The 144,179-nt window shown below is 34.1% G+C and overlaps 8 protein-coding genes across 13 annotated transcripts; 3 read left to right on the plus strand and 5 right to left on the minus strand.

The window, feature by feature from the left end:
- Positions 1-22,739: 22,739 nt before the first annotated feature.
- Positions 22,740-25,610, minus strand: LOC132267579 (bidirectional sugar transporter SWEET6b-like). Its single transcript, XM_059768719.1, has 8 exons — positions 25,580-25,610; positions 24,163-24,184; positions 23,746-23,971; positions 23,567-23,659; positions 23,225-23,416; positions 23,084-23,115; positions 22,798-22,942; positions 22,740-22,751 (listed from the first exon to the last, which is right to left on the minus strand). Exons 1-8 carry the CDS (start codon positions 25,608-25,610, stop codon positions 22,740-22,742), a joined length of 753 nt encoding a protein of 250 aa, XP_059624702.1.
- A 2,118-nt stretch (positions 25,611-27,728) lies between these two features.
- On the minus strand, positions 27,729-32,335 carry LOC132315750 (cysteine-rich receptor-like protein kinase 42). 2 transcript variants are annotated; one of them, XM_059814144.1, is made up of 6 exons: positions 31,105-32,335; positions 29,919-29,948; positions 29,451-29,801; positions 29,100-29,334; positions 28,557-28,701; positions 27,729-28,454 (listed from the first exon to the last, which is right to left on the minus strand). In XM_059814144.1, the coding sequence occupies exons 1-6, from the start codon at positions 31,853-31,855 to the stop codon at positions 28,101-28,103; spliced, it is 1,866 nt and encodes a 621-aa protein (XP_059670127.1). In that variant the 5' UTR covers positions 31,856-32,335; the 3' UTR covers positions 27,729-28,100. The 2 variants fall into 2 exon arrangements, with proteins under 2 accessions (XP_059670127.1, XP_059670126.1); XM_059814143.1 differs by having other exon boundaries at positions 29,919-30,032; positions 31,105-32,333.
- Positions 32,336-37,271: 4,936 nt separating this feature from the next.
- On the minus strand, positions 37,272-53,899 carry LOC132315751 (polyribonucleotide nucleotidyltransferase 2, mitochondrial). The gene is made up of 16 exons (XM_059814145.1): positions 53,141-53,899; positions 51,173-51,328; positions 50,895-51,065; positions 49,534-49,659; positions 49,279-49,440; positions 48,997-49,116; positions 48,101-48,238; positions 47,815-47,977; positions 45,638-45,763; positions 45,089-45,219; positions 44,557-44,776; positions 44,367-44,450; positions 43,581-43,660; positions 41,208-41,351; positions 38,904-39,617; positions 37,272-37,656 (listed from the first exon to the last, which is right to left on the minus strand). Exons 1-16 carry the CDS (start codon positions 53,483-53,485, stop codon positions 37,555-37,557), a joined length of 2,982 nt encoding a protein of 993 aa, XP_059670128.1. The 5' UTR covers positions 53,486-53,899; the 3' UTR covers positions 37,272-37,554.
- Positions 53,900-57,699: 3,800 nt separating this feature from the next.
- Positions 57,700-74,047, plus strand: LOC132315752 (isocitrate dehydrogenase [NADP]). Of its 3 annotated transcripts, none has more exons than XM_059814146.1 (17): positions 57,743-58,044; positions 58,151-58,194; positions 58,302-58,411; positions 60,098-60,135; positions 61,027-61,104; positions 63,689-63,742; positions 63,825-63,926; positions 64,027-64,115; positions 64,208-64,311; positions 64,457-64,525; positions 64,618-64,733; positions 65,605-65,639; positions 65,750-65,892; positions 67,023-67,145; positions 72,812-72,901; positions 73,481-73,611; positions 73,701-73,834. In XM_059814146.1, exons 1-16 carry the CDS (start codon positions 57,798-57,800, stop codon positions 73,587-73,589), a joined length of 1,551 nt encoding a protein of 516 aa, XP_059670129.1. In that variant the 5' UTR covers positions 57,743-57,797; the 3' UTR covers positions 73,590-73,611; positions 73,701-73,834. The 3 variants fall into 3 exon arrangements, with proteins under 3 accessions (XP_059670131.1, XP_059670129.1, XP_059670130.1); XM_059814147.1 differs by having other exon boundaries at positions 73,487-73,611; XM_059814148.1 differs by lacking the exon at positions 73,481-73,611 and having other exon boundaries at positions 57,700-58,044; positions 73,701-74,047.
- Positions 74,048-76,832: 2,785 nt separating this feature from the next.
- LOC132267586 (uncharacterized) lies at positions 76,833-77,501 on the minus strand. Its single transcript, XM_059768726.1, has one exon. The coding sequence runs from the start codon at positions 77,499-77,501 to the stop codon at positions 76,833-76,835; it is 669 nt and encodes a 222-aa protein (XP_059624709.1).
- A 6,382-nt stretch (positions 77,502-83,883) lies between these two features.
- Positions 83,884-87,587, plus strand: LOC132315756 (uncharacterized). The gene is made up of 4 exons (XM_059814153.1): positions 83,884-84,025; positions 85,708-86,201; positions 86,668-86,912; positions 87,169-87,587. Exons 2-4 carry the CDS (start codon positions 85,753-85,755, stop codon positions 87,408-87,410), a joined length of 936 nt encoding a protein of 311 aa, XP_059670136.1. The 5' UTR covers positions 83,884-84,025; positions 85,708-85,752; the 3' UTR covers positions 87,411-87,587.
- A 1,574-nt stretch (positions 87,588-89,161) lies between these two features.
- On the plus strand, positions 89,162-93,454 carry LOC132315754 (phosphoenolpyruvate/phosphate translocator 2, chloroplastic-like). Of its 2 annotated transcripts, XM_059814151.1 has the most exons (9): positions 89,163-89,600; positions 90,241-90,363; positions 90,466-90,618; positions 91,741-91,826; positions 91,909-91,993; positions 92,257-92,376; positions 92,489-92,566; positions 92,888-93,017; positions 93,115-93,454. In XM_059814151.1, exons 1-9 carry the CDS (start codon positions 89,235-89,237, stop codon positions 93,189-93,191), a joined length of 1,218 nt encoding a protein of 405 aa, XP_059670134.1. In that variant the 5' UTR covers positions 89,163-89,234; the 3' UTR covers positions 93,192-93,454. The 2 variants fall into 2 exon arrangements, with proteins under 2 accessions (XP_059670135.1, XP_059670134.1); XM_059814152.1 differs by lacking the exons at positions 91,741-91,826; positions 91,909-91,993 and having other exon boundaries at positions 89,162-89,600.
- Positions 93,455-94,245: 791 nt separating this feature from the next.
- LOC132315753 (ATP-dependent RNA helicase-like protein DB10) lies at positions 94,246-101,596 on the minus strand. Of its 2 annotated transcripts, XM_059814149.1 has the most exons (8): positions 101,399-101,596; positions 100,155-100,520; positions 98,826-98,978; positions 97,964-98,032; positions 97,153-97,422; positions 96,186-96,536; positions 95,768-96,045; positions 94,246-95,532 (listed from the first exon to the last, which is right to left on the minus strand). In XM_059814149.1, exons 2-8 carry the CDS (start codon positions 100,494-100,496, stop codon positions 94,671-94,673), a joined length of 2,325 nt encoding a protein of 774 aa, XP_059670132.1. In that variant the 5' UTR covers positions 100,497-100,520; positions 101,399-101,596; the 3' UTR covers positions 94,246-94,670. The 2 variants fall into 2 exon arrangements, with proteins under 2 accessions (XP_059670132.1, XP_059670133.1); XM_059814150.1 differs by lacking the exons at positions 98,826-98,978; positions 100,155-100,520; positions 101,399-101,596 and having other exon boundaries at positions 97,153-97,784.
- Between the last annotated feature and the right edge of the window lie 42,583 nt (positions 101,597-144,179).

Consider the following 144,179-nt stretch of genomic DNA (forward strand, 5'->3'; position numbering starts at 1 on the left):
ATAATAATATGATTTAGTGGTAATAACATGTGGTACTGGGTGTGTTTGTATTAGATATATATATATATATATGCTAATGTCTTTTTATAAATACTTAATATTATAATAGTTTCAAGCTTCTTCTATAAACTTTACAGTTGATGGGTGTGCTATGATAACACTAGAGTTGGTGGATAACTATTAAAATCAATTGCCAGCACATGAGCTATACACACAACACGTATGTAAATAGAAATTTGGGTTCCTACACAAACTAGGCTGGGACGGTGTGAACAAGTTATGACTTGGTGGGTTTAGGAAAGAAAAATAAAAGAAAAAAAAAATAGAAACAAATGAGGGATTTTTCAACCGTAGAAGAAGAAAAGACGGAGAAGAAGAAGAAGATAGAAAAGAGGGAAAAGAGAATTTTTCATTGGATTATGGTAAAGGTAGAGGAATTCATATCTTAGTCTACATGGAAGTTGATTTATATATATATTTTTTTATTCTTCACAAGTTGAGCTATTTAATTCTTTTTGATGATATTTGAAATTTCATTGTTTCTATCCTTGATTGAGTGGTTTTCTATGAAGAAATACAAATCTAGTTGGGTATGTGTAAATTTATATATATTGATAGCTTTAATATATATTTAATTATTATTATTATTGTAAAGGATGAGATTGAGAAGTGGATTTTGCAAGCTTTGGGTGAAAAGTTGTATATGAGAAAACAAAATTTTAATTTCTGTAGCCATTGTATTGAACCCATAAAAATTAGTCAAAAGACGAAATCCATGGGATGAAATGGCTGGAGAAAGAGTGAGGAGGAAAGAGAAAGAAAGAGAGAAGAAGAAAATTTAAAAGGAAGGACACGAAATTTCTATTTGGAATTTTGGTTACCAGTTTTTAAGGTAGAGAATTTTTCTATTGAAGGTTTATTGTTTGGTATTTCCATGGATAATTTGGTTAAATGGTTCTACATAAAATTTCATCAGTTTTATTAAGTTTACTTGATTACAGTACTATAGTATTTAAGTTTAAATAATTATTAGTTGAAGAAATTGTTAAGCTGGAGTTAATATAATTATTCTTGTTATAATTTCTACTATAATTGTGTATGGAATTGAGATTTGTTATGAAGTTGATAATTGTTGTTCAATTATATTTAGAAATAAATATGACATGGTTATAATATTGTTCAGGTAAGGAGAAGGAGCAAACAACTTTGACCCTACCAAAGGATAAGTGAATAAATTGGGAAGTAGCCAAGGTGAGTGTACTCACTAAAAGTTTTACACTTGAATGTGTTAAATTGAAGTATTGAAGTTGTTTATATGAAATGAAGATGCATATATATATATATATATATATATATATATATAACTTGATTATATTATATAAGGTCCATACTTTGGCCTGGAAAGAGAGTACCATATTTAAATAAGGTCCATACTCTGGCTTAGAAGAAGAGTACTATAATATATAAGGTCCATACTCTAGCTTGGAAAGAGAGTACCATATTTAAATAAGGTCCATACTCTGACCTAGAAGGAGAGTATTATCTTTTAATGCATATAATATGTTAATGAAATTTAATTGAAGTTATCAGATAATATTTGTTTATATTACTCTGATGTAGTAGTGTTGCATTCACTGGGCTTTAAGCTCACTCCTTCCATATCTATATTTTCAGGTACAAGGTTGGGTCGCTAATGCCAGGTCTAGAATCTTGAGTGGGATTGGGGAAAAGAGCAATGGAACGTCTTTTATTTAAGATGTAAATATTGTAATAGAGTTTAATAGTGTAGTTTGTCGTTAACGCTTTAGTTTGTCAGAATTTGCATAACAGGCCTATATTTTGTTTTAAATTATAAATTGTTAAGCAGGTACTCTGATGTATGATGATGTCATGTTAAATGAGATTAATGTAGATGGTTAGATACATTCCAATTTGTTTAATTTAGTAATTAGTGTAAATTAGGTTGGGTGTGTCAACTTTTGGTATCAGAGCCTAGGTTTTCTAGGTTCTGGAGGTAGTAAGAGTCTAGACTGGCAGTGGCAGTAGGAAATGTGTGGTAAAGTCATTTCTTTGACTTAATTTTATACTAACAAATATATGTGGTAATTATGTATCATATATATATATATTGTTATATTTGAGATTTATTGCAGATAAAAAGTAATGGAAAGAGGAAGTGGTTATCATAGAATCGAGGAAAAAGCCTCTTATGTTCCTATTGAGGCTGAAGTGGACTACCTATTCAGGGTGGCATGAGAAGAGAACATGAGTACTTAACTGGTATGCAGAAAATGGAGAAGGCTATAATAGACTTGGCAGAACAAAACAAACAATTTATGGCAAGCCAAATAATGATACAAGAAAGGCTGGAAAGACAACAGAAAGGAAAGAAAGGCTCAGATTATGAGAGGTTTATCAAGTTAACACCCCCAGAATTTTTAGGTACTACCAAACCAGAAGAAGCAGAGGGGTAGGTAAGAAGAATGGAATAGATATTTGCAATGATGGGTGCAGCAGAAGACCAGAAGGTAAACTTAGCTGCATTTATGTTAAAAAATAAAGCTAGTTATTGGTGGGACACGACAAAATATTTATTGCTCATACAAGGAGAAAAAGAGGTGATATTATGGAACCCATTTGTTAAAGCTTTTTATGAGAAATATTTCCTCTAATTTACAGAAAAGAGAAGGAACAGGAGTTTATTCTCCTAAAACAAAATATAATGTCTGTAGTGGATTATGAAGTTAAGTTTACAGCTTTATCGAGGTTTGCACCCAAGTTTGTACAGAATGAAGAAGATAAATGTACAAAATTCCAGGATGGTTTAGAGGCGGCTATTAAGTCCAGAGTTTCAGTGTTTAAGGAAACAGATTACAATAGACTTGTGAATATAGCCATGATTACCGAAAGGGATGTGAAAGAATTGCAAGAAAGAAGGGAACAATACAAAAGAATAGATCTGAGCCATCACAATCAAGAGGAGGTGAAGGAATTTCAAGTCAGAAAAGTCAAAGGTCGCGGTATGGAAGGGGAAGGGGTAGTGAATCTCAAGGACAGACATCAAGTAGTGGAAGAGGTCAAAGGCTTTCCGAACAATAATCTGTACAACAAGGTAGCTTTGGAGGAAGTGTTACTGGCAGGGGGTGTTTTCAATGTGGAAGGGAATGTCACCAGAAGAAAGATTATCCTGTGTTGAAAGCAGAAGAGTGCTATAATTGCCATCAGCCGGGTCATTGGAAAAGAGATTGTCCTATGTTGACAGGAGTGACCTCAGTGGGTAGTGTTGCTGGTTCTGGTAAAGATTTTCCACAGGGGAGCTCGTCAAAAGGAAGTAGGGGAGCTACAAGTGGTTCATAAGCCCAGGGAAGAGTTTTTGCTATGACACTTCAGGATGCTCAAGCAACTCCAGAAGTGGTGTACACTTTCTATTTTGAATAGAAATGTTACTGTGCTTATTGATCCTGGCTCAACCCATTCATTTGTTGCATCATCTATTACTATGCATTTGGGTAAACCACTTTCATCACTAGATAGTAAATTGTTTATTTCTACACCAATGGGGGAAGTGGTGGTGGTTGCAAATGAATAACGGGATTGTGTATTACAAATGGGGGATAGACAGTTAAAGGTGAATTTGATATCGTTGGGTATACCAAACTTTGATATCATTTTGGGTATGAATTGGCTATCTGTATATCATGCGTCAATAGATTATTTTTGGAAAGAAGTTATATTTCATATACCAGGGGAGCCAGAATTCAGATTTACCGGAGAAAGAAATGTTATTCCAAACTCTCATCTCAGCTATACAAACCAGAAAGTTGTTGAAGAAAGGGTGTCAAGGTTACTTGGCTTATTTGGTTGATACTGAAAATAAAAAGGTGGCACTTGAAAATGTACCAATGGTAAGGAAATTCACAGATGTGTTTCCGGAAGAATTACCGGGGTTGCCAGTGGGCAGGGAAATAGATTTTACCATTGAGTTGGTACCGGGAACAGCTCCAATTTCTATTGCCCCGTATCGAATGGCACCGACAGAATTGAAAGAGTTAAAGATACAGTTGCAAGAATTACTGGATAAGGGCTTCATTCGACCTAGTATTTCACCGTGGGGTGCACCGGTGTTATTTGTTAAGAAAAAGGATGGTACTATGCGGTTGTGTATTGACTACAGACAATTAAATAAAGTAACCATCAGAAACAAGTATCCATTGCCACGAATTGATGATCTGTTTAATCAGTTGTAAGGGGCAAAAGTGTTTTCTAAGATTGATTTGAGGTCCGGATATCACCAGTTGAAGGTAAAGGATAGTGATATTTCTAAAACTGCTTTCCGAACTCAATATGGCCATTATGAGTTTTTGGTGATGCCTTTTGGGTTAACCAATGCTCCAGCGGTGTTTATGGATTTAATGAATCGAGTATTCCATCCGTATGTTGATCGTTTGTTATTGTCTTCATCGATGATATTTTGATATATTCTCGAAGTGTGGATGAACATGAAAAGCATTTAGGAATTGTGCTACAGATTTTACGGGAGAAACAATTTTTTGCTAAGTTCAGCAAATGTGAGTTTTGGCTTGATAAAGTTGTATTTTTGGGGCATGTGGTATCTGGGGATGGTATTTATATTGACCCGTCAAAAGTGGAAGCAGTGGTGAAATGGGAAAGGCCTACTAATGTGACAGAAGTCAGAAGTTTTCTGTGATTAGCAGGTTATTACAGGAGGTTCATCCAAGGGTTTTCTAGTATTGCATTGCCATTAACGAAGCTGACTCCAAAGGAAATAAAGTTTGTGTGGGTGAGGAATGCCAAAGAAGTTTTGACGAATTGAAGAAAAAGTTAACGTCAGCTCCAGTGTTAACTATTCCGTGTGGTGGTGAAGGTTTTATGATTTATACTGATGCTTCACATCAGGGTTTGGGATGTGTTTTGATGTAGAATGGCAAGGTAATTGTATATGCTTCTAGACAATTGAAGAATCATGAATTGAATTATCCTACACATAACTTGGAGTTAGCTGCTATTGTTTTTGCTTTGAAATTGTGGAGGCATTATCTGTATGGTGAAATTTGTGAAATATTCACTGATCATCAGAGTTTGAAGTATTTGTTTACACAAAAGGATTTAAATTTGAGACAGAGGCGTTGGATGGAGTTAATCAAAGATTATGATTGTAATATTCACCATCATCTTGGAAAAGCCAATGTAGTAGCAGATGCCTTGAGTAAGAAGTCTTCATGGAGACTATCTTGTGTACAGTTTGCACGGGTGGCAAGTATTATGGAGTTGAGATTGATGGGAGTTGAATTGACAGTTACTAACAAAGGAGTATTGTTTACACATGTTATGTGGGACCTTTTTTGCTGGATCAAATTAAAGAGTTACAAATTCATGATGTATTCCTGGATAAGAAAAGAAGAGAAGCTCAAGAAGGTATGCAAACTGAACTTACAATTAAGGATTATGGGACTTTGTATTTTAAAAGTCAGTTTCTGTAGCCATTGTATTGAACCCATAAAAATTAGTCAAAAGACGAAATCCATGGGATGAAATGGCTGGAGAGAGAGTGAGGAGGAAAGAGAAAGAAAGAGAGAAGAAGAAAATTTAAAAGGAAGGACACGAAATTTCTATTTGGAATTTTGGTTACCAGTACTAAAGGTAGAGAATTTTTCTATTGAAGGTTTATTGTTTGGTATTTCCATGGACAATTTGGTTAAATGGTTCTACATAAAATTTCATCAGTTTTATTTAGTTTACTTGATTATAGTACTATAGTATTTAAGTTTAAATAATTATTAGTTGAAGAAATTGTTAAGCTGGAGTTAATATAATTATTCTTGTTATAGTTTCTACTATAATTGTGTATGGAATTGAGATTTGTTATGAAGTTGATAATTATTGTTCAATTATATTTAGAAATGAATATGACATGGTTATAATATTGTTCAGGCAAGGAGAAGGAGCAAACAACTTTAACCCTACCAAAAGATAAGTGAATAAATTGGGAAGTAACCAAGGTGAGTGTACTCACTAAAAGTTTTACACTTGAATGTGTTAAATTGAAGTATTGAAGTTGTTTATATGAAATGAAGATGCATATATATATATATATAACTTGATTATATTATATAAGGTCCATACTTTGGCCTGGAAAGAGAGTATCATATTTAAATAAGGTCCATACTCTAGCTTAGAAGGAGAGTACTATAATATATAAGGTCCATACTCTGGCCTAGAAAGAGAGTACCATATTTAAATAAGGTCTATACTCTGGCCTAGAAGGAGAGTACTATCTTTTAATGCATGTAATATGTAAATGAAGTTTAATTGAAGTTATCAGATAATATTTGTTTATAGTACTCTGATGTAGTAGTGCTGCATTCACTAGGCTTTAAGTTCACTCCTTCCATATCTATATTTTTAGGTACAAGTTTGTGTCGCTACTGCCAAGTCTAGAATCTTGAGTGGGAATGGGGAAAAGAACAATGGAACGTCTTTTGTTTAAGATGTAAATATTGTAATAGAATTTAATAGTGTAGTTTGTCGTTAACGCTTTAATTTGTCAGAATTTGCATAACAGGCCTATATTTTGTTTTAAATTATAAATTGTTAAGCAGGTACTCTGATGTATGATGATGTCATGTTAAATGAGATTAATGCAGATGGTGAGATACATTCCAATTTGTTCAATTTAGTAATTAGTGTAAATTGGGTTGGGGTGTGTCATGTATATTAAAGTCCAAAAAGGACAAGATGGTCATTTGTCACAATTCTAATGGTCTAAAACTCAAAGGGCAAAATAGTCATTTACTTGTATCACATAATAAATAAGATAAAGTCTGGGGCAATATAGTCATTCCCATGGTTAAAATATAATTATTGTATTTTACTGGACCTTATAATGTGTAATAATACACTTGAGTGAGTGGTCAAGGGCAAAATAGGAAAATAAGTCACAAATGTTTACTACACAGGAACCGGTCGATGTATGGGGAGTCACACGTCAACTGGTTTGGGACGTGTACAATGGAAAAGCCCATTGCCAGGATACCAGTCAACGTATGAAAGGCTATACGTCGACTGGTTCAAGACTTGTATAGTGAATCTACTCACTGCCAAGATACCGGTCGACGTGTGGGAAATTCACGTTGACTGGTTCTGGTCATTCGGTCGACGTATGGGATTTTACGTCGACTGGTTTGGGTTATCCACACTCAATTACTCACTGTCCAAAGAAAACCAAAATACACCAACATTTGATAACCAACCACCCACGCCACTACACTCACGTACATATTTAAATACATTTTAACATCTAATGCATTAATAACAACAATAATTTTAACATAATTTACAACACGTTACATAAAATACACTAAATAATTTAGTGTAATTAAACATAATTACATTTCTCCAATGGACATATACAAAATGTATCAACTGAATAAGTTGAGTGACTAACTGGACTGTGTTTTGTATGTTTCCTCAATGAATAATTGAATGACATACTCTGGATTTGGACGGACTTTAGATATATGGTTATGGTACCATGAGATGAGCTTGAGTCTCAAGCTCGTTGGTTATGGTGCGTATATGCAATGGATGCGTAGCTGGATATAATAAGTAGGTGTACCCTAATAAGTCTAGGTACTCATGCCCACCTTTGAGTGCGTTTTTGCATATTGCTTACTATTCAGGTTAAGACCCCTATTATAGTCAAGTGAATGTCCCTTAGTGTGGATATATATATGTATGGATTAAATAGATATTGTGAGGTATCTAGGGTGTATCTGCGTATCAGGTCACTGTATAGATTGCAGTTAGATTAGAGTTTGTTCATGGGCCTAACCCACTCTTTTATTCTTTTCAGGTACAGGACGGTTCCAGCCTTAGAGCTTGATCATGCTTGTCGAGAACAGTCTTTTTCATCTGCTTATGTAGGACTTCTCTCGATGTTTTAGTTTCATTTATTTTAGTTATTTCAGTTCAGTTTGGATTTTGTTTAGGGGTCCACTAGATGGATTCCCGAGTTGTACTCTTGGAAGTTTTGGAGATTTGGATTCACTTTGTTTACTATCTTTTGGAGGATTTAATTTTGGTTATTTCGATTAGCTTTATTCTATTTCTTATTTTCATTTAATACTATGTGTTCGCTTTAAAATACTTTAATTATTTGATATTTCCCTCGGGTTTGGGCCTGGGCCTGATTAACCCGTGTCTCGGATCCGAGGGGTATCACACTTTGCTATCAAATTGAAGATTTCAACAAGCTCAACAATTTTGCTTCACAATGTTCTATCAAATTCCCAAGGGTGTGAGCTTAATCAAGCCTTGAAAGCTTGAATAAAAGAAGAAAAAGAGGGGCTGCCGGGGAGAGAGGAGAAATGAGACCCAAATTGGTCTCATGGTCACAAAATGCTTAGTGGTGGGTCCCACCACTAAGAAAAATCCCACCCATTTGAATTTTCTACCACCACATATATATATATAAACATAATTTACTACAACCATACATTTAAGCACACCACCATATAAAATTATGTACAAAATGAATAAACATGATATGCAATGGACCCAAGATACAACTTCCGTACACAACAATTCCGGTAGCGAGTCCCACTCGGGACCGTCCGGCCGAAAAATTGAAAAATGCTTAAATGATAACCCTTGCATTTCAAAGAGTCCTAAACTCAATGAAATGCCCTAATCAACTATCAGACACAACCGACACACTCCACGGTGTCTAGTACGCAAAACGTGAAATGACGAAAATGCCCCTGAAAAATTAGAAAATTCCCAAAAATGGAAAATAGTTAAAAACAGAAAAATCACAATCTACCCTCCTTAAAGAAGGAGACCCACATCCACACATAATCCCGAGAAAACCTCACAAAACCTCAAGGCCATGAACCCACCAACATTGTTGCCTTTAACGCTGGACGTTACCAGGCAATCATATACTACTACCACTAAAACCCAATGCGGGTACTCATCTCTCATCCTCCTCATAACCTAAAATCAGCTAGATCTTACGCCTGACTCAAGACGGATATCGGCCTACTCTACACAGCTACAAAAGGCTCCCAAGCTCCAAAAGAAAAATTGCCACAAGACCCTGGAACATGACAACATCCCATCTCCACTCATCCTTCAAAGGACACACTAAGCCCAAAACAAGGAATTCTGTCCATCCTTCAATCAATCCCAACTCTAATCTACACATCCCTGACGGACCAAACATTTGCTATCCAAGACGTAGTTACACCACCTCATAATCGTATCAACGACTACAATTCGCACTATACGACAATCATTACACTCAACAACTTCAAGATGATTAAACAATGAGTCTCCCAATGATTACCTAAACATAAATCACCAAATTAATAAAGTGTACCATCCTGTATCCAAGACACAAATCCTCAAAACAAGATATTTAATAATCAAACAGATTGGACACTTGGTCTCACCTAACATATCTCGTTACACGAGACAACTTCCTGAATCCACACCACTACACCGACAAAATGCCCAATACCATACTCTTGCTATTTGTGACAACTTAAAACAATCATTGACCTTTGACCCGACATCGTGTTAAAGAGGGATTGGTTCAGGAGATCGAAATGGTTGGCCAGGCCATTCTCATCCTCAATCCGACCTCGACACAGACATCGTTCCTGTCCTTAGGTCCAAACCTCAAACACAGTCTCACACAGCCCACAAAACAACCATGAATCCACTCATTATCCATACATCGCTATGCGTAACCTCAACGACTATAGGGTCATCAACTAGCTCTAAGGATCTTAATAATTCCTCAATCATACAACTCGTAACAAGCTAAAAATCATATAAAACCAAACGTCACATTCATCAATCAACACAAAAGATTTTTAATTTCCTCATAACACCTGTACCAGGTAAATAACTCATAACATTGTTCTATTCAATTCTTTCTTCCTTAAAACACACAATATGATCATCTCATGCCTGAACCCTTAAAACCAAAATCAATCATCCCCATTATTCCTCAATACAATCTCACATTCATTCCCTAGCTACACAACATTTAAACAATACCAACAACTGTTCTCAAAACACTGCTCAAATCAAACATCAATAAGAACACCTGAGTGCATGTCTCATATCGCATCATCTATTCATCCTCAAGGTATGATTCACGATACATTTCCTAGCAATCATCGCTAGTACCAAACATTGAAAACACAACCCTTATTCGGCAACCCGTGCCTCGCATTCCACCAGTCAAACCACTCTCAGAACAAGCACTATAAAAACCAAAGACTTCACCTCATTCCGTGGAAGTGAGTCGACCTTTTCGACCTGGACCTCTACTGTTGAGTTCCAACAACATAACAAACCACACACAGGTTCGTCCACCCACGGATGTGCATAAATCCTAAATGGAGAACAAGATTTCCAACTAACAACGTCCTTGCCAAGATCAGAACAAACAGAAAAGGGTAACGAACCCCGTTCTCACCAGAAAATGACAACTCCTACCTGAATGCACCTGACACCTTGTCACACTCTGCTCATCAATCATCCCAAACTCACCTAAGATGAAACCAACTCCTTACATATAAGGAAAAGAACCAACTGGACACCCGTACGAAACTATGAACCCAAACCTAGGCGACCTCGCCACAAACGAACCGTCAAACACTATCACACAGAAATCTCGCACACAATACACCGCGACACCCATGCTAACCAAAACCAATCAGGCAAGAGCACTCACGCTCACAGCACACTAACACGAGAAACAAGCACAGCCCTTCGGACACCGCATCCCGTTCTACCTAGAATCAGTCACTCCCAAATAACAACCTCTAAGCCATAAAACGACACTTTATCACCCATTCCATCTCTACCGTCCCAAGTAACACTGTCTCAATCACTGAGCACACAAGACCCATGATCTCAATCACGACAATCCACTAACTCTTCAAAAGAAAAAGATGCTCATATGGTAACACCACTCTCTGGCTCTAAAGACTAAACTGCCCACCATTACCTTGACTGATGCACAACTCCATCTCCTACCTGACAACAAACAACAAATAACTCACAATCTCAAATCCATCCTCGGTTTATACTTGAAACCATTAAGCTCATTAGTAATAAACACCACACCGTAACGCCTCAACCACCATTCTTTCCAAACAACAATTCAAACATATCGTCCCCTCGGACCATCAAGCCACTGCTAAGTGATTTATCCTCAAACATCCTTAAGCTAATACCATCACTACAGAAAAATAAGCATTACTCTCGAAACTCCCCATAACGACCACTTTTTACCACTAGAAAAAAATCTCCAAACAGCAATGCCATGCTGACAAATCCTCAAAACAAAAATGAGCACAAAACCCAAAATACTCAACACCTAACTGTCTCTTTGAGACCACCAATGATGTAATCAATCACTAATGCCTAACTGACTACTTAAACCACTCTTTCTAAGCGATCCATGCATCTAAACAAGAAAACCTCATAACCTAGGTTCAATATCACTGTTTCTCCTCTTCATCGTTCCCTAGAACACCTTTGGCCCCGACAAAAGTCAAATGGGGCTACCTACTAGACCTACAAGATTAACCTCGTCCCAATCATTCTTATCATTAGTCTACCTTTTCGGATCCCCCAACACCAAGCACTATCTCCTCATACTCTATAAGCAGTTGAAATACAACCCCAGTTCACAGCTTTCAAACTCTAGAACACAGTCCATTTGATAATACAGTATCCACCAGTTATCACTTCATCCGTAAACAAACAAGCACCTCAATGACCTCACACAACCTGCCCTACAGTGCAATCCTACCCTACAAGACTAAGACTGACCACTATACCTCACCTTGAAACTCTCTCGACAACCGTGCCAATCTGTAATCCCTTTCATTAACCAAGCTATGTAATCAACTTACTGAGAGTCAATTACTAGCAACATGCCTTGCAATTCTCCAAAATGGGGATCACCTCTCAACAAACCAATCTCTAAAACAGACTCTCACAACCCACGGACCGAATCACATCAAACATTCGATCACCCAATGCTAGCATGACTCCAATCAATGCCTACGTCATCCTAGACCTATAGAGTTTAACAAGTCTGCCAAAATCAACACACCCCCTCGAATCGTACCAGAACACCCGCAATCACACATCTACAACCCATAGACTATACTCATGACTCAAGAAACCCCTATCCGCCTACCACGGCCGGTTCGAAATGAACCTCCGCATTAAATCGTGACCCAAGTCACAAACACTAACTTTCTAACATCATACCTGTCTCCCACGAAACCATTACTTGCACACCTGACCTCCACAGTCACCAAAACCCCTACACCACTGCATGAAACTCACATACAACATAGCCACCATGCTATGAAACATGAACCCGTTCCAAGGTCGTGCTCTAAGCACTGCACAAAATGCACTATGAAAATCAAAATAACTACACACTAAATAGCTCAGCCCACGAGCTAAAAGGCCAAGCCATCCGTTCGATAAGAACTAGCATCTAAACAACCCTGGAGCAACTGTGAAACCCCTCGATTCTAGAGCCACAGGTGATCAAGTCCGAGCACAGATCCGAGGGATACCAAACAATTAAGTATATAAACAAGCATAGAGTACAAGAAGAATTAAGAATAAATAAATAAGAGGAAAAGAAAATAATAATAATAATAATAATAATAATAATAATAATAATCATAATAATCATAACTCCTTAAATGACTTATTAAATAATCCTCCAAATGGCAATATCCAAAATATCTGATATTATTACAATTCGGGAATCCATCACGTGGACCCCTAACCATAATCCAACTAAAACTAAATAATAATAAAATAAATAAATAAAACCAAAACTAAAACATAAGGAAGACTCCTACGTCAAATCGGAAGAGTGAATGGATAGTCTCTGCTCAGCACGAACCACCTCTATGGCTGGATCTGACAAATACCTGAAAAATAATAGTGGGTCAGGCCCACGAACAAGTTCTAATCTACTGCATTCCAAACAGAGACCCGATACACGTATACACCCTAGTCAATCTAACAATAATTATATAGTCCGTATAAATATATATACACTAAAGGAACCTCACTAGACTATAGGGTTGTCTCAACCTGAATAGAAGGCAACATGCAAAACGCACATATAGTGGGCATGAGTACCTAAACCTACCAAGGTACATAACTACACTATATCTACCTACACATCCCTAAAAATATACGCGCCCTAACCACTGATCCTGAGACTCAAGCTCATATCATGACACATAATTATATATATATATATATATATATATATATATATAATCCATCATATCCAACTATAATTAATCCTTTATAAGTCATTCAACTTGTTCCGTTGACCTGACTTGAATATAAGTAGTACTTAACATTTTAGTTAATCAATTCCCTTATACAAAATAGGTAGGAATTAACTGATAAGTTAATCTATCCCTAAAATGCCACCATCCCATACTGGTGCATTTTATCACACAATCCACAATTGATGAAAAATAAATATAATACCACATCAATTAAATCCAGAGATGAGCATAATTCAATCAATCATGTATACGATCATAATATGCTACAATTATATGATTAAATCATATTTACACCACATTAAATTATTAAATTAAATTTAAGCAATTATACTCTCCATTAACAACATGCAACACCAATTAAAACTTCTGATTGTTCAATACCTTAGCATATTAATTATAATCATGCATTCCATAACCTCCATGAATTTATTTTAACAATTTAAAATAATTAAAACAAATCCAAAAAAAAAAACTATTAACATGAACAATAAGAATCCCCAAACCTCCATTTAAAATATATTCTTCTGCGGGTTCTTCTTCAAACCTCCATTGTTGGAGATTCAAAGTTCTGATTCCTCTTTCCAAAATGTCCCAATTCCTAATATACATCATAAGAATATATTTTAAATAATCTAGAACATAAATCATGCATCAATTTATCAAATCATAAAAAAATATATATATAAACCCATTACATACATATTTATGTTGTAATTTCAGACTTTAAACATGTAAAAAGTTTGTTTTAATTCAATTAATTCTCCTAGAATTGATCTAAGTCTGTATAGAACATAAGTAGGAAGAGAAGAAATAGAACTTGCCTTTGGATTTTTTTTAATTTAAAACCCTAAATCTCTTCCTTCCTTTCTTCTCTCTCAAACCCCTCTGTTTTCCTACCTCCCTTAGTGTCTGCGTGAATAGGGTTTTCAACCCTTTCACAAACATACAACTTATATAAATATACTAATATCTTATAATCATTTTCCCTTCTCAACTCTAATTACTTTAAATAAAATACGTAATTTAGTTCAAATAATATTATATTAAATATATATAGAATTAAATACATATATGAATCCACCGACTAATAGTATTTAATTAAATTAAATACTCCTAATAATCATACAATTAAAATAACCATTAAACACTTAATTAATAAAGCATTTACACATACAATTAAAACAACTATTAAACACTTAATTAATAAAGCATTTAAACATACAATTAAAACAACCATTAAACACTTAAATAATATAACTTTTAAACATATAACTTAAAACACTTAATTAATAACAACATTTAAACATATAACTTATAAACCATAAAATTAATATAACAGTTAATTCAAATAAAAATAATATAACAATTAAACATTTAATTAATACAACATTTAAAACATACCATTAATACAACAATTAAACATCTAATTAATAAAACAATTAATTCAAATAAAAACATATTTACAAATGGCCACGAAATCAAAATAATCAAGTAATTCAATTAAAATGCGATAAAATAATTAAATAAATACCGAGACTATCCTTTTAAAATTAGGGGTATTACAGCAACCGAACTCCTCGTCAACTCAGGTCAAAACTCACACAACCATCCCAATGCTCAACCACATACATGCACATAAGTACATAGGTATATATATATACAAAACATACATATATATATATATATATATATATATATATATATACATATATACATAATAACAGGAACATAAACCTTGACACGACCGTGTCCTAACACATAAGTTTAAACAATGGATCCATTAAATTATCATGCGAAATTAAACATCTTGTTCATCGTTATCATCATTTTATATAATACAAACATGCACAACCCGTCCTCAACTATCCGTCACATTACCATGTGCCACCATAACCCATACTCACAGCTTGCCATCTTTTCAAGTATAACATGTTTTATCGTTATTACATAAACATTCTAACCATGTAACACGTATTTTAACATTTAAGCACATAAGCATGTCAACACTTAGCACGTAACCACATAAACTGGTAAATAAGTAAGCAAGTAAGCATGCTTTCAAAACTGTAAACATATAAGCAAATAACAAGTAAACATGCTTCTCAAAACAATAACAGTTTAACATGCAATACTTCGAAATCAATCTAAGTCCCGCTTAGGTCAACCCTACCCGTTGTCCTTAGGTATTCGAACCTAACGCTCTGATACCAAATTTGTAACGACCCAAATCCACTGGATTCGGATCATTAAACGGGTCCCTACCTGACCCAAAATCGTCCGAGGGTAATATGGTCCTTTCACATTAAATTTGTATATTAAAGTCCAATAAGGACAAGATGGTCATTTGTCACAATTCTAATGGTCTGAGACTCAAAGAGCAAAATAGTCATTTACTTGTATCACATAATAAATAAGATAAAGTTCGGGGCAATATAGTCATTCCCATGGTTAAAATATAATTATTGTATTTTACTGGACCTTATAATGTGTAATAATACACTTGAGTAAGTGGTCAATGGCAAAATAGAAAAATAAGTCACAAATGTTTACTACACAAGAACCGGTAGATGTATGGGGAGTCACATGTCAACTGGTTTGGGACGTGTAGAGTGGAAAAGCCCACTGCCAGGATACAAGTCGACGTATGGAAGGCTACACATCGACTGGTTCAAGACTTGTACAGTGAATATGCTCACTGCGAAGATACCGATCGACGTGTGGGAAATTCACGTCGACTAGTTCAGGACATCCGGTCGACGTATGGGATTTTACGTCAACTGGTTTATCCACACTCAATTACTCACTGTCCAAAGAAAATCAAAATACACCAACATTTGATAACCAACCACCCACGTCACTACACTCACGTACATATTTAAATACATTTTAACATCTAATACATTACAACAACAATAATGTTAACATAATTTACAATACGTTACATAAAATACACTAAATAATTTAGTGTAATTAAACATAATTACATTTCTCCAATGGCCATATACAAAATGTATCTAAATATTTCACATGCTGCAAAATAATACATTTTTAGTCAACACTATACAAAATTAAGCCCAAATACAAAAGATAGCAATAAGAGACATTTTCCTACTCCAAGGTAAGGCCGGGGTGGATTGACGTCCGCTACTTCTTTTTCCGAACCTGAAAATGTTAAAATAATAGGGTGAGCTAAACGCTCAGTAGGAAGTGTCTAAGACACACTTCTTATGACCCTGTGAGTCCACGTATAGAATAGGAAATAAGAGAACGGGATCATATTACACCGGGAATGTATACCATAACCACAACATCCGATATAAACACATATACTACCTCAAGTCACAATCATGCAATGTATGCCAATGAAGTGCAATACCATGCTCATGTCGCTCCCCATTTTCCGAAACATTCCCGTTTTAACTTCCAAACCGTTAGTGTAATCCGACCCAAGGCACCTCCAAGGTGTCACGAATGGAGGGTTGACTAACTATCCACAACCACAAGACACCTCCAAGGCATCGCATCCAGTCTAGTTAGCTCAACCTTACTCCCTTCTAAACTACACTGACAACACGAACCGTTAGGCGCCTCCTAAGCGTCCGGTTTTTGCAACACTTTTCAAAAACAATTTTCCCAAAATCTTTTCACTTACTTTTAAAACATTTTTCCCTTTTTCCTTTCCCAATAGATGCATGAATGCCTCATGCTTCTAATTGTTAATCCCGCTATAGAACATCGCACATGCTTGCAAGTTGAATTTCTAAAACAAGTACCTCATGTTTTCATTCAACATTAATTTAGCATATTAATTTTATAAAGAGAAATTTCTATTTCACAAGTGCATGCTATTACACAAATTGACAACTAGCACATAATCTCATATTTCCTATGTACAACACATAAGTAACTTGTAAGAATTCAAGCTAGTTAGGTATATAAGATACAGTTTCCATTACACATAGGCATGCTCATACACATTATATCAACTTTTACATACACACACCTTCCAAACATAATATTTAAACAATTTGCAAGAATTTAAATTAATTAAGCATGCAATTAAAGAATTAACTCACAAGAAGCATAGGAAATCATGTATTAGAACACCCCTACCTCAACAATGAGAAAAGACCCAAATTTCTCAACACCAAGCCCTAATTTCGAAATCCAAGAGTGATGAAATAATGCTTGGCTCCTATCAAATTGAAAATTTCAACAAACTCAACAATTTTGCTTCACAATGTTCTATCAAATTACCAAGGGTGTGAGCTTAATCAAGCCTTGAAAGCTTGAATAGAAGAAGAAAAAGAAAAGAAAAGAAGAAGAAGAGAGGGGCTTCCGGGGAGAGAGGAGAAATAAGACCAAAATTGGTCTCATGGTCATAAAATGCTTAGTGGTGGGTCCCACTATTAAGAAAAATCCCACCCATTTGAATTTTCTACCACCACATATATATGTATAAACATAATTTACTACAACCATACATTTAAGCATACCACCATATAAAATTATGTACAAAATGAATAAACATGATATGCAATGGACCCAAGACATAACTCCCGTACACAACAATTCAGGTAACGAGTCCAACTCGGGACCGTTCGGCCCGAAAAATTGAAAAATGCTGAAATGATAACCCTTACATTTCAAAGAGTCCTGAACTCAATGAAATACCCCAATCAACTCTCGGACACAACCGGCACATTCTACGGTGTCCAGTACGCAAAACGAGAAAAGACGAAAATGCCCCTGAAAAATTAGAAAATTCCCAAAAATGAAAAATAGTTAAAAACAAAAACATCACATATATATTTTAACTCGACAATAACTCTTCATGAAAGAAAAAATGTTTAAAATAAAAAGTGTTTGAATTTAAAATAAACTTTTTTGTAAAAGAAGACACTTGGTAAGTAAAGTATGTAAAACATAAGAGGTGACTGGAATTTATTTTTCGTATTAGAAATCTATCTATCTAAAGGTATAAAAGTGTATTGTCAAGGAATATCAAAACGCGTTGAAATTTGTTATATTGAGAAAATTATTTAAAAAATACAATATATACAAAATAATTTAAATAAAGAATAGATGTATTTTAATTGGATGTTATCTAAAATAGAGATATTCTTTATAGGCATTTGAATTTAAAAGAAACTCTTTATGAAAGCAGGCTACATGGTAAATAGAATATATACATTATTTATTTTATAATAGGAGGTGTTGGAGTTTTTTTTCACTCCGAGGTGTTAGTGTTTTATTTTATTTTATTTTAATTTGTCATTGGCAAGAAGGTGTTAGTAGTTAAGACGGTAACTTTTGAAGTGTTTTATTTTTATAGTTGAAATTCAAATGTGTAAATGTGTATTGGTGAGGAATATAAAAAACGTTGAAGTGCTAAAAGGTGTAACGTTTAGGAATCAAAATGGTGTATAATGTAAATTGAAAACTATGTGTGTGTATATATAATTCAAAAAATATTTATTATTTTAGGATAGAGAATATATTTATTATTTTAGGATAGAGAATGCAGTTAGAAGTTGTCAGTTACAATAGTTTTATTATTATTATTATTATTATTATTTGAAAAGTCAAGTTTCTTGAAAAAACATATATTTAAAGTTGTGTTTCCTTTTTAAACTAAAAAAAAAAAAAATAGTGTATATAAAAAATACAAAATGAATCCCCTTTTATAAGAGTTATAAATATATTAAACTGATTGAACTAAATACCATTTTATTCTAAATGTAACTTTAAAGTGTTTCTTTATTTCTCAGCATTCTTATCGTAAATCTCCACCGAACATACTTCCAAAAATCTCTTCCAAATATAAAGACATTATATAACGGAATCATAAATACTTTGGAAAGAATTAAGCAAAGTAGAGAACGTATATGAAAGAACAACATTTCCTAGAGAATTAAACAAGAAATGAATACAGAATTAGACAGAAAATCAACATGAAAAAATAAACACATTATATATGCAAATAAGATATAAAGAGGCCAAAACACTTTGTTATAACATAATATAAATAGTACAAATAAAATATTATAAAATAATAATAATCCAGTAAAATATCAATTAATAAAAGCATATTAGAATAAGAGAGAGTAAGAAACTTATTTCTGGCCTCTTGGAGAGTCAGGAGACTCAGGACAATTGTCACGTTGAATAACATTTATCAAGTCTTTCATTGACATGTTGCTCATAAATTCAATATATATATATATATATATATATATATATATATATATATAATGATATAGTATATTGGATGGACAAAGGAAGAAATTAAGATTAGAAAAAAAAAAACAAAAAAACAAAGAGGAACATGTAAAACATATATTGTTTTTATTGGACTACTATTCTATTTATAGGATACAACACACCTATTCATGAAATGATACATCCGTTCAACTATAAAAAAAAATTTACCATTAATTTCTTCATAACCATTCATATTTAATTTTTTCCTAGATAACCATTCATATTTCTTTCACAGAGTGAGTCAGTATACAAAGAGTAAATTAGGGAATTGAAATATTTCACATTTTTTTTAATAAAAAAATAAAAATTATAAATAGAGAGGTAATATATTTTAACTGGACAGAAAGTCTTCATGGAAAAAAAAGTGTTTAATACAAATAAGTGTGTGAATTTAAAAGAAACTCTTTTCTAAAAGAAAACAACTCCATAGGCAAAATATATAAAATAGAAAAGGTGTCCAGAGAGAGAGTGTGTGTGTGTTTTTTCCGCTTTACAAACAGGTGCCAATAGTTAAGGTAACTTTTCAAAAAAATTATTTTTCATATTAAAAATCTATCTAAAGGTGTAAATGTGTATTGGCATGAATTATTATTTTTATTAAAAATAAATAAATAGAGAGGTGATATTTTTGAACTGCACGAAAACTCTTTGATCATGAAAAAAAAGGTGTTTAATATGAATAAGTGTGTGAATTTAAAAGAAACTCTTTTCTAAAAGAAAACAACTTGATAATCAAAATATATAAAATAGAATAGTATCTAAAGAGTGTGTGTATTTTTTTTTTTTTTGGCTTTGCAAAGAGGTGGTAGTAGTTAAGTAGGTAACTTTTGAAAATAATAATAAAATAAAAAATTCATATTAAAAATCTAGCTAAATGTGTAAAAGTGTAGAATCAAAAGGTGTATAACAGTGAAAATTAGAAATCTGAAAAAAACAATGTAAATTGAAAACTTGAAAAGTCATGTAATAATATTTTTTAACTAATTAGTTAAGTGTTTTAAAATGTATATATAGACTTTTTGATTGGGTGAGTTAAAATAGAAAGAGGATTTTTTGTAGCCCTTATTTTACTTTATTTTTCTTTATATCAGTAACTTAAACAAAATGCAATTATCTCCAAAAACAAAATGTATGTTATACTTAATATTTTTAGTTTAATCTATATGTGTAAAAGTGTATTGGTAAATAATATAAAAAAGATTGAAATTCTACACGATGCAACTTTTAGAAATTAAAAGGTGTATAACGTAAATTGCAAAGTTGAAAAGTCACATCAGAATATTTTTTACATTAAATTAAGTGTTTTAAAATGTGTATAAATATTATAAATTGAATACACTTTTATAGGATATATAGATATATGTTTTGTGTTTAATAAAAGTTTAAGTCGAATCCATGTGGTGTGTGTAAAATAACTTGTCATAAATTACAATATTTTTGTTATGTTTTAATATATTTTTTCTTCTTAAATATTTACAATAACCAAACATCAAAAATTTTAAAAATATTTTACATTCAAACAAACGGAGCCTTTCCTTATTTTTTCCGTTTATTTGTAACCTATTGTGCCCGTATATATTCGGGTTCGAGTCGATGGATCAAAACTCAAATTTTGTTTGGTCCGAACTTGGATTAGGAGGTCATAAAGAGCGAGAGCGGGAGCGGAAGCACCAGAGCGGCATATTCCAAAACATCCTAGAGCGGAAGGGCCACGTACATTATAAACTTATAAAATATTCATTTATAATAGTAAATATATGTTTTAAATAAATATCATTAAAATAAAAAGACAGAATAGTGAATAAAATATGATTCCATTAGAATTAATATAACCTACTTTATAAAAATGCATAAATTAATCAAACATAACAATAAAACAAATTGCTTTATAAAAACGAAAACATAACAGTGAATAGGGCATAACAGACAAAAAATAAAATAAAATAAAAAATTTACTTCCAAACATTACTTCATAACAGCAAAAAAAAAAATTAATAATGAATTTAATTCATTTTTATACATTTAATCTGTTTTAAGCTCTCAAGATGACAATCATTGTCTTTGAAATAGCAATGTTCAAAAGCAAAAGGAAAAAGACAATAATACTTCAGTTTGCAAATTCTACTACTAAACTTTAAAAACAAACATAAAATATCCAAACTTCCAAACCCAAAAGCAAAATAAGACTACAAAGACAAAAAGTTACTGACTATTTTGCTGCAATCTAGTTGATCCATCGCCTCTTGCCTCGGGGAAATTTCCTCTTTCCACTCTGCGACTTGTTTGAGACATGTTAACCCCTTGAGTGGATGGCAAAGAAGTACTACATGTTGCATTATCTAGAGAAGAACTTGAAGCCTCAATCTCATGAGCATAAAGTGTAGCCTGCTCTCTTTTATCCGTACTTTCTAAATCATTATCCAATTCATCTTCATAAGCAAAATCATCCATAATATAAAAAGTTATTCCTTCCTTTATTTCTTTACTAATAAATATTGAAGATAAGTACTATTAAATTTAAACTCAAAGGACAGAGTTTACTTAATTAAATTAAATTGGTTACTTTTTGATCTAATTAATCTTAGTTGGTCTGTGTAAGTTGGGGGTAAAACTAAAATTTCTCAGGATTCACATTTAATCCGTGAATTTATTTTTCAAAATCGTCGAATTCTTGAACATAATACACGATTTTTCCTTACACAATTCGTCGAATTGAATATTAAAAACAGAATTCTTAAATTGAATTCGCAAATTCAAAAACATAAGAGCGTGAATTTTGGCGAATTTACACTTAAAACACCAATTCGCGCGCGGAGCGATGAAGCGCCAATGATTTGAGCGAATTATGTAACTTAGATTAGGAGGGTAAAGGGATCAAAATTCCATATTATTGTGTGATTAGATATTTTTTTTGTGACTGTAATGTGATTTGCTTTTCATTGTGCCCCACGCGCACAACCGTGTGTCTGTGAGGCGTATGCATGAGTGTCTGTGAGGAGCCAATTATCCAATGCGCAAGCTCAGAAGTAGTTCTTACCCTGAAAGGATTTAAATTACTTCTCATGTTCTAGATAGTAGAGTGATTTATAGACCTAGCTAATGGCTGATCTAAAAATTTCAACACCAACAACAAAAACAAAGAATAAGAATTCACCTCACCAACTGCATTGTCAAACATTAACTCTGCTATAGATGCAATTGATAAGCAGCAAAATAACAAAGTTGAATATAAAACTTTGTAGCATCCCAGAGCATCTAAAACTTCTTGAACCATCTCAAAATTCTCCAATCGCATACACCTTATACCAATTCAAATTGCCTACATTGACCCATCCAGAAATTTCAAACTTATGCACAAGCAAGCCACATCACAAAAGTACAAGTTTTAATGTCTGAAGTTTACAAAAAACTGAGATAGAATGCGGAGGTGTAAAGGTTACAGAAGAGATGCAGATTCCTGTTCAATCTTTGCCTGCAAAAACATATGATAATCAACACACAAATAAATAAAGAAATTAAGGAATAAAAAATTTAAACTAATACAGAAATTAAGTAATAAAAGGCTTTAACAATATATATACCACTGGTTCGCGGTACTTCAGGTACAGAAACAGCTGGACAGCTCCACACAAAAGACCTGCACCAGTCCCCAGAACCAAAAAGAGTTCGAATTTCACCAGAGCGTAAGCCAGCCAAAAGATCCCATTCAGTAGACTTAACAAGGTAATATGGATAGGCATGTACTGTGTGCTCCTAGTTTCAATCACCTCCTTCTGTTTAAATACAGAGCTAACATTAACATAACGTTTGAATGAAAAACCAAACACTAATATTTTACAAGAACTGAGAGAACTTACAACAATCGACAGAGGGGAACCATACATCCCTATACTCGATAGGGTAGAACATAATCCAACAAATACCTCTCTCTTCTTATTCTTGGGCCACACAAGGGTTATGATACCAAATATTGCCAACAGAGCAACACACCCACCAACATAAGCAATCACTGTTGTCTGTATGTCTCATGTATATTAGTAAATTTACTAAATACTCACCCTAAGAACATTTATATAAGGTTGGTAAATTTAACAGACATTACCCTTTGGTTAACCCTTTCGCCATTGGCGTACAACCAGTATAAGTAGACATAGACAAGCTCGACTACGAGGCCAATGCAGCTAATACACAGCAGAGCAATGTTATGGCTGGGATCACTCACTCGGGCATAAATGATCCAACATGAGCAGTTTAGAGCTGTTGCGACGTAGGGAACACAGCTAAACTGCTCAACATCTTTGTTATTGCAAATCCTCCGGAATGTTATCCTGCAAAAGCAGCATTTAAACACCCAACAAATAGACTATTTAAACAACATCATCAATAATTAATAGTTGTAAGGGGTCTGGTCCGTATTATTAGTATATTTTAACAACCTAACAAAACAGTTACATAATTAATATACGTAAATATGCAATATATATATGAGTAAGGAGAATTTTACATAGGTGACGCATACAGGAACAGCGAAATGATACTCCCTGCAAGGCAACAATATTCACATGCATCATTAGAAATAGATTCAAATTACACAACATTAATAAAGTAATAGCTAGATTACAAGATAATTTGTGTACCTTGTACTAAAGTGCATCAGAAGGGTGGGTTTGTAAACACAAAATCTATGTACATTAACAACACCATTATGCTAAAGTACCCTAACCCATCACTCTCTGTGGATTGATTTCCTTACAGCCAAGAAAAAACTCAAGTCACATGAAAGCACCTTATACAAATCTTTAATTGTCAAATCCTAACCAACCAACCACACAGATGCCTCACCTCATCCACCACCCCTTCATTACATCCCAAGCCTCTAACACCATCAGCAAATCCAATCCCAAGCCCACTTACTATAAATAGTCTCTGCTGAAAGCAAAATGTACAACAGGCAAGCCCCAATCAATGGCAAAGACCCAAAAGAGGACTAAAAAAACCCACAACCTATAATCCAACCATCTTCAGCACTGCAGGGGTTTAAGTAGAGTTCAGTCTTGTTACTCTATCCAGTATCCAATTTCCTCTTTTATGACATGAGGCTCTCCTGCCCATCCTCATTACAATGTGATTTGGGGGATTTGAGTATAAAAACAAGCAATTAGATTAATTAATACTATTATTATGGGGACGTATTGCCTACTACTTATTAGCTACTAGCTGGGCCAACCATACCAGCACGGCAAGGAAATTCAGTTTCGTTTTAGTAGGTTTAAGCCAGTGTGTGAAATAAGGTGCACTTCCTCGATTCATATTATATATTGTCACTTGCCTCATTTCCCTAATTTCAAGTGAAGTAGAATTCTATCAAAGGCGAGCTGGCAACCATTGATAACCATTACTAACATACCATTGGAATCGCTCTTCTTTACTGAACAAAACTACAGATTCTATTTGGAACAGAGATTCTTGCACTGAACTCACCGGTGGGCTAACAGTTCGATCTAGATAAGCAAAAATACAAACATTTCGCTAATTAATAGTGAAACTAAAGGGTTGCAGTCACTCCTCCCAATTTCAACCCTACCCAGTCTCAATGTGTTCCCACAGTTGAAGAAGTGTAATTCAGATTCACACTCTCCGTGAGCCAGAACTGCCGGACAAGCAAGCTTCGGCGATTGATCGGCCAAAAGTGAAAGATATTGGTCGATCATGGATTGAAACGAGATGGAGATGAGAGAAACACGATGAGACAGCAAGCTAACAACATATTTCTTCATAATATAAACAACACATATATAACTTACAAATACCAACACAATCCCAACATTAATTTGTTTCTTGAACTTTCTCGGGAAACAAACAAAGCTAACACCGAAATTTCTCGGCAAACAAACAACAATGACAGATTATATCAAGAAATTGTAACGATTACTCACCTGCAATCCCAAGAATATCGCGTGCATTCATCGCTTCCAAGGAGAGAGCAGTGTTCGGGATCCTAACCTTCCAAAGAGAGAGCAGCGAAGAATGAGGTCGGTGAAGCCTCAGAGAGGAGTTAAATAGAGTGTAAAACAATTCATGCAAGAGAGAATAAAAAAAGAAAAAAAAAAAAGACGCAAATATATATATATATATATAAAAGGATATACATTCCGTACAAAAATTTGTACAGAAAGCAATAGAATTAATGAATGCTAGAACAAATCTTGAAATAATATTGTAATAGTGTAAAAAGAGCTCATGGAATAGAATAAAAACAAAAAACGATATATATAGATATATATATATGTATATGTGTATATATTACTTAAAGATTCCAGTACGTAGTTAGTTATCGACGCCGTGCATTGTGTCCGTGAAAGTTTTAGGTAGTGGAAAAAAGCTCCCGAACAAACCCATTACCCAAGAAAACTCTAGAATGACCAAGCCTAACGACGTCAGTTGCAAAAATATTTTGAGTTGTCTATCTTCTTTCTTCTCTCTCCAGTCACCTTCTTTTCTCTCCCTCACTCTTTTTATTATGTGCTTGAGGGAGTATTAAGTTAGCCCTATCAAAGTTTGACACGTGTCCCAATCTAGTATAATATTTTAAAAAATCTATTGGTTCAACCCGTTACAAACGGTCGGTCTTTTGGCTAATCTGATCTTTTTACCCACAGTTCTCCATGCAGAAGAATTATCAAACTCTTCCACCGCCCCCCTCCTCCACCACCAGTGGTGGCGCAACTGTCTCCCCACCCTCCGCCCCAAAACCACCATACGATCCAAACTTGGCGGCTCTGTCGGCTATCTCGGCACCTACATCCATCCCCATAGTCCTGGCCCTAACCCTCGCTCCAACCTCGATCTCATCACCACCCTCATCTTCGCCGCTCTCTAGAACATCTCTACCAGCCTTCTCTTTGCCATCCCCATTCCCTTCCAACCAATGAAATTCATCGCCGCCGTCTTTCTGTCCGAAACCCCCGTCTCCCTTCTTTGATTTGGAGGGCCCATCTGCTAACGGGCCAACGAACCAGGTTGAAAATAGTTAGTCCAACCCAAGAAGCTCACAGAAGGTCTTGTTTAAGCCTTCATAACAAACCCATGGTTTATATATCATAACTGTGATAATAAACTATAAAATAGAGTTAAAATTCAAACTAAATAATTGATAAAAATATAAATAATAATTAGCACAATTATATCAAAAAACCACAACCCAAAATCTATAAATTAACACTTCAAACGCATTAAATAATCAGATCAAAGATCAAGTCAATCCAAACTTTGAATAAATATAATTAGCCCCATGATCTTACCGATCATTTTTCTTATTTCAATCGATTGTATTCAGCCCAACAAAGACTTACACAATTTTTAAAGATATAGAAATGTACAATAATTTTATCTTTTGCCATTTGATAGAAAAATCTAAAACTTGTCCATTTATAATATTTTTAATTTTTAATTTTTATCAGGTATAATTGTTTCATTGTGATTTATAGATCTCAAGCAATATTTTGGGAAATATTTCTTTTTTTTCTGCTGGGAATTATTACAGGTCCCAATTGATTCAACAATTGGATCATTGGAGTTACCGTGTTATTAGTCTAGAGTACAAAAAATTTACTCGTACAAAAATAAGATTAACTACAATTGACCCTCCTTCCCTTCTAAAATTGGCAGTCAACTCATGGACTAAGAAGTTCTAGAAAGTTCTGGAAACAGATGGCACTTCAACTTCCCTTTCAAAGCTCTCTTTTTCTTTTCTTTTGTTTTCTCAATCTTTTTGGTGAATTTAATGCATTTGAAGAGAATTAGGTACCAATTTTCACTAATATGCGCTTTAAAAGGAAAGCTCAAACATGATCACCCTCTATATTAGCCCTGTGCTACACATCCATCCACAACCTTCAACATGCATCAATGGTCCAATATATTGTTGTACTATTACATGTAAGTACAATTTCTACACAATTTTTATTTTTTAATATATGATATTATTAAATTTAATATGAAATATAAGGGACGAAAATTTTTTATTACCATCATTTATCCACACCACTTCCACAGATGTTATAACCATCTAGTAAATAATTGACAAAGAATAATAAGGCTATACTTGCCTTCCATTTATTGCCATTTTATATATATATATTTTTCGTTTGGTCTTGAAACATTTATTTTATTATAAGAATCAAATTTAGAATAAAAGAAATAAACTGGCCTCAATTGATAGTCCTAATCAAAGCTACTTGTACCATCTGCAGTATTTGTCTGCTTTTATCATCTATATGAGGCTGTGAGATTCCTATCCCTCTATACAAACTCATAACTGGTGCAAAATTTCATTCTTCAAGAAAATTATCAAACAAATTGCTCTTTTCTGCCCATGAAATTCTAACTTCCAAGCCTGCAAAATCAATATTGTCAAGCTTGCATTGGCTGTTTCAGACTTGGGGATTGGATCCAATTTTATTGACTTCTTGATGGATCAAATGAACTATGCATGCTGGAGGACTCGGTGGTGGCCTCAGACACTTCAAATTTTGCCAATACGTTCGATACCAAACTGTTTACGCTGTAAGATCCGGTAGGCTGAATCAAGCTAGCGTTCAAAAAAGGAGGTTGATTAGGCAGAGGAAGTTCACAATCCTTATTAGTTAGCATCTGAACTACTTTAGCCATAGATGGTCTAAGAGAAACTGAAGCTTGCGTGCATAGTAGTCCGATTTGAAGCACATTGGCTGCCTCTTTTGCTGGAAAATCATTTTCCAGGCCAGCATCAACTGAATCAGCCAATCTGTTTGTCTTGTAGAGCTTCCAAACCTGAGGCCAAAATGAAAAAAAATAAAATTCCACATTGTCAAACAACAGAATGCATAATCTAAAATGAATAGCTTAGTGTGTGAGGGGGGACTTTAATCTTACTGTTTGTAGAAGAGAACTTGAGTCATCTACAAAGGCATTGTTCTTCCTACCACATACAATCTCAAGAACCAACACGCCAAAACTATAGACATCAGCTTTCTCCGTAAGTTGTCCACGAACAAGATATTCAGGAGCCATATACCCTCTGCACCACCAAAAACCTTGCATTATAAACTGAAATGATAAGAGCCACCACAGATGAAGACACGCCCTCAAACAAATGCTTGCCTAGTGGGAAAATGAGAATCATTCCTGCATTTTTTTCCTACTCAATCGTAACACAATCACCACCACAGGTCCAAACTAAGACCACCTCTTCCCCTAATAAGTGTTTTTTTGTTTATAAGATGATACTGCGCATTTATTCATTCCATTGTGCATATAAGCTAGTTCTGACCAAAAGCCTTAGAATATGTCTTATTGTTGTCCTATCAATACTAAAACTGTATAAAACAGTTGAGGTGGTGATGTTTTTTCTTTTCTTTTCGAAACAAGATCATAGACGATAAAATGGACAGAAGACTGAATAGAAATCTCTCTTACAATGTCCCTGCAATTCCAGTGCTAAGATGTGACTTGTCAGCAGCAAAACAACGAGCAAGTCCAAAGTCAGCAATCTTTGGAGCCAGATTCTCATCGAGAAGAACATTGCTGCTTTTAATGTCCCTATGGATAATTCTTATTCGGGCACCTCCATGAAGGTATGAAAGCCCTTCTGCTATTCCTACAATGATATCATACCTCTGGCTCCAATTGAGAATTTGAATCTTGTTCTTATCTGCATAAGAGAAAATGATCTAGTACTATTATCGAATTACTGTTTCGTCGTTTAGTTTTAGCAGTGTTGAAATAAAGAAATCAAAAAAATTGTTGTGAATTTAGAATTGCAGTTACCGAAAAGGAATTGATCAAGGCTCTTGTTGGGGACATATTCATAAACCAGGAGACTCTCAGGGCCTTCAATGCTGCAACCTAAAAGCTTCACAAGGTTCTTGTGTTCAATTCCACTGATCAAATTTACCTCATTGAAGAACTCATCAACCCACTGCCTTGTACTGAAAAACAATCTCTTAACAGCGACGTTTTCTCCATTAGGAAGTGTCCCTTTGAATACAGAACCAGCTCCTCCCTGGCCTAGCTTTCTTGATGGATCAAAATAATCCGTTGCCTTCTCAAGTGTTTCATATTTGAAATTCAAGCCGGACTTGTTATACGAAAGTGAAACCTGGCCTAGATTACTGCGTTCTATGTGTTTGCAAGTGAAACATTACGGAATTAGAACACTAACACATAAAAATTATTTAGGTAACTAAATTGATACACTTCAAATTATGTTCTAATGTTAGTGAAACTGAATGGTACCTTGTTTCATCTTCGACATTCTTGCATAGCCTGCATAAGCAGCAAAGAATAAAAGCATTAAGAAGGCCGTCCCTGCCAATGTAACAGCTAAGACAATCCTCTTTACAGAGACACCTGAAAAATATATGACAGCAGAAATAAGAAATATGCTGTGGATATGTTGACTTCAGATCAAGTACTTCCAATAGAAAATATATTCACTACAAAAAAAAAAAAAAACAAGGGAATAATAATCTAACAAATTGTATATAGTAATGAAACCTAAGCATCTTGCAAAAACTGTAAAGTAATAAGAACACTTTCAGTCTTTAGCATTTGAAAAAAGACAGTAGATAAAGAGACAATTAACAAATAGAAAAAAAGAAGATAGCTCATTGTAATCAAACAATTAATAGGTTTGACAAACACAAAAAGACTCAACATATGCATATACATCTACTATAGAAATTTAAGTTATTTCACAAAAAAGAATAATCTGACAAATTGCATATAGTAATGACACCTAAACATCTTGCAAAAACTGTAAAGTATTGCTCATTGTAATCAAACAAGTAATAGATTTAACAAACATAACAAGACTCAAAAATACATACAAATATGCATATACACCTATATAACTCAAATCAGCAGAGAGGGGATAACTAATCAGACTCCCATAAATCCTGAAAATCTACATATGTATACACACACATGCATTCACATATAAATACAAGAAAGAGAGGGATGAACCACAGAATTACAAAGTATAACACACGCAGGCGCGCGCACGCGCACAAAAAAAACCTCAATCATAGCATAAACTGTAAAGTATTGCTCATTGTAATCAAACAATTAATAGATTTAACAGACACAAGAAGACTCAAAATACATATAAATATGTGTATACATATATATAACTCAAATCAGCAGAGAGAGGATAACTAATAAGACTCCCATGAATCCTGAAAATCTATACATATGTATAAACACACACACATGCATTCACAGATAAATACAAGAAAGAGAGGGATGAACCTCAGAATTACAAGGGGGAAAAAACATAAAACACGCACACACACAACAACAAAAATATATATAAATAAATCATAGCATAAACATATGCAAAACAAGAAATCAGTGACCCTAAGATTAACCCCAGCTCACTCAACATATTCTTGTATGATCAAAACTTCAAAAGAAGACTCACCAGAATGTTTATTTACTTCCTCAGCTCCATTGCTATAGAACTTGTCAGTGGAATACCTCAAAAAACAGCCAGCATTTAACCCCCTCCCTTCCCTACCCGGCACACAGTTTGTCACCTCCTTAGCAGCCTTGGCCAAACAATCTCTGCACCCATCACTGCTCACACTCTTCCAACACTGCGCCAAACCATACACTCCCTTCGCCTCCATGACCGCGAACCCTCTATTCGACACAGCAGTTTGAGTCAAATTATCAATCAGCAGCCCAACATTCCTCCCAAAATCCGTACTGCCTATTGCTGAACTGCTACAATTCACTGAATCGGTAGAAGGGTCGATGCTTTCATTGTAGAAGCTATGATTGTCGTATCTGAGGAAGCACCCATCAAGATATATGCGACCAGAGGTGGCTGGGAGGCAGCTGGGGAGTCTGGTTCGACTCTCGGCGTAGCAGAGGAGGCAGTCAGTGTGAGAAAGGTCTTGGTGGCATTGGAACAGGACATATACAGGTGCTGTTGAGTTGACATGGTTGTGACCCCATTGATGAGTTGTCACAAGTTGTGAGAGAGTTTCCATTGCCTGGGTAAAGGTTGGGATGATGGTTTTCACATTGGGTGACCTAGAACGGCCACAGAAGAGGCCGGCCTCGGAGATTCGAGGATCGGAAACTGTGAGAGAGAGAAGATTGATGAAGACGAAGAAGAAGAAGATGGTTGAGGTTGAAAAAAGCACGTAATTCAATTTGGGTGTCATTGAAACTTTTTTTCTTATCTCTGTGTTTTCATTCTGTTTCTATTGGGGTTTTATATGTCAGATGCAAAGAAGAAGAGAAGAAAAGAGGAGAGAGGTTGGAATGAATGAATAGTATGTTCAGAGGCATATGATGAAATGAATTAGACTCAGCTGTTGACTTGCTGTCGCTCTTGGATTTTTGGGTACTCTAGAAATTTTGAGGACGTACTATGTGCAGTTTGAATTTGATTCTGAGTGAAGTACAGATGACTAATTCAGGGGCGAGTTGGGTTATTGGATTTCGTATTGTTTTTGGAAACTCCATCTGTGATTTCCTATGTTTACCTCATAAATGCTGAGAAACCTCTCTCTCTTCCAACTATTGGAGAAGATTCAAATACAATAAAAAAAAAGGAGTATGAGAAGCACTAGCCAAATTAATTTTATATGAAAAATCCATTTTCTTTCAAGGTTGGTGGACCTTAAAATATTTTTTTTAATTTTTTTTTTTTTTAGTAAAATATTTTTTATATTCACTTTATCGGTATTTGGCAAAGATTTATATCAAAATTTAAATAGAGTTAAAATAACTTGTCAAAAATTTATAGATAAATTATTTTTATTAAATTTTAATATTTAAAAAAATATTTTACGTCCAAACAAACGAGGTATGAGTGTTTATAATTATCAAAAACAATCACTCTCTTATTAATCAGATATTAATATAATAAAAAAGCAATAATTCTTATAGATCTATTGATGTTCTGTAAACCTCCCTCATCCTCGTGATAAATCATATTCTTTTTTGAAAAAAAAAAATAGAAATAAAAAGCAGCCACCGATAAGGAAATCTCGTATGAGTTCAAATACCCAAGGTTAGAGTCTTCTTATTTTCTTGGGCATGGATTGCGGGATTGGCCCCATAAATGAGTCATGAGAGTAGTTTATTGTCACATGAAAATGCATTTTTCATAATTAAGAATATTGTAATATTATGTTTTTTTTTTTTTTTTTTTTTTATCAATGGGCCATTAATAACCTCTCATTTTTTGAAGAAAAAGTGAGCCATTTGAATTCTGTGGTGAACAAGGTATAAAATGTGTGTACTGTGATCAAGTACTAGTCTAATCAAAATAAAATAATTTGTAAACTTATAATATTATAAGTTTAAAAAATCCAATTTTAAAAGCATTTCATTAATTGGGAAAAAAAAAATCCAATTTAGAAAACATTTCATTTATCTAAAATTGTTTCTATTCACTTTTGTGAAAATTATTCTTTTGATAACAAAGTCAAACAAGAATCTCACTATTTCCTAATGACAAAATCTTTGATACATGAATGTGATAATGTCAGGAAAAAGAGAAGACCCCCCACTTGGTGCGCAACATCCATAGAAGCTTCTTTCTCTTTGCTAGTATGCGCCTCCAAAGGTAACTCTTACACGTCTGTGATTCTTAAGCGTGTAAAGTGCGTAACATAAAATAAAAATAATTCCTAAATCAAATCACACTATTCTTACTATAGAGTCTGATCAAGACACGTGGCGTTCACTATGGCACATCACCGTTGATCTTTGGGACCAGATAGTCTTTCCAATACTTTGATAGAGGAGAGGCTATTGTACCTAACAAGTTCATCTCAGTCTATTCTTCACGTTGGGGCTGGTAAAACTTCTTAGTCAAGGCCCAAGAAAAATTGGCCCACACTCTTTCTTTTTCTTTTTCTCTTTATTTTCTTTCCTTTTTTTTTATTATATAATTTTGACTCTTAATTTCCTAACTAGTAACCTAAGGTCAATGTGGAAAAAGAAAAGTACCACCCCTATTCTCACCGTATAAAGACCGGTTTAACTTCTTTCATATTTTGGGATTTGTGTGACTTGCAAAGTTCAAATAGTAATCATTTCAAAAGCCTTGAACATTATTTATTCAATTCATATATTATTAGAAAATTAAAGTACCAAAATGGTTTTGATTAATATAAATGATTAATGAGTTCGGAAAGGTAAATAAGATCATTATTTCACTTTAACATTTACCAAAAATTCTATTTTCACATGTCTTGAAATTGTCACCATATTGTAGTTGTATATATTATATATGTGAAGTTCGGAAAGGTAAATAAGATCATTATTTCACTTTATCATTTTCCGAAAATTCTATTGTCACATGTCTTGAAATTGTCACCATATTGTAGTTGTATATATTATATATGTGAATTTTCACATATATAATATAATATATAAGTATATATAAAAAGTTTGAATGCGCATGAGCTAATCAATTTGTAAAAAGTAAAAACAATAAATAAAAAAATTACGTCAATACCCACTTCTTCCCTCTCAAAACCTTCAATCACAACAATTTTAAATATATTATGTGATTAAATTAAATATATATATATATATATATATATATATTCACATATTGATGAAGCTAAATTGCAAAGTTAATGCACTAGCTCAGCCTTAAAAGAGCATATGTATATAATGTATGAAAGAATATGTATTAAAAAGCCAACAAGTGTACGAATGAGGAATAGTGATGTGATGCAAAATAATGTTTAAGAAAATAAAAAGAGCAAACAAATATTAGTTGAGAGCGTTTTTATTTATTATATGAGTTAGAATCCAAATACTCACGAGAGCATTTGTCAACTTCATCGTATGAAGGGGGATGAAGGGATTTATACATATTTTGTTAGAAGTCAAGACTTTTGCAATGAATATAATTTTTGAAATATATATATATATATATAGTGATTCAACTGAATTAGTGAAATACACCAACATCATTTTTATTTTTTCTAGCCATTTTTTTTGAATTTTGAGTATGTACATTCAAAGGTCAACCAGAAAGTGGAGGGCCCAATTGATAAAGAAATTACTGAGCCACCGAAATTATTCTTTTCAAAGTGTAACATCAAACCACGTGATGCCCACTATACGACATTTTAGAGGCTTCCGGAGTCGATGGAATCATTTTTTGTCGATTATCTGTAACCCCACGCCATTAATAGAGAATAACATATCACCTAATTAGTGGCATGTCTGGTTAAAGCTTTTTGACCTACTGCTTGGATCTGACAAAAAGCAGATGAAGTTTTTAAAACATCACTGTTCTTCAAAGTCAATTAAGGCTTAGCCCTCCTTTGTTTTCACCGGAATGTATTGATGTTCCAGTTAGTGGTGGTTATCTTGCTTTAGGTATGTTCTAGTTTGAACTTGTATCGCAGTCTTGGGCTGCTTTCTCTTATGGGCCAAGTCCAACTCTTGTAAAATTCTTTACTTAATGAAAATTGCTATAATTTTTGAAAAAAAAAAAAAAAAAAAAAAAAAAAACAAAAAGCACCTAAGGAAATTTGCTTCTCAAAATTTTTTTTGGTACAAGTTCTTAAAGTTGACCAAGTTTCAAAAACACTTCAACAAAGTCGACAGTAGATAGATTATTGATTAATATTCATAAAATTGCACCATTTTTCGATTTAAATCAAGCAACTTTTGCATTAAGAATATTAAACTCAAATATATTAAATTCGATATGAATAGGATATGAACCCAACTTAGTATTTTTTTTTTAAAATAAAAAATGAACAAAGAACCGGTGTACTTCATTTTTTATTTTTAAAAAATAAAACAGGAGATTACAACGGGTGATATAAACATGTGAGATTATGTAAATATTGGAGATTATGTAAAATTATACATGAAAGATTCTTAGGAGGTCTTCCTCCATTAGCAGGTTTTTTTCGAAAAATTGAATTTATTCTCACCTACTAATTTCTCACATTGAGCACTCCACAAACTCTTCTAAGTGGTATGTTGTATGTTGCTATTAATCCATTCTTTGATCAGCCATATATTTATAGCATCTGTTGCCCCATGCGCGATTCGCCTCCAACCCTCTAGTGTCTTCCTTTTATTAATGTGCAAGTTGTAATAATGATAAAAGTCAAACTTTTGCTTATATTCCTTTTAATCACGTTTCCACATCTTGCACTATTTTGTTTTGTTACCTTCCAGCCTTTTCTAAAAAACATTTTACTCTTCCTTGAACCACCATAAATCACCAATCCCATATAAATCGCATACAAGTCTGTGTGTATACATATAGAGAGACGAGTCCAAAGCAGGTACCTATGGTGATGTACAGTTCCAGCAGATTCTTCACACCATCCTTGCAGAGTGAAGGGAGCAAAATGTAAAGAGAGAAATTTAGAGAGAGAAAGGTTAGATAAAGAAGGAAGAAAAACAGAGAATTCTGTGGAGAGCGAAACTTAGAGAAGGAAAAGCTTAGAGAGAGAAGAAAAAGAAGAGCAGATAATTCGACTGACATATATAGCTAGTGATTATCAATACATACACAGAAAAAAATTCTTTAATAGAATAAAAGTTATTCTAAAAAATTCTTTAATAGAATAAAAATTCATTCAAAGTTGTGATAGAGTGAGATTGTAAATTGTAAGAGTGGAGAACATGAAAATAATAAATAAAAAATATTATAATGAGAGGAGAAAAAATATGTAGAGTAGAAAAAAATAAAAAATAAAAGATAATAGGTTTTTTAAAAAAATAAAGAAAGTTTCACAAATCCCACCTGATAATATTTATGGTTGGTATAATGATAATAAGAAATAATGTGTGTGTATATATATATGTATGTATAAGCTCATGTAATAAAGATGATAGTGACAAAAAAAAATAATAGAAATATAAAAATATTTTGGGCCTACTATTAAATTTCTCTATTGATTGAGGTTTAATAATATAAGAAAATAAAAAATTTAGGTAGCTTAAAATATAGAAGGAAAAAATATGGGGTGCCTGAAATAAAAATAAAATAAAATAAAATAAAAAAATTGATAAACAATAAAAATCCTATAATTAACTTAAATATTTCTCTATTTGTTAATGTTTAATAATTAACTTAAATAAAAAATAAAAAATTATAATACATAAAAAAATAAAAAATTATGAGCCTTCACCAACTGCCTAACTCGCCTACGACTCCAGCCAGCCTCAAGGAAATTTGCTTCTCAAAATTTTTTTGGTACAAGTTCTTAAAGTTGACTAAGTTTCAAAAACACTTCAACAAAGTCAACAGTAATCGGATTGATGGATTAATATGGGACAATTTTCCGATTTAAATCAAGCAGGTTTTGCATTAATAAAATTCCATTTTACAAGTCTAGAGGATGTCACTATACATGTTTGGACCAAGGATCCAAAAAAAAGAAATTAAAGCTATGTACATAACATCCATATTCATTAAAGAATACAAGAAATATAGAAGAGAAGAAATTGTTTCAGCTCTTCATGACAAAAAGTCAGACCACCTAGCTGTATTGTCTTCACCATAAAAGATTATGTTTGCTCAAGACATTTGCATTTCAAAATTCCTTATGAGTTATGACTAAAGTTAAATTCATCAAGAAGGGAAAAACAATAAAATTTACAATAAAGTTGAATGGCACTGAAACCTAGCTAGTAAAATTTTTGGAAGAATACGTTGCCCGGAAAGTTCAGTATGCTTTCTAAAAGAAAGAACAAACCATTACTACAAAGCAGCCATCTCGATGATTGATTACACGGATTATGCTTCAACAAATGCCAGACTAGTCCGTAAAAATTTTGCCAGTACAATATCTCTCCGTTAATGGTACATGAAGTTCTTGCCTTTAGCGAGCATGTAACTTTGCGTAAAAGGGAGCCTGAAACACTAATCTTCCGTCAAAATCACTACCGGAATTGCCTTGTTAGTAAAACTTGAACACTCGACATGCAGCTCATCACCTACCTCAAAGTCCTTCCTGCCACTAGTCTGTAAAGAAGAATAAGTCATTTAAAATAGCATCAATTCACCAAAATAACTTTGGAGACTTGAGCTTCAAAAAGTTATGGAATCATCAAGCCATATATATGAAAAGGGAAAGAAAATATCAAGTTTTATCATTAAATCTTACAGTACACTACGTCATGGCATATTTTGATTCATGAAGGACCATATTTTATTTTGCTACTCATTGAAATAGTTTGCTATAAGGTTCAAGCCATTATGTTCCCTTGAGTTATTAATCAGACCCACCCCATTTGGATGCAATCTGGTGTTCAGGTCAAGGCCATGAGAACGGTAAAAAATTAGTTTGAAATAGTTTGCTAGGTTCAAGCCATAATTTGTTACTAGAAATGATTTAATCGCCATTTGGACTGGATTTGTTTTAGCGTCTGGAATTTTCCTTCTAAGCATAGCACATTACTATACCCCAACCCGACAATCTAGTTAATGGTGATTTACTTTGGTTGGCATTAGCTGTAACTGTTTTATTTCGTATAAAGTAGTGGTGTCACATATATATAGAGAATGGAAAATATTTTTCCAAGATTTATGTAGTCGTACTTTTTTGAATTCTAAAACACTTCTAAACACTCCTACCATATTTAGCAATCTACAAAAACACTCCAAAACTTCATTAATCTAGAGTAAGCAGTGACAGCAAGATAAACTTCCTAATTAATCTAGAGTAAGCAGTGACAGCAAGATATACTTACTATAAAAGGGAAGACAAAGAAATTTAACAATAGGTGTCCATTGAAGTTGATAATAGTATTGTTTAGGTGATCTGTGTAGAAGTTAAATCTGTCAATCCAGATTGTTAAAAAAAATTACACAATTTTAAACAATCCAAATTGTTACACACAAAGGATGGAGTCCACAATATTATGTTCAAATTGTTATAACCTAATGTAATCAATAAACAGTATAGGAAAATCAATAATCACATTGTTGATAGTCGTCCTAATCTTACAGTACACATGCACTTCATGGTACATCACGAAAGACAAAACTTCTATTTTGTATACCTGAAAATTGTTTGTAATGAGTAACCATATTATGTTTTCCTTATGGATTCTTGAAAATTAATCAATGTTGTTTCATGTTACACAATACCAAACCAGATTATGAATGGGGCGTCAAATTCATTAGAGAAACCAACATAATTCTCATGCTATTATGGTAAAAAACAAAAATGACTGCCAAGAAAGCATAAATAAGAAGGTGGAGCATACCTCAAACCGATACATCCCACGAATTCCACCACCCAAGTCAAGGACTAATCCACGAGCACGAATTTGATGAACCTTAGCAGTTACCTTCATTCCAATCTTCAGATTTTCCTCAGAAACAGCAGTCCCCACAGTAGCTTTCCTACCATTTCTTTTGTTTTGAGAATGTGGAGTGGACACAGAACCGCACTTATCATCATCTTCATCTCCGCTTACAAAGCTTGAATTGGATTCTTTTTCCCTTTCCTTTGGTAAAACTGTTTTTGACCTTTTGGCTTTTGTGGTTGAGAACAGACCAGAACTAGAAACATTTGGAGATGGCAATATTTTTGACTTTGATTTGGGACTACTCTTAGAACTCTGATTCAAACCAGCAGATTTTTCCTCTTCGTCACACTCAGCAGCACTTCGAATTAGAATTGCTGTTGATGATGAAGAAGAGGAATCTACTCCACTACTTCCATATTTGCTCACTGGCATATTCTCCACGGTAAAGTCATGTTTTTCTTGTTGATTGGGTTCATCCCCAACCGATGCCCAAACTTCAGGCACTTGTTTAATATGTGCAACGGATCCTTCAACCAAATTATTTGTTTGAGATTCTCGATGAGGTAAAGTTGCTTTAAGAGATAACTTAATGTTACCACGAACATCCTGCCCTATGCACATTAAGGAAAGTTGCTGGCCAACAGATACCACATCTGAAACTCGGGAAACCTGATGAGAAACAGGGAACAAGGTATTAAAAAAAATATCATACATAAGATGTAAGTTCCTCGACAAAATGATCCATGAGCAATCCCTACAACAGAAGAAAATAATCCAAAATCAATGTTCCCTACAAAAATATTTATTTTCAATATTCAATTGCAACAAAAAAAATCACAATCACCGGACATTGTGGCCTATAAAACTAAATGAATAGGTCAATTAAACAATAAAAAGAAAAATAAAACAAGGGCTGTATGCCTAGTGGTACTTCCTCACCTTCCATAGGAAGGTCGAGAGTTCGGCAAAAAAATGCTGGGGAGGAGGGGAGCCATGCTAAACCTGCACTGTGATGGTAACACCACTGATGGCTTAGAACTGCCAAGGCAAGACACTGAATGAATTGGGGGCTAAGCGTAGGGAGAGGGCCCATTTGAGGTAGTGACCAAATGAGCCAATGTGCCATTGCTTTAGCATCTTCTGCCTGACCCTACAGAACGAAGCAATGGAACAAAAGTGGGAGCCAGCAGGTGCGGATGTGGGAGGGAAGGACAGTGTAGAACGGAGAAGAATCATTCACACAAAAGTAAAATACAAAGAGAAAGGAAAAAAAAAAAAAAAACACTTAACAGCAGTCCAAAACTAACAAAAAGAAATTAAAGAAAAACAAAGATTTTGAAAACCTAGACAAATGTACCTCAATAAGATAATAAACATGCAAGAATTTACATCTTAGATCATATGTATGGATGGTATGAACTGCCTAGACAAGAATTCTTTCATGAGTTAGACAACATATTAGGACCTAATTTAATTCATTGAAGCAATGTCTCAACTATTTAAATTGACTAGACCATCCTGTTCACGATTTTACCATCTCGGGACCATTTCTTCCACTAATTTATAGTGCCATATATTCATTTAAAAAACAATCACCAAATGTCGAAACATTTTCCAAAAAACTGTCTACTTCAAAAAGGGAAGAAAGAAGGATGGTCAAATACTGACAAAAACGGAGGTTGATGGATGACAACTCAACTGAGTTTATGTAGTAAGTTCTATATCTTGTCTGTTACTTCTCTGTTGTACGAAGGATTAGGAATATTATCCTTCTATGCAAGATGACTTCCAGTTTCTATGCAAGATGACTTTCAGTATTTTGAAAACAGTAAGTGGAAAACACAAAATCATGTACTAATAGTGTTCCAAGTATGTGAAAAAATAATTAAACCTTATTAGTAAAAAATTTAAACAACTAACTAGCTGGTTTGGTCGACCAGATAATATGACAGACATCACATTAGTACTTCATTCACCATAATAATTCCAATTAACATGTTGAACATTTAACTGTTTAAGATTAATAAAAGATACAAGTTTCGAATAATCTTCAGTTAATAACACAAAGTCAAAAACTAGTCTCTAAATATCAGCATAGTGTTAGAATAATAAGAGCCACAAGGTACTACATGTTGGATCTCATATGCACAAGATAAAACTGAAGCCAATCAAATCAAACAAACAGAACAGAAGTTCTCAATTTAAAAATGGGAAAATAATCAAGATTGACCTAAGTTATCACCTCATTTATTCACATACCGGTTCATGCGACAACTCAGAAATGTGCAGGAGTCCTTGTTGGCCACCATTGAACTCCACAAACGCGCCATATTCTTTAACAGATGTTACAATGCCTTTATAAATTCCTCCAATTTCAATCTCACGACCGATTATAAAGTCAACCTGAGGGCCACATCAAAATCACAAGTACTTCAAGTTTATAAATATTAGAGATTAAGGATGTCCATAAGGATGGCTAAACATTATGAGATAGAAATAATTGGCATAGTAGATAAATGATAATGCACAAGGGCAGGTCTCGAAGGCATCAAAAGCCATTGTCTACAATTCCAGGCTAGTAGTTAAACTCTATGTTATATGGACTCCTCAAAAGTAGTGAAGTACCCGTGTCGGACAAATATTGCTCGGACATGGGTATGGAATATGTGTCCGACACTCTTGGTTAAGACATTTACTTAAAAAGCATATCCAATCATTCAATTTCATTATATTATTACTTTAAAATGAGTTAAATGACTATATTGAACACTTTGTTACATAAAAACATTACTTTATTCTAGAAATTAAAACAAAATAATTAAATGAAATGAATATTTAGCAATGTCCTTGTATCCTTCTGTTTGGAGATTTGACACATCCAATGCATGGATACGTACCCGTACCCGACACTCGTAACCGAGTCCATGTAACATATGTTAAACTAAGGAAGCATCAACTTCCCAAGTTCCAACAGCAGTAAGTTTTTCAAACATTAAAGCAAGAATCTTTTCAGAACAAACTCAAATCAGTTATAAAACATTCAGTAACTATATGATCTTATGTTGGAGAAGAAGCTATCGACTATATGTCAAGGAACTCGTTCTGCGGTTTCAAAATCCAACTAGAATTTTCATTTTCTGGGGAAGAAGACATTGCCTCATAGATAAAATGACCCAAAACAAGGGGCATGGATGGGAAAATAAAAGGAAAAATTTAAGAAACAGAAAAGCTCTGGAGTTGGACCAGAAAGTAGGCAGAAAGCAATTAGCATCAACATATGACCCAATGCATAGGGTACAAGACAGATAACAAATTCCATATCAAGTACACTTAAAACCACACGTCAAAATATGCTAGAATAACTGCTCATTCCTCTGAAGTGACTGTTTGCTCTATTAGCAATCGCTTCGTCTCCAATCCCTTTCAAACAGAAACAAATTGTTATTACGAATTAGTTCCACTAGTCAAAGACCATGCAATTAGATTAAGTGTTCTTATGAGAGCATGACTGGCAACCTACTTTTGACTAATTTCTACCACGTTTAAATACTAAGAGATAACTTCCTGAGTAAATCGTAAAAACCAAAGTACATCAACTCGAAGTTTGAGGTAACTCAAAATCGGTAATCAACCAAATGAACAACGCCTATCAAGTTCGAAATGCACACATTCAATACATAAATACTAGTTTATTTTCCAAAGAAGAAGCAATTTTCAGAAGGGGTTATTGCTTTAAGCATTGATGCTCAAACCATCAATAAACTTTTATGTACCCAATACTGAAAATTGCAACACTCCTAATCTAAAATAACAATCTTTCCCCACACTCAAAAACAAACAGTAAAAGTTAGTTGAGAAAGTGAAATATTTACGTGAATACCATCTACCCTAAAAGCTTAAGCTGTTAGAGACGGTGCAACTTTAATATTTAAATCCTCTAACATGCTCCTCACGAGTGGCCTTCTTTTGGTCCAACACGTGTTTTAATTTTAATGATCTGGGTGACGATGAGGTCTGAACTCAGGATCTTACCTGTTCAAATACCATGTTAAGCCGATAGAGAGGATGGAACTTTAATAACTAAAGCCTCTAACGTAACCAAAATACAACCGTTTCTCGAAAGACGATACCTAATGAAACCTATGAACAACATAAATTATGACACTATATTTCTTTAATGGAAGGAACAAAAATTATAGTAAATCTCTCTTCTTCTTTTTTCATAATGACATATTGTTCATATCAAGAGATAATGTCAACAATGCTTCAAAAAATAGTAGTAAGTAAAACTGCACAACTTGCTTTGATTTTTGAGTGTATAAAGTTCAAATCTAGGCATTTATAAATCTTATAACCTCAGAGCATCTTTAATCAAATTAATTAGTATTCCCCCACATAATAGGCTCGTGACACTATAACATGATGGAAACTTCTGAAATGCAATCCATTTCTTTTTCTTCTTTTGTTTAATATTTTAAAACGGATCATGTCAAGTTTAGAGTTTACAGTTTCTGAAGATCCTTGAATTGTTGAAAAGTAGATATATAGTAAACAATAAAATATTACTCCAGTGAAACCACCATGTTCCAATTGAAGGCAAAAGACAGTAAGTCAACAGAGTACACGAAGTACCTTTTCTAGTACTTTGTCCATTACAGATTGATTCTTAGCAACAATATTAAGTGTTCCATCGCTCAAAGAAATCCGCGCACCTGAAATTTTACAAGTATATATGCCTTATTATAGAACTAACGATAAATGCATCAAAAGTCTTGACCATATGTAAGAATTCAAAAGAAGAACAAGAAGAAGTTTCCACTAAACAACATCCAGACATTATAATAATCCAAGCAAGTTTGAGTGTGGTTGAGAACTTGTAGATGGAACATGAAACAGAGAAGTGTACAGCAGTTTTCATGGCTGCCAAGCCGATCTTACAGAATAATTTACATTCAAAGATGAATCTAAATTACAAATCATTGATTAAACAGTCAAGAAAGTACCTTTTATCTTTATTGTCATACAATTGATGAAAAAGTAGTCAACTTGCAAGTAATATAAAAAGGAACAAATTTCAGTATACAAGAGTTTGCTGCGGCAGGAATCATCATTTAAAGGAATTTTATGAACATTCAAAGTAGTCATTTGAGTGAAAGCACATGCCAACAGACAACCTCTGAAATCCATATACAACCACTTTTACAAGAAAAAGTTTAGAATTACATCATAAGACCACATTAACCATATCAAGATGCCTGAAGGGCCATAAATTATTAATAATAAATAACAATAACAACGAGGTAAAAGAAGTAATAGGTAAATTGTAATCCATTAACCATAACAAATGCTAAACATCATAAGAGGGACCCTAAAGATTGAACTGAAATATATGGAAGCATCCTCGAGCTTAAATGATACCTGTTTCTTCTTCAATTTTTCTTTTCGATACACCTAAAGGGCCACTGAAGCGGCGAAGAGCGTCATTGCTGAACTTCAAGGTAACTGCAATAAGGATCATAAATGTTAAGCAAAAGTACAATCATCACAGTCAGATACAAGGAAATAAGTCATATACGAAACAGAGTCCAATGAGAGTTGTACATCCTACCCAATTTTCGAGAATTCCTGTCATCCTGAGTTCGGGGTGCATTTATCTCTCGCTCCATGTGGTCAAGGATTTGAAGCCGACCTCTAAAAGCTGGTTCTAAAGACTCACAAATAATATCTAAAGGTATTCCAGCAGGCTTTATATCCAATTGAATTGCCGTTATTCCATTTCGTGTTCCTGAAATTTTGAAGTCCATGTCCCCCAGATGATCTTCCAAGCCCTAGAGACGGACACACAGAAAAAAGGTGTGGGAGGGAGGAAAAAACTGGTAAGAACTTTAGATGCTGCAGGTAAAAGATTACAAGAACTTGATACCGGTTGAATGCCCCCCCCCCCCCCCCCCAAAAAAAAAAAAAAAAGGCTTGACAGGTCAAAATAAATGAAAATAAAAGGTCTGAAGACACTAAATTAAAGAAGAAAACGATATAAAACTGATACAAGGAAAGAAAAGAAGTGCTTGTATCAGCTCATTTTTAAAGAAATGTTCAGATCAAGAAAAAGGTAAGGCATAGTAACTGAGAGAGAGCCTCACCAGGATGTCAGTCAGTATACGGTAATCTTTGATTTCACCGGTAGATGGATCAACTTCACTAACTAGGCCCACTGACAGACCTGCCACATGTTCTCTTAATGGAATGCCGGCGTCCAGCAAAGCCATACTGCCTGCAATAAATAAAATGCAAAGGAAGCATATCATGTCTCGGAGTGGAACAATACTTGTACATAACTAGTGTCAAATATGGAAAATAATTCAAATTTAGTATTGAAAAGCTTTGGTTGAAAAGAAGCTATAAAGATCCATTTAAATTAATAAATTCATGATATGCATCCCAGTCATCTAAGTGATCTCAACACCAACCACTGAACTACAGAAAGTTATCAATTCACATTTTCACCCAATAAAAACAATTTCAACCACCAGCAAAAATGAGAAGGTATAAAATCCAACGCTAACAAAATACAAACCGAGCAAAAAAAAAAAAACAAAGGATGAACTTCCAAAGTGGAGAAATTCATTTCATAAGAACGGGCACAGTGGAATTCCAGATGGAAGCTGTTGCAGTAAGTTAGAAAAGAGTACCTCCACAGACAGTTGCCATTGATGTTGAACCATCAGAGGCCATGACTTCAGAATTGATACGAACTGTATATGGAAAATCATCTTCAGGAGGTAAGACAGCAAGCAGAGCTTTCTCAGCAAGTGTCCCTACATACAATGAGAACCCAAGCACACAATAATGTATTTAGATTTTTTTAGGATACTAAATAAAGCATATATTTTTTATGAAGATGTCTAGCCATTTATTAGATAAAACAGTTCAGTGGCTCCCATTGAAATTGTACAGGAATCATCATTGCATGAGAAACATAATTACCAATTCATAAGGAGATAAAATTGGCACACATGTTAATCATCAATTTCAGAAGAAAATTTGAAAAGGCATTCCAATACTTTTCACATGATCAAATAAAAATCAAACATCATGAAGAATGGTTGCGGGCTGATAATATCAACATCTAGAACAGAGCTGAGCCCAAACCCACCCTGCAAAACCGCATTGAAAACAGAGATCTTTGTGCAAAAGCCAATTTCTACTTAAACGTTTTCCAGACTCCAGGGTTGTGCATAACAACATTAAAGCTACATATCCTGGCAAGGATTTGTGTAGATTGGACACTGGATCAAGCCACCCACGCAATCATTGAGAAACAAAGGATGATGCTAAGTGTTTTGCCATGGAAATTGCAACCTCTTTAACTTTCAGATGACTTTTCTTTTCAGAGTCTGGTGTTAAAATGTGTTTCCAGGGACAACAAATACACATTATTCAAAATTTCTATACTACCTGATTAAGTAGAAGTATTAAGGAAACCTAGTTCTTCTCGCTAAATATCTTCAAATTTGAGGAGCTCAATAAATCTATACGAAGGATTTAGATGCGTCCATCCATGGGCTTTTAAGAAAAATGTTTTACAAACTCCACTTAAATGCTGGACACATACAATAGCTGAATCAAAATGCTTCTGAACCGAAATCTCCTGAATCACATTATTCAAGATTTATTTGTGCAAACGAATAGTTGGAATTTGATTGCAGTACCACAAACAAATTTTTAAGTACTAATTTTAACAGTAAAAATTGTATAAGTTTGTCCTATAGGGTTTTATCAATTTCTTTTTCAATTGCCGGCGAATCTTTCACATTTTTCATACTTCAACCTACTTTTGATTAAAAAGTATTCAAGCTGATCATTTTTCATTGTTAGTTATTATTCAGTATATTTTTCTATACTTTTAACCAATACTTAATTGTTCATGTCTTGGACGTTCTTGTTACAAATATTTAAATTATCATAATTTTCTTGTTGCGCTTTCATGATACTATGTGGAAATACTGGGTAACTTGTATTCCTAAAAATTTTGAGTTTTAAAAGTCCCTCAAAAGGTAGGAAGCTAAATGGCATCACGCACTGGGCCTTAGTTGTGTTAAATCAATATTCCGAAAACTCCCCTCTGGCATTGTAATTTCCCTTTACATCCTCATCACATGGGAGGAATAACTCCCTGCATTAACAGAGGAGCAATACTTGCTGTCACATCTTTTCAGCGTTACAGCTCTTATCAGACCCCACAGGTGTTTAAAGTATCTGGCATTTGCAAATGCATAACTTACTTTATAGCAGAAATGTCCAAGCAGTCTCATGACGATGATGGGCTTCAATATAAATTGTTAAAATTTTATTTCTTATTTTCCAAACTGCATGTTTCCAGTGCCAACTTGTCTCCATTGAAATTCAGAGTGCCTATTCAGTCTTCAAGAAATCTTTACAAACAATTTGACATGATCTATAACATCTTTGAACTCCTCCCGATGAAAAAAAATATGTTCCAGTTCCGTAGAATCAGTTCAAACCCACCAGTTGGACAGTGAGACAGAATTTCCACACAAACTTACTCAATGGCATGAATGTTTATGATCATAGTTGCAGGTTTTAGAAGTATCCACATGTAGCATATACAAGCTATGTTTTGCACATTTCACATATTTTTTCCCTGGTGTGCAGAATATGAGAATAGTACTCGGTATGGCAAAAGTTTTAGGAAAAGCAAACATGAAGAGTTGTAAATCTCAAGCAGCAGATTCATCAGAACAGGGTAACAAAGTGAACTTGACATGTTAAATTCAAGTTATTAGTTTTAAGTTCTTAATTTATTTTTGGTATAGCAAAATAACATTGAAAAAGTCAATCGGCTTACCATGCCCAACTTCACGTCTATTCAGGCCAACTCGTTTACCAACTTCATTAATACAAAATGGTGGAAAGCTATAGTGAAGCATGAAGCGCTTGGATGGGGGACCAACCAGGGATTGCAAACGTTGAGCATCTCCAGGTGCTCCAAGGGTCACAGTACAGAGAACCTATAGAACATCAAACATATGCTTCCAGTAGTAGAACTAAATGTATAGTTGTGGCATATTATAATTTCTTTATTAAGGTCATCTTAGTCAAACAACACAAGGCAGAAAATTTTAAGTACTGACCTGAGTATCCCCACGCGAAAAAAGTGATGATCCATGTAATGCAGGTAAATAACCAGCTTCACAATACAAAGGCCTTACTTCATCAAGACGTCTCCCATCAACTCTTAGTCCTTCATCAATGATCCTTTTGCGAACAACCTGATATTTTCATAAAACCTTTGAGACACTAGTCTTCATTGAGATATATGAAAACCAAAACAAAGATAAACATAAATTAATTACAAATATCTAAGAAGCCTACATCAATACATCCTCCTTCCCAATCTAAATGTTCCTGTTGGGGATCCCAACATTGGGATAAAAAGGCATGAACGGGATTCACATTGGTTCAGGAAGATTAAATTGTCAAAATTGTCCTTCTAAATTTACTTTTTGTATAGTGATTTGGGTGCTAACTTTTCCAAAAAGGGAAAAAAGGGTAAATTAGGAATGCTATAGATAAGTAAATTCATTTTTCAAATGGACATCTAAAGATGGAAAGAGGGACATTCTCCATATGTGACAAAGAAAGTAGTTCCTAAAAGACAATCTAGTTTCTCATAAACAACATTCCAAATGCCAATCATTTGGTTTTATGATCCAAGAATATGACATATCACACATTTTTATATTGTTCAAGAGACAGATACCTAGCAGTCTTAAGAAGACTAAGTAATATATTTTCTAAAAGAGGAATCACCAACTCCATGAGCAACTTATATATCATATCAGAACATAGACAGTCGCATAACTCAATGACAATTCATAGTTACGATGTGTGTTTATGTAAATATGTGTCAAAAGAAAAGGAAGTTCAAACATATATCATAGTTAGCTGTGCAAGCAGGAATGTAGTGGAAGAACTTTAGTGGATATAACTTGTGCAACAGACTGAGACAGGGGACCTCTATGCATACCTCTTTCCTTACTGTGTCAACTGTCTTTGATACAACTTTTAAGCCTTCTTCATCACATTCTTCCTCAAGTGCTGTTTTTACATCTTGTGTAATTTTATCCAAGGCTTCTCCACGTTCGAACTGAATGAGAATAGCACGACAACCATTACTTCAAAAGAATATACTAAATACAAGCATCACAATCCCTTTCTTGTCTTGGAAGAAACAGGTCAAGAGCCACAGAAACAAATAATATCCATAAAATTTATTTTGCTTTTGTTGCTCAAACAAGATCATGCACACCTTGCCATACGCAGGATCTGTAAAAACATCTTTAATAGGTGCTTCAGCCAAGTTCCTGATTTTTTCCAATGTACTCTCTGACACCATAGACAATTTATATTCCTTCTTGTGTTTACCAGCTTTGGCCGCCAGTCTAATTTGAGGCTCAAGATATTTAACTGCCTGATAATCAAACTTACAATTTTTTATAGAATTCAATCATTAAAAAAAAAAAAAATGAATGCCTAAAAAGTTGTAATGAGGCAAATGACTCACCTCAGGATGAGCCATCCTTAAGGCAGCTTCCAGATCTCTTTCAGAAATCTCACGGGCTTGCACATCTATCATCAAAGTTTTATCCCTTGTGCAGGCATATACCAAATTGAGATCACTTAAGCTAAGCTGTGTGGCATCCAATAAGTTTGCAGGACAAGTTAGAATATGAAAAAGAAAATAATAACTATGAGAAAGCATATCTGTAAATGCTTTCAGCATATTGCAAGACTTGGGAGCAGTGTCAAGTTCACTTATGAAAACACTACATTGTATCAGACTGCTTGATAATGGAAAATAGTTATGTGCATTTTATAACAAAAACAAAATAGGGAACTATCCTTTTACAAGTGATACTATATCGATCAATCATTGAAAAAACAGAACCGATCTCATATTAACAAAAGAATAGGAATTCCTATTTGGATTTTGGGTAACAATGAAGGGGACTAGGGTTGGAAAATGCTATATAAGTGTTACAGAATTCAAATAAAATCAGATCATAAGCAGATCCATAAGAAAGTGCCAACAAAAAAACATTAAAAATTAAATTTAAAAAAAAAAAAAAAAAAAACTTGTGCGCAGTTTTTTTCTTTTTTAGGGGGTGACTTGATTAATTGTCTCATTTATAAGTATCACTCTTACCAGTAGTAAAAGATGGCCTTTCAGTGAACATGACAATGTTAGCACAGTGTCACTGTAGGAATTTATATATATATACAAGAAGGTTGGGGTGCTTCAGATGCAATATGAATTGTGTACTTTCAGTACTAATAACTACTAATTGTGGGAGACGTTGAATTTTTTAGTTAAAAAGAATGATTTAGTATTAGAGTTTTCAATTACAACTATCATCAACTTTTTATACAAAAGATGATAAGACAAAACATAAATTTCAAATGTATTTATATATGTGTTGTGCGCGCCTGTGCACTATTGTCTACTAACTCTAGGGGGGAAATGAGAAAGAAATAAAAAATCTAAAGTATTCTTTTTTCTTTTTCTTTTTTTTGACTTGAAAGCTAGTTAGATTGATAACTTGTCCTATGTTTCTGATCGGAGAATTTTTTAGTAAAAACATAAAATAAATAAGAATTTTGTTACTTTTAAATCGAATTTCTATATATATTTTCTCCATAATAGTAAATATAATATGATCTCTTTGGAAAAAAAAAAAAACAATTATAAGTAACAAAGTTATTACTTGTCTACCATGGAACTAAGTTGAACCAACCAAAGACAATTTAGAAATGAAGCAATTGACATTCAGGCAAGTAGCTTGCGAAGGTCAAAACTGCAGCTACTGCCCTGAACTAAACAAAATGGTCAATAACTAAGAAATAAAAACTAGTGTAGAGTAGTACCTCATCCATGCTTGGATTAACAACAAACCGCCCACAAATTCTCCCTATACGTATCATTCCAATCGGACCATTCCAAGGAATATCTGATAACATAAGAGCAGCAGATGTTGCATTAGCTGCCATTACATCCGGATCTTGTATCCCATCAGAAGAAAGAACACTTGCCGTTACCTATAACGCAGGTCATGATGATTTAGAGGGTAAGAGTAGGGATGTAAAAATAATATAATATAAAATAAATAAAAAATCGTTAACAAACCAGAACAGTTCGATCTTACCTGGACCTCGTGATAAAATCCAGCAGGAAAAAGTGGTCGTATAGGTCGATCTATGAGACGACCACATAAAAGTTCACGTTCTTTTGGAGGGCCCTCCCTCCGCATGAATGTGCCTGGAATCACACCTTGGGCAAATTGTTTCTCTTGATAATCAACCTTATAAGAAGCAAATGCCATTGAGATCTTCATGATGAAAAATGAACCAAGAAAAAACTTCCTCCCACCAGTTTCCCCAAACCCAAAACAAATAAGAAGCACTGTGAAACATCTATGGCATTGATGTTCAATAAAAAGCATTAAAAAACAAGTTAAAACATGAAATATCTGTACTGTAAATCAGGAGGCAGTGCTAAAAGTGGACCTATAATATACCATGTATCGACATTTCCAGAAGAATCCCACTACCAATGGACAGGACTAGATGCTAAGTTTTTCATTTTAATTTTTCCAACTTTTTTTTTTTTTTTTTTTTTTTGTCATTTCGACTTTCTATAAGTTTTCACTGTCTGTGTTGCATTTCTTCTTCTGTGGGTCATCAGCTTCTGTGGCAGAAAAGCCTTAGTATGACCGAGAAACAAAAGGGATATCAGAAAAGATATAGTAAGATTGAAATATACTACCTCACTACTAACCTCAACAACAAAAACAAAAAGGAACATGTAAAACAGTGAGAAATCTTAAAAATAAAAATTTAACTTTTCATCGATTTGAAATTGGCACTTGTTAAAAAAAACTCATTTTATCATACCAACACACAATATAGCTTGATGTCAATAACTTTGTTGAGGTTTTTTTTTTTATCGAAATCCACCAAAATAACTCTCTTGCAACGATATGCCAAGACTGATAAATGTTCTTTGATTAAACAATTGACTTCTAGGTCATTAAAAGCAACACGCTGCAATTTTTATTTCTTTGTTGCAACTTGTAACCTACCCCTAAATGATGAAAAGACAAGTGTATGAAAATGTTTCGCTATTTACGAGAAAAAAGAAACATTACAGCTAAAAAAGAACTTGACTTGCAATCATGTGATTCAAAATATAACTCATCTTTACTCGATGAAAACAGAGTTTGATCTTCAATAACAATGACAACATGAAGTATATGTGCTCACCGGGATTAAGAGTCCAACCAAGATGCTTCTTGGTTTGATCCCTCTACTAATCTCTACAATTTTACAAACTCATCATTCATGATTTTTAATGTCTATAAAAATTATCTCATTTCCAGATTGACTCCATTCAACCCAAAAACAGAAGTTTGAAACTTTGCCTAGATTTGAGCAATAGGATAACCTCATCGCTCTTTTATGATGCAAGAAATGTGACGAAAATCAAGCATTAGTTCTGTCTCCAACCACACAAAATCCACTAACAAACACCAACAGTATTTCACCTATCCCAAAAATGACTTCCTTGTAGAGTAACTTCAGGAAGAACATAGACTGATAAATGTGTTTATAAACCGTAACTAATCACAACATCTTCATAAATACCAACAATCTATATCAATTGGAATGTTTAAAATCTATATCAACAATAAGCCTAAAGGCCCTCAGTTGAACAAGGGAACATAATTAACATCATTTCACATATTAAATTACAAAAGGTATTGTATTGTGTGTAAAGACACCAAACCAGATGGATTATGCTACTAGCTAGGAAAGATGCTTGAAGTTTATTCGAAGTCAATAAAACAACAAAACAAATAAAGAAAAAGGTCACATAAGGTGTATAATTCAGGAATTGAGGTTTAGAAATGTGCAAAATGAAGCATGCAACAATTGAAAACTGCAACCTGAGTCGGTTGATCCAAACACGACCCAATTGATATGCGTGCTCACTTACAATTTTGACATGGGGTTTAAATTCTATGCTAAAAACTTCCGCTTTGACCACATAAAAAAAAAAACTCATATTAATATATAAAATGTGTATAAAGTATATGTAGACACATTTCACATACAGTGAGGGGTAAGAAGTCCCGAACGGCATCGCCTTTAGCTGAAGCAACAGTAGAAAGGAGTTTGGTCTCTTCCATTGCCAAAATAACCGAACCATTGGCAAACCGAGCGATCTTCCCTGTCTCTAGCGTAATTTTTCGTGATCCGATTTCAAATTCTTCCTTGAACGTTTCGAGAACCTTAGTTCCGGGGACGGTTGGTTCGGAGACTGACGCCGGAGACGGAGATGGAGACGGCGCGAAGCCGAGACGACCACTGCAAATGGTACGAAACCCTAATCCTCTCCATGTGAGAATGTAAGGTAGGGATGTGAGGAGTGGGTTGGTTCTGCTCGCCACGGACGCCATGGCGAAGAGAGAGTTCTAGAGAGAAAAAGGGGAGGAGGAAGACGGAGCTGTTAAGGTTTTAGGGTTTAAGAGGTTTTAAGCGCACGTGGCGACTGGCGAGTGAGAGTGAAATATGAATGTTGGGGTTTAGAAATGGGTTTTTATCGGCGTAGGAGACCGCAAACCGAATGGGATCTACACTGGCGGGCCCACCATAAAATTTTTTCTTTCTTCTTATTTTTCGTTTATATTGTGAGCACAAAGATTTGATAGCATTTTTTTCTTTTTTCTTTTTCTTTTTGCCATTATTACTTGCGTAAAAACTAGTTATTGGCAATAAATGATGTTCATCATGAAATTATTTTCATCATTTATATGGTTTTTTTTTTTTCCCAGCTGTCAATGTTTCTGTGTTAGTAGGGAAGGGGGAAAGATGGGGTGGGATTCGAATTTTGGCCAAAGGCCTCTCAGACTCATTTGCCCTGCCGCTGGTAATAAAAAGAGATTTAATTACGGTTCCGTAAATGTTCATATCATTTTAAGTGTTTAATTTAGGGTTGTAATTCGGACGATTTGAGCGGATTTGAGATATAATTTGAGCCCAACATATTATATAAAATGTTAAATTCAAGTCCAACCCTAATCCTAACCATGTCTTCAACCCTAATCCTAACCCTATCTTCAACCCTAATTACTCAAACGGAGCCCAATCAACCAGAACCCAACCCATCATTCTACTTTTAAATTCAGACTTACAACTCAAGCTTAAATTCCCGCTTAAAATTCCAGGTTAATTCGGTTTTCTCATGTGACTAATCTTCATACCAAAAATTGAATATGATTTTGAATTAGTTTTTTATTAAATTAATCTTAAACAAGAAAAAGTTTAAATATTTTTTATAAATTTTTAATAAAATACAAACAAATTCTTAGAAAATTAATTATCCTAAATGTTAACTACAATAAGTTAAATTTTGACAAAGGAAGTTGAAAAGTAAAAAGTAATCATAGTTTAATTATTATATATAATATATTAAAATTAAAAATATATATATAAAAATATTATTAAAATTCGGATTCGAGTTAACTCGGGTTGTTAGTATTTCAATTCAAGTCCAACCCTAATCAAACTCGGGTTAAGATTTTTCAACTCAAGCCTAATCCTAATTATAAAAATAATTGCCCAAATCCTCAAAAATTGGGCTGGGCTCCGGTTGGATTCGAGTTGCCAAACCCAAACTGCACCCCTAGTTTAATCATTTGATTCGTACACTTCAATTTCAATATTAATATGCAACTAGTATAATTTAAATCCATTATAAAAGAGAATAAGCTCACAATTTATTATGTTCGTTACGGGATAATGAAAGATAATTTTTAAATTGTTTTTATCATTACGTCGGTAATATTTATAATATTGTAATTAATAGAGGATGGTATGCAATTTGAAAATTTTGTTGTAAAGAAATAAAGATGACATGTCCCTTCTATTATAATTTATTTCCTTGTATCATCTACCTTATGGGCGAGTGCAAGAGGTATTGACAGACTACTACGCTGGACGAGTTACGGGTACACAATCTCATATTTCATAGGTGTGGAAAGGGAAAAGTGTTATATATAAAAGATTTGTACACTCCAAATGGTACGAGGCATTTGGGGGTAAAACCTAAAAGCAAAATTGTTCGGACTCTAGTCTAAAGTGGACAATATAATATCATGTGGTGGAATGGGTCGTTATAAATGGTATCCGAGTCTGACTTAACTGGAAGTGTGACTCGCCTAGGACTGTAAATGAACCGAGCTGTTTATCATAGATTGGGCTCGGCTCATTAAAAACTCGGTTCAGACTCGTTCGTTTAGTAAATGAGCCGAGCTTGAGCAACATTGAGCTCGGCTCGTTAAACTCGTGAACAAGTTCGTTAATTGGCCCATTTGTATTATCATTCTACAAGCACATGTTTAATTACTACTCTACATCTAAAAGATTTAGCCCATAAAAGTATAACTTTAGCCCAACTTACATGATTTCATTAAGGCCCATTAGTCCATCATCCAAATAAGATTTCATCTCAGCCTTAGAATCTTGTACATCTCAACCGTTGGTTTACGAAAGTTCAAAGAGATGAGAAGATAACCCTAGAACTATAAACTACAGCGGCACGTCCTCTTTAACTCCTCACCGTCAACCCTCTACAGCCATACGCGACAACTCTCTCTCCATTGTTCTATATCAAATTTTAAACTCAAGAAAAAATTAAAGACTATTAATAGAGTCGATAACCATGTCATGTTTGATTTTAACTTGAAGTTCTGTATTTATTTATTTTTATTGTTTGATCCATATCAGATGAATTTCTTTAACCATGTTAGGTTTGATTTTAACTTGAAGCTCTGTATATATTTTTTCTTGTCTGATCCATATCAGATGAATTTCTTTCTTATTGAAGACGCAGATCAGATTTTGTGGAGGGGATGTTCTTTGATTGGTGATAGTTGGTAAGTAAACGATCCTGAGTCGAGCCCGAGCTTGGCAAATCTTTATCGAGCCCGAGCTCGAGCTCAACCTAGCCAGGTTCACCCGAGCCCGAGCCGAGCCCGAGCAGCTCTCTGAAGTTGATGAGCCAAGCTTGAGCAAGCCAAAACTCGGCTCGGTTCATTTGCAGTCCTAGACTCACCCCTAAGGGAATGAATCAGTGATTGTGACGATCTTGTGGGCAGGTGCAATAGGCACTAACTGGCTACCACATTAGGCGAACTATAAGTGCACAATCCCACATGACGTGGGTGTGAAAAGGGAAAGTGCTATATATATAAGATTTGTGCACTCCAAGTACGAGGTATTTTGAGGTAAAACTTAAGAGCAAAACTGTACGGGTTCTAACCTAAAATAGATAATATATTATCATGTGGTGGAGTGGGTCGTTGCAATCTCTACTCAGTACTCGCTCATTTCTTCCTATTTTCTTTCCATTTCCTTTCTTCCTACCGAATAAGACATACGGGGTTAATAATGGTACGAGAGAACATACTCTCTGAGACCGTAACTCTATCTTATCACCCAAAAGCAGAGGAGGAAGTAACTGAATACCTAAAATATCGATTGGTTTATTACTATTTAAAAAAAAAAAAAATACATAATATAGTTTTTTGAAAACACCATTATTTTAGTTGAATATTTCAAGTTTTTTTTTTTTTTTTTTTTTTTTTTTCCTGATTTTAAGTTATAAGAAAGGAATGCAATATTCCCACTATACCCTTTTTTTTTTTTTTTTTTTTTCTAAATAAAATGACAAAAAGATCCATAAACTCATTAATGCATTGTCTATTATTTTAAAATACCATAATTATCCTTAATACAATAAACTTTAAAGGGGGCTTGTCCAAAAAGATAATTTATTCAACATATATAACCTTTAACTCTGTTTTTTTTTTTAGATTATATATATGTATATGTATATATTTATTTATGTATGTTATATTATTATTATTTTTTTGAATTTTGTCAAAAGAGAATCTATTCACTGGAGAGAATGAGAAAATTTATTCAATTGAGTTTTTTTTTTTTTTGTTTTTTGGGTGGGGGTGGGGTCCTTTGCTGTTTTTACTTTTTATTTATTTTTGACTCATCACAAAATATAGATAGTTTATTCAAGAGAGTTTTTTTATTTTTTTATTTTATTTTATTTTTTTTTACTGTTACTATCAAATCAAATAATTTATTTATAACTTGTTTTTGGGTTAGACGGTCAAAAAGATCGAAAATATTAAAGATGGGAGATATTTGGATGGATAGTTGTGTAATTTAAAAATAACTAATTATTCATTTGTAAAATTAAAATTTAGGGATACCAAGTTTCTATTTTTCAAATGAGAAATTAAGAGTTCGAGTTTCAGTGGAAGTATGTGTGTGTGAGTGCCAACTAAAAAAATAAAAATTAAAATTATAAGAGTTTTTCATTTTAGTTGAGTGCAAAGCCAAAGAAAACATAAAATTGACGGAGCAGATCAACGACCTTTTCATCCATGTTCCCCAATCCCCATCCAAAGCGGTGATATTCACACTCCGAATATTTGAATCTGAAGTTGTAGGCCCACAGCTCCTCTCTTGTTCGGATTTGGTTTTTAGAGTGAGAAGAAATATAACGAGCTTGGGGTTTGATATGGACATTCTTGGGCCTGAACCTTTGGGTCTGTTAGCATTAGTCCAGTCCAGTCCAGTCAGTCGTAGTCCAGTGACACTGGTCACACCATTTGCGTTCTCTCCAAAGACCAGAACACACTAAAAGCATCTCAAAAAGAAAAGAATCTATACGAAAGTGCAGAAACTGGAATGTTCGCACTCTTCCCCCGCTCAAGCGCCATGTCATGCGCTACTGCAATTTTCTCTTTGCCATCATCGTCTTCCCTGCTCCCCAAAAACCCTAGTTTGTCACTTTCTTCAAATTCCAAATTCTTCAATAGAGTCTTCCTCAATAACTCTCAATCCAATCGCTTCACCAAAGCCTCTCTTCGTTGCTTCGCATCCGGCACTCCTATGCAGAAAGTCCAAGTTCATAACCCCATCGTCGAAATGGATGGTACTTCCAAAAAATAACCCTAATATGGTATACATGCATATATAATTGCTAAGTTGTTTTGGTTTTGACTCGTTTAGCTTTTCTTTTGTTTGTTTTATGATTATAGGCGATGAAATGACTAGGATCATTTGGAGAATGATTAAAGAGAAAGTATGAAGTTTGAATTTGCTGCTACTTTTGTTTTTATTTTTCAATAATTTTGATTGATTCTAATGATTTATTTTATTTTATTTTAATTATGTTTATTGTGATTGCAGCTTATTTTTCCCTATCTGGATTTAGATATAAAGTATTTCGATTTAGGGATTTTGAATCGTGATGCAACTGAAGATAGAGTTACAGTAGAAGCTGCTGAAGCGGCTCTTAAGTAAGTCTGTTTGACCACTTTTTGTATAACTTTCTTTTGTTTATTAATTATGTGCCTCTCACATTGAATACACACACGTGTATATGTACTAGTAATTGCTTTTTATTTTATTTTTTTTTATTTTTATTTTTTATTTTTTATGTGCTTGTATAATTAGGGACCATGGCTTGGTTCCATGATAATAAATGGACTGCTAATATGAGAACCCAGGTCTGGTATAATTAGGGAATCCACTTCATCCAAATGATGCCAAGCCTAGGTCAGAGTGTAGTCCACCCCTCCCAACATATCACTTGGAGTCTAAGGATAGGCACTTTGTTGAAATGATGCTGCAGTTGAATCTTAGAGCATTGTTGATATGATTTAGGAGTATGATAATTGTTAGAGGATTTAAATGTTAAAGCTACACCCTCTCTAAGAGCGAGCTTAAGATTTTAGAGTAGATGGTTGTCAACATGGTACCAAAATCAATATTCTCGAGTTCAAACCTCACCGTCACCTTGAAAATTGAAGTTGAAACACGTGTTGGACCAAAAGAAGGCCACACGTGAGGGGGCGTGTTAGATGATTTAACTATTAAAGTTACACCCTTTCTAAGAACTTAAGCTTTTAGAGTATATGGTTGTTAACATTATTGAATGGTGATTGAGTTTGATTTACCTTGGTGGCTGGTTCATGGTTCCAATGTAACTTTATAGTTAGTAATGGTGGCCGATTATTTTAAAAAAAATTCCATTGGTTCATGTGTTTAAAACCCTTTTTGTTATGCACTCCTTCCAGAATTCATTCCTGTATGTTGCTTTCAGTTACCGTTGTTCACTAAAACCACATCAAGAGTTAAGAGTATCTTGCATTAGATTTGAGTCTTTTTAATCATCACCATCATCATTGTCATCATAAAAAAACGATGTTGCAAGAATTGAAGCATGACTTATTGGGCAATATTTTCTGTAATATCATTTATAGCGGTCTAGGACATTTTGAATGGTGGAACCCTAAAATACAACTCTTTCAGCATGGAAAATGTTGCCAATGAATAGAATTGATAGGTAGCATAAGGGAATGATGTTGCAGCTGATTGGATTTCACAGTGATTGAGAAGTGGTTCAAGGAGAACTTGCACTAAAAGGGATTTTTTTTATGAAGTCAACTAAATGGACAGTGACGACAGTCTGTTGTGTCTTGATTTAGTGATGATAGCAGAGATTAAATAGAGAGTATTTCTTTAAAATGGGAGAACTATAGGGTAATACAAGTTAAAAAGATAATGGTCATGCATCATACGGAGAGGCTTGTGACGCGAGAGAAATAGGAGATCTTTTGAGGGAGAGTAATCTCCAATTAGGTCTCTCAAATACAATATACTGTCCAGAGTGTCCACTTGATTTTTTTTCGGTTAATGGGCAAAATTGTAAATGTATGGGTGATCTTTTGGATTCTTTTGGGTTCGCTCCCCTTTATTGGCGTTTTAATGATATCTTTTAAATAAAAAAAGCGATAAAGAAATGAACAAGGTAAGTGGTGGCACTTATAAAAAAAAGAAAAGAAACGAATAAGGTAAGTGGTGGCCTTCAATGTTATTAAGTTCGCATTTTGCATGATCTCTATTTGTGATATAATGCCAGATTTTCTAGCAATACATTGTAACATCATTCTATTGTTGTTCTCACCATCTATGTTTTTCAGGTACAATGTTGCTGTAAAATGTGCTACTATAACTCCTGGTTAGTTATTCCTGTTCTTTTCTGTACTTCATTGGTACCATTGGCACCATGGGACATAGTTTTAATGGCATACAGACTTCTTCAAATACATTCCATATATAGTTTGATATACTCTTTGGTTTCTAATTGGCCTTCATGCACGTTTCTTTTGTTTGGCGGCCCATGGGGTTCTCTTGATTGGGCACATTGAATCTAGGAATTCTTTCTCTTGCATGAATACAATTTTCATTTTATTCGTGGAAAACAGCTTATTCTGATCAATGTCTTTTTATCACTTGATCCAATAGCATTTTATTAGAAGGAACAGATTTGCAAATTTAATAAACATTGACACCAAGGGCTGTAGCCTAGTGGTACTTCCTCATCTTTCATTGTAGAATGTTTGAGGGTTCAAGGCCCTGTAGGGAAAAGAGGGTGTTTGAGTTTCTTGCCGAGATAAAAAAATAAAAATAAAGGCTGACAACTTTCGATTTGAGTATTAGAACGAAAATATGTATTAGAGAATAAAGTTTTGGTTCTGGTGATTAATTAGCAATTCCAAGTGTTTTTCTTGTGAATTCTCGATTAATTCAGTGTTTATGTTTATATATAGCTGTAGGAATATTTGTTTTGGAAGTAAGAAGCCCCTTTGGTTCTTTTTTATTTTTATTTTTATTTTTATTTATTTTTATTCAATATGTATGTCAAGTAATATAGTTTTTGTCTCAACTTCCAGCTGGTAGATTGCATAATTTGAAATTTTGGCCCTTTTGATATGCTCGATTATCAATTTATGAAGAAATTTTACTTTCGAGATTTTCTTGTTATAAAACTCTGTTTCAACACAAATGTTTGCCTTCGAGCTATAGGTATCCGCAGTCTAATTTGGCTTCATGTTGTATTGTGTAACAGATGAGGCCAGAGTCAAGGAATTTGGATTGAAATCTATGTGGAGGAGTCCCAATGGCACAATTAGAAATATTCTAAATGGTTCGTGTTTGATAAATTAGGTTCCCACTTTGTTATAATGGCACATTTGAAGTACTGTTGTTTTTATTTATTGTTTTAAATTATTTATGTATATGTGTATGCATTTGTTTGATTGTACCTTTGATTATTTATAGAAGTCCTTCTCTCGCTCTCTAGAACTGGTTGGTCTGCTTGTATTGGAAGACGTGTGTCTACGTAAACAATGTGGCCCAATATGTAAAGACGTTATTAATGGTTTAAATTCATTGATGACATGTCATCGTTGCATTTGCAACTGTTACCTGGAACAGCTATGCAAAAAAAGCATGTGAAGTTGGTGTTGAGAGATTGAAGTAGAGACTTGAACCAGGCCTTTTTTGCAGTCTCCCATAGGCTTTAGTAACTGTTTTTGGAGACATCCAGATATGAATTTAATATACTACAGGAGATATAATAACCTGAGGATTTGAAAAAAATTATATATATATATATGTATGCATTTGTTTGATTGTACCTTTGATTCTTTATAGAAGTCCTTCTCTCGCTCTCTAGAGCTGGTTGGTCTGCTTGTATTGGAAGATGTGTGTCTCCGTAAACAATGTGGCCCAATATGTAAAGACATTATTAATGGTTTAAATTCAGTGAGGATATGTCATTGTTGCATTTGCAACTGTTACCTGGATCAGCTATGCAAAAAAAGCATGTGAAGTTGGTGTTGAGAGATTGAAGTAGAGACTTGAACCAGGCCTTTTTTGCAGTCTCCCATAGGCTTTGGTAACTGTTTTTGGAGACATCCAGATATGAATTTAATATACTACAGGAGATATAATAACCTGAGGATTTGAAAAAAAGAAAAAGAAAAAGAAAGAAAAGATTATTTATTGCAATAAGTTTGAGGACTTCGAATGGGTGAGTGGATAGATTTCGAATGGGTGTGTTGTGATGACCCTGTGGGCGGGTGTGCCGTGGGCGGGTGCGAGAGACACTGTCAGGCTACCACACTGGCGAGCTACGGGTGCACAAGTCCCACATCGCCTGGGTAGAGGAAATGTGAAGTGCTTATATGTAAGTGCATCATCTCCAATTGGTATGAGGCCTTTTGGGGTGAAGCCCAAGAGCAAAACCGTGAGGGCTCAGGCCCAAAGCGGACAATATCATACCATGTGGTGGAGTGGGTTGTTACAAATGGTATCAGAGCCTGACCCAGCCGGAAGTGTGGCCAACGAGGACGTTGGGCCCCAAAGGGGGGGTGATTGTGATGACCCTGTGGGCGGGTGTGCCGTGGGCGGGTGCGAGAGACACTGTCAGGCTACCACACTGGCGAGCTACGGGTGCACAGTCCCACATCGCCTGGGTAGAGGAAAGGTGAAGTACTTATATGTAAGTGTGTCATCTCCAATTGGTATGAGGCCTTTTGGGGTGAAGCCCAAGAGCAAAACCGTGAGGGCTCAGGCCCAAAGCGGACAATATCATACCATGTGGTGGAGTGGGTTGTTACAATTGGTATCAGAGCCTGACCCAGCCGGAAGTGTGCCGACGGGGACGTCGGGCCTCCAAGGGGGGTGGATTGTGATGACCCTGTGGGCGGGTGTGCCGTGGGCGGGTGCGAGAGACACTGTCAGGCTACCACACTGGCGAGCTACGGGTGCACAAGTCCCACATCGCCTGGGTAGAGGAAATGTGAAGTGCTTATATGTAAGTGCATCATCTCCAATTGGTATGAGGCCTTTTGGGGTAAAGCCCAAGAACAAAACCGTGCGGGTTCAGGCCCAAAGCGGACAATATCATACCATGTGGTGGAGTGGGTCGTTACAAATGGTATCAGAGCCTGACCCAGCCGGAAGTGTGGCCAACGAGGACGTTGGGCCCCAAAGGGGGGGTGATTGTGATGACCCTGTGGGCGGGTGTGCCGTGGGCGGGTGCGAGAGACACTGTCAGGCTACCACACTGGTGAGCTACGAGTGCACAGTCCCACATCGCCTGAGTAGAGGAAAGGTGAAGTGCTTATATGTAAGTGTGTCACCTCCAATTGGTATGAGGCCTTTTGGGGTGAAGCCCAAGAGCAAAACCGTGCGGGTTCAGGCCCAAAGCGGACAATATCATACCATGTGGTGGAGTGGGTCGTTACAATTGGTATCAGAGCCTGACCCAGCCGGAAGTGTGCCGACGGGGACGTCGGGCCTCCAAGGGGGGTGGATTGTGATGACCCTGTGGGCGGGTGTGCCGTGGGCGGGTGCGAGAGACACTGTCAGGCTACCACACTGGCGAGCTACGGGTGCACAAGTCCCACATCGCCTGGGTAGAGGAAATGTGAAGTGCTTATATGTAAGTGCATCATCTCCAATTGGTATGAGGCCTTTTGGGGTGAAGCCCAAGAGCAAAACCGTGAGGGCTCAGGCCCAAAGCGGACAATATCATACCATGTGGTGGAGTGGGTTGTTACATGTGTGCATAATCTTGATGTATGAATATCTCATAATGGATTCTTGTGAACGAAGTTGTGCTCTTCATTTCTAAACCTAGTTCCATTTGTGTTTATATTCTTTGATATATTCTAAATAGGGTTCTCTTCCTAATCCAAAGGTTAATGATTTCCCTTTTGTAGGTACTGTCTTCCGTGAACCAATCTTATGCAAGAACATTCCCAGAATTGTTCCTGGTACCTATCTGTTTGTCATCATCTTGAATGTTTATGAGAGACACTCTGGACCACCATTAAGTACCTATTTTCTAACTTGCAGGTTGGAAAAAACCAATTTGTATTGGTAGACATGCCTTTGGAGATCAGTATCGTGCCACTGATACTGTTATTAACGGGCCAGGAAAGCTCAAAATGGTCTTTGGTGAGCTGACATATATTATATGTCTTGTAAAATAAACCGAGAAAGGTTTTCTATATAAAAAAGTATTAATGCTTACCTTTCTGTGTTTTTTTTTACTCAGTCCCAGAAAACGGGGACAACCCAGTGGAGCTCAATGTTTACGATTTTAAAGGTCCTGGCATTGCGCTTGCTATGTACAATGTTGACAAGGTTTTTTCTTACTAACTGTTGCTTGAAGATGTGCCTTTAAAAATTGTAGTGTCTCATTTCACTATTTAACAAATTCGTATCTAATTTTTTAGTCTATTCGAGGTTTTGCTGAATCATCAATGTCACTGGCATTTGAGAAGAAATGGCCTCTTTACCTGAGCACCAAAAATACAATTCTCAAGAAATATGATGGCAGGTAATCTTGATTTCCATTAGTTGTTGGGTTCTTTCCTTGAATGTTTGTCTTATTCTGTTTGAATTTTTAGTCAATCTTGAGTTTGAATTTGGAAAGAAAAAAGGGAAAAAGTTTATGAATTCTCATATCACTTTGACCATTACAGGTTTAAGGACATATTTCAGGAGGTATATGAAGAAAAGTGGAAGCTGAAATTTGAAGAACATTCTATATGGTTAATTTACATCTATTGCAAATTGTGGCATTGTACTTCTTTATTGATAACATCTTCTAATGGTTTATTTGAATCATATGGTTAACATTCAGGTATGAGCATCGGTTAATTGATGACATGGTGGCTTATGCTCTAAAAAGTGACGGTGGATATGTTTGGGCATGCAAAAACTATGATGGAGATGTTCTGAGTGATTTACTTGCTCAAGGTGATGGGAATGCATAGACTCTACATTGGAAAATATTAGGACCATTTGCTTGTTATTTTTATTATGAAAAAAGTATTACACATACTGTTTCTTGACTCTACACGTCCCCTTCCAGGGAATGGCATGAGATACCACTCTAGTCAACAATTTGCATGACCATATGATTGCTCTTGAGCTGTGTTATGTTTATTTATTTCAATTGTGGCATGAACTAATTTTTTATTTATTTTTTGGTGTTAAGTTTCCTGTTATGACCCTTTTTGACGCAATGTGTCTTTCTAGGAATCCTTTCCTTGTGTATGTGAACCAAAGTCATTAAGTTTTGTTTTTATGCGTAACAAGTAATAACAATAGCCATTTAGCATTTTGGGTCTCTGTGCCTTGAGAAAAGTGGATTGATTTTGGTTGAAGGCTTCAATACTGCTAATAAGCGCCCAAATAATTAGTTCTTTGCCAGAATATCTTAAATTCATCCACTGAAAAGTGATAATATATGGTTATGATTCTTTAAGGCAATGCCATGGGGATTCAAGATGAAGTTTAGACCTTGCTGCAGTTTCAGCAAGGAGTGCCTTTCAGTTCAATTGTGTGTGTGTGTGTGTGTGAATGTTGTTTAGCATTCTTCGTAGTTCTTGACTGGATATATAATCGGTAGATTGATCTTTATCGTTGTGCTTGATACGTATCCCTCAGAAATTATTTCATGTAAGTAGCATTTCTTAAGTGATTCAATATATATTTGGAATTTGAGTTTTCTCTAAGAAAAACGCTTCAAATGCAGTCAGACTTCAATTTGTAAATATATATATATATATATATATATTTTGAAAAAAGAAGAAAGTCTACCTAAAAGTTTCTTCGCTTTGTGCAGGATTCGGTTCTTTGGGCCTTATGACTTCTGTATTGGTTAGTGCTTGCTAATTGATTTTTTTTATTTTTATTTTTATTTTTTTGTGCTGACCTCTTTTCTTTGGTCTTGTGATGCTAAAATTTACTTGAAAACTCTTGGGGTGCAGTTATCCTCTGATGGGAAAACACTAGAAGCGGAGGCCGCTCATGGGACTGTAACTCGTCATTTTCGGCTTTATCAGAAAGGACAAGAAACCAGTACAAACAGCGTTGCTTCCATATTTGCATGGACCCGAGGACTAGAACATAGGTAAATTTTGCTGTTTTTTCCTTAAAACTTGTGTACTCCTATCCTTTGATGGTGTAAAATTTTAATTAGAAGTTCTGCTATCTTTAATTAATCAAATTTCAGATTGTGGCATGAGCCACGCTATATATGATACTCTCGTTTTGGACATAACTCATAAGTACTTGAGTAATATGTTGGTGTCTTGGTGATAATTCTGATGACTGTATTGTATGCCCACATGCAGCAAGAGTGAAACATCTTTATCAGCAATATATATATGGTTGTTTAATACTCTCTCTCTGTAATGGTTGCATATCTGCAATGATTATTTTCTTTATTCAATAACTATCATAGTTTAACCGTTTGTGTGATGAGAAGTCATAATACCTCAATTACTTATAAAAAAAAAAAAAAAAAATTCGTAATACCTCGAGCAACAAAAAATAATTTTAAGTCTAAGAATGATTTGAAGATTTTCTTTTAGAGGTAGTTTTATTTGGCAATGGAAATATACAAAAAAATGATATGAACGTGATGTTACATAAAAATTTGGTGAAATTCTGCCTGATCACCAACTATGTGACTGTGCTAAACTGGGTTGAGATTGATTTGTTGGATAAGTCTTGCTTGTTGGATAAGTTATGCATAGTTGAGCTAGAGTGGAGAATTGCGTCCTTTAAATTATAATTACGACTCTTAATTAGTGTCTGTAAGAAGAATACTGGTAAACTTTGGGGCTTTGTTGAAGTCATCAATTATGAAATATTCCTGGAAATAATTTGAAATCTTATACCATAGCAGGAAGTATAATGTCTTGCCCTTCTGTTAATACAAGTTTCCAATTGATGTGGACATTGTTAGTTTTTATTTGCATTTGCACATGTTAAAGTTCTTACCAAATTTAAGTAGTCAGTTTGCTATGCCCTTTTTTTTTTACCATCTTGTGCTAACAAGTAGAGTCTAGGAGTAATCACTTTGTGTGAATAAATGTCAAAGATTAGGTCTATCCAGTCCTCCTCTCTTTGGGATCTGCACCCTGCATGTGTGGGATCAACACCAGTCAATGGTCTTATTATTACGTTCTCTCTAGTTTTTTTTTTTTGTTGGTTTTTGTATTGACACATCTTTCTATAACTCAAAATATTTGTTAGGGCCAAACTTGATAAGAATGAACAGTTGTTGGATTTTGTTCATAAGCTAGAGGCTGCATGCATTGCGACAGTGGAAACAGGGAAAATGACCAAGGATCTTGCCATTTTGAGTCATGGACCCCAGTAAGTTGCTGCCCCTCTTGTTATTCTATTATCTGTTCTTTGTGTTTATGGAATCACACTTCTTGGGTTTTTTTTTTTTTGGGTTTTGGTTTGATTGTCATTGTTATTAATTTTGTTGTTTGGCCCTTTTGCCATTTTGATTCATGGAGCTAAGTAATCCACTTCATTAGTTTTGTTGATTGATTCATAGACAGGGTTGTAGCATGTTGGGATGTACCTGGAAAGAAGAAAAGCAATTATGACCATTTGACCGTCTTGTATAAGTTATTATATATAAAATATAGGGGTGCAACTTGGGCTGGCCCAACCCGACCACAACCCAAATTCGGGTTATGACCATTTGACCGTCTTCATTATCTGAATCGTTTTGGCCTCAAACACATACCTACTCTCCTCCACCTTACAAATCAATGACCCAAATTTGATTAAAACCTTATACATTTAATATCATAAAATAGACCCATCAAAGGTATACATACATACATACATATATATGTATATGTATATTATATATACATACTTAAAAGTCTAATAGCAGGGGCACTTGAGCGGTTTAATTACCAACCTACCCTTCTTCTCCCTCCACCACCACCATAGCTATGGTTGGGCCTTATCACCACCACCATCACAGATTTTGGGCCCCAGTGCAAAACCCTTCATTCTTTTAGTCTCACATATCCATCACTCAATCTCTTGAATTGTCCGACTCCATTGTCATTTAGCTTCTCTCTGTCTTTCTTCTCTCTGTAAAATATATTGTCTCTGTTTCTCTTTTTTCAACCCCGTGGCATTGATTTTCTGAATGTCTGTCAATCCACACCAACCCGTCGTCATATTGGTTTCTAGGTTTTCTTCTCTCCTCCACCTCGTCCCTCTCCTTCGTCGTCTTTATATTGGTTTCTGGCCCGAAAACAGAAGATGATAGATGGCGGTGATGGCAATGGCAATGGTGGAGACGATAACGATAACGCATGACGAGGCATGGCAATTGCGATTGATTCTCTGCAGTGGGGATGAAGTAGGGTCCTTCTCAATGGCGTAGGGCTGTGTTATAGTATTTGTTAGGGTTAAAGAATGATATACACACATCAACTGTTGGATCAGAAAAAGTAAAAGAGTCCAGATTTAATCTGGATTTTAAAATTAAAATATAAAATTGTATAATTTTCACTTTCGGGTTTGGAGTTGGGCTCGGGTTAGATTCGTTCTAACCCAAACTCAATCCGAAATGGGGCTCGGGCTGGAAAAGTCCAACCCGAGCCCAACCGAATTCGGTAAATAACAAGCCCAGCACGAGACTTCTTGGGTTGGGTTGAACCTGCCCAACTTGCACCCCTACATATATATGTCTGTTTAATATCAGATGCTGCTATGCCACAATTTAATTTTTTGAAGCCTACAATTTATCTGTATAAAGTTACGGTCCAATAATACAAGATATTGCCTTCCAAAATAAAAATAAAAATACAAAATATTTAAATGGGTTAAAAAAATTAATTTCCTGTAGAAGTTTGTGTAGTTGTTGTCATCAAATCATATCAAGGAGTACTAGTCATATGCCTTGCATCTATTGACAAACTTAGGCACTTTATAATAACTAAATTTTGCTCTCTTTACTATGATAATCTTTTTAATATTATGCTGGAGTACCATCCACAATTTCGGAACTTGAAAAACCATTTTAAAGTGGCAGCAATAATTACTGTGTATTGAGCACACTTGGCACAATAGGCAAATATTTTCAGTAAGTGTCTGTCAAGAAACGTGTGTAAAAGACTGCTGCTAATGTTGGAATGTTGATATGGATGAGTGATTACACAAGAGAATTTAATTTTTTTAAAAAGAATGCATTTGCCAGAAATTGAGGGTCACATTATTTGAGGTTAAGATTACTGGAAGTCAATTCAGATAGTTTCGTTGTGTGCTGTGAAAATCAATATTGTACAAGAGTGATATGATCTAAGTGAAGATATTACCAGTAGAAAGGAGGAAACCAAATGAACTTCCATGCGATTAGAGAAAAAAATATTATTATTATTTTTGGGTAGAGAAAAAAATTGACGATATGGCTGTTAATGGAGTAGAATGGTGATAAAGGATTTGTGTGAGGATCTGTTCTGTATTAAAATCATAGGTCATACAAACTTTAGATGTTAGCCTTGAGCAACAACTCTCATATGGATACCACGAAGGGCTTTGCCTAGGTGGTCTTCCTCCTTCCAAATGGAAGGTTGAGGGTCACTGGACAAATGCGTGTGTGATTTGCCTATCTTAAAAAACATCTATGGATTAAGTACACAATTGTTTTTCATGCCTTCAAATGAATTAAAAGAAGGGGTTTTATAAATTACATTGATTAAATGGTTAAGAAAAAGAAAATATCCTCCAAATAGTTATCATTGTATTTGGGAGATCATATGAGGAGGTCAGGCAGAATTGGTGGTTCTGTTTTAGAAAATATATGGACTAGGATGAATCTGAAAAATATCACAAGGTATTGATTGGAGTTATTAAATAACATGATATAGTTGAGCCTGAGTGCGACAAGGATTTATATGGATTAGTTGTAAGTGAGGGAAAAAAATGGCGATAGAGCAAAAATACCCATGACATCAATAGAATTATGTTGGTGCAAATCTATTCAAATCAACTAAACTAAACAAAACCTGTGTCCCAACTGATCATGGTTGGTTAAATCAACTTGTTTTTCAATTCTATTCCGTTGTCACTGTTGTCAGGATGACCTTCAAACAGTAATATAGTAAAGGAGGTACCGAGAGAGTTCTACCTGCTTCAGAAACTATTAGTTTTGAATTTGGTAAAATGACTCTCCATAAATTCAATTGATTTGGCCAACCATTTTAATGGGAACATATGGGTCCCACTGTCAAGATTTTACCACTATATCGTAGTCCTGTTTCTCTCTTCCATGCGTTTATAATCTTTGATTAGCTGTTTTAAACAATTTTTTCAAGAAGCTTTTAGGTCTAAAATCTGGTGTTTGGTTGTGCATATGGAAAGAGAGGAATAGCAGAATTTTCAAAGGAAAGGAATCGCCTTTGGCGACCTTGAAACTTCATATTCTTCGCTCTATTTTTTGTTATGTGAAAGGAAGCACTTGCTCCTCTACTGATGACTTAGTTGATCTTTTGACTCTATAGGTCCTTAGGTTCAGCTTTCGTTATTTGTATTAGGGATGCGTTCCCCTTTTGAACGCTTTTCTAATCGATTATTACTTATCAAAAAAAAAAATCTGGTGTCGGGATCCATGTGTTATTCTTCACCAACAGGTAAAATTAATTCATTACATATATAGCATAAATTTTGTGGGCAAGAACCATTAGAAAAGCTTCAAAAGTAAGGAAAGAGTTTGGTATGGCTCTAACACCAATGTTATTTAACAAAATGGATTATTTGGGTGGATCTATTATAGTTTTAGGCATTCTTATCTTTTCAATTATATCCAATGGTACATGCACACTTCTAAATGCGTGAAGTTCTTTGTGCTGGGATGAGATTAGGGCTGCAACTTGGGCGGGCTAACCCAGCCCAACCCAACCCAACCCCAACCCCAACCCCAACCCCAACCCATAAATTTTGAAATTTGGACATACAATTCACAAATCGGGTTCATGTTCGGGTTGGGTTTTGTCAAAACCCAGACATATTTGGGTTGGGCTCGGGCTCAACCCGAACCCAACCCAAAATTAAAAAAAAAAAAAAAAAAATTTCCTCCTTTCTCTCTCTCTCTCTTCTTTCTTTTTCTCTCTCTGCCGCCGTCGCTCACCCTCCGCCGCCGCCGATCCGGGATTATCTGTCCCCAAAAAAGAAACCAAACACTCGTAATCAAAGTTATATTATCACCGGAATATCGCCGGAAATTTTAAAAAATCGCCGGAATTACCTTTTTCGGCGGCGGCTCCCGTTGAATAACTCATCGACTCCTCTGGAGCGTTGTTAGCCACTCCTCGGCCATCGTTGTGCTCACTGTAACCCGAAGAGAACAGATCTCTCATCTGAACCCCTAATTCAATTCTCAACTACACAACACACAAATACCCTAAAAATGAGACGCAACAACCAACAAGAGTTCGTGGCAAATACTGTAATGAAGACGAACATTTTAAGAACCCCCCTTCATACCTGACTCATAACAAGATCTGTGAGGATGTTCTGAATTTCTGGATCCTGCGTTGCCTTGGCCTGCAAATCGGAACCCACAACCATATCTCAAGTTGGCTTCAATCAAAGAGACGCAACAACCAACAAGAGTTCAAAGTGATCATACCTGTCTCTCCTTCAGTTCATCAGCTAAAATGCCCACAACTTGCCTTGTTAATTTGATTATATATATATTTTTAATAATAATATAATCAAATATATATAATATACATATACATATATATATATAAATTTCTAAAAAAAAAAATTATATTTAAAAAAAAAACCTCAACCCGACCCAACCTGTCCAAAAATATTCGGTCCGGGTTATAACCACAACACATGTTGAGTACAATTCGGGTTGGCCCAACCCAACCCGATTCGGGTTGAGGTTGGGTTGGGGCTGGGCTGGGCTGGGTTGGGCCAACCCAACTTGCAGCCCTAGATGAGATATGTGTCTCACATGACTACATCAATAAGCACATTTAGTTTTTCAAGTTTATAGGTTCCATTATCATTTCCTTTTGTTACATGGGTGCTCAAATGGGTGTAGGGCCCAGGTTGAGTACTCCATTACATAAGAACACCATATAATTTTCTATAATAAAATAAAGAAATAAAAAAAATAAGAATTTTGATTGTGTCTCGTCATTTTTTGGGTTGACCATTTGGTAAATTTAATCTTATTCACACTCCACAGCACAATACACATTGAAGTTGATGTATCATATAGATTATATCTATTCCGTCTGAATATATGAAGTGCTAGATCTTTCTGAATCACGGGTTTATGTCTGTATAGTTTGGATTCATCGCATGCTTTGAGCTATAAAACCAACTGGGAAAGTTGACTTGTAACATGGGCTAGGATTCACTGGTTCAACCGGCTAAATTTACCACTTAGATCATAACAGTGTATGCTGTTAAATAAAAATAAAGCAGAAGATCTACATTATGAAACAATGAAAATTTAGATAAATTAAGTTTTTCTATTTTCATTTAGGCTCCTTTTGTTTGGATGTAAATTATTATTTTTTTATTTTATGGTGTTTGGTTATCTTAAAATATTTACGAAGAAAAAAAATATTAAAATCTAAAAAAAAATAATTTACCCATCAATCTTTGGCAAGTAATTTTATGCGTCCGTCCGATGGACTTGACCTTAACTTCAACCTAGACTTTTGCCAAACACCGAAAAATAAAAATAATTAAAATATTTTACCTGAAAAAGGAAAAAAAATTCCAAGAAAAATATTTTACGTCGACACAAACGGAGTATTAATGTAACATGTTATGTGATTACAGACTCTCATTTTCTATGTAAACTGGTTTTTGAACTTGATATGGTGATTGAACCTGCAAGGACAGGATTTCTATATTTTATTGGTTGATCCAGCTGGTTGGGTCAGGTTTTCCAGAACACAGCACTGGTGATTATATCCATGGTCGAAATGTTGGTGTATATTATGATATCCGTAGTTATTCAAATACTTTGGTGTATGCAGGGTATCAAGGGAGTTCTATCTGAATACTGAAGAGTTCATCGATGCTGTTGCACAGTCTCTCAATTCAAAGCTTCCTGCACCTGCAATTGTGTAAGTTGATTTGTTATTTCTATGAGATGGTCATCTGCGGCGGCAGCTGCTTGATTGGGCCATGTACAGTGACCATACTGGTATACCTGCTTCCTGAGACATAAAGACACAATGAGCTTCTGAACTTTAGTGGGTGAAGCCATTTTTGACTGGCCAAGAGAATTTTTGAGGGGACCTAATATAGTAACACAACTGGGTTTGGCAATGGCAATTTAAAGATTTGCCTTCAATATAAAATGGTCAGGCCCTTTTAGGATGTTCGGTTTATTTATCACAATGTAGCTTGTACTGCTGACAAAATGGCCTCTCTTTTTTTATGGCAAATAAAACGGCCTTTGTTGCACTCTGGTTATTTTCATAAAGCTTTGTGCCCACAAGCATCTGCATGCATGGAAACCTAGACTTTTTCGCCTTGGTAATTTTATTCAATTCTTTTCTTGATTGTGATGTAAATTCAAATTCCTTGTGGTATTTGGAAGGTCAACTATGAAAAGGGTTAGGTGATGCACCAAAATATAAATGTGATTGCTTTTACATAATTTTTATTTTATAGAAGCTTACTATTGGTGCTCTTGGTAGCGACAGGACTTGTGATATTAGGTTAATGGCTTCTATTTGTGGAGCGCTGTGCACCCACGGCACATTACAGCCGTCCGCGTGTAAGGGGCGCGCATACAGACGTCTATGATGTGCCGTGCCCGTGGAACATTGTATATATTCTCCTAGTAGTGCAGAATATTAACACAGGTGCAGGGCAGTACTTTTACCCTATTAATTAGTAATTTTCATGTAATTGCAGAATGAAAGAAACTACAGTATCACTGAGTAACAACGTTGTTCCTAAACGGATCGACAGGATCATGAAGATATATTATGCTTGTGTTACCCCACTTGTGCAAAATGATGTGTAATTTGAATGATTGAGGATTATGATGGGCCTGTAACTCAACCAAGGGTTCCTGAATCTGATTGGACTTCTCTCTCTGCAGTAGTTATGCTCTTATTGGGATATATAGGGATCGCACAAAGTGATATGATGTTTAGGTGGCCAAATTACTGTTGAGTTCATAATTATCGTTGTCCTCAATCTCATATGAATGGTTCTGTCATAAATTATCTCCAATGATAGGTCCGAGTATTTGAGATACTATTGCTTTACACTTGGATAGATCAATTTTTATGATTTTTTAGAGTGGGTGATTGGAACCATATTGTCGAAAAAATAAAAAATAAAAAAATTGAAACCATGTTAAATGATATAGGATTGCACCATGCATAATATAATGTAATAAAATATCTTGATTTTACTGTGACAAGAAGATGGTAATCGATTTACAAATTATCAAATGCAAATATGTACTCGTATGCGAAACAAGGACAGTGAACAAACAATGCTCAAATATGGAACATGAATAAATAAATTTGGGTTTTCAATGATTATTATTTTTTTAAAAAAAATTTAAATTAATTATTGAAACCAATAATGCTATCCGCATAAAAATGTGATTATAAAATTTTGGGTTGTGGTGCATCAACTTTATTCATATGAATCTAGCGGAATAACAGAAAGATGGTCATAACAAATCATGCTATTTTTTTTTTGTTCATCACAAATCATGCTAATAAAGCATACAATTTGTTCATTAACAAATATAAGAAGCATCTCATTTACTTACAAGTTTAACTACATAATTACATATCATAAACTGTCATACACCAAACTATACTAATAGGGCAAAAAATGTCATGCACCAAACTAAAAAAACTCTCAAAGATTTTTTTACTTAGTAGTATATATTAATTCTACTTAAGACATGCTCATTCAGATTTGGCTGGAGCCTTAGGTTCACCTAAGTCCCCATCCAATAAAAAAGCCTCAATTTATTTATTTATTTTTAATTTTTAATTTTCATATATTCTAAGATATCTTAAATTTTAGTTACTTTCTATAATTAGGCCTCAAAACAATAGAAAGATTTAATGATGGGCTCAAAAATTTTCTATCCTTTCTCACTTTTTCTTTTTGCCTAGTGTCGACCCAATAAAAAAGTCCCAATTATTTTTATTTTTTTTTTCAATTTCAATATATTATAGCATGTCTTAAATTTAAATTACTTTCGCCTCAAACAATAGAAAATTTAATAATGGGCCCAAAATTTTTCTATACTTTCTCACTTTTCTTTTTTTTTTAAATTATTTTTTATTTTTTATTTTTTATTTTTATTCTTATCATTACACCATATGTAATTGTTAAATATATATTTAGGAGTTAGTTGTGGGAATGGGTGAAACTTTCCATATTCTTCCATATTCCAGTAGAGTCTCCCTCCTCTTTTTTTTTTTTTTTTTTTTTTTTTTTTTTTTTTTTTTTTTTTCACAATTCACACTCTCACTATCTTACTATATTTGAAGATTCTAAACACATTTTTATTATATTAAAGAATCTGTTGGAGTTCTGGAGTAGATTAATCAATTCTATAAATCTTTAACCTAAACATTTATAGAAGACTTTTTTTTTTTTTTTTTTCACAATTCACACTCTCACTATGTTACTATATTTGAAGATTCTAAACACACTTTTATTATATTAAAGAATTTGTTGGAGTACTGGAGTAGATTTTTCTAATCAATTCTATAATTCTTTAACCTAAATTAATTTGTAATTTTATCAATATTTTACTGTAAATTTTATAGTTTGTTTTTGAGTTGTGGTCATTTTTATTTATATGACATGAATCCGTCTATGAAAATAAGATGAAGAGAAAAATAGAAAAATAACAATAAATTTAGGAAAAAATTTAACAAATGTACAACCAAGTCTTCTTAAAAAATTAGAAGATAATATAATAATGAAAGAAATATATTTATGAATTTGTTTCTTATAAAAATGAAAATAATAAAAAATCTGTATTGAGTAACAAATGTGACATGGAGCCTGTATGAATCCGTGTATGAATAACAAATGTAAAAAAATTCTGTACGAAGAAAGTGAAGGTAAGAAAAAAAATCTTAATTAAAAGGCCCCTTTTATATTATTCAGCTAAGGCTTCAAATTACATTGAACTGCCCCTTTCTTTGCTTCAGTGTCATCTATCTATATCTGAAAATGAACAAATAAACAAATAAAATTACAAACTGAAATTTTATCTTATACTAGTTAAAGGAATATATGTATTGACATATATTAATTCGAACTAGAGTCATAGGTGCAAGGTACTCATTTATCAAAATATAAGCTAGAATCAAAAAGTATATTGACATAGTAATTTCCTGTGAAACAAATAGTTGTTACAAGAGATCGTATATTAATAACATAAAATTATTGCATACGTAATGTGAGTTATTGTAGAATGAAATGGCACAAGTAATGATTGAGATTGATACAAGTGATCATCGTAATAACTGTTACTAAATACACATCCAAATTCAAAATTCAACATCTATAATACCTTTAAAGAACGTTTTGCCTTCTCAAATGTTCATATAACACTTAAGAATTCCCCTAGTTTTGGATGAATCCACTAGATAAGACAAAAGCAAGTAACTTTCATATGGATTCTCGAAGAGTAAAAATCATGACCTATTTAATTTTTATCAGCCTATATTCCTTTAAGGGCACGATCACGATCATAGTCTGAACTTTATCCGATTTATGTAGAGAAGTAGCTTTGTACGGTCCTGTATGTGAATTAATCGAGGCAAGGTTATCGAAAGAAAAACAAAAAAAAAAAGAAAAAACAAAAAGGGCAAAAAAAAACTATTAGCCTATACATACATTTTAGGCTTCCCATTTTCATATTCCATGCATTAAGTAGGCAAAAAAAACCCAATTTTATCATCCATAACAACAAAAAGAAACTTAGCTTGAAACCCTAAAAATGAAAGGATACTCAGTAGAAATTAAATTATAAGACCGAACCTCCAACTGTAGTTACAGATGAACAGTGCACCTCCCCGAGCCGTTCATCATTGCATTATTAGTGGTACTTGGGAAAAACCTAACCATCACATTCTCACAAGTAGCCACTAGCCAACGCTTCATTGTTATTGGCATCCCATGTCTGAAAGTAACCCTAGCACGCACTTTAAAGCTGAAGGCAACAACCTCACTTGCCAAATCTCTAACAATGGCGTCCGCCACATCGTTTTGAACGCACAAAGATAACGCGGGAATCTCCAGCACCACCGATCCTTGGTACCTCTTTGGATGATAAATAGTGGTAGAAAAGTTGGCTGAGGACAAAAGTGTGCCCTTGTAGTAAACAAATACCTTGATATCTCTATAAGTAATGCTTGATCTCTCATTAGGGTTTGTGATATAGAAGCTTGTGTACCATCCAGCTGTTATCTCCGAGTTAGAGACGACAAAGGGAGAGACATTGACAGCGTTGATTCGGAACTTTGGAGGGTGAGGTTGTTGGAGCAGTAGGAAGAAGAAGATGAAGCCCGCGATGACGAAGACGGCAACCACCAGGAACATGAAGCACTGGATGGCGGGGGAGCATGGGCGTTGATATGGCGGGAAGTAAGGCCGGGGGGTATCGGCGATGGGTGGCAGAGTGTAAGAGCGAGTGGTGGTGATGCGAGTGGCGACTTCCATTGATGAAGGTTTGATAATTGAGATGAAAAATAGAGGCTGGAAGAAAGGGAAGGACTTTGTCCAATTTATTTATTTATTTTTTTTATAGAGAGAGAAACAAGATCTTTGTGTTTTTAACTTACCATTTATATATAGTTTATGTAAAGAAAGCGAGAAAGGAAGACTTTACTTACCAAAAAAAAAAACCAATGAAGAGGGGGAGCTTGATCATTGGGACGACAAATTTTTTTTTTTAATTATTTAGTGTTTGTTTGATTCTTGAGAAAGAGTGAGAAAGTTAAAAAGGAAAATACTCCTTTTGTTCTTACATGGAATCTAAGAATACGGTGGCAGAGTACTTTATCAATAAATCCCATGCATTATATATCATAGTTTTTTTAAAAAAAATCCAATGGAGTCAACTGTAGCAATTTTACTTATCAGAACTCATATATATATATATATATATGTATATATGAGGTAAAGTACAGCCACACCCCTTGAGATTTGACAAAAGGACACTCAGACGAAACTTACCTGTTTTTTGGACAAAGACACCTCCTGAAGGTTCAAAAATGGACAAAGACACCTCTTTACATGAAAAATTTGACCAAATTACCCTTTGACTATTTAAGAGACTTTTTTTACTTTACAATTTAATAAATTGGATCAATTTACCCTTATGAATAATTTATACATAAAAAAAAGTAAAAAAAAAAACTTTATAATGTTCACTTTTTTTTATTTTTATTATTTACTTTATAAATGTCCCAACTTCTTAAAAATGTAGACGTCTAAAATGCTTTTTTGATTCAATACATATATTTCAAATAAATTATATTTTGTTATTACTTCTTTTCTTTTTCTTTTTTATTTTAAAATTAACATGCTTAATTCTTTTGTCTAAAAAATTTAAACCAATCTTTTGTCCTTAAAAATAAAAAATATGGTACCAATATAACTTTATGCATTTTAAATTATATATCAATTATTATGCATTTCTTAACATAAAAGAAAATAGGTACATGTGTAACTTTATACATCTTAACTTTATGCATGCCTTTGTTTGTTTGTTTGTTTTTTTTTTTTTTTCCTTTTTTTTTTATTATTATTTTTTTATGTTGGGAAATGCATAATATTTGATATATAATTTAAGATGCATAAAGTTATAATGGAACCATATTTTTTATTTTTATAGAAAAGAAATTGGTTTAATTTTTTTAGATGAAAGAATTAAGCATCTTAATTTAAAAATAAAAAAGAAAAAGAAAAGAAGTAATAACAAAATATAATTTATTTGAAATATATGTATTGGATCAAAAAATCATTTAGACGTCTACATTTTTAAGAAGTTGAGACATTTATAAAGTAAATAACAAAAAGAAAAAGAAAAAAAGTGTACAATATAAAGTTTTTTTTTTATTATATTTTTTTATGCATAAATTGTTCATGAGAATAGATTGGTCCAATTTATTAAATTGTAAAGTTAAAAAATTCTCCTAAACGGTCAAAGGGTAATTTGGTCAATTTCTCATATAAAGGGTGTCTTTGTCCATTTTTGAACCTTCAGGGTATCTTTATCCAAAAAAAGGTAAGTTTCATCTGAGTGTTCTTTTGCCAAACCTCAAGGAATATGAGTGTACTTTACCCATATATATATATATATATAATTTGTAGCAATGTGTTAAAAGCCCTTCTCACAAAAAATAAATAATAATAATAAAGGTTTGAAAGCGTCTAATTATTCCTGCATGCAAAATCTGGAGGCAAATTTAGAGAAACTTTCCAAGGTTCTACCGAAGAGAGAGAGGCGAAAAAAAAAAAGAAAGAAGAAATTTAGGAGACCATCCCAAATTGGTGTTAAATATAATTGGTAGGTACCACTTCTTACACCATATTTCAATAAGACCACACTATTATTTATTTTTTTATTTATTAAGGCAAGAAGAGTTAGAAGTTAACTTAGTAGATACAAAGAGTTGAAATCAGAAACTGTAAAGTTCACTGGGGAGAGTTGAAGCCTCACACTTCAAAATTTACAAAAAACACTAATCCATTGAACTAGTTAAGAGGCATATGCAATCTTCTTCACTGAAATGTGAAAAATTTATATTTTCCTCTTATATATGCTTCAAATCATACAATTGAGAAAATATCATTACACTGCGTCGTTGGTTAAAGAAATACCGAGTAAATTGTTAACGGAAGAGTGCCATTTAAAAAATAAAAGAAAGAAAAAATTTCACGCATAAGTTAGTTTAAAAAATAATAAAAATAATCAAAATACTACTCGTAATAAGCCTTATTAGGTAGGACAAAGCTAAATAGGCCCAACACTTCAGTTTGAAGTGTTGGGCCCATGTGATCCAGTCCGAACACTTCAAGCTCAACACTAGTAGGGTGTCCTCTATTCACACTAATTCGACAGAATCAGTATATCTGAGCCCACAGGCCCACATAATCCAACTACTGACCTTTGCGTCAGTGGGTCTCAAATGACATTCTCGTCCTTTGTTTTTTGTTTTTTTTTTGTTCATCACAAATCATGCTAATAAAGCATACAATTTCTTCATTAACAACTATAAGCATCTCATTTAGTTACAAGTTTAAGTTGTTTAACTACATATCATAAACTGTCATACACCAAACCATACTAATAGGACTAGTTAACGAGCAAAAAATGTCATTCACCAAACTAAAAACTCTCAAAGATTTTTTTTTACCTAGTAATATATACGTTGGTCATCTAAGTCCCCAGTCAATAAAAAAACCTTAATTTTTTTTTAAATTTTCATATAGTCTAAGACATCTTAAATTTTAGTTACTTTCTATAATAGGCCTCAAAACAATAGAAAGCTCAAAAATTTCCTATAATGGACTCAAAAATTTTCTATCCTTTCTCACTTTTTCTTTTTGCCTAGTGTCGAGCCAATAAAAAAGCCCCAATTTATTTATTTATAATTTTTTTTCAATTTCCATATATTATAACATGTCATAAATTTAAATTACTTTCGCCTCAAACAATAGAAAATTTAATATTGGACCCAAATTTTTTCTATCCTTTCTCACTTTCCAAAATGTTTCTTTCCTTTCTCACTTTTTTTTTTTTTTTTTTTTTTTTTGCCTTTTTTTTTTTTTTTTTTTTCTTTTTCTTTTTCTCCTCTGTTATTATCATTACACCACACTTATTGAATATATATTTAGGAGTTGGTTGTGGGAATGGGTGAAACTTTCCATATTCTTACAGTCTTCCTCCTCTTTGTTTATAATTTTTTTTTTTTTTTTTTTTTTTTTCACAATTCACTCTCTCACTATGTTACTATATTTGAAGATTCTAAACACACTTTTATTATATTAAACAATTTGTTGGAGTACTGGAGTAGATTTTTCTAATCAATTCTATAATTCTTTAACCTAAATTATTTTTATTTTTATTTATATGGTTGAATAATGACTTGATTCATAATAATAATTAGATATGTGATAAGAAAAATATTTATGAATTTGCTTCTTAAAAAAAATAATAATAATAAAATAAAATAAAAAATCTCTATGAATAACAAATGTGACATTGAGCCTATATGAATCCATGTATGAATAACAAATGTAAAAAAATTCTGTACGAGGAAAGTGAAGCTAAGAAAAAAAATCTTAAGTTAAAGGCCCCTTTTATATTGTTCCTGAGACCTCAAATTACTTTGAGGTGCTCCGCCTTTGAGCTGCCCTGCCTTTGCTGCTTTGATCTTCAGCGCCATCTATTTATATCTGAAAAATGAATAAATAAACAAATAAAATTACAAACTGAAATTTTATATTCTTATAATAGTTAAAGGAATATATGTATTTTGTAAATTACTAGTCGATTAATTTATGAATTCATTGTTAATTCGAACTAGAGTCATAGGTGCAAGGTACTCATTTATCAAAATATAAGCTAGAATCAAAAAGTATATTGACATAGAAAGTCAGAAACAAATAGTTGTTACAAACGCGATGTAATATAGTCATACATTAATGATATAAAATTATTACATAAATAATGTGAGTTATTGTATAAGATACGTAGACACAATATGAAATGACACGAGGTGAATGAGCTTGATACAAGTGAAAATCATAATAATAACTGTTACTAAATACACATCCAAAATTCAACATTTATAATACCTTTAAAGAATGTTTTGCCTTCTCAAATTTTTATATAATACTTAAGAATTCCCCTAGTTTTGGATGAATCCACCGGGTAGGACAAAAGCAAGTAACTTTTATAGATTCTCGGAGAGTAAAAATCATGACCTATTTTTTATCAACTTATATTTCTTTAAGGGCACGAGACATAGTGTGAGCTTTATTCCGTTTATACAGGTTGATGAATAAGTTAGGGCTGGGCAAAGCCTCGGTTATTGGAAGAAAAAAAACCTATATGTATATATATGTATATGATTTTGATTTTCATGAAATTAGGGCTTCCCACTTTCACCTTCCATGCATTAAGTTGGCAATTAAGAAAACCCAATTTTATCATGCATAACAACAAAAAGAAACCTATCTTGGAACCCTAAATTAAAATGAGAGGATACTCATGCAGTCAGTTGAAAATAAATTAGAAGACTGTACCTCCAACATATTGAACAGTGCACCTCCCCGAGCCGTTCATCATTGCATTATAAGTGGTATTAGGGAAAAACCTAATCATCACATTCTCACAAGTAGCCACTAGCCGACGCTTCATTGTTATTGGTATCCCATGTCTGAAAGTAACCCTAGCTTGCACCTTAAAGCTGAAGGCAACAACCTCATTTGCCAAATCTCTAACAATGGCGTTCGCCACATCATTTTTGAACGTAAAAAGATAACGCGGGAATCTCCATCACCACCGATCCTTCGACCTCTTTGGATGATAAATAGTAGCAGAAAAGTTGGCTGTGGACAAAAGTATGACCTTGTAGTAAACAAATCCCTTGATATCTCTATAAGTAATGCTTGATCTCTCATTAGGGTTTGTGGTATAGAAGCTTATGTACCATCTAGCTGTTATCTCCAGTTAGAGACGACAAAGAGAGAGACATTGACAGCGTTGATTCGGAACTTTGGAGGGTGAGGTTGTTGGAGCATTACGAGGAAGACGATGAAGCCAGCGAAGACGGCAACCACCAGGAACATGAAGCACACCATGGGCGAGTGGTGACTCCCATTGATGTAGGTTTGATAATTGAGATGAAAAATAGAGACTGGAAGAAAGGGAGGACTTTGTCCAATTTATTTATTTATAGAGAGAGAAACAAGATCTTGTGTTTTTAACTTACCCTTTATATATAGTTTATGCAAAGAAAGCAAGAAAGGAAGACTTTACTTACCCAAAAACAAAAACAAAAACAAAAAAAAAAAAGAGAGAGGAGGAAAGACTTACCTTAACAATATATCTCTAGCTCTTTCCTTGATCATTGGGACGGGCGAAATTTTTTTTTTTATTATTTAGTGCTTGTTTGATTCTTGAGAAAGAGTGAGGAAGTTAAAAGGAAAATACTCCTCCTGTTCTTCCATGGAATCTAAGAATATGGCGGCCGAGTACTTTATCAATCAATCCCATGCATTATCATAGTTTTTTTTTTAAAAAAACCAATGGAGTCAACTGTAGCAATTTTACTTATCAAAAACCCAAATATATATATATATATATATATATAAGCAATGTGTAAAAAGCCCTTATCACAAAAAATAAAAAATAATAATAAAGTTTTGTAAACATCTAGTTGGTTTTTTATTTTTTTTTTAATTATTTTTTTTAAGATAAGAAGAGTTAAAAGTTAAATTAGTAGATATAAAAAGTTGAAGCTGGGAACTGTAAAGTCCACAGAAGGCACTAACTCATTGGGCTATCGAGACATCTGCACAATAAGATAAGAAGTGTTAGAAATTAAACTAGTAGATGTAGAGAGTTGAAGTTTGACACTTTAAAATTTACGAAAAATACTAACTTAGGAGGCATATACAATCTTCTTCATTGAAAAGTGAAAAAAATTACATTTTTCTCTTATATATGCTTCAATCATAACGCTGAGAAAATTTCATTACACTACATCCTCGATTAAAGAAATACCGAGTAAATTGTTAATGGAAGAGTGCCGTTTAAAAAATAAAAGAAAGAAAAAATTTCACACTTACATTAGTTAAAAAATAATACTCTTTCCGTCTCACAAAAAATGTCATGTTTAGGGAATCGTGACGTCACAGTTTCCCAAACATGATATTTTTTATGGAACGAAAGGAATAATAATAATCAAAATACTAATAAGCCTTATTAGGTGCGACAAAGCTAAATAGGCCCAACACTTCAAACTGAAGTGTTGGGCCCATGTGATCCAGTCCGAACACTTCAAGCTCAACACTAGTAGGGTGTCCGCTATTCACACGGTTTCGACAGAATCAGAATATCTGAGCCCACAGGCCCGCATAATCCAACTACTGACCTTTGCGTTACGTGGGTTCTCATCTCTCTCTCTCCGATTTCCTCTCGGCGGTGCTCGACATTGACATCTATTGCGGTAAGTTTTCCCTCTCGTATCAGCTGAAGATTTCATTTTTAATGGTATATGTGTGTGTACTTTGTGTAAACTGTTGTTTCAATGTGTGAGTATTTGTCTTTCAATGGATTCCACATGTTTGATAAATTGCCGCAATGGAAGATATGTCTTCAGAACCTTGATCTTCTGGATATGCAAATACACATATACGTATGAAACCTAGCAACCTAGCAATTGATGAATAGGTCAATTGAATGGCAGATTAGGTGAAAGCCAACTAGCCAAGTAAAGCCTTAGCATTGCACATTATAGGGACGTTAAAGTCTGAAATTTGGAGGCTTTTCGATCCTCACAGTAGTCAGGACATGTCTTAGCCTATTCATAGGTGTATAGATATGTGTATATAGATACAGGTATGGGGATTTGAAATTTTGGGGATGCTTAGCACATCTATTCATGGGTTCTTGAACTGCAAATTCAAATTGGTATGATCCATCATCCACAGCAGTGATCATTAATTAGAAATATTCTTTAGTTTAATTGGAGCTGGATTTTTAAACTTATATTCATATTCATATGTAGGTTGAGATATTAGGACAAATTTGATAGTTTGTGGTGGGTTAGCTGAGGCTATGACCTTAGATAGAGTGCAATGGCGAAAAAATATTCATATAGCTGAGCTCAATTAGTTGGGACAAGGCTTTGCTGAGTTGAGTTGAGTATCTATATATGTATTTTCCTTTTCTTCCTCACTCAATATATTGTAGCTTTGATTCTTCACATGACTAAAACCACCCGACCACCCTGCACAACCACTTGACAACAACTTTGAGCGTGTGGAATATCCAAGTGTTTAAGGATATTAAAGCAAGTAAATCATTAATGGACTGGGACTGTCAAGAAGAAAAGATAAATCTTGAAATTGAATAAACTGTTTTCCTGAAGCCATCTAGCTGATAACAGGCTTGTAAATGCTATTTTTGAGAGATTGTTCGATAGAGTTTAAATTTTCTGTTTTTGCCTTTTAATACAGTAGTGCTATTGTGCATTTTAATTTTTGTTCTAGTTTTTTGGTGTCCATGCCCATCTTCACTCCGAAATGCAACTGTTGTTTCGTTTTTTTTTCCTTCATGGCTTGACCAGAGCATATTTCTTCCTTGGTAGTTTGACTCTGATTGTTGAGTTTCTCTCCATGCACTTGTTACTTAAATTTTTTTCTTCCTAGAATTTGCATGTAAGGTTTTTGAGGTTGTTCCTTGTTGATCCCTTGATTAACAGGACAGCACCGGTTAAGACCCCTTTATTTATTATCCTTGTTGATCCCACTTAAAAGACATCTTTTCAAGTTTTGTTAATGTGAGTTAACCTCTGATTTTTTATTTGCTGATGTACTTTCCATTCGTTTTACCATTCTCCGGTCCCATTAAGTTCACCTTTTCTAATATCAGACCTGGTTAGTTATTTCAACTTTTACATGCAATGATTTCTGAAGGGTTCATATCATGAAAAATAATCATTTATGGTTGTTGACGCATGAGATTTTCATGGATTTACATATAAAGAAACAACAGGAATAATTAAAAGAATAAATCAATTTGTAAGGCCTTCAGTTCCGCTGTGCACAAGATGCAAACTGCTTAGATAATGATATTTTTTTTCCATGCTGCTCTAGTTATTCTCCTTACATATTCCATCTTTGGCAGGGACTTGCTTGTATTAATTCTTTAGGCTGTAAGAAAATTTTTAGGATGTTGCCTGTTGATCCCGCAAACAAGTTATCTTTTCATCGCTGCATTACTGGTGGAGATTTGGTTATTGTATATGAGAGGCATGACAACATGAAGGCTGTTAAAGTATGTGAGGGTTCGATTCTCCAGAATCGTTTTGGTGTATTTAAACATTCAGATTGGATTGGGAAACCCTTTGGGTCCAAGGTTTTCAGCAACAAGGGTAAATTTGTTTACTTATTGGCGCCAACTCCTGAGCTATGGACTCTAGTTCTAAGCCACAGAACTCAGATTCTGTATCTTGCAGACATCAGCTTTGTTATCATGTACCTAGAAGTAGTTCCTGGTTGTTTGGTTCTTGAGTCGGGCACTGGGAGTGGATCTTTAACTACCTCACTTGCAAGGGCTGTAGCTCCCACAGGACATGTCTATACATTTGATTTCCATGAACAAAGGGCTGCCTCAGCTAGGTAAAATATTGAGGTCCTTACATATGTTATTTTGTTCTAGTTTTTCTGGTGATATTGGGTTTACATGTTACTTATCTTTCTTAAAACCTTTCAAATTCTAACTGCAATCTAGGATTTATTAAATTGTTGCATAAATAGTTTGAACTGGAGTTTAAAATGTTATCGGTGAATTTATTTAGTCTGCTTCATTTGGTTTAAATTTGGATTGGTCACTCACATCAAAGGAGCAACTCAATTTATTACTACGTTGACGAGAATGTTTTTCCATTATCGTCAACAAGTACATTGGAAACTGAACAATGAAGTAAGCTGTATCTGTAGCTCATTTAATTTATGTGCTATGTAGCAAGTAACTTATCCAAGCCAACCTAGTGCACAAAATGGATATAATAATACCTTCTTCTTATTTTTTTCTACGTCAACTGAAAATTTTACTTGATTTCTTCTCCTCCTCCTCCTTGAATAGGGAGGATTCTGAGAGGACAGGAGTGAGCAGTTTAGTCACTTTTGGAGTCAGAGATATTCAAGGTGAGGGGTTTCCTGATGAATTTTCTGGGTTGGCTGATTCTGTCTTCCTGGACTTGCCACAACCTTGGCTGGCCATTCCTTCGGCTGGCAAAATGTTGAAACAAGATGGGATCTTGTGCTCTTTCTCACCGTGCATTGAGCAAGTGCAACGTTCATCTGAAACTCTCAGATCGAGCTTTACAGGTAACATTTTCTGCACCTATATATACACATGTATATACACACTTTTTTTGGGGTAAATTGCTAGATATTTAGCTTTACCAGTGTTTTTTTTTTTTTTTTTCCTTCTTCTTTTGTAATTAGGTTTGCTTGTTTTTGAAGAGTTCATGCTTTCTTTATACGTTGATTTTACATTAAAACTTTTAGCCGTCTGGCTGATTCCCAATCCACATAAATATTCATTGACAGATATTTATACAAATGATGTGTTTTTCTGCAGACATCAGAACCTTTGAGGTACTCCTTCGCACATATGAAGTTCAGGAAGTGAAAATAGATTGCTCTGAAGGTGATGAAGGGGGAATTCTTGGGTCTCCTCCTTGCAAGAGGAGGCATCGATCAAGTGAAGAAAGCAGCAGGCCAGAGATATCTTTTTCCACCAGAATCATGGCCAAACCATCTGGTGAGGCGAGAGGTCACACTGGCTACTTGACATTTGCAAGACTGAAATGCGCCTCATAGGATACAAACACGAATAAAACTTCTATCCACTCATGATTGAAGAGTTTTGCCCTCATTTTTGGTTTGCTTCATTATTGATTTGTTACTACTTCAGAAATTACTAGGATCATATTTAAATCTTGAAGGGAGTCATTGTAGCAGAAATTTTTGTTGATAGTAGTTATTGGCTCTTGTAGATTTCTGTTTTCTTTTAAATAGTAGGAGTTTGGTATAAATGCAAGGAAGTTTGGGCATCATCATCAGTACCCTTGCCTTATTCCTATATGAATGGGTCGGCCAAATGAAATCTCTCTCTCAATTCCTTTCTATTACCCGTGGTATCGCCCACCATGTTTGACACCTAAATCGAGTATGGTGCAGTTCAGCACATGCAACAAGAGAACTTTTATCTTAAGCAGCATCACTTGATTTAGGTGTTATAAATTACCATTGGTTTACAGATTTCTGGTAGGCTCATCTTAGAGATTGGATGAAAGCTATTTTCAGAAAAATATTGGGAGTGTTTTAGGGCACAATTCAACTGAGGTGCACATTTTGGTGGTCCATCCATGATTTTTTTGCATCAGATCACAGGGTCAAGTCAGAGCCTTACATACCACATCTTTTCTTTTCTTTTTTTCTTTTCTTTTTTTTCTTTTCTTTTTTTTTTTTCTCGGCAAATGTCGTACACATGACTATTTAGCTCTTTGATATCCATTCGTTTCCAACACTAGCCATACATTGTACTAACATCCAAAACTTAGATTAGTGACTGCTTTTCTTTCAACATTGAATGTTGAACAGAGAAATTTATACATGGTCTTTAGCTGTGCTCTTATTGTCACTTCAACTCTTGATCTTATATTAATATTTTTTAATTTTATTTGGTAGGTAGTACTCACACAGTTATATATGGCTCATACTTGAATTCTCATCCTTCCTTTAAAAAGTAAGGATTTGATACCATTGGACCACTAAACCGTTAGTTGATCTTATATTAATTTGCTCTCAAAGGGAATTTAAATTCAATTTTCTACTCTAAATTTGATCTTAGTCCAGATCTTATGCTATAAGGGGAGACTTCTAGATCTTATACTCTTAAAGATAAGAAAGTGCTATTATACTATAGTCTCCCTTGATTGATGATATTTTAATTTTAAGTAAATTACGAGCCCTAAGCACAAGGAGATACAAATGACTATTTGTTTGTTTGGGATTGCTCTAGACAAAAATTTATATTAAATGTAAACATTTTCTTTTAGATTTGTTTCGTAACACAAAAAAAAAAAAAAAAAAAAAAAAAAAAAAAAAAAAGGAAGATAGTTTTTTCAAAAGTTTTTTTTATAAAAAAAAAAATGTTCAGACACCAATTTTGACAACTCTACAAAGAAAATGAGAAAAATAAAATAAAATTATAATTTACAGAATGGATAAAAAGTATTATTACATTTTTAATGCCATGGTTGAAGATAAATTTTGATTCAAGTAAATAGAAATTGTAACCAAATACTATAATTTAGTGATATTTCTTAGTTTTTTAAATAAAAAATGAAGGTTGAAGTCTCTATTTGGTAAGTGTTTGCGTAAGTGTGTTTTATTTTATTATTATTATTTTTTTGCATCCCACAAAAGTAAAATAAAATAAATTAAAGTTGTAAGACAGTGAAGGAATCACACGATCTCGGCCGTTCATTTTTTGTCATCGCACGTGTCAGGTCTTCCATAAATTTTAACAGTGGATTAAGGCTTTTATGAGAAAGCATAACTCAACGTCGTCGTTTCTGTGACCGCCAAATTGCTTCCATGCAACGTTTGTGACTCTCCGCACTCTCATCAGAGTCGAAAATGGAGAGCTATGCATTAGCTGTGTCTCCGTCGACTCCGTTTCTGAAAACACGAAAACCTCCCAATCGAAACCCTAACCCTAAATTCAGTCCAACCTCTCTGTTATCTTCTGTAAAATCAATCGACCCCTCATTTCACAGAACTTTCTCTTTGCGTTCTGCTTCAAGCTTCTTCAACAATCGAGACATTGATTCATTTTCATTTTCAAATCGAAGGTCGAATGAATTCAAGGTCAAGGCTGCTTCGGCTCCCGGAAGCGCCGACGAGACTGCGAAGCCGAAGGAATTGAGTCGGACCTTTCAACTAGGGTCCATGTTTGCAATTTGGTACCTATTGAACATCTACTTCAACATTTGCAACAAACTGGTATTAAATTTCTTTTAAAATCAATTTTTTGATTTCATATTTCTTAGGAATTAATGTTTCCATTTTGTTTCTGCATAATACAGTAATAATAAAATGGGGTTTGAATTTCTTTTCTTCCTTTTTCTTTGCTCAACTCTGTGTGACATGGTCTGAGTTGGTAGCAGTACTATTTCATTTGCTAGAGTCACTGGTACAATATGGAATTTGAAAGTTTAAAAATAAATTATACTTAGATTTATACACACACAAACACACACTAGCATATTAAATACTAGTCTACCTTTGTCCTTGTGGCTTTGGGTCTTACTTCCCAAGCCCTAGGTCGAGGTTTTGAGATTGATAGAGAGAGAAGAAAAGTAGCTTTGGGTCTTACTTCCCACGCCCTAGGTCGAGGTTTCGAGACTGTTAGAGAGGGATTATATATATATATTATAACTGTCAATGAATGCAATTGAACAATTTATGCAGTATGCCTAACAATATAGGCAGATAAATTAATTTGTATGAATAATTAAAGTCTAAACCCAACAATAAAACAGCCAATTTTGCTTTTTAGCGGTTCTATTGAAGTGGTGTGTGTGTGTGTGTATAGGGAGAGAGAGAGAGAGATCGAGGAGTTTAATACTACTGCATGTTACAGGTTCTGAAGGTCTATCCATTTCCAGCAACAGTAACAGCATTTCAGTTCGGCTGTGGGACCGTGATTGTTATTTTAATGTGGGCATTTAATCTCTATGCAAGACCAAAGATTAGTAGATCACAGGTATATTTGTTAGTGAATTATTTGTTGTAGTTTTGTTTGTATTGATATGATATATATGTGCTGCAAATTTTAAATGTTATATATTGACTTTGCACTTTGCAGCTTGCAGCAATTGTGCCATTGGCTGTGATACACACAATGGGCAACCTCTTGACCAACGTAAGTCTTGGAAAAGTTGCTGTTTCATTCACCCACACAATCAAAGCTATGGAGCCCTTCTTCACGGTTATCCTCTCTGTCCTGTTTCTCGGGGAGGTAAGGATTTTGTGCTGTGTGCTATGTCTTTGGACTGTCATAATTTAGGGTAATATACACTCTTGATTTGTATGGTGAAATAGTATGTGTTAAATTATGTATGAAAATCGCAGAACAGAAATTTGGATTATTCAAGTTATGCAGCGGTTAGATTAACGAAGAATTCTAGCCGTTTTTCTCTCTATTAGTATTTTCAGTTGTGAGATGCTTGAACTTTCTTTCTGCCAATCTAATGGGAAATCAATTTGTTTGGAACTCCTTCACCCTTTTCATATTGGTGCTAATCAAAGAAATGCAAACTGATAACTAATGTAGGACAGAGAAAATGAGATAAAAAATTAGAAAGAATGATATTGAAGTTTATGCGTGTTCCAAAAATCCATCAGGATCATTACTTGGTGCAATTGGATACGAGTTTTAATCTAAGAACAGACTCAAAGTTTGTCTGTCTTCCGTCTTCCTCTCTTAGCACCTCATGTAAGCTAGACATACACGGAGTAATGCACTAAAAATAGAGGGGGTGAAAATAATTTTGGGTCATTTAACTCTTTACCTCAAGAACTGGAAAGTTAGGGCCCATCACTTGTATATTATTGAAGGAAGGATGCTGACTTTTACAATCTTTTAGGAATTTTTAGTCCTCCAACTAGGGTCACATATGATTTTTTCATGCACATGGATATTCCAATTCAAATGCAAGTTAGTGATTTTCGATATAGATTATAAATAGGAATAGGGATTCTGATCCTATTTGTATCTTAATTTGGGTTACTTGGAAAAGTAAAGCTTTGTGGTTTTCTGTGTAACTGAATGTAGAAAATGATTGTATTTGGGGCTTTTGGCACACATTTGAGTTGGGTTGCTTGTTATCTTATGTATATTATGCCTATATATTTAACATTGAACTAAAATCCGATGTATGTAACAAAGGACATGCATGGAAATTTGTTTTCTATCCTGTTTAATTATGTTTTCTTCGGCAAATTCCGAGTATTTTTACTATGAAAATCCATGCTAGTGGAAAGATTGTAGGATAACATTTGGATTTCAGTTCATATACCTTTACTGGATAATCTATATCGTTATAATTTCAGTTTTAATGTGATTATCATGTTCACACAGAGACCCACTTTCTGGGTGGTCTCTTCCCTCGTACCAGTTGTAGGTGGAGTGGCATTGGCATCCTTCACGGAGGCCTCTTTTAATTGGTATGATATCGTTCCAAAGTTCTATAGTGAAAGTGATTAAATGCAATTCTGGCACATTATGTCATCTTTTGTATTGAGACAGGATAGGTTTCAGTACTGCAATGGCTTCCAATCTGACCAACCAGTCACGTAATGTACTCAGCAAAAAGCTCATGGTTAAGAAAGAGGTTAAGTGCATAACCAAGATGCAAGATTTTATTTTTCCACTGTCTTTTATTGTTAAAGAGTTTCGTAATCTGTTGCTATGCTAATGCAATCGGAACATGATTTTTCCTCTCTTGATTATTGCACAATAATTTTGTTAGTCATTAATATAAAGTCAATTCATCTAAGTTTTTCTCTTTTTCCTTTTTTTCTCTTTTGAATTTGTCTTGCAATTACAATACTCTCTGGTTGGTTTGGGCTCATAACCAGCAATCTATCTAAACAGGAGTCTCTGGACAATATTAACCTCTTCTCGGTTATAACAATCATTTCTTTTATCCTGCTGGCACCGATTGCTATTTTCATGGAGGGCGTTAAGTTCAGTCCGTCATACCTGCAGTCTGCTGTAAGTACTATATTCAAAAGCAACAGATAATCTTAAACTTGCTATCATTTTTTATGTATACAATTCACTAGATATCTTATATTGGTGCGAGGTCTTCGTTACTGTGTTTCAGGCAAGTCAAGGGTTGAATGTCAGAGAGCTATGTGTGAGATCTCTTCTGGCTGGGTTCTGCTTCCATACTTATCAACAGGTGAGGTTTTCCCGTATCCCTTGTATTGTGTTTGCATAACCTGCATTCACTGCATTTGTCATCCGTCTATGATAACTTGCCTGACATTATGCTCTGCTTCATATAGCCCAGAATACTGCAATTTAATCATAGATCAAGCGGATTTTTTTTTTCTTTTTCATGGCACCTATGTTAAGCAACATGATAATGCAAAATTTTTTTACTGATATATGCGACTTTTGATTATCTTGAAAGCTTGATAATGCCAAAAAATTTACTGATGAATTTCAGGCAAGCACACGCACAAAATGTATTTATTTCATATTGGTTTCTGACTGGCAGGTTTCCTATATGATACTACAAATGGTATCACCGGTGACCCACGCAGTGGGAAATTGTGTGAAGCGAGTGGTGGTCATTGTGTCCTCAGTGATCGTCTTCCAAACACGAGTCTCACCCATAAACTCCCTTGGTAAATTCCCCATTCTAATAGTTGGTAAAATAAAGCAAACTGTTAGTTTAAGGCTCTTGGTTAACAACACTTCAACACTGACTAGCTTTTGTTGCAGGAACCGCCCTGGCTCTCATCGGAGTCTTCCTGTATTCACGAGCGAAGCGGATAAAACCAAAGCCAAAGGCTGCTTGACTCAATAGTGTAAGCAAGGAAGAGCCAAAGGAGAAAAAAAAAAAAAAAAAAAACACTTGGTAACTTACCCCAAAACTTGTGAAAAAAAGGAAAAGAAAAAAAAAAAAGAGGGAGAAAAGAAGAGAGGGATCGAGAGAAAAATTGTAAATCACGCGTATTTTAGCCTGATTATCTCTCCCCCTCTATCTGTATGTGTGTCTGAAATATAACTGGATTCATAGAAGTTGGATCCTTGATTATTTAATGAAGAAATCTTTTCTTCATCATTGTTTTCATATTTGATAAAGGATACACTTAATTGACATTATGCGTAGAAGGTGCCGTGGTGACTGATAGCATCAGAATTCTAATCAGCACTTCCTAGGCAACACAGAGTCACTGCTAACGCGGGGCGGGGTTCGGGGTGTTCCGATATAAATATTTTTTTATGAATAAATTGAAGAAGAAAAAATTTGTATATATTTTTTGGGTAGTGTGGTCAAATATCTAAAAAGGTGTTAAAATTTAAAATTATCATATGAAATAAAGGTAAAGGAAAATTTATTGCTAATAAATAGATATTCATATATCAATTATTGAGGGCGGGTTGTGACCTTTAAACTCTATTCCAAACACGGCCCTCGGATTATCCCAAACCCATTCCATTAGAGAGGGCAGGTTGGGTTAAATTGGGTTACATGACAGCCCAACACTAGTACCAACCATCTAGAAGCAACATCCCAATGTCACATAGACCCGTATTGGCAGCTTATCTCCGCACTTAAAACGACTATTTGAACTGCATTTTCTTGAAAATCATCACTTTTAATTCAAATTTGCACTTCATTTTGATGACAGGTGGGGTACAAGTTCAAAGTAATTGTGGTGAAATTTCAAATTTAACATCGTGCATATTCACATTCAAAGGAGGAAACACGCAACTGCTGCAAGTTCAAACTAAAGTTGGTGAAAAAGTTCAATTGGTATTTTACACTAAAATACCATAGTGTATTCCACCATGGAAATAATCATAGGTTTGTGCATTTTCCAGAAAGTATTAACAGAACAGTACAAATAAACAACTGTAATCACCACTAGCATGAATGTCACGAAGACTTAACATTCCATACACAACAAAACACATGGCCAACAAGGGCATCATTGTTTCACATCGTCAACATTTACCAAAGCTATAGCCTATTAATATTCTAACTAAACTAAAACTAAACAAACAGAACGCACAATGTAAAAGATACCTTGGCCATTAAAAGCTGTACTAATCCGAGTCTTTGGCTCTTTAGAATTAGGAGCAGTTCCACCAAAAAGATAAGTCAACTTAGATACCCCATTCAATTGTTACATTTACTATTCCCCCGCCATAATTCTACTACAACACTAACCAAAGCAACCAAAAAAGGAGAGGACCAGAAAACAGAGACTAACCAGTCACTTAAACTCCATACGAGGCAATGTTGACTGAGAGGAGCCCAAGTATCCTCCCTAACACGGGCCATCTTCATCCTGCCTTATCATACCTTCCTCCTCTTCTTCCTCCCCAAGGAAAGAAGGAGGTGGTCCATCACCCTGTCCACCACCTGATGATCTTCCCCACTTATCATCATGTGATCCCCCAAAGTTCTCCCTCCCACCACCATCAGCTGGGGATCGTAAGCAATCACGAGGACGACTCAGCAGATCAGGGGGTGATCGAACCTTTTCTACCATGGCTTTATGAAAACTCTGCACAGGGGAACGTTCACGTGGTGGCGATCGAGCTCGCTCCATCATTGCTTTATGAAAACTGTTCACTGGGGAGCGCTGATGTGCTGGTGGAGCCCTGTCATATCTGTCAGGACTACGACTGCGGCTGCGGGCCCTGGTCCGGTTCTCTCCCCATCCTGACCCCTTGTTGGGGCTTCTGCTTCGGCTGCGAACTTCATCCCCAGCACGACTCATGCTAGAATGGAAGCTTTTATGATAGCTCACAGGTGCATCCCCATCATGAAAACCACGGCCCCCGCCTCTTTCAGAGGAAGAAAACCCCCAACTACCCCCCCTTCCCACATCCCCGCCACCATAACCCGAATCATACCGACCTCCACGGCCTCCATCGCGTCCACCAGATCCAGAACCCCATCGTCTAGATCTGCCCATCCCACCACCATGCGAGGCCATATCACGAATCTCAACTGGGACACGCTGGTTTGCTCCTTCTAAAACTTTGATGAGATCTGAAGCATGCTTTGAATCCTGATCACAGAAAAATGTGTAAGCAATTCCAGTGGCACCTGCCCTTCCCGTCCTTCCAATCCTGTGAACATAGTCCTCTACTCCAGTAGGAAAGTCATAATTGACAACCACCCTGTGACAGAAATTAATCATTACCACTGTAGTCACAGCTTTATAATTTAAAATTGCAGCAATCAGAGAAGAAACAGAAGTTATAGAAAGACGACAACAAACATATAAATATTCAAAAGGATAAGCATATGAATCTAAAACAAATCATAACTAAACGACAATGCAGATCAACAAGTCAGCTTCACCTTTTTCCAACTTCCGTACACACAAATGACATACATCAAGCAATCACTGACCTGATATCTTTAACATCCAGCCCACGAGCTGCAACGTCGGTGGCTACAAGCACTGGAGACCTCCCAGTGCGGAACTGGCTTAATACATGATCCCTCTCACCCTGAGATTTGTCCCCATGAATAGCAGTAGCCCCAAACTGACGGGATAGATTACGGGCAAGTTGATCACACATCTTCTTGGTTGAACAAAAAATGATAATCTTAGAACCTGGTTCCTGTGATCGCAATATCTGCTCCAGCCGTCTGTGTTTCTCCATGGGTGACAAGACTTCAATATGCTGCCAAAGGCCAAAGAAAAAAAAAATTGTACATATATAATGTCCAATACAAAACATTATGGAGAAACAGTAGATCCAGATTATGATAAAATATTTAAACAAGAGAATGGAAGAAAATGAAAGGGAAAAAAGGATCTCACCTGGGTGATAGATTTGTTTGCAACGAGTTCATCAACATTTCCAATGTTAACCTGAACGGGATTAACCAGCAGATCTGCAGCGATTTTACGAACCTCCTTTGGCCAAGTTGCAGTATACATAAGGGTCTGACGGCGAGCCGGAACCTCTTTCACGATCTTCCTTATCTGAGGTTCAAATCCCATGTCCAGCATGCGGTCCGCCTCATCTAACACCAAATAGGAAACTTGATGTAGACTGATTCTTCTCATCTCCAGAATATCATTCAGACGACCAGGAGTTGCAACCACAATATCTACACCTCTATCTAACTCTCTTAATTGGGGACCCTTTGGTGCTCCTCCATACAAACACTTCAACAGAAAAGTATGTGAACAACCGTCAACCAATGATAAAAACAACAATAACCAAACAAGAGAAAGTAATTCATTAAAAAATCACATGTGAAACAAACAAGTAATAATTTTACAAAACATGAGTCAAGCAAATCAATTGGGCCTATATCACCCACCCTTTGAATGAATTATAAATCTGGGACAATAGATGAACAAAATTCTACAAGTTAAATAAATAATAAAGATGACAAAAGGATGTCTATGACCACATAGATCTAAAAATGACCATGAACCTAGAAATGATAACAGCATAATGAATCTTTCAGTAAATATTTCGGTACTAGAATATCTTAGATTATCTTTTATTTCAAATGAGTTGCTACTATACCAAATCACCGTATCCATACAAGGAGTTTCATAGGAAATTTTTCTTACTCAAATTCTAGATAAGTATATAATGTATTAATGTCATTCAAGAGATATAGATGAGGCAGAAATGACCAGCCAAGCATCCCAAATAATCTTCAGAGCGAACTTGAAGGAAAACTAGCGTACAGAAATTCTAGTCCATCTTTAAAGGAAAAAATAATTTATTGCACCAGAACACAAGTAGCATATTGAAAAGGCATCATACCGTGCAAGCTATCTTAGATGACTTTCCGAACTTCACAGCTTCTTCTTGTATCTGTGTGGCCAACTCCCTAGTCGGTGACAACACCAAAACAGTTGGGCCCATTTGAGGATTATTATGGCGGCGCTTGAGATGAATAAAACATGGAATCAAGTAACCCAAGGTTTTCCCTGAACCAGTCTTGGCAATGGCTACTATGTCGCGACTTTGAAGAGCAATTGGCCATGATTGTGCCTGTATTGGAGTAGGGGCAGAGAACCCTGCATTGTGTACCTGGAAAAGCAAAAACCAGTAACCCCTGTAAGCAGAGGTACCGGCTTCAAGATTTCTGTTTCGTTTCTTTTTGGACTTATGGATGAGTAGAGCTAATGCAAGAAGAAGCACCATCCCCCATATGCAGGCAGCCAACGCTTGCTCACGCAAGCTAGAGCAGGAGGAGGCCTCTTCTTCTGTTCGGACCAAGTGGCAGACTGAATCATCACCAACGGCAGTCCCAGTCATGAACATGGGTGATTCGGAAAGCCCTTCCCAAAAATTGGTCCGCTGCATAAGGGCGCTCCAAATATATGCAAGCCCCCCAAAAGAGGGCGGCACAGCGTACGACATTTAGCTCCTCTCTGGAGCAAATATCGCACCTGCGACAAAAAAAGTACAGATGGAAAAAGATGAACATGAGTCCTACAACTCCATGGACCTCCAGTAATCACAGAACATCGTGCTGAAAAACTCTAGTTATATAGTTTTGTAAACTTACAAAGACTACTGGCCGCCAGTGAGTTGCATAAAGACAAAAAAGAAAAATAAACATTGATACCTCTCTAAGGAGTTCTGATGGGAAACCGGTAGCTTCAAATGATGCGAATGGTGGGGGTACATCCGATCCCTGGTGGAAGTGGCCAATCAGCAATAAACATCAGCAGTTGTAACAAAATTACTAATTACTTGTATATGAGAAATGTTATACATACATGAGCACACGCATAGTGTAAAACAAAATGAAATCCAATAAGACAACAGCAGAATCAATAAGATCATAATAACTCAACCAACTAGTGTAATGCTACAAGCCTACAACACTGAACAATCATCTCGTTTTAAAAGCGTGCTTGGATTTCAAAAGAAGTCACGACTCCTACTTTTATTGCAAGCACAAAAAATATCAAATCATTCTAGTCTAAAAGCAAGATCAATTTGGGATGGAATCATTATGATGCCATAATTTTTATTCCTTTTTCCCTGAATTACCTCTTCATACTGTTATAAAAAATAAAAGGTTCAAAATGATGACCCAAAGGCAGCCAACATATAACCAAGACATACCTCAATAGAAGTGCACAATCCAGGTCAGATCCCTACTTAAAACTCAAAATCCAAGAACGCAATGAATCAAATCATGCAGAATTCCATAAAAATATCACCTATGAATTATCATCCTCATATATGATTCAAGCAGAATTAAGTATTGCATATTTGCAAGTGTTCTTTAATCACACAAGCAACTAAATAGATTACACACATTAACTAAGTATACTAAATTTTCAGAACAGCCAGAAAGGATTGATTAACCCAATCGAACAAAGAAAAAAATGCAGCACTGCATGGCTTGCCAAAGGAGCACCATAAATATTAGTTATAGATATGAAGAAACCTGATTCAAAAGGTAAAAAGATACTTACCGAAACAGTTATTTCATGTCGACGGCAATACTCTGCAGATGAAACACTTCCTACACCTGATGATGCATAACCTTTGGCAGAAGACCCTCCATGCGCAGCACCTATGACCCCATTTGGAACATTATGAGAATTATCTGATCCACCTCTTGCACTCTTAACAAAAAAATGAAAGAAACCCTTAAATCAGCTCTGAATGATGAGTGAAGATAAATCACAACAATAGGTTAAAAAGTAAAAGCAAAAATCCATTATCCGACGATTATTAAAGAATTCTGCTGCATGCACCCTATGATTAACAATACTGATAATCCTACACACCACAACTTCAATCTAAGATATTTCATCACATCTTAACAATAGACATGACTACCATCAACAACAAAACTATCAATGGAATCACTTTAATGGGACCATTAATAGAGAACCAAAGTTTGCAAGATTTAAACCGTGTCATGTATTCTATCCAGGAAAAGGATAGTTTTTTTCCATGACTACAACCTCTTGATGAGCTAAAACTAAAAACTAAAATTATATACAGATTTGAAGGGTAAAAACTTGCATCTCCCAACATCAACCATATCCCATCATGACCCCAGCGGGGTTCGGTTTGGAATTAAATTTTGCCTCACAAGAATGAAATGAGATAATGATGCCCCGAGCCCATTCACATCCTAGATATAACCACGAAGGATCACCTCCCTGAAGATACATGGAAGAACTTATTTCTCTGCCAAAGGTAATAAATTCATCACATGAGCAGGTTTTAAAATTTTAAAATGGACAAAAAATAAAAAAAAAACATCCTTGAATTGGTACTTTGGACAAGTTATCCGTGATCTAGATGATTCTGCAATAGCATGCAGAATATTACTCAGAATATTGCAATTATAATGGTAATTGAATGAAGTAACTGTGTCCTGGTAAACATTTTTTTCCAAGTGTTCCAACACATTATTATTATTATTATTTTATTTTTTTGTTTTATCGAGTAAGATTAAGGCGCTCAAAAGGGGAGTGCTCCCAAAGGAAACGACTACACTATAAACACATTATTTCCTTGGCATAGGCAATGAAGTTAACTTAGAACAACAGAGAATGCTCAATGGCATGAAAAATAACAAGAGGTCAAAAACAGGACAAGCAACATGCAAGATTCTGCAAGTCAAGAGCAAGAATTCTCATTCTGCTCCACGATCCAGCAAGTTGATAGTTTTGAGTAATGCAGCAAACAAAACAAAGTGTAGAAACATTAAAAGAAATGAACACCACTTAATGAACAGAGCTTAAAAATGAAAATGATAAAATAACAACTGGAACTAAAAAACATACCTGGTGACTCCTTCCATCCATAACAAGCTTTGACACACTATTGCTACCTCTGCTATATCTATCGTCATCATCATTGGAACAGTTGTCCCGGCGCTGTCCTTGAGAGGATTGTTGAACTTGAACTGAAGAACTTATAGGCACCGAAGAGGACTTCTGTGGCAAAGCTGAACCCACATTTGAAGAGGCAGCAGGCCTCTCATACTGGGTAATGTTTGTCTCTGGATTCCAGAAGTAAAGATAACCAGTTTTACCATCAACTAGGCCTCTCCATGGTTTGGGAAGAGTTGGGTCCTCTGGTGCATATCGTGGGCCAGTGGATGATGCAGTTGCAGTAGCAGCCATAGGAAAGCTTCGTTCTCAATGATCCTACAACAGTATGAGATGGCAGAATATAAAATAAGATGGGGGTTCCAAATAATGGGAAAATGATGAAATGGAGAACTAGCATGCTGCATGCAAGATTGACCTTGCCTAGCAAACATAATTCATCAAACATTTTTATACCAACCAATATTTAAATGACACCCACTGTATCATAACCTTTTAAGAAGCAAAAACATAACCCTAAACTTAGTTCAAAGTTCAAACGAATTATCTCCCTGTTTCTACAAACTAAATTACACAAAAAGGTAAAGAATTTAAATATACAGCGTTGAACCAAATATAAATGGCAAAATTTGAATAGAGTTGAGGAGTACAAGCAGTATAAGGACATCTTGAGAGAGAGAAAATATGAATCAACAAGAAGAAAGCAAATCCTGTTCTGAATCATCTCAAACAAATTCAATATGCACCTCGTGAACAGTTAACTCGAGAAAGAGAATACAAAAACAAAAAACAACTTACGAACTCTAAAACCAAAAATATTTTCATATACATGAACATAAAAACAAATGCATGAATATATGCATACATGTTTACTGATTTAATTAGCTCCAGATCCAAAAACAACCAACAAAACTGGATCTCAAACAAGTAAAAAACGAAGCCTTCCTATAACAGAAGAAGCTGAGGTGCTAAACAACCAAAATAGTGAAATTCACCTAGAAGAAAGCAAATTCTTCGGCTCATAGAGCAAACAACTAAAATCGACCTCAAAAAACCCCTAATCTGAACCCTAAACTAAAGTATCATCAACTACAATTAGGATACAATTAGGATACAAAACAGACGCTAAGAATTTGTATTCAGATCTGAGACATTTCAAACCCTAAATTATTTGACATCTATACAGTGAATCGTACCTATGATGAAGATATGGGTCGAGTACCGGTACAAAGCGATGGCGAGAAATGCTCCACTTCTCTGACGGGCCTTCTTTCTCTCTCTACGATCGGCGATGGAACTACGCTTCCGGAGGCCGAGAAGCGTAGAAAAATGGAGAGAGAGAAAGAGGGTGCGTTTGATGTGAATATTTATAGCCCACAGCGAAAGATATTGAACGAATGTGGCTCGTTTGATTGGAATAAAATTATGTGCTTAAAAAACAAGAAGAAGAAGAAGATTGGAATAAAATTATACCATGGTTACAGGACAACTGTTTACCTATAGTTAAATTGGAAACCCCGAACGTGACCATGTAAAAGGTAAATTTGTTGGTTCAATTAAATGGGTTGGGCAGGTTGGGTTCATTAAAGTCTGGTTCAACCTAGCTTGATTCAATTCAAAAAAAATTTTACCTCAATTTCGAAATTAAGTTGAAAATCATATTGATTTGAATATGGATACAAAAAAATTTAAAATTTGATTGCAATTATATAAAATGTTGTAATTAAAATCTCAATAAATTAACTCTCTAATTGAATAATATACAACAAAATAACGATTATAAATATGTATTATATATTTAGAATTATAAATATATAAAAAGTGAAGTTAAAATTTTAATTCGGTTTACTACTTTCTTAATCTGAGTTGAACGATAATTATATTTACAATTGCACGGGGTTCTCTTGAATTTGTGTTGATTGAAAATGGCTCGTTGTTTGATGATATGAACTCACATGACAAACAAATAAGTAGTAAAATAAATAAATAAATAAAATTTTATAATAACATTTTTATAATTTATCTTTTAAATTAGACCATGCACAATTCTCATTTACTGAAATGAAAAAAAGGTTGAGGATTCGATAAAAGAATAATGTTACGTTTGGTGTGGAGGAATGGAATGCCCATTCTAACAATTCCTTTGTTTGGTATGCAACTTAAAATGGGAATGGCCATTCTATTGGAATGAAAATCCATTCCACAATTAAACCTATAGAATGGTCATTCCATTCCCAAGTAATTCATTTGAAAAAATCGACTTCTCAAAACACCCTCATATTCCAAATTCAAAAACCACCATGACCTCCTACCACAATCATCTCCGCATTTCACAACCACCACCACTACCACTGCCTTCTTCCACCACCGACTTTCACCATCGCCCACCACTTTCCATCACCACCGCCGCCATCGCCTTTCACCACTGCAACCACCTTCCACCACTACCATTGATACTGCCTTTCACCACCACCATCGCCACCGCTACCGTCTTTCACCACCGCTATCGCTACCGTTTGCCGCAACCACCACTGCCACCTTTCACCACCACTACCGCTACCACCTTCCACCACCACTACCGCTACCACCTTCCACCACCACCATTGTCATGTTTTTCAACACTTTCCATTATCACCGCCACCATAGCCTTTCACCACTGCCGCCACCAACAACACCGCCATCGCCTTGCATCACCGCCATCGCCTTCTACCACCTTCCATCACCACTACCTTCCACCACCTTTCACCACCACCACCGCTAACCGCCACCACTACTACCACCGCCGCCACTTTCCACCACCATCGCTACTCGCCACCACTACTACCGCCACTTCCACTGCTTTCCACCACCACCATAGTCATCACACTACTGCCACCGCCTTCCACCAACACCACTACCACCTTCTACCACCACTGCTGCCACCAATTTCCACCATTGTCGCCACCGCCACCTTCCAACACCACCACCTACGCTACTACCGCTTTCCACCATCCACCACCGCCACTGCCACCATTTATTTTTAAAAAATTATTAGAGAATATCATTTTGTTAATTTAATTTAATTTATTTGTTACTAAGAGAAATATTTTGGAGAATTCAATTAGAAATTTATTCCATTTTAAATTTTAAATTAGTCCAACCAAACACTATAATGGTTATTATCATTCCATTCCTACACATTTTATATTTACAACTAAACAATAGAATGAGAATGACCATTCCATTCCATTCTCATTCTCATTCCATTCTCATTTGCATTCTATTCCATTTCTGCACACCAAACGTAGCATAAGTATACCCAATTTCGTCAAATAAAAATGAGGTATTAGAACGCAAACTTATTTATGTCAATAGCTTCTTCTTTTTTTTATTGTTCTCCACATTAGTGATTTCAAGTACCTCGGCAGTTAACAAATGATTTACTTCTCACTAAGAGAAATCAACTGGTCAAAATATTGAGGGAATTAGGGCTTACTTGGTAATTTTGAAAACAATTTTTTGTTTTCACTTTTCTGAAAACAAAAAATTATATAAATTTTTTGCTTAATTTAGTTTTTTAAAAATTTAGTTATAAAAATGTCTGTTTTCGTATAACTTTCTTTTATAGTTTTTTGAAAATAGTTTTATATTTTGAGAATTTTTGAGAACTGTTTTTTGAATTACAAATCAAACACATTCTAGGTTATTATCTGACATCATATTCGGATAGATAATGTCACGAACTTGTATAAGTGAGTATTTAGTACTAGGGTCGTGATACTCAGACTGACGATTTTAGCCTATTTCTTAGGCAGAATCCAATGTGGCAGTCTGGTAATGAACCTAAAAAATCGCGAACTCAAAATGGTAATGGCAAGCTTGTAGCAAAGATGGCTGGGTAAACCCACTTTGATTTCTTTCTAAGCTAATACCGAATCTAGCCGATTAGTTCAGTCACCGGTGCTATTCAGTCGCCGATGAACATTATACCTCCAGTAACAACACCCCAAATTGACAAAACAACCCCATCCGCCCACCACCCAAACCACCATCCATTCGCAACTAAACCATACCTGCAAACCAGAATCAAAATCGCAACCCCAAACCTCCATTACCACCACAATCAACCTAAACACAGAACCAACCCAAAACCCAATTGAAAAACAAAACAAAACAGACAACAACAGTGGACAACACAAATCCCGGTCTGAAGAATTGAAACCAACCACCACTGGAATCTCGCTATTACAGTCACTATTCGACGGCGTTTCAGTCCACTTCACCTCCGTTCCATTCTCCTTCCTCGTTGCCGACAGTCTCATCAGTACCATCTGTCTATCGCCGGCGTGCAAACGCTCGCCTTCAGCCCGCCATCTTGGTCACCGAGCAGTTCCCTGTGCTCCTTTCTTCCTCGCTGCAGTTCTTAGCCTTGATTTGTTTTCAGCCATCCTCACTACATATCAGGATCAGTCCTCACCGATCTTTGATTTATTGCCCCCAAACCCAACATCAGAGGGCAAAACGAGCCCCCCCATTGCTCTAAAACACAAAATCTCCATCAGCCTTGTTGAGCAGAGAGACGAATACGGGGAGGAAGTTCAGGATTTAGGAACGTGCGCGCCAGTTTGAGTCGGAGTCGGAGTAGGGGAGGGCAGTCCGGCGCTTTAGGCTCACGTTCTTCCACTGTTGCATGACCTATTTGAAGCCCATGATTTAGGTGATTTTGTTGACCTTATCGGCGGAAACCAATCACTTCACCCCGCATCTTCTCGGCGAATTTGTGTGTGGTGAGTGAGATGCTAGAGAGAGAAAAAGATAAAAGAGAGAGGAAGGAAAATGCCAACTAAATTGCCATGAGTCTATCCACGTAGACTCCGTCTAACTAATTGGCCAAATACTTCGGCTAAAATATCATTTTTCTTAATACTATTCAACAGAGATTCGGTGTCACGTCAAGTTTGCAATGCCCAAACAACCCCCATCTTCTTCATCTACATGAGATTGCATCGTGTTCAGCCCCAATTTGATGTCACCACGGAGAGCATTTTATTAGCCTATTAGGGTTGATTGTTCATTGCAATTTTCTTTCTTAGTTTAATTACTATTTATCTTTTTGTAACTTCAAGGTCACTGTATAACAATTTTTTTATAAAAAAAAAAATATTAGTCACTAAAATATTAGTTTAATTTCTATTTACCATTGAAAAAATTTAAAATAGTTCTGTGTGTAACATTTGCCTATGATGTTCCAGAAGAAGGCAACATTTGCTTTTGGTTTGTTTGCAAATGTAATAATGTATGTGCTTGATATGTACATATATGTTAGATCATTTTATATATACACATGCATATTGGTATATAAACATGTACATATGTACGATAAAAGGTTAGTGCTTTTGAGCCCTATAAAGTAAGACATTTTAATTTAGTTATCTGGATCCTCTGTAGACATTTTAATTTAGTTATCTGGATCCTCTGTAAATTTGAAAAAAGATCCAATATATAAAAAGTATATGAGCCATCCTGCACAAGTCTGAATGGATATTTTATTGGTAAGGTCCATCATAGAAAGAGGTTGGGATGGGGAACTAATTTCCAAATTCCATTACCAATATCGTCACGTTGTTACCAATAAATTAGATATTTTTTTACGTTTAAAAAAAAAAAAAAATCATTGTCCAATTCAAAAAAGTACAATAACAAATTGAAGATTTGATACATGTTCAAGGTTTGGATGGACGTCTAGCCGAGGGCTAAAATAGAGGTGTTTATGTTTGAGTGAATGAGTTAATTTACATAATAATATAATTTGATATTTTAAAATAAGTGTTTTGATAGTATTTTAGACCTCAATAATAATTCTCAATATAGATGTAATTATTTTTCTTAATTTAACCAAAATAAAAAATAAATTAATTTGGTATTTAGAGCTCCCAAGTGTAATAAGTGTTCTTATATTTTATTTTTTAGCTCAATAATTTCTATTAGACCTACCAAAAATAAATTCAAATTATAACTATATTTTTTTTTAGAAAGATAAAATTAATATTAAGAAGGATTGTACAATCTAGAAGTTAGCCCAATGCTAACACAATAGAGTTTTACAAACACAGCCCAGAGGCACAAAGCGAAACTAACAACATTGCATCCATATGGAGCAGCCCAACAATAGAACTGTGTGACTTAGATCAGTACCACAATCTGGTAATCAGGGAGGTAAAATCCAGCATTTACAAAGAGTTTCAGCAATTCAAGTCAGGTGGTTTTGCAGGTGGACGAATCACTGCTTCAGGAATATTCCATTCCAAGGCAATTCTGGAGGAGTGTAGTGAGCCTGTGATTGTAGAGGTAAAAAGCTTTGCTCGAATTGTCTCCAAGAATTGATGAAGTATTGAATTAGCACTGAGTGATCTCTTTTTGAAGATTCTATTGTTCCTCTCAGTCCAAATATGATAGACAAGGGCTGCTAGACCCGGCTTGGAAATTGCATTGCTGTTGATTCTTGAATTTCCCCTCCAATGATGCGATGCCCAAATAATAAATTCTACCCAAGTGGATGACTGAGTGTAGAAACCGCATCTTGCTTGCAGAAAACTGCACAAGGGTTTGACAAATGAACAAGAAAAGAATAGATGATCATGGGATTCGTCTTTAGTGTTGCTTAGAATACACAATGATGAGTTGATGTGTGATGTGCACCTCCTATTGAGTGTTGGCAGTTTGTGTTGGATGGCGACCCACAGAGTGAAAGAGTGTTTTGGTATGCAAGGTTTGGACCAGATTAGATGTGGCCAAGGTAGGGTAGGGTGCTGCTGGTTAAAATGTTTCATTGTCTTTGAGATAGAGAATTGGTTAGAACTGGATGGGAGCCAAATAAATTTATCTTTGTTGTTGGGTTTTGGGTTAGGTAATGATCCAATGTTTTGTAGTTGTGGAAGGAGGTTGAGGATGGCGGTAGAGAAAGACCAGGTGTTTGAGTTGATGAATGAGCTGCATTTTGTCATGCTTCTAAACTCTATTCCAGCCAACTGTTGAGGTTGTACAAGGTGGTGGAGTGGTCCAAGAAAACTCCAATTGTCAAACCAGAAATTGGTTGCGATTCCATCACCAATTTCTACCTTGACAAGGGGGGAAATTGCATCTCTGAGGCCAAGAAGTCTTCTCCAACTCCATGAACACTGTCCTGGAACTTTGATATCCCAAATACTTCTACCTTTAAGTAGATAGGTGTGAATCCATTTGACCCAAAGCATATTGTGTTACCGTTTGTTGACCACATCCGCTACATCCTTTATAAATAGTAGAACAAATGGACACCTACTCTAATTCTTTTCTTTTAGGTTTATGACAATTAGTTACACATTAGTGTGTAAGTAAACAGTAGTGGTGTGTAATTAAAAAGTAGAATAAAATTGATACAAATTTGAAATATTTACGAGTTCGGAATCACCCATGCAATAATTTCTCAACTAGACATGCAGAGACTTGAATATAATCATTTTTTATAAATTTTTTAGATAAATCTAACTTTTCAATTAATATCATCGGTAAAAGAATTTTGTTAACTTGATTTATTTAGTGCGATTAAAGTGTTTATGGATTTTGGGTTGAGTTTCTTGAAATAATTGTGCTAATAATTACTTGCATTTTTATCAGTTATTTAGTTTGACTGTGTACTAATTTTAAGTTTTTAACTAGTTTTTATAATTCATTATTCCTGTTATAGAGAAATTATTACATGGTTACGGCCATTAAACAAAAATAAGAATAATAATAATAACATTTTTATAAGGTTGGGATTGGGTTGGTTTGTGTATAAATTTCATGGATATATTTTTACACTGTGGGACTAATGATCTCGACCAATTACCATTTGACAAATGATTTTTTTTTTTTTAAAAAAAAAAAAACTAAATAAAATTTATATATTTTAAACATATTTATTTACATGCCAAATGATAATGATTGCTTGGTGAAATTATATTAGTTTGATTATTTTGAGTTAAAAAAAAAAACTAAATAAAATTTATATATTTTTAACATATTTATTTACATGCCAAATGATAATGATTGCTTGGTGAAATTATATTAGTTTGATTATTTTGAGTTTGATATGAGTTTCGGATTATTATTTTTAGTTCAGATTAGTAATAACTTACGGTTTTATCTAGCTCATTTACTTTGGATTATAATAAGATTGATTTTATTAGTTTGAATTGGTATTTGTTAGACCAATTAGTTGGATCTGTACAAAGTTATTTGATAAAATTTGAGGTGACTTTTATTTTATTTGGGTTATGAGGTGCTAAATTTTAATGTCTTAATTCAGTCGGTGTTAGTCTAATTAAATGTTAAATATGTGATTAATTTGAGTATTTAAAGAATTTTTTTGCATGAAAGTAGTATGGGCAGGGACAATAGTATTACTATACTAACTGTTTGGGAATAATCCCCCGAAGTTTACTACCATGTGATCAAGAACTCAAATATTTTTGTATATATGTATATATATAAATGTGTAAGAATAAAATAGACTAATAAATGAAGCTTAATGCTGCATTTGTTAATTGTTTTAAGCTGCATTTGTTAATTGTTTGGATGTAAAATATTTCCGACTTCAACTTTGACGTAAACTTTTGCCAAATACCGAAAAAATAAAAATAAAAAAAAATATTTTACCTAAAAAAAAATTATGTTTCAAAAATAATATTTTACGTTGAAAATTTCGACGTAAAATATTATTTTTGAAAAATAAATTTTTTTTAGGTAAATTTCGACGTAAAATATTATTTTTGAAAAATAAATTTTTTTTAGGTAAAATATTTTTTTTATTTTTACTTTTTCGGTATTTAGTAAAGTCTACGTCTAGGTTGAAATTGAATCCATCGAGCGGAGCATGTAAAATAACTTGTCGAAAATTGATGGATAAGTTATTTTTGTTAAATATTAATAATTTTTTTTTCATAAATATTTTACGACAAACAAATACCAAAAAATAAAAAAATATTTTACCTCCAAATAAACAGAGCCCAAGTGTAAGATTATTTGCAATAAGTTTTAATTTATTTTATTCTTATTTTCTCACAATTTAGATTTTGAAATTCGGGTTGTGACAGAACCTCATGAGGATATGGTTGATGTGCTTGATGATCTTTGCTGGGAGAAATGGAGAATGAACAAGTTAGCCCAATGGGAGTGGACTGAACTAGTTGTAGCCTTCCTGCAAAAGACAATACAGTGCACGTCCAATTTGAAATCCTGCTTTTAGTAACATTTATAATCCGTTGAAATCATTTTGTGGTTAGAAGAGGTAGGCCTAGGTATGTGTGTGTCTATATATATATATATATATTAGAAGTGGTTAGGACTTAGATTAACAGTGTAAAGAGTTAAAGTTTGGCACTCCTAAAATTCATCGGAAGTATTAATAATTGGATTATCGAGGCTTCTACAGCCTAAGTAAATATATATAATGAGGTGAAGTATAATTATAAAACAATTATTAGATGTGCAGTGAGATTTGATAATTATTAGAGAAATTTAACTTTCACTTTAGAATCATGGACCAGAGAATTTCGTTACTTAAATGTATCTTTAGTTAGTAGGTTACAATTAAAGATCAAAATTAAGCAACCAAAAAGAACCATCCTATTATTCGCATGTTCTGTCACATACATACGTGAATTTTATACGCAACAATTTTCTTTGTCAACTCATAGTTAACATCAAAAGCAAAAAGAAGAATGATCGGCAAGCTCATAGCCCTGATTATTTTTATTCAATATTTGGATGGACTTGATCTTTGACCTGATTATTTAGATTCGTTTGAAGTGTTAATTTATGAATTTTGGGTTGTGTGTTTTTTTTTGACGTAATTGTGCTAATTATTATTTTTATTTGGGCAAATTTCTTAAAAACCCCACTATTTTCAAAAAATAATCATTAAATCCCAACATGTTTCTAAAAACTCCAACAATATTATAAAGTTATCACATTGTCTCAATATCCGAGTCCGACCCGTTAACCGGGCTGTAAAATGACAAATTTGACCTTATCATTTAATGTTAAATTAAAAATAAAAAATTATTAGTTTTTAAATTACAAAAATACCCGCTCCTTTTCTTCTTTTTCTTTTTTTTTTTTTTTTTTCATCATCACCATCTCCCGCAACAAGAATACTGCCGGCAATGAAGCCAATCGCCGCCGACAGCGACCAAACTATGTCACTGTCGGCTTCCTCTCATTCCAGCGAGGTCGCTGGACTAGTCGTTGTTTACAATTGCTTATTCCTCATCGGCAACAACTCAAGGTTGTGCCCTTTTTCTGCCTATCAACTAGGTTGCCGGAGCGTGACCTGTTGAGCACCATGGATGGCGACCAGAAGCTTTTCAAAATTGAGAGAAGAATGATTCACTAATGAAAAGTGTATGCATCAACTATGTCCTCCTTAACAACCCCCAATTCAAACACCCCAACCGAAACCGTATTAACTTCTTTCTCTCTCTAAAATTGATGCGTGATTGAATTTATGCAACTTAGGGTTGTGGTGAAGGGGCGAGTTCAGGGTGTGTTTTATAGGGACGAGATGACGGAAAATGCAACGGAGTTAGGGTTAAAAGGTTTTGTTGGCAACTGGAGATAAGCAGCGGTGCCGCCGTGGATTGCCAACCGCAAAACCGGTCTCGAGGTTTCCCCTTGCTGTGATGGTCACGGCACCAGATTCGAACATAGACCAACTGTCTGATGAAATGATTAAACCAATCTAAGGCTAGAGTAGGCGAAGTAGCACTAGCATAGTATGCAAGTATTAGTACAATCGTTTTACTTTGTATTTTAACTTGTATTGGGTACATAATCTGTCCCTATTTATAAATTTCCTTCTTTTTTTTTATCACGAAAGCTTATTATTTTTTAAGAGCAACATGTCATTAACACCGGTGAGCTCCAAGCAGCAACATGCCGACATCTATTGAAAACGAATAGAAGGTCTGAGTCTCAAGACCCAGCAGTACCGAAGAGCTTCATCTTCAGTTCAGTAATTCAGTCCGGCGATCATGTGTTCAGTCCAACGAGCCATATTCAGACCCAATTGATGAACTTAAGCTTCAGTTCTGTTATCATTCAATCCGGCGTGCCCGGTTCTGATGAACCCCAATGAACTTCAGTCCATTGAAAAGATGTAGCACCTAGTGTTCTTCAATGTGTATATTATATTATATATATATACACACACACGAAGTGTTTTCAAAATTGAAAAGATGCAGCACCCAGTATTCTTGCAGTGGGAGATGATGGCAAAAAAAAGAGTGAGAGTGTTTTTGTAATTTAAAAAATAATAATTTTTTATTTTTAATTTAATATTAAATGATAAGGTTAAATTTGTCATTTCACGGTCAGATTAACGGATCGGACTCGAATATTGAGGCAATGTATAATAGTGTTGGAGTTTTTAGAAACAGATTGAGGTTTAATGATTATATTTTGAAACTAGCGAGGGTTTTGAGAAATTTGCTTTTTTTATATTTTAATCAATTATTTAGTTTGACCGTGTACCAATTTTATCTTATTGTACAGTTTGTTATCACCATTATGATGGGCCTGTGAGACTTAAAACGACCGGCGCTTCTGCGCCTGGGTAACCATTTCCATCGTGCTTCGTGGACCCGTTAACAGATGTGCCTTCCGATGCAATTCGGACTTAGATTTTATGTTAAAAATTGGGATGAATTTGAGTTACTCGTATAACTAATTTTTACACAAAAAATTTAATGTGATCTTAAATTAGTTTTAGATTAAATTACTCTTAAACCAAAAAAAGAAAAAAAAGAAAGAAATTAAAGACATTTTATAAATTTTGAATATATTACAAACAAATTCTTAGAAAATTTATTGTCTTAAATGTTAAGATACAATAAGTTAAAAAATTTAACAAATGAAGTTGAAAAGAAAAAAAATAATCCTAGTTTAAATATTATATATAATATATTTAAAATAAAAAATATATTAAAATTCGGGTTTGGGTTTGCTCGGACTGCTAGTATCTCCTTAACCCAAGCCCAATCCTAATTAAATTGGGGTTGAAAATTTTCAACCTACACCCAACCCTATTTATAAAAATAATTGTCTAAACCCCCAAAAAATTGGGCTGGCTCGGGTTGGGTTCAGGTTACCTAACCCAAGTTGCACCCCTACCATATGAACATGCTCTATACACTAAAGTAAGTGAGAATGGAGATATACTTTTTGTTTGCTTATACGTGAATGACTTAATATCTTCATAGGTAGCAATCCAAATATTTAAAAATTTCAAGAAGGTTATGGCAAAGGGTGGATGTAAGGGTTGGCTCTGGTGGGTTTGACCCTACTTCAAAAAATTTATTTATTATTACCATACTAATTTGAGTCCAGCAAAAAAAAAATTAGCATACTCAAGTCAACTCAATCACCATACACCCAGGACCGGCCCTGACCTAAAACGATAAAGGCATTCGCCTAGGACCTCAAAATTTATAGGCCATGGATGATGGGCCACCAAAATACAAAATATTTTTAGAGCAAATCATTTCAGCCAATCAATCAAGTGGTCAAAACTACAAACACCGAATCGAAATAATGCAAATCATTTCAACCAACCAGTCAAAGAACTGTTGTAGTCTATCCAATTTCATATTTTTTGAAGCTATTTTGGAACACCAAATAGACTACTTAGAGTTAGAATGGTACAAAATTCACAATTCCGATTTGCCGATCCGGTGTTTTCAAAATGAATTCTCGGAAATGGAGGGCAATTTTATTCTATTTAATTTTATTCTTGCTAATGTGCTGTTTTATTATGATATGATGTTTTTATGCTATCAGGCAAACAAATTGACGTTCATATGAGTTGATGTTCAAATTATTAAAATGTTCTCTCTCTCCAAAGCTAGCTTGAATTCAAGGTGAAAAAAAATTATCCAACCGTTACAACAGCATATTGGAGCTTTGATAGTTTGTAGATAGGGTGCTTACGTTGAGTTATTGTATAATTTATTTTTTGGTTCAAATTTTTAAACCAAATAAAAAATAAAATAGACGAAATGTGCTACTGTTTATTTATTTTTATTTTATTATTATTATGATTATTATTCTTTTTTGTATTATCAAATAATAAAAAAAATTGATAAGTTTAAGGGATTGCTTTAAAAGTGTTTTTACTTTGAAAAATTGCCCCTTTAAATAGTTAAGAAATAATTTATAACTTATAAAATTGCTTTCTGAATAGAGGTTCAATATTAAAAAAGGTTATACATATAACATATCCTTGGCTAAAATTTTTTTAGAATTTAATTTCATTTAAGTATGAAAGATCAACACACTAATGATCAACCTCCCGCTGATTACTATGTACTACTCATCAAGAAGGGGATCCAAAACCCTCTCCCGCGCCGCCTCTAATCAGACCGTATCTTGTAAGTTTGCAATAGCAATGCTAATACTTCCTTTACTTTATTCTGTTTGTCCCCATAAACCAAGTCTTATAAAATTTCGGGTAGACTCAATTTCATTCTCTCAGTTCAATCTCTCGGCCTCTCATGTAACTCTGAGCTGGAAACTCTGAGTTGGAAGTAACTTGGATTACAGGTTTCAACTTCCAAAATCTTTACAACTTATCAAGAATGGATAGAGTCATCCAAGTCTCAATTTTTTACAAAGAGGTTAATCTTGGTCCGCACTATAAAGCTTTTTTTTTTCTTTGGTTCAATTAGAAAAGATCCACCAATCAGATTGTCAACAATGTTACGTGGGATATTTCACATGGTGCTGTGAATCTTATCATCACAGTAGATTAAATACTATTTAAGATTTAATATAAAGTTGTTTTATTGGTAGAAAACTAATAAAATTAATATATTGGAAGAAATTTAGACAATTTTATTATTATTTTTTTCCTAAAGGCTCAAGCCACTTAGGGAGTTCTTAAATTTAAAAATTAAACCCTAACTAAATGATATAAAGTAAGAAAGGATTTTGCTCTCTATTCTTTAGAGTAAATCAAACATATTTGATATAAACTGGATCACTACAATAATAGACAATAAATCGGAAAGAAACTGAAATCACTACAATACTATTATCAACTTCAATGCACACCTACACCTATTGTTAAATTTCTGTGTCTTCCCTTTTATAGGGCTGATTCAACGTAAGTATATCTTGCTGTCACGGCTTACTCTAGATTAATTAGGAAGCTGCTTACTCTAGATTAATTAGGAAGTTTATCTTGCTGTCACTGCTTACTCTAAATTAATTAGGAAGTTTTGGAGTGTTTTTGTAGATTACTAAATATGTTAGGAGTGTTTAGAAGTGTTTTAGAATTCAAAAAGGTACGACTACATAAATCTTGGAAAAATATTTTCCATTCTCTATATATATGTGAAACCACTTCTTTATACGAAATAAAACAGTTACAACTAATGCCAAACCATGGTAAATCACCAATAACTGACTGTCGGGTTAGGGTATAGTAATATGCTATGCTTAGAAGGAAAATTCTAGATGCTAAAACAAATCCAGTCCAAATGGCGATTAAATCATTTCTAGTAACAACAGAGGGAGTAAATCATTCATACACGAGGCAGAAGTTATCGTAATAAGAATTGGTATGGGCTAAATGTTGCCGTGTCTAAATAAATAATAGGTGATATATCCATTGATAGGGATATGAAGACCATTATCACAAAAAACAATGCTCCAATATGCCAAAGGAAAGAACAATTTTTCACTGTCAAAAAGAAAAATTAGATATGTCATATCTAACCTGAAGACTCTCTAGTTAAAAATATAATACTTACTGTCTAAGAGAATTTTTGACGGGCGTGTATTTCATCATATTATCGTTGTGGATACACCTTATTCAAAAATAATTTATTTTCCTATAATTACATTATTAAAAATAAAAATATAGTGATAAGTAGGGTCAAACCCAAGGGAATGTTTTGTCAAACTATTCCGAATCGAAATTAATTTAAATCTAAAACATTTAAGAAAATAGATTGTTGAAGAATTGATTTTAAAATAATTAAAACTAAACAAAATTAAATAAAAATAATAAAAGATAACATGAAATGGAACCATCTTCACCACAAATCTCATAACAACCACTAATCATGTCTAATATGAGAAATTTTATTCTATGTATGACTATGATTCGTGTGGCTAGAAGCACACAACGATATCGTCAAGAAGATATATGCACATATAATCAAAAGCTAAGTATAATTTATTTTCGGTTGGCACAAATCGTCTACCTAACTACATTACTCTAAGGATATAGTACGGTCCGTCTTTCTTAAGTATGACATATCAAATCCGTTACATTACCTGTCATGAAAACCATTGCACAATCATCATTCTCACTCTCACTCTAAGAATGATTTTGAGCTTACTCTTGCATAATCATTCTCACTCTTACCATAAGAATGATTTTGTACGTACTCAAGATATATTTTATGTCTAAATTATGCAACTCTCACACATATGAATAAACTTCCCCAATTATAAACACAATTAGATAATCATTATTTGATTATAGTAGCATCAATTCCATATACACGGAACAAACACTGAAAATAAAACAAACAACTAAAAATAAAACACAAAAACAAACTGAAGGGGCAAGAGCCCCTTCTCCGCTCCAATGAGCTCTGTCCTCTTCTATCCGAATATATCTTCAGTGTTTTTCTCCCCTCTTTTTATAGCCAAATGATCACACAATTCCCCTCTATTTTGCTGAGTTGTTTCCCATATTACTTAGTCAAAAAGCCTTTTTTTTTTTACTCCACCTTTGTTTTTCTTCTCTTTCGGCGCCCATGTTTCTGACTTCTAATTGTCTCCCACATTTTTCTTCCTTTCACCTTTATCTATTCTTTCCCATTCATTCCCTCTTTCTCACCATTCTCCTTTTGTTCCCACCGTTTCAAGTCTCTCCTATTCTTTTCTTTATGTTTCTCTCTCCTATTTTACATTTTTCTTTCTCCACTTCTCTCTCCTTTGTCTCCCATGGTCTTACCCCATCCCATCCTTTCAGCCGAAAGTTTAGATTTAGGGCTCTTGATGATGTGGCAAATGTGTTGGAGAGAATCCAAAAAAATATCTAAAACCTTGGTGCTGCCATATATGCATTTGGATGATCCCTTAATATATATATTCTGAGCTGATGTGGCGGAGGCGGGACCTGGATGATGACATGGCAGTGGGTCCGGATGACGTGGCAGAGGCTGTCCACATTATGATGTGGCAGTTAATGACATGGCAGTGGGACCCGCTAGATGACATGGCGATGCCGTGGCACTGATCAAAATATTACGCTTGGCTGCTCTTGTGCTTGGCTGAAACGTATATATATTCTTGTGCTTCGCATTTCCTATGATGAATCGTTCGGTGAATCGTACCTGTGATGAAGATATGCCTCGAGTACCGGTACAAAGCGATGGCGAGAAATGCTCCACTTCTCTGACGGGCCTTCTTTCTCTCTCTACGATCGGCGATGGAACTACGCTTCCGGAGGCCGAGAAGCATAGAAAAATGGACAGAGAGAGAAAGAGGGTGCGTTTGATGTGAATATTTATAGCCCAGAGCGAAAGATATTGAACGAATGTGGCTCGTTTGATTGGAATAAAATTGTGTGCTTAAAAAACAAGAAGAAGAGGATTGGAATAAAATTATACCATGGTTACAGGACAACTATTTACCTATAGTTAAATTGGAAACCCCGAACGTGACCATGTAAAAGGTAAATTTGTTGGTTCAATTAAATGGGTTGGGCAGGTTGGGTTCATTCAAGTCTGGTTCAACCTAGCCTGATTCAATTCAATATTTTTTTTACCTCAATTTCGAAATTAAGTTGAAAATCATATTGATTTGAATATGCATACAAAAAAATTTAAAATTTGATTGCAATTATATAAAATGTTGTAATTAAAATCTCAACAAATTAACTCTCTAATTGAATAATATACAACAAAATAACGATTATAAATATGTATTATATATTTAGAATTATAAATATATAAAAAGTGAAGTTAAAATTTTAATTCGGTTTACTACTTTCTTAATCTGAGTTGAACCATAATTATATTTACAATTGCACAGGCTTGAAGAAAAAAAAAAAAAAAAATTCGAAAAGAAGAAAATTTCTCGTGAATTTGTGTTGATTGAAAATGACTCGTTGTTTGATGATATGAACTCACATGACAAACAAATAAGTAGTAAAATAAATAAATAAATAAAATCTTATAATAACATTTTTAAAAATTTATCTTTTAAATTAGACCATGCACAATTCTCATCCTCTGAAATGAAAAAAAAGGTTGAGGATTCCATAAAAGAATAAGTGTACCCAATTCCGTCAAATAAAAATGAGGTATTAGAACGCAAACTTATTTATGTCAATAGCCTTTTTTCTTTTTTCTTTTTTTTTTAATATCCCTCTCCACATTAGTGATTTTAAATACCTCGGCAGCTAACAAATGATTTACTTCTCAATAAGAGAAATCAACTGGTCAAAATATTGAGGGAATTAGGGATTATTTGGTAGTTCTGAAAGCAATTTTTTGTTTTCACTTTTTTGAAAACAAAAAATTATATAAATTTTTTGCTTAATTTAGTTTTCTAAAAATTTAGTTATAAAAATGTTTGTTTTCATATAACTTTCTTTTATAGTTTTTTAAAAATAGTTTTATATTTTGAGAATTATTGAAAATTGTTTTTGAATTACAAACCAAACACATTCTAGGTTATTGTCCGACATCATATTTGGATAGACAATGTCACAAACTTATATAAGTGAGTATTTAGTACTAGGGTCGTGATACTCAGACCGACGATTTTGGCCTATTTCTTAGGCAGAATCCAATGTGGCAGTCTAGTAATGAACCTAAAAAATGGCGAACTCAAAATGGCGATGGCAAGCTTATAGCAAAGACGGCTGGAACCCACTTTGATTCTCTCTAAGCCAATATCAAATCTTGTCGATTAGTTCAGTCACCGGTGCCATTCAGTCGCCAATGGACATTATGTAATACCCCGATATTTTAAAGGAATTATTAATGAAAATTAATTACTTTTATTTTTTTTAAAATGATTTATTTGATTTAATTTGAATTAATTGTGTTTATTTTATTTTTATTTTATTTTTATTTGTTTTAATTGAGTGCTTAGATTAATTGTTTTAGTTTAATTAGATTATATTGTGTGATTTCAGTTGTTGAATTTATATGGTGTTTTGTTTTGTGAAATGATGTGATTGAATTATTTGTTTGAATTGTGTGTATTTATGCTTGTGTGAATTGTTTGTTAATTATTTGTAATTATTAGATTTAATTTAATTAAGTTAATTATTTTATTTTAATTGAATTGGGTTTAAGGGAAGTTGGACCAAAGGATGTGGTCTTGGGCTTGAAAAAAATCTTATTGGGTTAAATAATAAAGGCCCATAGTTATTTGATTACTAGAATGATCATTTTTGTATCCTTATAAATATATGTATTTAATTATATATAAATATACTTAATTAATAAATGTTATGGAAGGATATATATATAGATATATATTTATGGATATATATATAATATATGATTTAATTAACCATTGTTAATTATGGAAGATATATATATATATATATATATATATATATATATAATATAATATATGTTTATATATATTATACTATTTAAAGATAATAATTATTATTTTATTTGGTAATCTTAGTAAGAATAGGATTAAAGGAATTAATGTGTATAAATATACACATAAGGTTTAGGGTTAAAAAGTTTACACGTTAGAAAATAAGGGAGGCAGAGAGAGAGAGAAGAAGGGCTGAAAGGAGGAGACCGGATCTGAGAAGGAGGACGTTTGGATTGGAAGACTTAAAGCGTCGGTTTCGTTTCGAAACCTTCAGGCAAGTTCTTTTCTAACTCTCCTCTTAGAACTCATAAATTTATCACCTTGAGTATGAATGTTAAGATTAAATTTATTTATTTAAAAATCATTGTTGGATTGGATTAATTAAAAGTATAAAATATTATATTGGATTTTTGGATTATTAGATTTTAATTAATAAATATAGGTGTTGTATATATGTTTTAAAATCAATCTATAGGTGAATTTATGATCCAAGAGGGTTTATTAGGGTTTCTTTATTTTTTGGAATTTATCTGGAATATTCTAGAAATTTTCTAGATTTTTAGAAATTTTTTAGAATGTGTTTTGTATTTTTCCGGAATATTCTGGAATTTATTTTAATTTTATATATATATATTTTTTATGCATTGTTACGTAACTGCTACAATTGGGGTGTTATCCGGTGTCTTCACGTACATAGAAAGTTAGAACAACCGCAGATCTAGGCCATACAATTAGTTTGATATAATTAAAATAATCCAGTGTGGTAGAGATACATGGAGATTCAATGCACCATTAATCTAAGCTCTTGGATCGATCTCATCAACAAAGAAGAGATCCGGTGCATCGCGGCGCATGGAGCTCTATGTGTGTGTGAATCTGGACCGTTGACTTAGTCCAGTCAACATACAAATAATCCAGTGTGACGCAGCTCATTAAAGCCCAGAGTTCTAGCCAACCAGAAGCAGCCACGTCATCCAGAATGAAGAACAGGAGCGTGTACCACGCGTGGAAGCGCGTGAAGATACCTGCCAGCTTGTGGTGGCGCGTGGATGCGCGTGTAGTGTGTTTAGGCGCGTGTGGTGGTGCGTGGGGGCGCGTGGAGAGGCGTGTGGGGTCCTGGAAAGTTCCAATGGGGTCCAGTGATGCCCAAGAATTGACTTTAAACTCATTAGGGTTGAAAGCGAACACTATAAGAGAGATTACTAGGGCTTTGAGAGTTGGGGAGTGTTACTACTATATTTAGTAGCATATATTGGAGTAATATAATTAATTAATAATTTATTACGGAAGGAAGTATATATATATATATATATATATATATATATGTACGTGATTTAAATAATCAAATATTGTTGTGGATGGTGTTACATATGTATATTATACAATATATATATGTATGTATATGTATCATGTAAGATTATTATTCTTATTTGGTATAATGTTACGGTTGATTAAATCATATTAGGTTGGTTATTAAATTAATATTATGCATATGATATGCGTGGGATGTTTATGTGTGATTTAGATCATCGTTAAGTTTAAAAATCGGTACATGATTAAATTGTAGGCATGGATAAGTTGCCATAGGCGTAAATATTTTGCCTAAGTATTTGTATGAATGAAATACATACACAGAAGGCATGGTTGAATTGTTAATTTAAAAGTATAAATATGTATACTTAAAGGAGGCATGGTTGAGTTGCCAATGTATAAATAAATATATTTATAATGGCATGGTTGATTTGCCAAATGTGTAAATAAATATACTTATGGAGGCATGGTTGATTTGCCAATGTATAAATAAACATACTTAAGGAGGCATGGATGAATTGCTAATATATAAACAAATATATTTATAATGGCATGGTTGATTTGTCAAAGTTTAATTATATTGTTGTGTGTTAGATGATTAAAATATATCATCTATAATTACTGTTTGTGTAAGTTGGATTAGGATTAGATATTCTTAAAGTATAATAATCTAATACTTACAGGTTAGCGTATTATTTTATACAAATTAATAAAATAATACTGGTAGTGACATGGATGATTTGTCAAAGTCTAGATATTGACCGTGTGATTTAAATACTTATGATCATTATTGGTTTTGGAATTGGATATAATGTTCTTTTAATTATACTTTATGGTTTAAATTATTAAATTGCTGTCTAGGATGGAGTTAAGGTTAGAGGAGTTTCTTTAAAAGAAATTGTGGATGGGACCAGGTATGATTATTAATTAATCATTGATAATGGTTTTGGAATTAATGAACTTGGTAATAGTTGTGATAGTTATATTGTATATAAGTATGTACATTAAAGATAAAGACTGTATTAGGTTTGTTTTTGATCAGAGATGATCTATTTATTGGTTTTCAGAGGTTTGGTAGAAAGAACTTGCTCGTAGGGTTTAACCCGCGATTTATTTTTCAGGTTATTAGAAGTTCAAGTCTTAAGGTTGAGTATCCGCAGCTGGAGGACTTAGCTATTCTTCCTATTTTATTTCAAAGTAGGATAGTATTACTTTAGTAATTATTAATGAATTTATGGATAGTGGATTTTGGTTCAGGGGTCCTTGAGTTACGGATTCCCGAGTTGTAACCATTGACAAGTTATTAATGGAAGTTTTATTTATTAGTTTTCTTCAGCGTATTATTTATTCTTTTTATTTCTTTTTGTACTCTGTGCTTGTTTAAATACTTTAATTGTTTTGATATCCCCTGATTTTGTGCGCGGACTTGATCAACCCGTGTTCCGAAATTAGGGGGTATCACACATTATACCTCTATTAACAACACCCCGAATCGACAAAAACAACCCCATCCGCCCACAACCTTCACCACCACCCAAACCACCATCCATTCACAACCAAACCGTACCTGCAAACTAGAATCAAAATCGCAACCCCAAACCTCCATTACCACCATAATCAACCTAAACACATAACCCAAAACCCAATTGATAAATAAAATAAAACAGACAAAAACAGTGGACAACCCAAATCCCGGTCTGAAGAACTGAAACCAACCACTGCCAGAATCTCGCCATTACAGTCACTGTTTAACTGCATTTCATTCTTCACCTCTATTCCTTTTTCCTTCCTCATTGCTGTGATACCCCTCAATTCCGAGACATGGGTTGATCAGGCCCAAGCCCAAACCCGAGGGAATACCAAACAATTAATATGTAAACAAGCCGAAATACAAAAAGATTTAAGAAATAAATAGTAAAACTGAAAGAATTATTAATATAAAATTCTCAAACGTTAAAGATTAATATAATCCAAACTTCCCAAAACCTCCAAGAGTATAACTCGGGAATCCATCTAGTAGACCCCTAAATAAAATCCCAACTGGATCTAAATAACTGAAAATAAAATCCAAACTAAAACATAAAGAGAAATCCTACGTAATCGGAGGAATGAATGAATGACCGTCTCTGTTTAGACCGAACAAGCCCTAAAACTGGAACCGTCTGATACCTGAAAAATGATAGTGGGTCAGGCCCACGAACAAGTTCTATTCTAACTACAATCCAAACAGAGACCCGATACGCAGATACATCCTAGATATCTCAACAATATCTATCTAGTCCGTACATATATATATATCAACACTACGTAACTCTCACTGGACTACAAAGGGGTCTCAACATGAATAAAAGACAACATGCAAAACGCACCAGAGATGTGCATGAGTACCTAGACCTAACAGGGTACACCTCAATCGTTATAGCCAGCTATGCATCCCAATGCATATACGCTCCCTAACCAACGATCATGAGGCTCAAGCTCATATCGTGGTACCATTGTCATATATTTAAAGTCCGTTCAAAACCAGATTATGTCATTCAATTGTTCATTGATCTGACATAAGATTATTAATCCAGTTAGTCACTCAACTTATTCAGTTGATCTGACTTAACCACAAATAACAACTAATCCAGGTAGTCATTCAACTTACTCAGTTGATCTGACTTAAATGTAAGTATAATTCAATTTTTACAATCCATTCCCTTATTCTAAGAAGGTAGGACTTAGCGTTTTGAGGTAAACCATCCCTAATATGCCACCGTCCCATACCGATGCATACAATTCATAACATCCATGTAATTAAAGAACATAATATAATAGTTTAGCAATTAAAATGCAAAACAGTAATCCATGTAATTGATAGAACAAAGTTTAATAGTTCAGCAATTAAAATCCAAAACAGTTATCCATGTAATTGCAGAACAGAGTTTAATACTTCAGCAATTAGAATCCAGAGTAAGCATAGATCAAGTCTGACAAATAAATAAGCCTATTGTATATCCAAAAGAAGGTTTATAATCATGTTATATTCCGTTAAATTGCTAAAATAAAATTAAGCAATTAAATCCCTTCCATCCGTTAACAACATGCAAAGTTGTTTACTGTCATACTGTTCAATCCATTAGCCTACAGGTATAAATTATGCCATAAGAGGTTTTAATACTACATGAAACCAATATTTAGAACCCTCAGTACATTCCCAAAACAGTTCAGAATCCTAAAATCATCCAAACCGTGCCTAGAAAAAGTCCAGATTGCATTAATATAAGAGAGCCTACTCTAAAAACTTGAGAGCAGGCTTTGTCCAAGCATAGAGCCGGCTCCATGCACCTTGGAGCCGGCTCTCTAACCCCTAGAGCCGGCTCTTCACTTGAGGGAGCTGGCTCCCTCTTCCATTGAGCCAGCTCTCTCTCTCTAAAAGCCCTGAACCGTTCCTTCCTTCTGCTTCATCTCCGGCCACTTCCAACCATTCTGTTCTTCATTAATACTGAACTTTAGTGTCTAAATTACATCCAGTATCATCCCAGTCATTTATTTAAATCAGTTTCATTTAAAACAACAATGAAAACAGTTACCGATTCATTATGCTTTAAGATCAGACAATAAAATCCAAATTTGCACGAACCATTCCAGATCAAATTAAACACATACAGACGATTAATTTAACATATACTAAGCATGTAAGATTCATTTCATGTCCGATTAAAGTCTTAGAGATCATCTAGGCATGCACAGAACATAGGTCAAGGGGAGAGAGTAAGAATAAAACTTGCCTTTGAGATTTTGAATCAAAACCTCGTCGCCGTCTTCCTAAGTTTTCCGACAACGTCCGTTCACTGTCAACCTCCTACTACTTCGGTTTAAGTCCACAAGCAGAACCTTCCCTCCTTCTAAGTCCGTCCTTTAATCCACAATCGAAACCCTAACCGAAATCTCTCTGTTTTTCTCACAATTCTCTGTTATGTCTCTCTGCCTTCACAGTGCCGTGAATAGGGTTCTAAAACCCTAGATAGACTTATACATATATTTATAGGCAAATATAAAACCTAAGTCCAATTAATCAGAGACAAAAAACCTAATTTAATCCTAGTCGGCCAAAATGTGATTCCATAAAAGAATAAAACCCTAATATAACATTATAATTAATAACCCTAATATAATCCAAATAACTCATTTAAATAACCTACATAATACAATTAAACCATTTAAGCAATTAAAACTATTAATTCAATTAAAGAAAATAAAAATACAATTAAATAAACAATTAAACAAACAATTCAATTAAATAAAAAAAATAACAATTAAACAAATAGGCAAATAAACAAATAAGCAATTAAAATGCAATAAAATAATAATTAAAATGCCGAGACCATCCTTTTAAAATTAGGGATATTACAGTTACCGACAATCTCGTCAGTACCATCTGTCTATCACCGGCGTGTAAACACTCGCCGTCAGCCCACCATCTTGGTCACCGAGCTATTCCCTGTGCTCCTTTCTTCCTCGTTGTGGTTCCTAGCCTTGATTCGTTTTCAGCCATCCTCACTACATATCAGGATCAGTCCTCACCCGATCTTTGATTTATTGCCCCCAAACCCAACATCAGAGGGCAAAACGAGCCCCCCCATTGCTCTGAAATACAAAATCTTCATCGGCCTTATTGAGCAGAGAGACGAATACAGGGAGGAAGTTCAGGATTCAGAAACGTGTGAGCCGGTTTGAGCTAGAGTCGGAGTAGGGGAGGACAGACTGGCGTTTTAGGCTCACGTTCTTCCACTGTTGCATGACCTATTTGAAGCCCACGAGTTGGGTGATTTTGTTGACCTTGTCGACGGAAGCCAATCACTTCACCCGCATCTTCTCGTCAAATTTGTGTGTGGTGAGTGAGATGCTAGAGAAAGAAGGAGATAAAGGAGAGAGGAAGGAAAATGCCAACTAAATTGCCACGAGTTTATCCACGTAGACTCTGCCTAACTAATCGGCCAAATACCTTAGCCAAAATATCATTTTCCTTAGTACTATTCAACAGAGATTCGGTGTCATGTCAAGTTCGCAATGCCCAAACAGCCCCCATCTTCTTCATCTACATGAGTTTGCTTTGGCGCCAATTTGATGTCACCACGCAGAGCATTTTATTAGCCTATTAGGGTCGATTGTTCATTGCAATTATTTTTCTTAGTTTAATTACTATTTATCTTTTTGTAACTTCAAGGTCACTGTATAACAGTTTTTTTTTTTTTTTAATATTAGTCACTAAAATCTAATTTACCCTTGAAAAAAATTAAAATAGTTCTGTATGTAACATTTGTCTATGATGTTCCAGAAGAAGGCAACATTTGCTTTTGGTTTGTATGCAAATGTAATAATGTATGTGCCTGATATGTAAATATATGTTAGATCATTTTATATATACACATGCATATAGGTATATAAATATGTACATATGTACAATAAAAGGTTAGTGCTTTTGAGCCCTATAAAGTAGGACATTTTAATTTAGTTATCTGGATCCTCTGTAAATTTGAAAAAAATCGAATCAATAAAAAGTATATGAGCCATCCTGCACAAGTCTGAATGGATATTTTATTGATAAGGTCCATCATAGAAAGAGGTTGGGATGGGGAACTAATTTCCAAATTCCATTATCAATAATGTCAGGACCGTCACGTTGTCATTAGTAAATTAGGTATTTTCTTATGTTTAAAAAAAAAAAAAAAAAAAAAAAAATCAAATCGTCGTCCAATTCGAAAAAGTACAATACCAAATTGAAGATTTTGACATGTTCAAGGTTTGGATGGACGTCTAGCCAAGAGCTAAAATAGAGGTGTTTATGTTTGGGTGAATGAATTAACTTACATAATAATATAATTTGATATTTTAAAATAAGAGTTTTGATAGTATTTTAGACCTCAATAATAATTCTCAATATAAATGTGATTATTTTTCTTAATTTAACCAAAATAAAAAATAAATTAAGTTGGTATTTAGAGCTCCCAAGTGTAAGTGTTCTTATATTTTATTTTTTAGTTCAATAAATTTCTATCAGACCTACCAAAAATAAATTCAAATTATAACTGTATTGTGTTACCGTTTGTTGACCACAGCCGCTACATCCTTTATAAATAGTAGAACAAATGGACACCTACTCTAATTCTTTTCTTGTACCTTTTTAACAATTAGTCACACATTAATGTGTAAGTAAGAAGTACGTTTTTGACAATTAGTTACACATTAGTGGGTAAGGAAGAAGTACGTTTTTGACAATTAGTTACACATTAGCGTATAAGTAAGAAGTAGTGGTGTGTAAGTAAGAAGTAGAATAAAATTGACACAAAACTGAAACATTTACGAGCCCGGAACCACCCATGCAATAATTTCTCAACTAGACATGCAGAGATTTGAATATAATCATTTTTTATAATTTTTTTAGAGAAATCTAACTTTTCAATTAATATCATCGGTAAGAGAATTTTGCTAACTTGATTTATCTAGTGCGATTGAAGTGTTTATGGATTTTGGGTTGAGTTTCTTGAAATAATTGTGCTAATAATTACTTTTATTTTTATCAATTATTTAGTTTGACTCTGTACTAATTTTAAGTTTTTAACTAGTTTTTATAATTCATTGTTCTCGTTATAGAGAAATTATTACATGGTTACGGCCATTAAAAAAAAAAAAAAAAACATATTTATAAGGTTGGGATTGGGTGGGTTTATGTATAAATTTCATGGATATATTATTACATTGTGGGACTAATGATCTCAACCAATTACTATTTGACAAATAATAATATATCCATGAAATTTATACATAAACCCACCCAATCCCAACCTTATAAATATGTTTTTTTTTAAAAAAAAAGAAAAACTAAATAAAATTTTTATATTTTTAACATATTTATTTACATGCCAAATGATAATGATTGCTTAGTGAAATTATATTAGTTTGATTATTTTGAGTTCGACACGAGTTTCGAATTATTATTTTTAGTTCAGACTTGTAATAGTTTTCGGTTTTATCTAGCTCATTTACTTTGGATTATAATATGATTAATTTTATTAGTTCGAATTGGTATTTGTTAGAACAATTAGTTGGATGTGTACAAAGTTATTTGATAAAAATTGAGGTGACTTTTATTTTATTTGGGTTATGAGTTGCTAAATTTTAATGTCTTAATTGAGTTGGTGTTAGTCTAATTAATTGTTAAATATGTGATTACTTTGAGTGTTTAAAGAAATATTTTGCATGAAAGTAGTATGGGCAGGAACACTAGTATTAGTAACTGTCTGGGAATAATCCACCGAAGTTTACTACCATGTGATCAGGAACTCAAATATTTTTGTATATATATATATATACTAACTGTTTGGGAATAATCCCCGAAGTTTACTACCATGGGATCATTATTCCCCCGAAGTTTACTACCATGGGATCAGAAACTCCAATATATATATATATATATATATGTGTGTGTGTGTGTGTAAGAATAAAATAATCTAATAAATGCTCCATTTGTTAATTATTTGGATGTAAAATATTTTTCAGAAAATATTTTTTTATTTTTTGGTGTTTGGTTGTTGTAAAATATTTACGAAGAAAAAATATATTAAAATTTAAAAAAAATAATTTATCCATAAATTTTAGACAAGTTATTTTACATGCCCCATCCGATGGACTCGACCTCAACCTTGACGTAAACCTTTGTCAAATACCAAAAAAGTAAAAATAAAAAAATATTATTTTTGAAAAATAATTTTATTTATCATCTACTCTTATTTATGTCAAAGTAGGATATTATTATTTTGACTTTTAGTTTTATTTATGAAGTTCTGAATAGTGGATGTTGGTTAAGGAGTCCTTGAATAAAGGGATTCCCGAGTTGTAACATTTTGAGAATTATTATTTAATGGAATTATTATTTATTAGTTTTCTTCAGCGTATTATTTATTTTTTTATTTCATTTTGTAATCTGTATTTGTTTGAAATACTTTAATTGTTTTGATATTCTCTCTTATTTTGTGCGAGGACTTGATCAACCCGTGTTTTGAAATTAGGGGGTATCACAAAATTCATGCTTGCAACTCGGACTTAGATTCCATATTAAAAATTGGAGTGAATTTAAATTACTTATATAGCTAATCTTCACACAAAATTAAAATTTTAATATGATCTTGAATTAGTTTTAGATTAAATTACCCTAAAAAAAAAAAAGATTAAAGACATTTTATAAATTTTGAATAAATTACAAACAAATTCTTAGAAAATTAATTGACTTAAATCTTAAGATACAATAAGCTAAAATGTGACGGCCCAAGTTTTGTAAATCCGGTGCGTTAGTGATGACCAAAAGATGACCTGATAACAGATCCGAAATGCGGAAGTAAAGTGTGCAAAATGACCTCTAGAGATGTACGTCATCCCCAAGGCGCCAAAATGACTCCCCATGAAGCCATGGAACTTAAATAAACCAAGCAATGAAGCAAGAATACCAAACACAATAAGAAATAAAGCAAGGATAAAATGGTCATTTCAAACTGAAATGGATGCTACCGTGCATACCATTGAAGAGACAATAAAAAATGAATGAAGTTAGACTCAAGAATCACCTAATTCGGAGTCCGGACGGAAAAGATATGGAAAAGAACAAAGTGGCATTCTCCGTTTAAGAGATGCCACAGACCTATCTCACTAAAACTGAAATAACTCTCATTACATGTGAAGTTTTGATGTGTGATTGGTACCTTCGGAAAGCTAACTTCAAGTTCTTGAACTTAGACTCAATAACGACTCAATTTAGATTAGGAATGAAAGAGTTATGACCCTTTGAAGTCAATGAAAGGAAGTTGTCCAAGGAAAAATGAAGTGGGATGGTTCCAGGGAGGATCGGTCGACCGAAATGCAACCATCAGCCGGCCTAAACGATGATTTCACTAACAAGGCTACTGGAATGGCTCCTTGAGCATGTGTCAGCCGACTGATATGTGAGGACTTGCATTTTTATCATTTTTCCGAACATTTTAGCATTCATGTATTTTATTTTTATTGTCAAAAATATGATTCTTTTGCAAATGCGTGTTAAATTAATTAAATATCATTTTGTGTTAAGAAATATTATAGACTTTTAGTATGCAAATGGCATATTTGGCATTTGGTAATTCATGGAGGGTATTATGGTCTTTTGTTGTAAGCATGGCGTATTTGGCTTTGTTTAAGGGCATTGTGGACATTTTCATGCAAATGGCATGAATGGGATTTTATGTTTGTTTGAGGGCCTTATGGTCATTTTACTTGGTTTTACCTTTGACTAGATTATGGGCATTACACCTATATAGATGGTAAGTCACTTAATATATACATCTATATTGTTATTTTGTTAGAAAAGATTTATACAAAATATATTCTGCAGAACTAACCTTTCGACACTTTTCTTCCTTCACCGTAGTCTTCTTTTTTACTTGTCATTTTGAAGGCCTTGTGTTGTGAGTTTGGGTTAGCTTTGTGAATGAAAAAGATTCCTAAGATCATAGACTTCCTTTTTGATGTTGAAGTTGTGAGCATTTGCCACCTGTAGGGTTGTCAAAATCTGGTTTGAAAAGGAGAAGAGGTGGTTGTATGTCAAAATTGGTGTTCTTCATTTTGTTTACAAAGTTGGTGCCTTTGATTCAATCCTTGGGCTTTTAATTTTTCTTGCAAGGTTTTCAAGCTTCTTTGAGGTAGGATTACTTAATTCTCACACCCTTTACCTTTAAGGAATCAATTCTATGTGTTTTCTACTTAAAACATTGCTGAAAAACGAATATGCCAACCTTAATTTCTACACAGCAACCTGAATTTCAACTGACCATAACTTCCTCATTTTAAATCCAAATTGAGCGATTTTTGAGTCTAAATTGATTAGCTCGAAACAAGCTTTCCAATCATACCAATTTCAGCCATATATTCCAACTGTGAAAAAAGTTATGACCCTGTAAACATAAGCTGCTACCTTAAAATTTGAATAGTGGTAGTTCTAATATTTCTTGAAATGAGAAGTTTTATACTTGTTTTATTAATGTTATAAAGCACTGTAGAAGTTGTTCTATGGTAAATGTGAGATAGAAAACATGTTTCTTATGTTATGCAATCATAGATTAGTTAGCCTATTATTTCAACATGTTTGTGTGTGTGGATTAAAATGCAATACCATGATATCGTATATGAGTTGAGGTTTCCATATTTATTTCATTACTTGTATATCATGTTATACAAATATACATGCATCTCACATAAGCATGGAATGAAAGGGAAAGTGAAAATGTTTCATTAAATGATTTTGAAAAACCGGATAACAGGGAAGTACTTTGTATCCATGAGTTTAGAAAAGGGAATTGAGTCAATGATTTTAAAACCGGATAAGGAGTTGCCGTGTCTGTGCAGTTAATGGGAATCTAGAGGAAACGTAGGGAGTGGCTCTACGGGTAGTTGTGTCACTAGAGCCCCAAAATGATCACAAGGAGTGGCCTTGGATCAGGGATAGATGACCAACTCTCTTCTCGTAGTACTGGGGAGCAGCCCTGGGCGAATTACATTAACTTTTTTGTGATAGACCTGGGATTTTTGGGAAGTGAGAAGTGTCAGTAGCATTAGCATTGGCATTGACATTGCATGACACTTCATTTTATTATCTCATATTATATTATGTTTTTTCCCGAACTTGTATGATCCCATTATCCTTTGTCTGTTCTTTGTTTGGATTCACAGAGGTATTAAAAAGTGCATTTTAAGTAATTCCCGCTGAGCTGTGGTTGCTCATTCCTATTTTATACACATCTTTTTCAGGTCATGGCATGGATGGTGTGGAGGATGTTCCTCCTCAGCTGTAGACAGAATCGAGGCTAGTGTTGTCATGTTTTTATTCCGCATAATAGACTATGTTTTGTATTATATTTCTTTAGAATATTCCTGGCGTGTAATAAATGTTATTTCAGACTTTAAAACTTTAAAGTTGTAATATGTGCATTGTGATACCCCTCGGATCCGAGACACGGGTTGATCAGGCCCAGGCCCAGGCCCAAACCCGAGGGAAATATCAATCAATTAATATATAATCGAACACAGAATGCAAGATGAAATAAATAATAACAATAAGCTGGAAGAATACTAATTGAAATCCTCAAAATATAATTAATGAAATCTGTTAAATCCAAACTCCAAAACTCCATAAGTTACAACTCGGGAATCCATCTAGTGGACCCCTTATTATTAAAAATCCCAATTGAAACTAGAATAACTGAAAAAGAAACTTAAGGTAAACATAGAAAAGATTCCTACGTAGTCGGAGGAACGAATGTCTGTATCTACTCTGCACGTCCCAGCTCTAACCCTGGAACTAACGAACACCTGAAAAATAAGAGAGTGGGTTAGGCCCACGTGCAAGTCCTATTCTACTACGATCCAAACAGTAATCCGATACGCAGATACATCCTAGGAAGACTCAACAATATCTATAGTAGTCCATATGTATATATATATAGTACACACTATAGGACGCTCACTAGTCCAGTAGGTCTGTCTCAGCCTGAGTAGAGATATCATGCAAATCGCACAATAATGTGGTCATGTGTACCTAAACCTATCAGGGAACAACACCTATGTCCAGTTATCCATCCTAGGCGGTATACACGCCCTAACCATGGTCCTGAGACTTAAGCTCATACCATGGCACCATATAATATATATATAAAGTCCGTACTCCTTCTAATACATAATATCATCCATCTGTGTAGTGGTCTGATATATGTATAACAAATCCATCCTGAAATCATAGTGGATCATTCAATTCACAATTGATATGACACATGTAGGTGATGGACTTAATCTTTACGATTAACCCATACCTTAATCCAAATTTAGGTAGGGCTTAGTGTCGAACTAATCCGTACCTAGTATGACACCGTCCTATACCGGCGCATACCATCCTCCAGTTTCCGTAGTTAATAACACCGTATAATTACTTATTAACCACATCCCAGAATAAACATAAATATAGTTTAACCTGTACACAGCCAATTTATGCATCCAATATAACATTTAGATATCCCATTACAGTTCTTGATATAAATGAAAAGACTGCACATTTAGCTTCTCCAGTTAACATAGTTGATGAAAACAGTATCAGATACTAATCAACCATTCTCCAAAATTTGCATAATTATAGTTTAACATGTGTATGACTAAATTATGCATCCAATAACAATTTTAGAATCCCAGTTCCAGTCATTTAAATACATGAAATAAAACTGCACATTTAATTCCATTAAACAGAACCATAATTGATGCAATCAACGGAAAATGTAATCATCAATTAATTCCTGCTAAACAGATTCATGTTTCTAGATCATTAACTATATACTTGTACACAGTTAAGACATGTTTAATGTCTTTAATTTAGACAAAGAATCCCAACTGTTTCAGAAAATAGTAAGAACAGTATACTAGTTTCAATCCTATCATCCACTGTTCCCCAAACAGGTTTAATGTTGAACCTTATCTTTATGCATGCTTTAACATAATATCATTAACATGCTTTCCAACAGTTTATACATCTCTGTAATAATTATACAGATCATCCACATCCCCGGGAAACCTCCCTACAGTCCAAATAAAAAATAAAAAACAAAAGAGGAGCCGCCTCCACAAAGAGTGGAGCCGCCTCCCCCCTTGGTGGAGCCGCCTTCACCACAAGTGGAGTCGGCTCTACCCCTTGTAGAGGCGGCTCCACCCTTGTGGTGAGCCGGCTCTACTCCCCTGTGACCCCCTGTGACCCGTTTGCGCGTAGTTTGATCATCTTCTTCACCTCCGGTGGGGTTCAGAGGCTCTGTACAATTTTTATAACTTATTCTAGAGTTCAATTGATGTCCTAGAATTAATTAAAATCATGCATTCATTCCAAGACACATAAGGCTAACAAGTTTAAAAACCCATGCACCAAATTCTTAACAGAGCAACTTCTTACACACAAAACAGATTCATACAACGATTTAACAGTCGATTCAACCATGCTTCCAAGATTGATATTAACTTCAATTTAATCTGTTTTAATGCTTGATTAATCCCTGGAGTCTAAATAGGCATGCACAGAACACAAATTAAAGGGAAGGAGAAGAATAGTGACTTGCCTTTGAGTTTCAAGTTTGAAAATCTAAACTGCCGTCTTTGAAACTTATGTCCACGTCTGAGACTCCTGTTCTACACCTCAGGTGCTCTTGGTTTAACCCAGAAGCACTCCGTCTAGTGTATCATTGAACCTTTCCGATAACGTCCTAGTTTCCATTCTCTGTATCTCTCTATCTCACGGTATAAGTATCAGTGAATATGGTTTTGTTCTGTAACCCTAAACCAACGTATTATATTGTATTTATAGGCTTCAACACAACCCTAATTCTAATACAAAACCAACCCTAAGTCGGCTACATCCGTGTAAATAAAACCCTAATAACTATATGTGTGCCTCCATACAGTTACGTTAAAAACAATTAAATTAAATTAACCTAATTTAATTAAAACAAGTAAATAATTAAAGACCATTAAATCACCACAATAAAAACAATTCCAATTAACACATGATCACGTCAACAATTAATACAAATAGAAAACAGAAGGCCAGTTAAATAAATAAAAAAAACAAAAAAATAACTAAATAAAAATAAATGCAATTTAAACAATTTAATAAATACCAGGACTATCCTTTTGAAATCAGGGGTATTACATGCATCTTATTTCTTTATTTTCAGTCTTATTTTGTAAAGGGAAATGATAGGTGGATGTGTGGTTGAGATATGTTACAGGGATATTCTTGATTTTGAGACTGTGATTGTTTGTGTGTTGTGTTCACAAGCCGGACTACGGTCTAGGGGCGTAACATGGTGGCCCTTATCAGCCGACCGGCATAGCAAACAGCAGCAAAAGCTGCTGCTACAATGTGTGGAGAACTCACCCAGTCCAACCTTGATGCTATGCATGTATTCCAATTTATCTAAAACATGTTTGAAAACATTTTCCAGCCTTAATCAAGCCTACATAACTTGCCAAAACAAAAGGGAAGCTTGAACTTAATCCCTTGCATGAATTCTTCATAAAAACCCATAAATCATTCAAAAAATAGTTCAAAAGTTACAACTTAAGAGTTTTATGGAGTATGAGCATGCCCGCAAACATATATTGGTGTTTTAAACGCGCTACAATGGCCTACGGTCTCATTTCAATCCATTTACAAAATTTGGCCTTTCAAACCTCCATTTTCACAAAATAGGCTATTAAGGCAAAACTTGAGTTTTAAAAGCATACATGTAACTTGAAATTTAATGGTCCTTGGCCTCATGTTATACATACAATAAGAGTATTGCCAAGTGTACTTAAATACACATTACATGAAGGAAGCCATCTTACCTTTTAAAATACTATACATCCATGGTATACAAAAGTATAACATCCAAAAGTAAAGCATGCTAAACAAGTGTATGTCCATATAGAAAAATGCTTCAAATGGCTCATAGGCTCCTAAGGATGATGAGCATCCGAGAACATTGTCTCCTTACCTGTAAAATAACCCACACGACTAGGGTGAGTAATCAAGTTACTCGTAGGAAAAAGCATATATATATATACCCTAAAGTTTCAATATCTTTGCAAGATTAATATAGACGAATACAAGGGAACATTTCACTTAACGTCTATGTTCAAGGTGTTCTAAAGGATCATTTTAAGCTATTTCTTCCATTATAACACAATAACAATATCAATGTACTTAACAACATTAATTCGCCAATAACCAAAATCACAAGTAACAATTAAACATTAGTTGTCAACTTAGAAATGAATGCGAAATCAATTAGTGGAAAACTTGGATATCAAATCTCGGATAAAGCCAAGACCTAAACGGTTATTCCGGGTACTAACCCGTTGGGAATACCACCCTAATGCGCACTATAAATGGGGAGAACTCATATCGCCCGCACTAGAGCCAAACTCTAGCCATGTCACTTGTAATATTGTCCCAAGGAAATCCAAAATATATTAAGTTCAAAACTTATACACAATATTAAGGCACATATATATCACATTCCATACACAAGTATTTTAAAATCACACAAACCATATCTTAGGGTTCTAAAATAATCATAATTAGTTACCAACAAGAATATAGAATTATTACCACCATAAATATAGTAATTCAAGTAAAAAAGAATTGTATACAACATTAATAATTCTACAAGAGTTCTATATCACTACAACATATGAAAATACTAGAATTTAGCATACTACTAAATCATATAATCTTTCTACACATGGTATATACATATCACACATGCTTAAATCAATAAACCCTAAGTCAAAAGTGAGAGTTTCCTATAATATGCAAAACTATCATATTAAAAGCATGTACACAATATATATTAAACCCCAAAGGATTCAAAACACTTGAAGTATAAACATACTACCACCCATACCTCAATAGATAATTGAATCTCTATAATCCCAAGCAACTAAGCTCAAAATGAAAAACAAAACAAGGGTTTTAAAGAGGAGAGTAAGAGGAAACTTTTACTTTCCAGGGTTAATGGTTTAAGGTGAATGGAAGAATGCCAAAATGAAGAAATAAGCTATTAACCAAACTTTTCTCCAATGGTGGCTAAGTTAGGGTTTTGAAAAACAAAGGAAATGAGAAAGATAAAGTGAAAATGGTGAGTGGAGGATCTAGTATTCCTTCACTCACTATGTGCTCTTACACTACCTCTCTCATACACACAATGTAAGACTAATTTGTGAGCCTACACTTGTCATAAATCAATGGCTCATTCCTAGGCTTAATCTTAGGTCTACACTTGTCAATCATCTAAGCTAACAAGTGCATCAATCCTAGGTCAACAAATAGATGAATCTCTACCCTCCAAATGTCACAAGATTATGCTTCCAAATCTCCCCACCCAAGTGCCAACAAGTGGCTCCATGAGAGTGTGACACTTATCACACTTTCCAAAAATTGCAAAAAAGTCATTTTCCAAAATATCTTCTAAATTAAAATGCAAGATGGTCCTTTAGACGAAAAATAATTATTTTACATGATGACACTAAAACTCCAAAAATCAAGAATATTTACAAGAAATCCATACCCTTTACGAAAAAGTAAGTAATTAGAATGTATTTTCTACGAAAGTAAAAATACAAATATCATGGAAATCAGATATCATGGATGTATACAAAGGCGGAATCAAATCCGAGCGCGAAAAGTGAGGTTATGCAACGAAAAACGCTAAATGGGAAAAAGATAAAATAGGGAAAAGGACGAAAAAAGAAATCACCGAAAAAACAGAAAAGAAGGAAAATGACCGGGTCATTACATAAAAGATTTAACAAATGAAGTTGAAAAAATAAGGTAATTATAGTTTAAATATTATATATAATGTATTTAAAAATTAAAAATATATATGAAAATAATATTAGAATTTGGGTTTGGGATTGCTCGGGTTGTTAGTATCTCAATCCAAGTTCAACTCTAATTAAATTCGGATTGAGATTTCTCAATCTATACCTAATCCCAAAAAATCAGGTTACCCAACCCAAGCTGCACCCCTACCATATGAACATGCTCTTTACACCAAAGTAAGTGAGAATAAAGATATATTTTTTGTTTACTTGTTTGTGAATGACTTAATATCTTCATAGGTAGCAATCCAAATGTTTGAAGATTTCAAGAAGATTATGGCCAAGGGTGGATATAAGGATTGGCTCTGGTCCAATTTTTTTTTTTTACTATACTAATTTTAGCCCAACAATATATATATATATATATATATATATAATAATAATAATAATAATAATAATAATAATAATAATAATAATAAAATTAGCCTATCCAAGTCAACTCAGCCACCATACTAAAAAAAAAGCCTAAGCCAAATAAGCTCAAGGCTGGCCCTGACCCAAGGTGACAAAGGCCGTCGCTTAAGGCCTCAAAATTTATAGGCTCATGGATGATGTAAAATTCCTTGATGTTTTGTTTGGATTGATAGATTTAAAGTGACTTGGAGAGAAAAGAAAGGAAATGATAATGTATAGTGTGTTTGGATGAGATGAATTGGATAGAAAAGAAAGGATTGAATCCCTCTAAATTTGGCCAGATTTGAAGGGAAAGAAAACCAAGTTAAGTAAAATTTTCATTAAAACAAAATTATCTTTCATAATTCTGTACACAAAATTTTTATTACATTGAAGTCCTAATAACTTAACACAAAATCTAGGGCAAATCAGATTCGGTGCAACAAATTAGCTCCTCTTCTCTGGCTACTCCAGCTTCTCTAACACCTTTTGTCAATCTGCGGCATGCAGGGGCGGAGCTAGGATCTTGAAGTTGGGGGGACCAAAAATATAAGCAACATTAGAATTTTTGGGGAAAAAAAAAATTACTTAGGTATTCATACAAAAATATATCTATCTAAATTTTTGTCAATTTATTTAAATTAAAAAAAAAAACAGTTGTTTAAACAAACTTTTTGAACAAACACAAATAAGATTTATGCTAAAATTATAATAAAAAAAATTTAATTAAACAATTAGATTTTAATTTATAAAAAAATATGAAATTTATTTAATACTTGCACAAATTAATAATCATTACACAATATATCAATAAAAATTATAATTATGATAAAAAAAACACAAACAAATTAATAAAGTAAGAATTTAGATTATTCAATCATCGATTTTTGTTAATATTCAAAACTCCAAATGAAAATTTTATTCTAGATTTTGTAAAAATTAATTTCTTATAGAATTCTTATAAAAGCATTCCAATAAAAATAAAAATAAAATAGGATAATAAGGTTATGGAAATAATAGTTGCAAGGATTTTAAGATAATCACATTATGGAAAAAACTGTATTTGAGTTGAAATTTTAAGATAGTCACATTAAATTTTTATGTGAGTCAGTTTTTATCGGGACTCTATAGTCGTCAATTAAATCACTTTCCTTTAGATTGTATATAAATTATCTTTTGTTAAATGCTAATTAAAGAAATAATTTTTTTTTTTTTTTTTTTTTTTTCTTAGGAGGGCAAGTATAGATTTTATACCATACCTACTATATTATTTTTATTTTTACCTATACTAAAAAAAATTTTAAAAAAATTAGGGGGGGCCATGGCCACCCCCAGCCCCCCTTGGCTCCGCCCCTGACGGCATGCCCATAAGTTTGGCTGGTCTGTTCATTCTGCTTTCAACTGTCATTTACATAAACAATATAAGGATGCAGGATACAACTTACAAGGCACCACATTTTTTGTGTTGTTGTGTCAGTAATTCAGGGGAGCAGGGAGCTGTTTTTTGAGTCCTGCTAGTGAATACTAATTCATCCTAAATTTGTTGAGCCTGATTGATCCAGTTGCTAAGAGGTGGGCCCATATATACCATAATTTAAATTTCTTAAACTTCTATTAAATTACCATAATTTTTTTATGTAGATTTTCATTTTGATGATGTGCTGCCTGATGATATTCAGGCTAGGGATTTGTTGGATCTATTTTTTATTTTTTATTTATTTTTAAATTCTATTCTGCCTAAGAAAGTAAAAAATAAGGGCAGCCTAAATTTATTGTCTTTATCTATTTTACCTTTTGTTTGTCTGGACGTTCCTTCTAAATTATATCTACAGAGAATCAATATTTTTATGCAATTATTCAAACTCGTTAAAAATAGATTGAAGGAAAAGATGAGCTCAATTTTAGTACTTGGTCAAACAAAATATCTCACTTGCACACTGCAAATTTGATCATCACCATGAATATTTCACTTGCACGCTGCCTTATGCTCCAAATTTGATCAAACAAAATATCTCACTTACACGCTGCCTTATGCTCCAAATTTGATCATCACCATGAATATGATCTTCACACACACACACGCACAATTTGAAAACAAGCTATTTGATTTAGATTAGATACAAAAGAGTAAGATAATCATTTTTTTCCTTTTCTCTCTTGTTTTATCCAAACAATGATATTATCTATATTATTATAGCTATCTTTTTATTTTTTTTCCTTTATTTTATCTCATAACAAATGTTATTTTTTCAAAACTTTTCTTTCCTGTGTATCCAACTGATATCATGCTATGATTAGCGTCATAGCCTTCACAATCATCGATTAATTTTTAATCCAAAAGCTATCATTCAAACTTTTCGAAGGTGGGATTGATCTGTGTCATACCCAAACATGCCTCCACAGCCGTTGATTAGTTTTTAATTCAAAGGCCCGTTGGTTGATGGGCCACCAGAAAAAAAAAAAGAACATTTTTCCTTTCTTTTTCATCAGACTAATTTTGATTTTGTTATCCCAATAGTATTTTGTGGAATAGATCCGAAAGGGTGAGAGTATAAGCAAGAATGAGATGGCTAACAACTCCTGTGCATCTGTCTTCCAATTTAATGAAATCCATATGACTTTTTATTGGACAGGACGGATGTATGGGTGGGTTTGAGCTCACTCGAATTTTATTATTATTATTATTTTCTTTTTACTATATTAATTTTAGCCCAGTAATTTTTTTTTATTAATAGAATTAATCTACCCAATCAATTCCACTAAAATTAAAGGCTCAAGCCAAATATACACAGGCTGACTCAAGGCGACAAAGGCATCTTAGGAACTCAAAATTTATAATAAGTGGTTAGAGAGGTGAGGATAAGGTAATCTGAAGCACAACAATTCAACCACTCAAATATTATTCTTAATGTGGCAGTCTATTATAATTAATTGCTAAGTAAAGAACATTTTAAGGAAATAACAAATCTTACTTAATCATGATTTTAACAACGCAAAAGTATCATAAAAGTGGTAACATTTTGGGCCAATAAGAGTTAAACATTCAAGCCTAAGGAATAGACTCAAAACTCCAGAGTCAATCCTAGCCGTCCAATTAAGAAAGCTACTAGATAGATCTTCAACCGTCCGATTCACTTTTACTCCTCAAACCTTAAAAAAAAAAAAAATGTTGCCCTAGCAAATCATTTCAGCTTCCCCAATCACCTCCATCTTTCTCAACTCTGAACTTGCCCCCCCCCCTCTCTCTCCAACTGCAAACTACGAAATCTACAAGAATCAGAAGATCAAAACCCATATATTTCAGTTCAAAACTCGTATCGGCATATCATTTCAGATTGTTCAAAAACTCTAAACCCATATCTTTCAGTTTCCATCGCCCGCTGTTCCAGTTCGGGTTCGCCGTTCGCAAGCTTCAGTCGGTGGCCCGCTGTCTCTCAACTCTCAAGCTTGCCCCCCTCCCTCTCTGCAACTGCTAACTTGTATGTATGGGTTTTTTTTTTTTTTAAATTTTATTATTATTTTTTAAATCAACTAATCAAGGAACTAAATCCTATTTGGTGAAATTTTTTATGATCTTTTTAAAATATATATATATATATATATATATATATATATATATATATATATATATTTATTTTTTTATTTTTACAATATAAAGTAACAAAATTTGCATTGCATTTTGAGGTAATCACCGTAATCTACATTTTATTCCAGCAAAACAAATATATATATTTTTCTTTCCATAACTTCTATTTCTGTATTTTTTATTTATTTATATTTATTTTTTATTTTTTATTATTTTTTTTTGTCAATTATGTCTACAAGAAAATTTGAATCTGGGCATGAAAGACGAAAAAAAAAAAAAAATCTGAATTGTATTAGAAATCTGCAGAGATTGAATCTGAAACAATTTTTATCGACATGCCAAGCTTTTTGAAGATGGAAATCTTTTCAGAACTACAAAAAAAAATCATAACAATAACTTTGACAAGCAAAAGTACTTAATATAGGGTAAAGCTCTAAAGTTACTTCTTGAAAATTAAAATACTTACAAAAAGTATGCTTTTGAGTGAATTCCATAGTGTCGGAAGGGGCTTGCCATGAACTACCTCACACTCTGCTTCCACTAGTATATTCTCAAATAGGATTAGTAAATTGGTCAAAAGAAGAGATAGGGTACTGAGTAGTGAATTGTTCAGAAATAAATTGGTAATTTTTTTTATTAATTACCCAAATAGGATTTTTTATGCCTTAATCAGTCAATTGTCTAAAGAAACACTGTTAGTTAACTAAAATTGTATTAAACAACAGTTGATTTTGGTTGATATATTTTGATTTAGCCCACCCCATTGAGAAATCCTGATGTTTTGTTTCACATAGAAATACAATCTGTGTAATGAAGGATATATTCAATCTTTCTGCCATATTTTTATTTTCAAATTTTTGTTTTTGATTTTCTTTTTGTTATTAGAATGCATAATATTAGGATATTGATTTGTTAATTTTGAAGATTATTCCTAAACTGATGCATTGTACTTTGATATTGGATTAATATAACATAAGAGCTGAGTATAATATGTGCTAATCGCACCTATACCTAATCACACCTATTTCTACGGATAGGTGTCCAACATTTTGACCGAAAGCATAGTTGGGTTGGGTTGATACATGATACAGATAGTATTAGATGGTGGTGTTTTAGTTGTTATGAGGGAGATTGTGAAACCTCTTCCTCACAAGTGTTTTCTTATTTTTAGGGTTAGCATCGGGCCTTAACATTTAGCAAGAACAAGGCTCAAGAAACATGCCTCCTCGGTCATCAGGTAAAAAACTTTACTTTTTCTAAAATCTTGATTGGCATTTTTAGCTATTGATTACGTTTATTTATTCATGTTTTACATACTGATTTTTTGTTTTTGTTTCTACATACATATATATAATATTGTTATGATGTGATACTCGAACAATTTATTAATGGGAATTAATGATTTGGAAGTTTGGTTTTCAATTTCAGAATATATGTTTTACAATTTTATTGACGCTTTTAAAACTTCTCCTCTTTTGTCCTAATAATATAGGTCTCTTTTCTGAAAGAAGAGAGTTGATGGGAATGGGTGGTGTCGGCAAAAAAAAAAATAGGTATGTTTTTTTTGCCTAGCTAATTGAATTATTTAAATCCCCATACCATTGTACCAGTGATGTTGATTTTAAAATGAGCAATTATGATAGTTTTATTTTCATGGAGTCGAATCTCAATGCTAAAACTATTGCTTTGCTATTCTTTGGCTGGAATGGTCTTCTCTGGATTTTGTTTCTTTCACCCATGTAAACTCTATCTCTCTGTCTATATCTGTATATATATATATATATATATATATATATATATATGTAGACAGTATATATATAATGGAACATCATTGATTGCAATTTAATCCTTATTATGTCTACATTTTTACTTTTTATCTACTAATTGGATGTTCATACGATATGAGACCATTATTGAATAATAGTTTTTTTCTTGATCAAAATTAAGAAACAATTTTAATAATTTACATTAAGTTGATTAAAGATTTGAAAAATATTTTGTGCAAGATTGTGCCATAATTCTTTGTTAAGGGTTTGTGATGATAGCACTTTGGGCTCTGAATTGTTGGGCTTGGGCTCTTTTGTTAACTGATTGGGCCTGTCCAATTGTGTCTAGTTTGTTGGGCATATTGGCTAGCTTTAGCCTTTTTATCTGTGCATTTTTAGAATTCATCATACCATAGTATGCAATTATTTTATTTTTCATTTTGCTGTTTCAATGGGATCTTTTATCCTGGTCGGGGGAGAAATTACCAAACGTCTAGCATTCCCTCACGCTTGGCGCCAATGAGATTTGTTTTTATTTGAGAGAAAAAAGAAGACTATGCCTTCGCCATATGAAATATGAATATTAAGTAATAATAGCATGGTACTTCGAATTCGATATGAGAAAATTTTTCTATTATTTTTTCAAAACATTAGATTTTGTATTGAGAGAGTTTACCTTGGTATCGTGTTCATACCGTTGGATTGAATGATCCCGGCTGGTTGCTTTCTGTTCATATAATGCATACAGCTCTGGTTGCTGGTTGGGCCGGTTCGATGGCTCTGTATGAACATTTGTCACCATCTGTCGAAATGGGGCGGCAGAGAATATGACCCCCCAGACAATTATATTGCAACATCATTTAGCAGTATCTTTTGGGTCTTTTATGGATATGTTCATCCAGGCAATACTCCTTTGCTTATCATCAATATCGTTGGCTTTTTTATTGAGATGATCTATCTCAGTATCTACTGGATATTTGGAGTAGCCCAAAGGGTAATTACTTAGCTTTTATTTTGAATTTTTGTTTACATAGAGGAGGATTGCTTACTTATCCTGCATTAGAGTGGTGGTGTTTGTGGTGATGATAGTTACTCGGGTGTTTTGCTTTCTTACCGGACACTCTGATGGATGGTTTTGTTCTGGGTCTAGTCATTTATTATGCTTCATTATCCATTCTGGTAGGTTCAGAATTCAATAGGTTAAAAAACATCAATTTTTGTACAATTAAATGTTTATTTTAGTTTTGATTGTAACAGAAAGGTGTGATTTGTGATCGGCGCAGTGAAGCTATGCCAATCACGATTATCTCCGCACGTATAATGAATGGTGTGATTATAATAGTAGGTTTAGCTCTTTAACCTATTTTTTTTTTGTATTAATTTCTTTTTATTTTTTCTTTTTTTTAGAGGTACGTGCATATCATCTGACCTTGGAACAAGATTATATGGCGTGGTGATAGTGGGACTCTACTCATATGTACTGTTTATGTTATATGACCTTGATAAGGATTATGGTTCTTATAATACTAGTTGCTTGACATTTGGTGATATGTAATTTCACTGCAAGCCCTTCGACCACAAAACACTTTTGGCTCCGTCACTTGCAATACTCAGGTTGAATATTGCTGCTCATTTCAGCCTGAAAACTGAGGTGCTTGAATTTCCAGTAACAGACAAACATTAATTCTATTGAAGGGTACTTATGTCCGACTGATGACACTTGAGCTCTGAATTGTTGGGCCTGGACTCTTTTGTTATCTTATTGGGCCTATCCAACGAGTCTAGTTTTGTTGGGCATATTGGCTAGCTTGAGCA

The sequence above is a fragment of the Cornus florida genome, unplaced genomic scaffold, assembly GCF_030987335.1.
Source record: "Cornus florida cultivar Cherokee Brave unplaced genomic scaffold, ASM3098733v1 CherokeeBrave_3.0.0_Hap2_Chr07, whole genome shotgun sequence".
Lineage (NCBI taxonomy): Eukaryota > Viridiplantae > Streptophyta > Magnoliopsida > Cornales > Cornaceae > Cornus > Cornus florida.

What these genes read in the sequence shown, in the direction of transcription:
- LOC132267579 (XM_059768719.1), bottom strand. Translation starts at nt 25,610, where the DNA reads ATGAATGCACGCGATATTCTTGGGATTGCAG. An exon ending in CGATATTCTTGGGATTGCAG is followed by an intron (nt 24,185 to 25,579) that starts GTGAGTAATCGT and finishes GTTGCCTTGCAG; the next exon opens with GGAGTATCATTTCGCTGTTC. An exon ending in AGTATCATTTCGCTGTTCCT is followed by an intron (nt 23,972 to 24,162) that starts GTATGCGTCACC and finishes CTGCTTTTGCAG; the next exon opens with GATAACATTCCGGAGGATTT.
- LOC132315750 (XM_059814143.1), bottom strand. Translation starts at nt 31,855, where the DNA reads ATGACACCCAAATTGAATTACGTGCTTTTTTCAACCTCAACCATCTTC. An exon ending in CCTTGATCAATTCCTTTTCG is followed by an intron (nt 29,335 to 29,450) that starts GTAACTGCAATT and finishes TCTCTTATGCAG; the next exon opens with ATAAGAACAAGATTCAAATT. An exon ending in ACTGGAATTGCAGGGACATT is followed by an intron (nt 28,702 to 29,099) that starts GTAAGAGAGATT and finishes TTGGTGGTGCAG; the next exon opens with AGGGTATATGGCTCCTGAAT.
- LOC132315751 (XM_059814145.1), bottom strand. Translation starts at nt 53,485, where the DNA reads ATGGCGTCCGTGGCGAGCAGAACCAACCCACTCCTCACATCCCTACCT. An exon ending in CAGGAATTCTCGAAAATTGG is followed by an intron (nt 44,451 to 44,556) that starts GTAGGATGTACA and finishes TCCTTATTGCAG; the next exon opens with TTACCTTGAAGTTCAGCAAT. An exon ending in GTGGGATGTATCGGTTTGAG is followed by an intron (nt 37,657 to 38,903) that starts GTATGCTCCACC and finishes TCTTCTTTACAG; the next exon opens with ACTAGTGGCAGGAAGGACTT.
- LOC132315752 (XM_059814148.1), top strand. Translation starts at nt 57,798, where the DNA reads ATGTTCGCACTCTTCCCCCGCTCAAGCGCCATGTCATGCGCTACTGCA. An exon ending in GGAGAATGATTAAAGAGAAA is followed by an intron (nt 58,195 to 58,301) that starts GTATGAAGTTTG and finishes TTGTGATTGCAG; the next exon opens with CTTATTTTTCCCTATCTGGA. An exon ending in GAGTGATTTACTTGCTCAAG is followed by an intron (nt 64,734 to 65,604) that starts GTGATGGGAATG and finishes CGCTTTGTGCAG; the next exon opens with GATTCGGTTCTTTGGGCCTT.
- LOC132267586 (XM_059768726.1), bottom strand. Translation starts at nt 77,501, where the DNA reads ATGGAAGTCGCCACTCGCATCACCACCACTCGCTCTTACACTCTGCCA.
- LOC132315756 (XM_059814153.1), top strand. Translation starts at nt 85,753, where the DNA reads ATGTTGCCTGTTGATCCCGCAAACAAGTTATCTTTTCATCGCTGCATT. An exon ending in CAAAGGGCTGCCTCAGCTAG is followed by an intron (nt 86,202 to 86,667) that starts GTAAAATATTGA and finishes CTCCTTGAATAG; the next exon opens with GGAGGATTCTGAGAGGACAG. An exon ending in TCTCAGATCGAGCTTTACAG is followed by an intron (nt 86,913 to 87,168) that starts GTAACATTTTCT and finishes GTTTTTCTGCAG; the next exon opens with ACATCAGAACCTTTGAGGTA.
- LOC132315754 (XM_059814151.1), top strand. Translation starts at nt 89,235, where the DNA reads ATGGAGAGCTATGCATTAGCTGTGTCTCCGTCGACTCCGTTTCTGAAA. An exon ending in CAAAGATTAGTAGATCACAG is followed by an intron (nt 90,364 to 90,465) that starts GTATATTTGTTA and finishes TGCACTTTGCAG; the next exon opens with CTTGCAGCAATTGTGCCATT. An exon ending in AGCTCATGGTTAAGAAAGAG is followed by an intron (nt 91,994 to 92,256) that starts GTTAAGTGCATA and finishes CTATCTAAACAG; the next exon opens with GAGTCTCTGGACAATATTAA.
- LOC132315753 (XM_059814149.1), bottom strand. Translation starts at nt 100,496, where the DNA reads ATGGCTGCTACTGCAACTGCATCATCCACTGGCCCACGATATGCACCA. An exon ending in GACATGAAATAACTGTTTCG is followed by an intron (nt 98,033 to 98,825) that starts GTAAGTATCTTT and finishes CACTTCCACCAG; the next exon opens with GGATCGGATGTACCCCCACC. An exon ending in CATCTAAGATAGCTTGCACG is followed by an intron (nt 96,537 to 97,152) that starts GTATGATGCCTT and finishes TTTCTGTTGAAG; the next exon opens with TGTTTGTATGGAGGAGCACC.